General features: G+C 42.1%; 3 protein-coding genes, 1 long non-coding RNA gene and 1 other non-coding gene across 25 annotated transcripts; 3 read left to right on the top strand and 2 right to left on the bottom strand.

Annotated features, from left to right (window-relative positions):
- Nucleotides 1-378: 378 nt before the first annotated feature.
- On the top strand, nucleotides 379-27,674 carry Sirt5 (sirtuin 5). Of its 14 annotated transcripts, none has more exons than NM_001440140.1 (10): nucleotides 379-614; nucleotides 4,294-4,376; nucleotides 6,039-6,187; nucleotides 7,108-7,241; nucleotides 12,922-13,147; nucleotides 17,385-17,472; nucleotides 18,216-18,269; nucleotides 20,812-20,935; nucleotides 23,151-23,266; nucleotides 27,236-27,674. In NM_001440140.1, the coding sequence occupies exons 3-10, from the start codon at nucleotides 6,073-6,075 to the stop codon at nucleotides 27,309-27,311; spliced, it is 933 nt and encodes a 310-aa protein (NP_001427069.1). In that variant the 5' UTR covers nucleotides 379-614; nucleotides 4,294-4,376; nucleotides 6,039-6,072; the 3' UTR covers nucleotides 27,312-27,674. The 14 variants fall into 14 exon arrangements, 13 of the variants coding, with proteins under 13 accessions (NP_001427069.1, NP_001004256.1, NP_001427066.1 ...); XM_087590486.1 differs by lacking the exon at nucleotides 379-614 and adding an exon at nucleotides 727-832; XM_087590487.1 differs by lacking the exon at nucleotides 379-614 and adding an exon at nucleotides 2,518-3,487.
- A 3,107-nt stretch (nucleotides 27,675-30,781) lies between these two features.
- On the top strand, nucleotides 30,782-34,054 carry Nol7 (nucleolar protein 7). Its single transcript, NM_001400771.1, has 8 exons — nucleotides 30,782-31,061; nucleotides 31,138-31,198; nucleotides 31,631-31,689; nucleotides 32,549-32,577; nucleotides 32,805-32,889; nucleotides 33,347-33,468; nucleotides 33,550-33,627; nucleotides 33,826-34,054. Exons 1-8 carry the CDS (start codon nucleotides 30,805-30,807, stop codon nucleotides 33,903-33,905), a joined length of 771 nt encoding a protein of 256 aa, NP_001387700.1. The 5' UTR covers nucleotides 30,782-30,804; the 3' UTR covers nucleotides 33,906-34,054.
- A 640-nt stretch (nucleotides 34,055-34,694) lies between these two features.
- On the bottom strand, nucleotides 34,695-116,817 carry Ranbp9 (RAN binding protein 9). 8 transcript variants are annotated; one of them, XM_087591247.1, is made up of 15 exons: nucleotides 116,401-116,804; nucleotides 115,925-116,115; nucleotides 98,579-98,690; nucleotides 71,468-71,520; nucleotides 70,241-70,408; nucleotides 65,809-65,831; nucleotides 59,326-59,510; nucleotides 56,956-57,068; nucleotides 55,539-55,647; nucleotides 53,870-54,060; nucleotides 50,740-50,884; nucleotides 48,043-48,164; nucleotides 46,462-46,613; nucleotides 38,506-38,617; nucleotides 34,695-35,687 (listed from the first exon to the last, which is right to left on the bottom strand). In XM_087591247.1, the coding sequence occupies exons 1-15, from the start codon at nucleotides 116,436-116,438 to the stop codon at nucleotides 35,557-35,559; spliced, it is 1,845 nt and encodes a 614-aa protein (XP_087447373.1). In that variant the 5' UTR covers nucleotides 116,439-116,804; the 3' UTR covers nucleotides 34,695-35,556.
- On the top strand, nucleotides 36,281-41,556 carry LOC148000061 (uncharacterized). Its single transcript, XR_015641555.1, has 2 exons — nucleotides 36,281-37,435; nucleotides 38,957-41,556. It is a non-coding gene; the product is annotated as an uncharacterized LOC148000061 (long non-coding RNA).
- LOC120098048 (U6 spliceosomal RNA) lies at nucleotides 60,185-60,290 on the bottom strand. The gene has a single exon (XR_015642084.1). It is a non-coding gene; the product is annotated as a U6 spliceosomal RNA (small nuclear RNA).
- Nucleotides 116,818-121,896: the final 5,079 nt, after the last annotated feature.

Genomic DNA, 121,896 nt, shown 5'->3' with positions numbered 1-121,896 from the left:
ATGGTGCATCAGGGCTGGGATATGGGGGGAAGTCCCTAGGACTTTGATGAAATACAATACCACGAATGCTAGAACCCGTGGGTGATGGAGGGCTACTCGCCAGGGTTTGCCGCAGAATTTCAGGGGAAACGACTCTGATTTTGCTAAGCTCGGTACTGAAACTGCCATCCTCCAGCGTGCTCAAGGAGGCAACAGAGTAGGCGTTAGTTCGTGACCTATTTGGACAGAGGAATGGATCTTGGAAGGTCACAAAGACACATCCAAGTCGCCTCACCCTCCACTGCCTCGCAGTCCCACCAATATTTTGCCGCGCTCCCGGTCTCCGGCAGGGGCCGCTGCAGCCGGGGTGCGACACCAGGAGTCGGTGCGCTCCTCCCCAGACCTCTCGTGCCTGCACCGTCCCCACCGCCTTTTGCAGGTTCGTCTCGGGCCCTGTTCGGGCTCCCAGCTTTGTCAAGGCTCCGCGCGCCGCATCCCGCGCATGCGCGCCTGGGTGCGGGTGGGTACCGCAGCGACCTTGTGGGCGGCTGGATGGGCTACGCGTAGGAGAGAAACCCAAGAGAGCAGCTGGGCCCGGGAAGGCAGTGACCGGAAGGAAGGGCACTTTGGCTAAGGTGACAAGGGCCGGTTGTAGTAGTGGGTGTGGGAGTGCAGAAAGGGTAGGATCGCGACACAGCCTGAAGGTAGAGCGGGCAGGATTTGATGATCTTGGCACCAGAGGGAGGGGGAAAGGTCAAAATCAAGCCACGAGCCGGGAGGATGGCGCCGCAAAGTTCTGCGTGGGGGGTGGGGTGGGAGTGGCGCAGTTTTCCAGATGGGAGATAGGAGCGAGGTAGGCCGAAAACCCTCATAGGGTGGGGGCTGGAGGCTGGGCACACACGTGTGATCAGCTGGGTCCTGGGCTGTACCCTTCTTTAGGGTTAGATGGCAGGGTTAGATACCCCTGACTGGAGCAGATGTGAGTTGAGCGGGTCGGCGTCAGGGCCTGGGGCTGCTGGGGTACTGATCTCATTTGTGGTGTCCTAAAAGCCTTTACGGAAGGCCTGTGAGCTTTCCTGCAGTCCAGTTGCCTTGTCTTCTGTCCCATGACTCCTCCTGCGTTTCAGTTGATTGTGTATATTTCTGGGCCGCAATGGGGGTGTTTTAATATATGCATATATTGTATATATGAAGAGAGAGCCAAGCTAACTAATATGTCTGTCATCTCGCAATGTTTTAGCAAGAACCTTTCTAGTCCACTCGTTTTTAAGTTTTGAAATGTACACATATCGCTTCATTATCAACTATGGTTGCTGTGCCCTGCAAAACCTCAGTCAGTCTTATTCTCTCTCCAGCCTAGGGTCCGTGCCCTTTGACAGTCATCCCCATGACCCCATCTTGTTCCCCACACCCAGCCTCTGTTGACCATCATTGCTCTTTGCTTCGGTGTGTTTGACCTTTATCTGCCCCTCCTGTGAAATCGGTACCGCTGCCCTGCTGTGCTTAGCTTAGCTTAGTTCACTTATGCTAGCAGGGTCATCCAAATGATAGAACCCGTTCTTCTGATACTGCATTGCTACCCTTGCCTCTTCTTCTGTTGGTTAACACCTAGATTGCTTCCGTGTGGGTGACGCCACAATTAACATCGGAGCGCAGATGCCTCCTGCCCACACGATCTTCAATCCCTTCAGAACAAGCCAGGAGGGAGGGGGCTTGCTAGAGCACATGCTAATTCTGGTTTGAGGTTTTTGAGAGATCTCCATATTGTTTATCAAAATGGCTATGCTAACTGACACAGTTATGCTAACTGACGCAGTTCCTTTTCTTGGACTTTAAAAAAAAAAGATTTATTTATTTATATATGTGGATACACTGTCAACATCTTCAGACACACCAGAAGAGGGCATCGGATCCCATTATAGTTGGTTGTGAGCCACCCTGTGGTTGCTGGGACTTGAACTCAGGTTCTCTAGAAGAGCAGGCTTAACCGCTGAGCCATCTCTCCAGCCCGTCACAGTTCCTTTTCATCCACACCCTTTGTTAACGTTAGCTTTTGTCTTTTTCATAACAGCCACTTCCAGTAGATTTGTGGCGATAGTTCATTGTGGCTTAATTCCATTGTCCCGATGTCTTCCTTTGAGAAATACCCATTCAGGTGCCCTGCTGCTTAATTTAGGGTTCTAAAATTAAGTGGCTTTCTTGCACCGTGTGTGTATGTGTGTGTGTGTGTGTGTTTGTGTGTGTGCATGTGTATACTGTGTGTATGTATTCTGTGTGGGTATACTGTGTGCGTAAACTGTGTATACTGTGTGTGTGTGTGTGTGTGTGTGTGTGTGTGTGTATACATACAGGATCATGGCATGGGACACGTGTGGAGGTCAGAGGACATCTTGCAGGAGTTGGTTCTCTCCTTCTAACATTTGACTCTTGGGATTGAACTCAGGTCTTCAGGCTGTGGTAAATGCCTTTATCCTTGGAGTCATCTCATATATATATTATATACACATAAATATATTATAAATATTTATATATATTATAAAAATTATATATAATATATTAATTTATATAATATACTATATAATATATTATAATTTATATAATATATATTATATCTCCATATATTTTATTTTATTTAAGTTATTTAACATTTTCTGAGATTAAAAGAATATGTGTATGGGTGTTTTGCTAACATATATTTCTACAAACTATGTATGTCCAATGTCTCAGGAGGCTAGAACAGGGTGTTGGGTTCCCTAGAATTACAGTTACAGATGGTTATGAACCACCAAACAAATGCTAGGAATCAAACTCTGATCCCTGGAAGAGCAGCCTGTGCTCTTAACTGCTGAGCCATCTCTCTAACCCCCTCCATATATTTTAGACATTAGCATTTATCAGATGTATAATCTGAAATATTTTTCCCACTGTGTAAATGACTGATTCCTTTACCACCCTGCTTGTTTCTGCTTTGATTCCCTGTGTTTGGGGTCCTAGCTAAGAAACCATAGTCCAAGCAATGTCCTAGAGCTTCCATCTTCTCCTTTTCCACACAGCGCCACCTACAGGTGGTATCCTCTGGTCTTTATCCTCTTGTCACTGATGTTCATGTTGTGCGAGGCAAACAACAGTGGAGCCTGGGCTTGGTGGCTCACATCTGTTATCCCAGCAATCGGGAAGTTTAGACAGGAGAACTGCCGTGAGTTCCAGGCCAGCCTGGATTGCTGCTGAGTCCTAAGCCAGTTTGAGGTACAGAGTGAGCACCTGTGTCAATCTCCTTCTGCATTCCCCAACTCAGGATCCTTGTCAAGAATATCATATGCCGAGCCATCTCCCCTTAGCATTATGTTTTTATTTGCTTATTTTTTTGCAAAGCAACTCTAATTTTGAAGGAGTTTAAGGCTTCCAGAAATAATGTGAACATAGTAGGACCTCCTAAGTATTTTTTTTTTTTTTTGGTTCTTTTTTTCGGAGCTGGGGACCGAACCCAGGGCCTTGCGCTTCTTCCTAGGTAAGCGCTCTACCACTGAGCTAAATCCCCAGCCCCGGACCTCCTAAGTATTATTCACTCACTCCTCACTAACGTTACTTCTTACCTAACTGAAGTACAGTGATCTAAATTAGGACATTTACAGGTGCCTTACCAACTAGTGTAACTACACGTCTAACTAACAGATGTTCACATTTTACTAGACGTCTCAGGCAGGGTCCATTTTCAGGTGTGTGACCCACTGGAGGCAGCTTCCAAGTTTCACCCTTCATAACCTTGCTAACTGTGTAATGAGTTTTGTTGGTTATTCCGTACAGTCCCCTTCAACTGGGTTTGGGTGCTATTTCTAGTAATTACCTAGTTTTAAAAAATATTTATTATGTATGCAGTGTTCAGCCTGCATATAGGCCTGCCTGCCAGAAGAGGGCACCAGGTCCCATTACAGATGGTTGTGAGCCACCAAGCGGTTGCTGGGAATTGAACTCAGGACCTTTGGAAGAACAGTCAGTGCTCTCAACCTCTGAGCTGTCTCTCCAGCCCTAATTACATGTTTTGTTTTGTTTTTTTAAACAAAACCTCAATCATTCTATTTTACCAATGAAGATGTGGGAACCAGAGGCTGGGGTGAAACCCTGCTAGCCCAGCAAGACAGAGAAGGGCTTCTCAGCTGAAGTTCCTTCAGGAATGCCCCTTTCTCATGATGACTCAAACTCTCTCCTTCAAACTCAATGTCCCTCCCTTCCTGTGTGCATCTCTCTATCCTCTTGACTCAGCCTTACTCTGTTTTTTTTTCCTTAAATAATATTATATTCACTTCCTGTCAACAGGTTGCTTGTTCCGCCTCTTGATCTTCGGTTGACTTTATTTAATCCTGTTTACAATGATCAAGCAGAAAATGCTTGGATTAAAGGTGTGTGCTAAGGCTGAGCCGTATCGCAAGTAAAAACCGGGTTTTCCAGCAAATAACACAATCTCGGGGGTTCGCGGTGTGATCAAGCACCCTGCGACAATTACATAATGTTTCGTGGGAGAAAAACCAAACAGAAACAAAACTTTACCCTTCCTGTTGAGTCATCCGTGGGAGGCAGATGAAGTTGCCACGTCTCGTGATCACAGAGATAGGCTTTATCTATTCTGGAATGGCATGGAAATACAACCACGAATTCTTTACAAAAATTGTCATGTATGTGAACGAATGTATGTATATATACATAGTCGTGCGTGTATAAGTGTGCACGCACAAATGTACCTGGGCATGCGGAGGCCAGGGGCCATTTTTGGTTATCCTTCTCTATTGCTAACTTATTTAAATTTTCTAAAGAACAGTTCTGTGTATGGGGGTGAGTGTTCAGACCACAGCACACTGTGAAGGTCAGGGGACAGCTAAAGGAGGAGTCAGTTCCCTTGCTCTACCATGGAGATCAAACTCAGGTGACCAGAGTTTGGCGAGGCTGCCTGGCGGGCCATTTCTAACCCCCCTCTCCTCAGTGATGATGATGTGTGGAAGCACAAACCTTTAACCCCCAGCGTTTGGGAGGCAGAGGAAGGCAGACGGCTAAGAGTCAGAGATCGAGGCCAACCTGGTCTACAGAGCGAGTTCCAGGACAGCCAGGGCTATACAGAGAAAAACCCTGTCTTGAAAAACCAACAAAACAGATAACCCAGTGCCTCTGGGCTTGGCCTTGTGTCTGACTCTGGTCTGGGGTGGGGGTGGAGGTTTCACATCCCTCAGGCTCTCAGAGGCTACTGCAGGTGGGCAGTCCAGCTGAGGAGAGCTGCAAGTCTCAGTCCAGAGGATAGACGAAAACATGCAGGCTAAATGTCTATCAGAATTCTGTTGCCAACCACGTCAGTGAAAGGAATCCTTTTATTTTCTCTTTCTTCATTTTGTCTCATTTTTGTTGTGGTGGCTTTTTGTTTGTTTGTTTGGTTTGTTGAGACTGGCTCTTTCTGACCTCCCTGAGGATGACCTTGAGCTCCCTCTCTTCTAGAGTCCCCCATGTTTAGGGTATTAGCCATACAGTCAGTCCCTTGGTTACCTTGACCTATGACCTCACTCAGGGGTTTTTAGCTCCGTTGGTGCAAGGTTCCGTGTTCAATAAATCACAAGATAAGGGTCTGGAGTGTAGTAGGTCCTGGTGCCCGGGACAATCAAAGCCCTGGGTTTCACCCATCCCCAAATCTTAAAAAAAAATATTTCTCCCAGCAGGGCGGCATACAGGTTGTCATCTCCAGCTTTGGGAGTCTGCAGCGGGAGGAACATTATTCGACGCTTCCCTGAAATATATAACCAGACTCTCAAAACACAGAATAAAATTAGAAATTGTGAGATGTTTGATACTTCACTCTAACATAGATCTCACATTACACGGTGTGTTTGAAGTGGGCTGGACTAACAGCGTTCTGCTGGTGGCGAGTATACGTAGGAGATTTTCCACATACGACCAGTCACCTTGAGTCGACTAGCACGTGTTTGTACATATGTACATGTACAACACCTGAAGGGAGACTAAGGCACGCCGTATGCGAATGTTTTGTGATTGTTTCTATGCGCTTTTTAACTTTTCAACAGCCTGCCCAGGGAAGTAATCCTTCAACAAAAACCTATGCGACCGCTCCCGGTCGCTCCCGGACGTCTCTTCTCCCAGCTGTGTTGTGGACCGAAGCCTTCAGCCTCCCCACAGAGCAAGATCTGCCTCACCATGGCTCGTCCAAGTTCCAGTAAGTCATCCTTATCCATGTCTACGCCGGCCACGGTGCCGAGGAAACTTTGGCATGATTTTCACGGGGGCATGTGAATAGGAGGGGAATTTAGATATTTGGTACCTAGTGGGCCTCCGTTCAGCTTGGTCACAAACACAAAGGCTTTGTCTTGACTTTCCACAAGAAGTTTGGACCCTTGAACCCTTTTAAGTTTAAGAATGGGCCGTGCACACCATGCAGCCCAGGGAACTTCTATAGAATGTGTATAGAGAGACTAAGTATATTAGGCCACAAAGAGGTATCTGAGGTGTAGCTGAGATGCTGTGCCCATGTGTGCCCAAAGCTCTCGTTTCCTTGAGAGGCTGCCATGCACTCACCCATCAAGTGTGCAAGCCTGTATTTATTTATTTATTTATTTATTTATTTATTTATTTATTTAAGGGACAGGGACATGTGTGTGTCATAGTGTGTGTAGAGGTCAGAAGGAGGCAACTTGTAGAAATCCGGTCTCCTACCACCACGTGGCTCCAGAGATTGAACTCAGGTCATGGCGTGGTGGCAAGTGCCCTTCCTCTGAGTCATCCCAGCAGCGCTGAGGAATGCTTTTCATTGGGATAGCCAAAATCTTTTTTTTTTTAAGATTTATTTATTTAATGGGTGTGAGTGTTTGCCTGCATGTTTGCATGCGTGTGCCTGGTGGCCACGGAGATCAGAAGAAGGCACCAGATCTCCCGGGTCTGGAGTTACAGATGCTGGGAACTGAACCCCTGTCCTCTGCAAAAGCAACAAGTGCTCTCATTAGCTGAACCGTCTTTCGGCCCCTACTGGAGTAGGGTATAGTATACTATTTTTCAGTGTCAAGGTTCATACACCAGTGATGTGGAATATAAATGCCCAGTTGGTACCCTGGATTGACACAGGTTTTATTTTCTGTTTAGATATGGCAGATTTTCGGAAGTGTTTTGCGAACGCAAAGCACATAGTCATCATCTCGGGGGCTGGTGTTAGTGCGGAGAGTGGGGTTCCAACATTCAGAGGAACCGGAGGCTATTGGAGAAAATGGCAAGCTCAGGTTGGTAATGCTTCCAGAATACCACAGGCTTTTCTGAATGACACCCTTATGGAGTTTGATCGAGCGTCCATATAGAAGCACAGGGACAGTGTTTGAGATGGGCAGTGACCACTCTGTCCCCTTGGTTTTGCTCTCAACACACTATCTACGATGAACGACTATAGTAGCAAATCTGGGGCCAGGGAGATGGGTGCAGTACAGGAGAGCATCTGCTGTGCGAGCATCGAGCCTGAGGACCTCGGTCTGAATCCCAGCATCCATAGAAAGAGCTGGGCATAGCTCCGTATGCTTCCCAGCACTACAAAGGGGACACAAGCTCCTGAAAGCTTGCCTGAACTAAACAGGAAGCTTCTAGTTCACTGAGAGACTGTCTCAAGGCAAGAAGGCAGAGAGCAACAGTGTCCTCCTCTGGCTTCTGAATACTTCTACTGCATGAGTGTATAAAATCACATACTTATGCGTATGAAACACACACACACACACACACACACACACACACACACACCCCAGAAAGGGAACCCCTGACAGACCATATAGTAATGATTGCACCCCACCGTCCAATTTGGTGATGTAGTGTATCTTTTATTGTAGTCGCTAACGGGACTATGGATGAGGGGTTACTTACAAGGAACAGGCTAACTCAAAATCGGCTGCATCTCTAGAAAATGTACCTCAACCCATGTGACCCCATGGTGCATAGGACCCCAGAGCTTCTCTACACGGCTTGCAGGCAGCTCCAGAGGGAGCACCTTTCTAGCTAGGTGGTCAGTCTCCCCTCACAGCAATTGTTCTCTCCCTTTATACTCTGAGGTTGGGTCTTTAAGGTCTTTCAAGTTTTTTGTCTAGGACATGTGACCTTTGGTTTGCCTCCCATTCACCACCTAAGGCTTTGGGGTCCCTCCTTCCCTCCTGGGGAAGGGTGCATCTGCAGGATCTTACAGCTGAGCAAGAAACGTTCTTTACCTTCTAGATGTGAAAAGATTGTATCTTTTCTTCTTCTCTTTCTTTTCTTTTTCTTTCTTCCTTTCTTTTTTTTACAATTCAGTTCTTTAGGAATGGCCTTAAGGTACAATCATAAAACCTTGGTTACCACAGTTCAAAATGTAGATATAAATATCTAAAGATAATTGGAATTAAGTATTAAACATCATAAAACTTCTGTGAATCTTATTGAATGCTTAGAGCTTAGTGTTAAACAATTACACGAAGAAAATGACAACATAAATTCCATGGGGTTGAATGGACTTATTACTATAAAGCTTTATTTTTATTTTATTTTCTTTATGTGTATGTGTGTGTATCTGTGTGTGGGTATATGCACATTATGTGTGGGTTCCCAAGGAAGCCAGAAGAGGGCGCTGGATGCCCTGAAGCTAGAGGTAAAGGCAGTTGTGAGCCATCCAGTGTGGATGCTGAGAACGGAACTTGGGTTCTCCGCTACAGAAGCAAATGTTCTTAACCACTGGGTTGTCTCTGCAGCCCTGCTTGGTTAGTTTGCTGTTTTATTACTCATCTTTTGTTAAAATAGACACAGACAAATGTGCCCATTTTTAGTGTACAATTCAGTGAGTTTCAGCAGATGGATAAAGTTGTGTCATCAACACCATGGTTATAAGTTAGGACACTTCTGTGTTATATATTATCCTGGTTAGGTTTCTATTGCAGTGATAAAGACGATGGTGCAACTCGAGGAAGGAAAGGGTTCATTTCCTCTCATAACTCTCAGGTCACAGTTCATCACTGAGGTAAGGCAAAACTGGAGCCTAAGGCAGGAACCTGGAGACAGGAAGTGATACAGAGGCCATGGGGGGATGCTGCTTCTTACGTCACCCAGTACCAACGGCCCAGGGCCGCCACTACCCCAAGTGGGCTGGACTCTTCCATATCAATTATTAATCAGGAAAATGTCCTACAGACTAGCCTATAGGCCAATCTGATGGAGGCCTTTGCTCAATTGATCTTTCTTCTCAGATGACTCTAGCTGTGGCAGGTCAATAAATAACTAGCCACTACACACATATATACAGCTACACACACACACACACACACACACACACACACGGAGCTATAGGTACTTATAAACTATAAACATACATACATACATACATACATACATACACATACCCACACAGAGCTATAGGTACTTATAAACTATATACATACATACATACATACATACATACATACACACACAGAGCTATAGGTACTTATAAACTACATACATACATACATACATATACACACAGAGCTATAGGTACTTATAAACTATAAACATACATACATACATACATACATACACATACCCACACAGAGCTATAGGTACTTATAAACTATATACATACATACATACATACATACATACATACACACACAGAGCTATAGGTACTTATAAACTACATACATACATACATACATATACACACAGAGCTATAGGTACTTATAAACTATATACATACATACATACATACACACACACAGAGCTATAGGTACTTATAAACTACATACATACATACATACATATACACACAGAGCTATAGGTACTTATAAACTACATACATATATATACACACACACACAGAGCTATAGGTACTTATAAACTATATACATACATACATACACACACACAGAGCTATGGGTACTTATAAACTACATACATACATATATATACACACACACACAGAGCTATAGGTACTTATAAACTATATACATACATACATATATACACACACACATATATATGCACATGTATACATCTATACACACTATATGCACATATCCACCAACTACACATCTATGAGCCCTCTCTGTTGCTTTAACAGATATCTGAGTGGTTCCACTTGTAAAGAGAAAAGGTTGATTTTAACTCGGAGTTTTGGGAGTTTTCCTCCATGCTCCATTGGCCCTGTGGCTTTGGGACCCCATGATGAGAAAACACATCATGGCTGGGAGCATGGGAAAACACAGAGCAGATAAGGCTAGTCCCCTCACGGCTTCGAACCAAAGAAAATGGATGAAGCGGCAAGAGCCTCTCGCAGTGCTCGCATTATCCCCAGTGATCTGAGCTCTCCCATTAGACCCCACTTCTCAAGGCTCACAGCTTTTCACTTGTGCCAACTGGGCAGCCATACCCCTAACAACCGGGCCTTTAGAAGACACTGCAGATCCAAACGATAGCACCGTTTCCTCAGTTAAGCGAAAATCCTCAGTTTTAAATGTTTATTTCGTTTCTATTTTTAGTTGTATGCGTGTGGGCGGGAGCGGTACATACACTCGTGGTGCCCTCTGAGGATAGAGGAAGACGTTATGTCTACTGCAGCTGGAGTTACAGCTCGGGAGCAGCCAAATGTGGGGTTTGGGTCCTGGGCTTGAACCCAAACTGCCTAGACCTCTTTCTCATCCTGGAAATCTCTAGTTTTAGAGAGCAGCGAACTTTGTGTGTTGTGTCCATTGTGAAGCTTCCAGCCCCAGCAGGCTGGCACAGGATGTGGACCTCATATGTTTTGGTTGGTTAGATGAAGCCTGCAGAACTCACTCGCAGAGCGCACGCACTGACCTTTCCTTCTCCCAAAGGTTGAAGCGGGTGAAATTGTGAGATGCTCTGGCCTTCCTCAGGCCTAGGAGGGGAGAAGGGAGTAGGCAGCCCCTAGAGTCCAGGAAGAAAGAAGGTCCCCAGAGGCATCCCTGGGGAACAGCAGCTGGGGGCAGGAAGTGCTGGGGGCTGGGGTGGAGGTGGCTGCTCCAGTGTCAGAGGAAGCTCAAGAGTTTGCCTGTAAGGTGAGAGGTCAGAGGGCATATCTGATTCCAAGTCTGCCCCGAGGGCCCTTTTAGGTGCTTACAGTTCCCAGGTTACTGCACAGGTTGGGGGTGCTTGTGGGCGGGGGGGGGGGGGCATCTTTGATGTGTTTGTTTTCAACATTAACATAGACTGGAATGAACCCAGTCTAAGTTGGTTGTCTGTTCAGTTCAATAAGGACCTGAGGTGACACAGGCAGGATATGGGACATTTCCGTGACTGTTAACAGTTTCCTTGTGCACTTTCTGTCAGCTTCCAACCGGGACAGCTGTGCTATGTGCCTCTGCCACAGGGACGAACTGTCTGTCTCAGAAGAGGGAGAGTGTCTTAAGTCCAGATATTTTTTGCATTCTGTTAATACATATTGTTCTTATGCGCATGTGTGCGTGTGTGTACAGTATGGTTCATATATGTGTATGGCTCTGTGTGTATGCATTTATATATGTAGTTTGTAAGTACATATAGCTCTTTGTAAGCATGAGTATGTGTTATGGGTGTCTTGGGTGAGGGATGATCATCCAGGGGTACCGCCGAGTTCATTTCATGGGACAGACAAAGAATTGTATGTCCTGGAGGGACAGGAAAGTGAAGTAACACACACACACACACACACAAGCATACACGGGGGGGGGGGGAGCGCTGACAGAGTGTGTGACAGCCAGAGATCTAAAGCAGGGACATGCTTTGCCCTGCCCCAAAGTGAAAGCAGAGACCCCTGAGGTTCCAGAGGGGAAGGAGTTATCTTCCTGGGAGGGGCCCTGGGGGGCGGGAATCTGCCTAATTTGTAGTCTCTAATTGGATTTTCTACAGGCTCCTGGGAGCTCTCCCTTGCTGGCCATGTTGTAGCAATGCAGTCGTGTGTCATGTGTGTGTGTGTGTGTGTGTGTGTGTGTGTGTGTGTGTGTGTATGTATGTATGTAGCTTTTATATTACATACATGCATGTGATTTGTGTGTAGATTGAACATATATCCATGTAGTTGCATGCATGTGTGTATATATTTGTTCATATATAAATACATGTAACATAAATTCATGTTTATGTTTAGTTGTATGCATGTATACATGTGTACCTCTAAGTATATGTAGCCATATGTATATAGCTGAATATATTGTATAATTGTGTCTAAGTGTGTATACATATGTAGTTTGTATGTGGCTACATGCATATAATTGTATATGTGTGTATGTGTCTGATTTACATGTAAATATGCACAACTGTATGTTTATGTGTACTTATGACTATGCATGCATATGTATGTAGCTTATGTATACTTATATACATGTAGCTATATATATGCATGCAGTTGTGTGTATATAAATACTACATGTAGTTTTAGCATAAATACATGTAACTATGTGTATGCGTATAATTGTGTATATATAAATATGAATACCCATACGGTTGTAGCTCTGTATATATGCATGCACATGTGTGTAGTTGTATACATGTATATAGTTGTGTGCTGTGTGCTTATATGTGCTGTGTTTTTAGTTGTGTGTGCAAGTATGTGTGTCTGTGCATGTATCTGTGTAGTTGTATGTCTGAGCTCCTTCCTGTACCCAACGTATTTTACTGCGGCATTTTTCATTTCATGATTTTCTTGGAGATCCCACACAATGAAATAGATTTCCTATTTCTCAGAGCTCCATGGGAGTAAATTCCAACCCCAGATCCTTCCCTACCATGTCACTTGACCTGCTGTTCATAATTTGTGAGCTCAGCGAGGGGGTCGTGTTGCTTCTGTCTCATCAGTAGGAAAGTTAAGAGTGACCTGTTGGTCCCAGGGCTGGGATCTAAGCCGGTGCTATGCAGTCTAGCCTGGCTTACTGCTGCTCATTTCCACCCCCACAGGTCCCTCACTGACCTCTGCCTCTCTCCCCTCAGCACCTGGCGACTCCTCTGGCCTTTGCTCACAACCCCTCACAGGTGTGGGAGTTTTACCACTACCGGAGGGAGGTCATGCGGAACAAGGAACCCAACCCTGGGCACCTGGCCATTGCCCAATGTGAAGCCCGGCTGCGTGACCAGGGCAGACGGGTTGTGGTCATCACCCAGAACATTGATGAGTTACATCGAAAGGCTGGCACCAAGAACCTGCTGGAAATCCACGGTGAGGAAACTAAGACTTTAAGACACAGCTTGTCCACCCTACTCTGCTAGACACCTGTCCTTCCCCCAAATGCTGTGACACTTCCCTCGGCGACACAGCGTTGCCCAAGAGCACCCAAACAGTTGGTAACAAGGGACACCTTGCCCATCGGCACAGCTCATTTGTCTCCTGCAACTTGGTAGTTGGAGAATGGACTCAGACCAATAGTGTCAACACCCCTGGGTTCAGTTAGATAGGCCTTACCTGGACATACCAAAACAAACCCACATTTCTCCCACGGCCCCCGCCGCAGATGGGGTAGGATTGGTGTCCCACCATCCAATGGAGATGTGCTGCCTACACAACCACAAGCCCCTATTCCTGGGGTGTCTATGGGAGGAGGCTGTGCTTGACACAGATGTCCATGGAGGGAAGCAGACTGGCATGGGTGCTAGCATCACTGTGGTTTCAGCAGGGCCGGACATGGCCAGAGGTGACTTCAGCATCCTGGGGCATTTACTTATCCCTTGTCCTCAGTAGGGAATTTGCCAATGAAGTCATCCTGTTCTGCAACAAGCCCATGATGTTGTTATAGCATCCATGAAGCCCACCATGTTGTTATAGCATCCATGAAGCCCACCATGTTGTTATAGCATCCATGAAGCCCACCATGTTGTTATAGCATCCATGAAGCCCACCATGTTGTTGTAGCATCCATGAAGCCCACCATGTTGTTGTAGCATCCATGAAGCCCACCATGTTGTTATAGCATCCATGAAGCCCACCATGTTGTTATAGCATCCATGAAGCCCACCATGTTGTTATAGCATCCATGAAGCCCACCATGTTGTTATAGCATCCATGAAGCCCACCATGTTGTTATAGCATCCATGAAGCCCACCATGTTGTTATAGCATCCATGAAGCCTACCATGTTGTTATAGCGTCCATGAAGCCCACTATGTTGTTATAGTGTCCATGAAGTTTGTCTTGCATCCCTCTGGCTTCTTTACTCTGTGGATTTCCATTCAAGACCATTAGCTTCAATGTCTACAAACCCAGGGAATGGTTCCTCGTGTACAGGCGGAGAAACAGTCCTCTCATGTTGTCTATTCTGTACAGGTACAATGGAGTGCTACGCTCAGCCACCTTACGGTCATCTGACACAGAAATCTCTTCTCTGGTTGTCTTAGTTAGGGTTTCATTGCAATTCTTATAAAGGAAAACATTTCATTGGGACTGGCTTACAGTTTCAGAGGTTCAGTCATTATCATCATGGCGGGAAACACGCAGGCAGACATGGCGCTGGAGGAGCCGAGAGTTCTACATCTTGATCAGCAGGGAGAAGAAGCAACTGTGAACCACCCTAGGTATAACTTGAGCACAGGAAACCTCAAAGCCCACCCTCACAGTGACGCACTTCCTCCAACAAGGCCACACCTACTCCAACAAGGCCACACCTCCTAATAGCGCCACTCCCCTTAGGCCGAGCTTTCAAACGTCTGAGTCTATGGGGGCCATACCTATTCAAGCCACCACACCGGTCAACACTTAACTCTGCTGGCTGGCTGTCATTTGTCACATGTCTCTGCTTATTTCCCTGCAACGTCAACAACACATGAGCCATTTTCCTAGCCATGCGTCTGCCTTACAGGGTTCTTTGAAAAGTTACAAAAGGTCACATTGGTGGTGGTGGGGGAGGTTCTATTACAAATGATGAGAAGAACTTTTTCCTGAGGTAAAAATAAAGGAAGCACCCTCATTTCATTAAATTCAATTATGATTTTAACATGCATAAGCTACAGTCTCAGAGAAGTGGGATACTGAGGCAGGGGAATGGTGAGAGTCTAGAGTTGGAACCAAACTGAGCAACATAGCAATGCCTGTCTTTAAAAAAAAAATAATAATCCCTGAAATAGTTCATTTTTTGTCACTGTGGCCAATTGCCTTCATAGAAAGATGGGTTATGTGAGCCCACGGTTTAGGGTGACACAGTAAGTGTGGGTTTATTTTTGCTCACAGTGTGGACGTCTGGTTATATCACTTCCGTGCCCGAGAGGCAGAGAGGGTTGAACCTCAGAGCTTCTCTTGTGCTACCCTCTGCGTCCCTGGATCTCACTCTGTAGACCAGGCTAGCCTCGAACTCGGAGAAGCACCTGCCTCTGCCTCTTGAGTGCTAGATGAAAGGGATTTGCCACCATCCCTGAGCTGTCCTTTTATTCTGTCCATAACCCCATCTCTAGGATGCTGCCCCTTGTATTTAAAGTACGTCTTCCTCCCTCTTTTTAATTTAAAAAGTTTTATTTTTATTTTGTTTTATTTTTTCCTCCCCGATTGTTTTCCTTCTGTCTTTCTAAAGCCAACTCTTCTCATGGGCTTTCGGTGGAGTTTGTGGGTCAGTACCAACAGATCTAAGTTGTGTGAAAGTGTTTGGTCCTTCTAGGGTTCATGAGATTAACTCCTAGCCACTTGGATGTGAATGGCTCAGCTCACACAGCACGCAGGTCTTGAGGACACTCGCTTCTGAAAGCCCCTGACGTTTGTGCCTTCTTGGGCACAGAAGTGATATGACCAGACCCTCACACTGTCAGCCAAACTAAACCCACGCTAAACCGTGAGCTCAAATAAACCACGTCTGCTTTGTCTGAGTGACAACCGCCTTGTCCTTGAGCACGCACTGGCCTATGTATGTGCAGTGCATTGGCTGCACACACCTGTGGCCCCTTTTTGTCCCCACTGCTGTTTCTTCTTATTTTGGTCATATTGTGGCCAAGATCTGAAGGAGCTGTTTATTTGATGTGTATGGGTATTTTGCTTGCATGCATGCCACACCCCCTGTGTGTGTGTGTGTGGTGCTTCTGGAATCCAGAAGAGGGTGTTGGGATCCTGTGGAGCATTAGTTATAGAAACGTATGCACCACCATGTGGGTGCCGAGAATCGAGCTTACATCCTCTGCAAGAACACCAAGTGCTCCTAACCACTGAGCCATCTCCCCAGCCTGGACTTCGCTCAGCTAAACTTCTTTGGAAACATCTTCACAGACATGCCCAGAGGTGTACGTGCTAGGCGACTATAAAGTGTATCGAGGTGACAGTCAAGATAAACCGCCCCAGCCAGCCCCTCAGAAAATTATACCGCTGGGGTGCTCCACTGGGGTCGCACGTACTGCCAGAAAGACACACCCTGAACGTGCTAGTTGGGAGCCTGAAGACGAGCTTATGTTTGTCATGCGATGGTTAGCGCCATCTGCTCAGCCTGGGGTAGAGGGGAGATGGTCCCTAAAGAATGCCGAGTAGGCACACTGCAACTGTTGTGTACTATGGTGAGTGTGTACCTCGGCACCCTGTGCAGGCAGCAACCGAACTGTGGCCACCACAGTGCAGTGCAAATGGTGGCCCTTACTGGCAGTTCTTACTTGTTAATTGCTCACTTACTGAGTTTCTTTGCCAGAAAAGATTCGAGTTCTATTAAATCAAAGGTAAGATTTTGGGACGCTCAGAACAAACGATTGACCTTTTAGGTGTGAGCCTAAACCTTGGACAGCTGCACTGTCTCCCAGACCACTGGCCTTTTGTAATTAAGTGCTTAGTAACCCAGACCCTTAGCTTCAGGTCGAGCAGTTGCTTCCCTCTGGAACACTCCAGTTGCATCCGGGCATCACTCCAGGTCAGCTGCATGGTGTTTAGCCACATGGTTATTTCCCCTCTAGGTCATGATGTCCTTCCTTGAAGGCATCTGTTTTTTGGTTGGTTAAATAGCAGTACATATGTGGTGGTTTGAATAAAAATGGCACCCAGAGGCCCATATATTTGAACTCTTAGTCATCAAGGATTGGCACTATTTGAGGAGAATTGGGAGGTGTGTCCTTGTTGGAGGAAATGTATTACTAGGGCTGGGTTTTAAGGTCTTAAAAGCCTGTATTAGGCCAGTGTGGATCTCGGCCTGTGGATCCACTCTAATGCCATGAGTGCTGCCATGCCCCCACCGTGCTCCCACCATGACAATAATAGAATAGCCCTCTGAAACTGTAAGCAAGCCCACAAGTAAATTCTTTCTGTTCTAGGAGTTGCTTGATCTCGTCACAGCCATAGAACAGTGACTAAGACAGCGCGTTTTTATATTCCCCATGATTCCCAGGGTGGACCTAACCATAAAAATGAACATTGGATGACATTTATTGTCTGGCCTCTCAGACATGGAGGCTTTGCTCCGACGATACTAAGCTCTGAACTTGCTTGACACGTGTCCTTTCTTTCAGGAACCTTATTTAAAACTCGGTGTACCTCGTGTGGCAATGTTGCTGAGAACTACAAGAGTCCGATTTGTCCAGCCTTATTGGGAAAAGGGTAATTATATCAGAATAAATGTCCTTTCTCCTAGAATCAAACATGACCATGAGGATATTGGATGCTCACTGAAGGTTCCAGTGGATATTTTTCTTTCTTTTTTGTTTTTCCAGTGGCTATTTCTGAAGTGTAAGACCAGGCATGGTACAGATATTTGATGAAAGAAATACTTGACTCATTTGCTGTGCTAAGTAAAAAACTGTAGGGTGTCAGAGATGTTTGCTGAGCTGTGATTCCAAAGTCTTATTCACACAAGTTAACACTGTCTCCACATATCTGGGTGTTAGTGCAAAGACCACAAGAAACACAGGAAAAGATTAACTGTGACCGTGAGGAACGGGAGACTGTGGGGAATTTTTATTTCTCCTTCATATCATAGGGAGTTTCCTAACATTATTATGATGGATGTGTATTATTGATTATAATTTGGAAAATTTAGGAGTCAACTTAAAGTACTGGAAACAAAATATCTTCTGGACCATCTCAGAGCAATCCACAAGCAAAATCTTAGCATGATGTCATTGGAGAAGCATCAAATTTTCCCACTCAGACTCCCCTACACAAATTCCCTATGAAGCAAAGCCAATAGTCAGTATTGCGGACTAATCCTAATAAGTCAGCACACATGAGCAAGCTTCGTACCTCGTGCTGCCAGGCAAATGCACAAAGGACCATGTTGTGTTCTCCCTCTGTGCCTTGATCTTACCATTAGCATTCATTCTCTTTAATTCTATTTACCCCAGGGCCCCAGAACCAGATACTCAAGAGTCCAGAATCCCAGTCCACAAACTTCCCCGGTAGGTAAAAAAACTGTTGTCTATCTGGTGTTCAGGATTGGAGGAAAGAAGGGCAGGAGAGATGGCTCAGTGGTTAGGAACACTGGCTGTTCTTCCAAGTGTTTGAGTCCCAGACCACACATGGCAGCTTGCAACTATCCTAATTCCAGTTCCAGGGGATCTGACACCCTCATACAGACGTACATGCAGGCAGAGCACCAATGTCCATAAAGTTTAAAAAATGTAAAAATCAAAATATTAACTTTCTTTTGGTTTAGGGAAATGCCTTTTAAGTGTAGCAATGACCCCTGACCTCTTAGTGCATGGTCGAAAGGACAAAAGATGAAACATCTTCCAGGTCCTTTTTAGAGAGTCAGTTTTGCTATGTTACCCAAGCTCGTCTCAAGCTCCCAGGCTCAAGTGATCTTTGTGCCTCAGGTGCCCAAGCAGCTACAAATGCCCTGTCTGACTTTGATCTCTGAGTCCTGACAGATCCCTGCGGGGTCTGGGAAGTTTCTGAAGCAGTTACGTGACAGAAGGTGATCTGTGCACTGGACTCACCCTATAATTACCATTATAGACCATTTATAGTAGAATTAGTAAGTAGCCCTCTTCTTCTTCCTCAGCATGTCTCCCAGGCCAAGACTAAGGAGGTGACAGAGGTCTTGCAAAGGTGAAATTACAGAACTAAAAATAAATAGATAAATGGGGCTGGAGAGATGGCTCAGTGGTTAAGAGCACTGGCTGCCGATCGAGAGGACCTGGGTTCAATTCCTAGCACCCTCATGATAGCTCACAACTGCCTGTAACCCCATTTCCGAGGGATCTGATGCTCTCTTCTGGCCTTGAGGGCACTGCGTGCTCCTGGTGCACATAGATAAAGGCAGTCAGAACACTCATACACATAGAATAAATACATCTAAAATAATTAAGATATAGTTTTTGTATGTTATAAAGTACATTAGATTTTTAAATTGTGGGTTTTTCAAAACCAGACAGTGGAGCAGTGCTTCCAAAGGGAGTTCCTCAGGGCCTGGAAGATGATGGGTGCTACAGTGCTTGCTAGGTAAGCAAGAGAACCTCAGTGTGGATTCTCAAGACTCCCAGAAGCGCTTGGCATTGCCATGGTACCTAAAACCCAATGCCAACACACATCCTTGGGGCTTGCTGGGCAGCTGGTCTAGCCATACCAGCAACTTCCAGGTTCAATGAGAGACCTGATCTCAACAGATCATATGGAAGGCAATAGGGGCAGATGGCCTAGCTGACCTCTGAGCTCCACATACACACATGCGCAGGCCAGAGCCTCAGCACATGTGTGCACATGCACAAAACAAGGCAAGCAGACCTCTGTGAGTTCCAGGACAGCCGGAGCTATTTATCTAAAAACCAGCGTCCCCCACGCCCCTGCCAAAACAAAACAACAACAACAACAACAACAACAACAAAAAATAAATAAATAAATAAATAAATAAATAAATAAATAAATAAATAAAACAAGGTTTTGATTTTAAAACTATGTCTATGCACATGTGCCAGTATGTGGGTCTGTATACCTGAGACACAGTGCCCTTGTAGGTCAGAGGCATTTGATCTTAAGCTTGAGTCACAGATGGTTGTGAGCCACTAGGCTGGCTGGGGTGTGGGCTCTTCTTCACTCAGAGATCACTCCAACCCTGCATCGCTGCTCTCTACAGCGTACATACACTCCACTGATACTTCTTTGGTTTATTTTAACCACAGACCCTTTTCTTTTTTCTTTTTTAGGGGAGTGAGTTCCAGGCAGGGCTTCTCTTTGTATCCCTGGCTGTCCTAGAACTCACTCTGTAGGCCAGGCTGGCCTCCAACTCACAGAGATCTGCCAGCCTCTGCCTCCGGAGTGCTGGGACTAAAGACATGCGCCACTACCGCCTGGCCAAGAAGTGAGATTTTCAAAGCTATCCCGATGGCCCAGGCTTGTAATCCCTGCTGTTTCAAAGGTAGAGGCAGGAGGATCACAAGTTCATGGCTGGCCTGCCCCACGAGTGTATTCAAAGTCAGCCGGGGCAATTTAGCCAGCCTAGGAGCAAAAAGTCAAAAAGAATTTGGGGAGTCAGCCTGTTGGTAAACTCCTGCTTTACCACCTGTTTACCGCCTGCAGAGCCCAGGTTTAAGGGAGAGGTAGAACAAGGTAGAGGAGAGAGAGGATCTAGGCACAGAGCACATGGCTGTAGACCAGGCTCAAAAAACAAGAGAGCTGAGAAAGCAAATGGAGGTCATTGGTGGAAAGAGGTGGTCCTCGTGTTAAGGCAGCCCTGTGCTCTGTCTGGCCAATGGGAATGCGTCTGCACCAGCGAGTGCGGTAACCAGGGGGAGAAACAAGCTTTTAGCAAGGTCAAGCTTAGTTGAAACAGTGTCTACACAGCTCAGGGAATGAAGACAAGGTAAGAGCTCTAGAGAAGAGTCACCTCAGTGCCCACATCCCCGGCAAGTTCCCATTCACTGGCCTGCGTGGCAGCCTAGTTTTCCCGGGATCCTGGATAGTCCAGACCCCAGTGACAATCTAAGGAGGACCCTCTTCCAGGTGCGAGGAGGCAGGATGTGGAGGCTTGCTGCGACCTCACGTGGTGTGGTTTGGAGAAAACCTGGATCCTGCCATTCTGAAAGAGGTGGACAGAGAGCTCGCCCGCTGTGACCTGTGTCTAGTGGTAGGTCACGGGTGCCCCTAGCCTTCAGGCCCTGGGAAGACTCGGGTGGAGTGTCTGGTTTCCATCTTCCTCCCTTCTTTCTTGTCCTTCCACCCCCTCTTCCTCCATTTCTTTACTCCCTCCCTCCCTCCCTCTCTGAAAGGCATGTGTGGGAGTCTATAGTGTCCTGGAGAAAAACCAAGAAGCAATAAGAGCTCATCTTTTAAAAAGACTTGTTTTATTATGTTTAATTACGTTTAGGTGTGGGTATCTGCTTGTGGGTATGTGCACATAAGTTCAGCGTCCTCGGAGGCCTGGGCTTTGGGACACGGGAGTCACAAATAATTGTGAGCCACCTGGCACGGGTGTTGGGAACTAAACCTGGGTCGCCTGGAAGAGCAGCAACTATAACCACTGAGCCTTCTCTCCAGCCCCGAGAACTGATCTTAAAATATGAAACTATGTACGACCATCCTCTGAGCATCCCCCACAAAAACAAAACAAAAGGAACATGCTTTTCTTTAGAGCAGTATACATTTATTGATGTAATATTCTAACATACGTGTCTTCTGGGGAGCATCAGATGTTCTTTATTAATCTATCATACGTGTACGCATGATGATTGCGTGTTAATGTGCCACACGCAGTTGTGGAGGTCAGAGGACAGACTCGTAGAGTCAGTTCTCTCCTTCCACCTTTACATGGTTTCTAAGGACAGAACCGAGGCTGCCAGACTTTTACAGCAAACTCCTCCACCTGCCAAGCCGTCTCGCTGGCCCTGGCCTAGATTTTTAACTATGATGCACACTTATTATTAAACATCACTGATAAAATATGAAAGGATCAAAGCATAAGAAGGAAATAGCAATCACCACGTTATACCATCCGGAAATAATCACCAGCAGCCGTTCGGTCTTCCAGAGCGGCGGTGAGTGAACTGCATCCTCCGGATTAGCGCGATTTGTAGCATTGTGTGAATAGTTGTGTTAGAATAGTTGTGCCTTTCCACACATTGATGGTGGCTACTCTTGTCCCACAGTATGAGAGTTGAGTCCTGGAGGCAGAGTCTAGAAGGCTTAAAGAGCCTAACATTTACAACTTAACTGTCTGGCTCTTTTTGTAAAAAAAAAAAAAAGTTGGCAACATCTGATCTAAACCCCACTGTGTGTGTGTGTGTGTGTGTGTGTGTGTGTGTGTGTGTATGTGTGTGTGTGTGTATGTGTGTGTGTGTTTGTGTATGTGTGTGTGTATGTGTGTGTGTGTGTTTGTGTATGTGTGTGTGTGTGTAAAATACATAACACACTCTGTCTTGTGACTGCTTTATTTATATAATTAACATATTCCACTATTCCATGTCAACATATCCAAAGCTGCCACATCTTTTAGTTTACTGCATGATTTTTCTGGTACACAGATCATATCATGAGAAAATTCTATTGGAGGTTATTTGGGTTATTTCAAGCTGTTTTTATGAATAGCAGCAAATGTAGCCCAGTAGGGTATTACATCACTATATAACTAAAACCCAGATTTGAATTCTTCATCCTCCTGCCTCTACCTCCCACATGCTAGGATTACAGGCATGTACCCTGTACCCACCTGTTTCACATTTTGGCATTTGATGAAGATGGGGCTCCTAGCATGTCCCTCAAGCAGTTTCCTTAGGACACATTCCCTGAATGGGAAATCACCTGGAAAATGCACACAGACGTCACAGTTTCTTTAGTGTGTCTTTAAGAGCAGAGAACCTTTGTGGTGGGTCTGTTTCCATCCTGCATTTACTGCACATATCCCATGTTGCACACATCCTCTGTGGCCAGATCGGTCATTAGTGAGGAAACCCACTTTTCAAAATGTGTTCTGGCCTTTGCATTCCTAGGGAGGGTGTGTGCATGTCAAAGGTTAAAGGTGACTGCATGTCAAAGGTTAAAGGTGACTATTTCCCACCTTTGAAAAAGAACATGGATCATTCACACAACTTCAAAGGCCAGAAGAAAAGTGACTATTGAGTCATCATGTCCCTTGGGCCATTTCTTTGATCTCTGTCCATTTGTGTAACTGTCCTTCTGTGCACTTGTTCTTGCCCACTCCCAGTGACAGGTAACACTTGTCTCCACACTGCACCTCCTGTCATCTAGTGCACCTTTCATCACACCTCCATTCCCGGGCCTGCCTGAGCAAGTTTCCCTGGTGTTTCCGTTCCTCCCAGCACGGTCACTGTCCCCTTGTTTTGTAGGTGGGAACGTCCTCTGTGGTCTACCCAGCTGCCATGTTTGCCCCTCAGGTGGCTTCCAGGGGGGTCCCGGTGGCCGAGTTTAACATGGAAACCACCCCAGCCACCAACAGATTCAGGTACGGGAACAACCAAGCTGGGTGATGGGAAGTGGAGGGTGGGCTTGGGGGGACGCCATCCCAATACACTGTGCAGCTCTAATTTCCATGGAAGCCAGAGAGGAGAATGCAGGCAAAAAAGAGAGTTGTGTCTTTGTACTTGAATTTTATAAAAGAACAAAATGCCATTAACTGCAGACCGGGGTGGCTGTATTTCACTACCCGGGAGTTTCCCATAGAGCGTTCCTTTATCCCATTGGCAGTCTCAGTTTTTTTCTCTAGACTTTATACTTGCCTTTGTGGTTTTCAACTAGATGCAGTAACAGCCTTTACATGTAGGTGACAGGCGCCACTTCCCCATCAGAATGGCTTTCTTGGGTGAGTGCTGTTACAGTAAATGCGGGGCATTTCCTGATTTCTTCATTGTTTTGTCTGACTGAACCCCGGGGGTCTGGCAACATCAGATTTGCATATGGCTGACATGGATAGAGATGGTGTACACGTGCTCACCACAGCTCTGCTTGGGGCCTTTTAGCACTTGGACCCTCAGTGCCCTCAGCCACCAGGTTGCCTCATCTTTAGACCTTAACTGAGGTACGCTGCGGTGTACCAGACACTGCTTTAGTCCCAAGGATAGGCTAGATCAGTACCCCAAATCCAAAGCTATCCTGTGAAGACTAGATGCTGGCGGTCCAGGCGTGCAGTAAGCGGTATGTGTGTGAGTACGTTATCCAGCTTCTGGGGTGCCGAGGCAGCAAGGAGAGCCTCGGCATGGCTGGGTGTAGGGGACAGACAGGCATTAGGATTTGGGGTCCTCTGGGTAAACCCGAAGAGATTAATACACACACACACACACACACACACACACACACACACTGAAAGAACTTTCCAGATTCTGGGACTACCTGATAGAAAGGCCCAAGATAGTTGCACACTAGGTCATGTGGGGACCGCCAGGGTGTCCACATGGCTGCAGGGATGGTCAGAGGGGAGAGTCCAGGAGAGGTGATTAGGGCTAACAAAGTCAGTCATTGGCACATGGTGAGGAAATGTACTCGCTGCTGAATACTAATTGCTGGTGGAGGCTAGACATCTGAGCAATTCGCCTGAAAACCAATGAGTAAGCGGTTGCTCATCAAGGGGTTGAAGAGCCCTTGCTTTAAGTCCCATAGCCACATTTGACGAGATAGTCAGTCGAATGTGCCCCTGGCAGTGCCATCGCGAGTAGGCAACTAGGCCTTCTTTGCCTGTGTAGCTGGGTACCTATTGGTCTCTTAATCTGAAAGTTTACTTAAGAGAAGTGTAAAGAAAAAGGACAAATGTATGCCTTGAATTTTACATATGTATATATTATATATGATATGTATATATATATGTATATATAATATATATATTTCATTATCTATGTCCTTATGAAGCGCAAATGAATGCCCATTAGCTTTACCTTCGCTGTTTTTGGTTAGCACGCAGGCCTTCCATTAGATGGAATTGGCCAATAGGAGCCCACCTTTCCTCATTCCCATAACTCTCCTGGGGTCCCCTTAATCTTCCCGAAGATCCAGATCACCCCAACCCTTAGGAATAAAACGGGGCAGACACCCAGACTCCTGAACCAGCACTGATAGCTGGAGGTAGCTGGTTTTGCTTTAACAAGTGGCCCGTGGGTTCTTGACTGGAACTCCTTTGTGTGTGTGTGTGTGTGTGTGTGTGTGTGTGTGTGTGTGTGTGTGTGTGTGTATTACGTACACACATGCAGATAGATGCCCGTGGAAGCCAGAGGTTTTGGATCTCTCGGAGCTGGCATGACAGGAGGTTGTGAGCTGCAAAGTGTGGGTGCTGGGAGATGAGTCCTAGTCTTCGGCAAGAGCAGCTCGTGCTCTCAGCTGTGGGGCCATCTCTCTAGACCCCTGGTTTATTTCCTATTTTACTTTCTGGTGCTGGTGATTGAACTCAGAACCCGTGCATGCTAGACAAGCTGTCTAACGGTGAGCTAACTCTTTGGCTCAAAATATGTATCTTATTTTAGTTTCCTGTGTAGCCCAGGCTGGCCTCAAACTCATGATTCTCTTGCCTTAGCTTCCTAAGTACCAGGGTTATAGGCAATGCTCACCAAGTCTATCTAAAATACAGCCCATCTCATGTGCTAGTGGTGGCTTATTCTCCATCCAGCGACAGAGATGTAGCCCAGGATAGCACAGCAGAGTTCAACCACTGGGTTACTCTCCAGGCTGATGTTAACTTTATACAATCACATCTGTATACTTTTGCTTTTGTGGCCCGTGTTTTGAGACTCAAATCTAGAAGTCCATTGCCTTGAAGAGTTGTCTTAGTTTATTGTGAAGAGACACCATGACCAAGGCAACTCTTATAATGGACAACACTTAATTGGGCTGGCTTACAGGTTCAGAGGTTCAGTCCATTACGTCATGGCAGGAAGCCTGACAGCCTGCAGGCAGACATGGTGCAGGGGGGAAAGGAGCTGAGAGTTCTACAGCTTCATTTGCAAGCAGCAGAAGGGGATTGTCTTCCACAGGCGCCCAGGAGGAAGCTCTGGAATTCCATACTGGGCACAGCTTGAGCATTGAGACACCAAAGCCCACATCCACAGTGACACACTTCCTCCAACAAGGCAACACTGACTCCAATGAGGCCACATCTCCTAAGAGAGCCACACCCCACTGGCCAAGCTTTCAAACACAGGAGTCTGTGTAGGCCAAACCTTTTCAAATCACCACCAGTGTTGTGGAGTTTTCCTTCCTCCATTTTCTTCTAGTAGTTTTGAATTGCATTTTGTATATTGAGTGAGACGAGGGTCCAGTGTCACTTTTCAGCATATGGATGTCCGATTTCCCTATACCATTTATTGGAAAGACCTCCCTTTTCCCTTCGTATCACTGGTGGATTTGTGAAGTCACTCGACCATGGACTTACAGATTTATTTCTGGACTATATTCGGTAGTGCTGGTTGATGTGTCTGTCTTTATGCTGTTTTAATTTCTATCACTTTATACCTGTTGCAAGGAGCTCGTCCCCTGCAAAGACTCTACTGTCATTCTTTATGCTCGAGAGCTTATCAGTTATTGGGGTTTGTGAGGGTATCTGTGAGTTTTGGGGTTGTTTTATCTATATGAAAAACGACATTGGAATTGGAATAAGAATTGTAGTATGGATATTTTAACAGCATTAATTCTTCCAATCCATGTACATGGGATATCTTTCTATCCATCTATGTCTTCGTATATAAATATGGACACATATTATTTCAATTATGAATTTGGCATTACAGTGACAAAATGCACTGCAATCATGCCTCCTTCATCTGTCAGAATCAAGATCTCACAACATACAGACTTCAGATGGTTGTCTGTGATGTGTTACATTTTGTACTGTCAGAATTTGACTTAAAGAAGTCCAAGAAAGACAGGTTTAGTGGAGCACACTGTCTTAGTTAGGGTTCTTCTGCTGTGAAGAGACATCATGACAACAGCAACTCTTATAAAGGACAGCATTTATTTGGGGATGGCTTACAGGTTCAGAGGTTATCAGTATGGTGGGAAGCCCGGCAGTGTCCAGGCAGGAATTGCGCTGGAAGAGCTGAGAGTTCTACCTCTTGTTCCAAAGGCAGCTAGAAGATTGGCTCTCATGCGGTTGGGAGGAAGGTCTCAAAGCCCACCCCTACAGTGACACACTTCCTCCAACAAGGCCACACCTCCTAATGGTGCCACTCCCTGGGCCAAGAGTATTCAAACCACCACACCCATTTTTAATCCTGGCATTTGCAAGGCAGAGACTGGCTGATCTCTGTGAGTTCAACGCTAGCCTGGTCTACACAAGTTCCAGGCTAGCCAAGGTTACATAGTGAGATCCTATCAAAAGAAAAAGGTCTACTAAAAACTTTAAACACCATTAGTTGTATGCTATTGGCTGTAGTTGTTGCTTGTTTTGCTAACTTGCACCTCCTAATTCTGCTGTATGGCTTCTTACGTTCAGGTTTCATTTTCCCGGACCCTGTGGAGTAACTCTTCCTGAAGCCCTTGCTCCCCATGAAACTGAAAGGATTTCTTAATTGCCCCATGGAAAGAGGAGAAGATCCTGGAGCACAGATGCAGGGCACTGACAGGAGAAGTGGTTTTGTGGATGGTGAGCTGAACTTCGGAAAAAATCTAAAGATACCCTCCGAGCCTCTAGCAGACAGTCGGCTAAGTGACGGTTTCAGGATCACAACAGCAAATGTGTTTTATCTGGAAGAAGCTGTCAAGGTCTTCCATGTTATTTGATTTGACCTGAAATATGAGTATTTTGGATCTGATATTTTGGTTAGTTACTGGAAAGGAAAAAACTGTAATCAAATTGTTTGAAAAGATGGGAATTATCCCGATCGTACCTTTGCATCTTGGGAAAGACGGAAATAGAGAATTTAAATCCCAAACCCTCTTACTTCTTTTTTGTCCGCATTTTTTACAGAAGTGAAACTACCCTCTATAGTTGGTGACTACTGCATAAGGATGTTCCTCCCAGAGATGCCCTGGCTCGGGGCTTCTTTCCCTTCTCTTTGCCGTATTTACCTCTCTTGGATGTCTTATCTTAAAGAATATGGAATAACTTACGGCAAAGACTCAGGAAGGCGAGAGGTTGAGGACAGGAAATCTGCAAACCGAGGATGAAGCAGCTATGATGTCTCTGAGGGAGGAAGTGATGGGTGGCCATTGCTGAAGGCCGTAAATGAAGGAAGGAGTGTGCAGTCTCGCGGCAGCTATGGGTCTCTGAAAGGATGACCTTTCACCTTGCAATAAAGTAGCAAGTAGCTGTAAGGTCTTTGAGCTCCAGCCGCTGACACAGCAGGGTCCTGAATGACAGGGATGAGAGGCCTAGAGGGATGCTGTGGCCACTAACAAAGAGGATTAAGGGCGTAGGAATTGCTGTCCTTTGGATCCAGTCAGTTCTCCAGGCGACTGCACACCTGCTCTGCCTCACCTCAGCCCCTCTCAGAATTCCGTTTGTTTTAATACCCTGGGTTTCTGTCAGTAGTCACATGGCTAAAACCCAAGTACCCGAGAAAACCTAACGAATGGAAGGGAATGAAAGGTCCATCTCGGCTCACAGTTTAGAGGAATGCATCACAGCAAGGCATGGAGGAGGGAATGACTTGCTCTGTGGCTGCCCAGACAGCAGTGACAGGCACTCCCAGTACTCTGTTTGCTTTCCTTTTCCCTAAGAATGCAGTCCGCTCTTCACATTCAAGGTATTTCTGCCTCAGGTAATCCTCTCTGGGAACTCACTATTGGCACATCGAAAGGTGTGCCTCACTGATGCGTTAGGTGTTTGCCGAATCCTGCACGGCTGGGTGCCAGGAAGCTGAAGGGAGCAACTTGGAAATGAAGGAATGACAATGAACAAATGTCAGAAAGACGTGCATTCAAGCTGGGGTCAGGTGGGCTGTGTCACTGTGACAGAGGGCACCTTGACTGCAACTCTGGAGTCCAGTAAGTTTACTATGTGTGGTGCAAGGAGTAGGGGTTCAACCGTCTCCGTGGGAAGACCGAGGGGGCCAGTCTCAGGTTGCAGTCACACTCTGTGAACATTGACACAGGAAGCCTTTGCCATTGGCATTAGGGTCCCTGACACTGACGCTGCTGGGTCCATGTCAACAATACTCATTCCCTCAGGACTTCGTGACTCCCCACAGGTGTTGGCTAGTCCAATCAAGTTGACACTTGAAATGGCCTATCACAGGCAACAGGGGATAGTTGCGGGTATCATGGGTGGCAGTCATCTGTAACAGATCCTAAAAGTCCTTTGTGTGAAGAAGATAGATTGTCCAACCTATTGGGAGTCTGGAGAACTAGCTGGGCACCCTGAAAGTCACGCTGTAGGTGGCGAGCCAAAGCCTGGGAGCTGGTTCTAATTTTAGTGATACGTTTTGAAAAAGGTGTGTGTGTGTATGTGTGTGTGTGTGTGTGTGTGTGTGTGTGTACATGTGTGCCCGTGTACACGTGTGTGTGTGTGTGTGTGTGTGTGTGTGTGTGTGTGTGTGTGTGTGTGTGTGTGTTGGAGCTCTGGAATTAGTTATAAGTGGTTATAAGCCACCTGACATGGGTGCTAGGAACCGAACTCCGGTCTCTGGAAGGGCAGTAAGTTCAGGCTCTCTTAAGTGTTGAGCCAGCTCTCCTGCCCTCTGTGACCTTTTTAATGTGGGTTTTATACGCATGGACCATCGTGTGCTTAGTAGGTTGTCACCAGGCTCCAGCTTAACCCTTCTGTTTTCTTAGTGCTAGTTACTGTAGGGATCAGCACGCCGATGCAAACTTGAGATAGGCTTTGTCTTCTTGAGGTAGGCTTCACTTTAGCTCAGGCTGGCCTGGAATTTAACATTTTCTTGCCTCAGCTTCCTGAGTGCTGGAATTTCCGACGTGTGTTACTCTGCCTGACTCCAAGAATGTTTTCCATTTGTTATTTTCTATCAGAAGTTTCAGAGCCTCCCTCCCCATCCGGCTCACAGTTTCCCCTTCCATCTCAGCCTACCCTGTCTCTAGCCGCTCTTCTTTTGTTTTGTTTCCAAGACAGGGTTTCTCTTTTTTTTTTTTTTTTTTTTTTTCGGAGCTGGGGACTGAACCCAGGACCTTGCGCTTCCTAGGTAAGCGCTCTACCACTGAGCTAAATCCCCAGCCAAGACAGGGTTTCTCTATGTAGTCCTGGCTGTCCTGGAACTCACTCTGTAGACCAGGCTGGCCTAAACTCAAAGGGATCTTCCTGCCTCTGCCTCTGAGCACTGGGATTTAAGGCCTGCACTGCCACCTACAGGCCGTGTTTTAATCATTTTGTCCACACACTGTTCCTTTTAAATTGGAAATTGCTTCTAAAGAAGAGGAGAGAGGGGAAAAAAAAAAAAAAAAACAACAAACAAACAAACAAACAAAAAGGCTTAGAAGTATGAAGTATATATGGCGTTAACTAACCATTTGTTCAACATATACTGTGTGACATTAGACATCAATGACTTCATCAGAGTGGTTGAAGCAACGGCCAGGTGAACTGTTTAGAGAATAGTGTAACGTGCCAGGGAGGCTATGGTCTCTGGGTGGGACTTGGAAAGTGTCCATAGTTCTGCATAGGGGAACACGTATCAAAGAGGTTAGTTCATCTAAATGCACGGATAGATTAGGGAATGAAGAATCATTTCCTATTGTATAACGTGTAAAAGACATAACACGGGCCACGTATTCCCAGAAAATATATATGGCAGGGGGGTGTCGCATAAGCAATGATGTTCATTCATTCCATATTTATTATACCCTTGCCGGTGTTCCATAGATAAAGCAACCTGGGAGCCCAAAAAAAGGGGGGCAGGGGGAGGGAAGGCGGCGACACTAAGCAGCACGAAACCACGCCCCCTCTTCCCCAGTCTCTGGGTCACAGAAATGAAAAGCACCTCCTTCCCACGCATGCGCCTCGACATGTTTCGCGGCCTCCGCACCAGCAGGGGGAGTGGAGAGTGCGCACCGCGCACTGAGGGCGTCTGCTTCCGGGTCACGGGTCAGATAGCCTTCTTTCCGTTGGCCATGGTGCAGCTCAGACCGCGCTCGTCGCGTATTCCCGCGCCGGCGGAGGCGATGGTGGACGAGGACCAGGCGGCCTCGGAGGAGGAGGAGGAGGCCGAGCACGGCTTGCTGCTCGCGCAACCCAGCAGCGGCGCGGCGGCCGAGCCACTAGACGAAGAGGAGGACGGAGACGACGAGGCCCCGGAGGAACTCACTTTCGCTAGCGCCCAGGCGGAAGCCAGGGAGGAGGAGCTGCGCGTGCGCGAGAGTGCTCGCAGGTCCGGCGCCCGGGAAAAGGGGCGCCTAGCGACTCCCTGGGCTCAGCCCGCGCTTACCTGACTCCTTTTCTTCCAGGGATAAAACGCTGCTAAAGGAGAAGAGGAAGCGGCGTGAGGAGCTGTTCATCGAACAGAAGGTTGGAGGCGGGACGTGTCGCTTTGTAAACACGGCGGGGGCTAGCGTTCCCATGCTAAAGGCTCCTTTTAGGATAGGGTGTTGGAGCGGGACAAGAGCCACCGACAATTCTTGGAGTCTGCCCTAATTCAAAGTGGGCACGGAAGCGCTGACACTCAGCTGGCCCTGATATATGCTTGCCGCGGTAGTGAGGTTTTCTTGAGTTTCTAAAATTCTAAACTGGAGCTAATGATTACTTACTTCGCACCCCAGAGATCTGATTTCAAATAGCCATGCCTTCTATTCATACATAACAGGGGTTATGAACGTTGTGCTACTTGGGGTAAAATTTCAGAGAATGTGCTGGGCTTCCTAAGCTCAGTCTTTCTGTTGTTGTCTTAGAGGTAGCAGGACAGTGTCTTTAACTTGTCTTCAAATGTCTTTATCCCCAAAGAAAAGAAAGCTGCTTCCAGATGCTGTTTTAGAGCAGCTAACCACAGCTTCAGAGGCAGAGTAAGTAACGGGGTTTCTGCGTGCACAAAGCCTTCTTACGTAGTCTGTATACCTGAAAAAATTAAAACTTAATTTAAAAGCTACAAAGTAACCAGCCCTGCTGAATTTACTCCTCTCCCACTCTTTGGTGCATTCTCTTTGTTTTTCTAGTCAGGGTCCCTGTGTAGCCCTGGCTGTCCTCAAACAGATTTGCCTGCCTCTGCCTCCTGGTGTTGGGATTAAAGGTATGCACCACCACACCTGACCTCAGAACATTCTAAATTCTGGTCTTTTTTTTTTTTTTAATCAGAATAATAATTCCAAATTGTTGGTTATTTTCCCATAATTATGCAGAGCTTTAATCCACGAGGCATAGAAGCAGATGATTGTGCTGTTTGGTGAAGTCCAAGTGTCATCCCTTCACACACACACCCACACACACCCACACACCATCACTTTCCATCTGTACGGTTGCTTCTCTGCTTTCTTTTTCAGGCAGTTTAGCAGTCCGTAATCTGGAACTCGCTCGCCCTGTCTCCAGGGTTCATACTGTTGACCAAATGCGGTTTCTCATTATTGAGACTAGCACCACCCTTTACTTGGTATTTGGAATGCTAAGTTATACAAACAGTTCTGAGCTTCCCATTATTAAGCATATTCTCTGGATGCCTACTACTAACCGCACTGAGATTTAAGTTCTGAGGAGATACTCCATGCTAGTGCAGTGATTGGGGGATGGTGGCAGTGCCCTGTGGTCGATGAGTAAAGATTACTTAGGGGAGGAGGTCATGAAAGCCAGAGGGGATCTTAGGGTACTTGTTTTGAGTACTCTTTACTGCCTGCCATCCCCATCCCATCTTTCTTTTCCCCCCTTCCACAGCATAAAGAAGTCACCAGGAAACGTAAAAGGTATGAATTGTCCTAGTTAAGTAACTTCATGTAAGGGTTAAAGTGCATTTGCAGATATTTTTGGCTATTTGTGGCCCTTAGGCCTGGCCAAAGTTGGTTTAAGCCTGTTCTCCACTATTTCTTCAAAATCAAACCCGCACTCACGTAATACTTAGTCACTGAAGTGACATCCATTAAGTGTTCATTTATATAAATACTATTCACAAAGTAGATCTTACTCTTTTCAGTTAATTTGAAAAAGGAACATGAACAACCTGCTGCAAAAGGAAGAAACTCCAAGAAAGTTAAAATCCAGAAAGTGCAGTCTGTCGGGTAAAGAGTTTTGTTCTGTTTTTCCCAGTGGGATACAGTTTCAGTATTAGTTTTGGCTTATGAGGAGAAGGTAGTGTATCCGATTGGGTTACTTGTAGAAAAGTATCCGTTTTGATAGTAACATTTACTTGCTGTGTCTTTAAATGCGTTGATAGAAAAGCATGTGGCTTTACTGTGCTGTTGCTATGGACACCTTAGAAGATGAGCAAGAACAAAGTGATTTCAAAGTGAAGTAGGGTGGGCTTAGGAGTCGTAGAGTCCCTCCCTGCCTAGCATTTTTGAGGCCCTGGGTTTGACACCACCCTAACCCCATCTACCATAAGGAAGGAAAAGGTTGGGTTAAGGATGTGAGAGTGGTACACTGCTGGGGTTGACTCTCCCCAGCATCACACACAGAGTTATGTAGAGCAAGCATGTGCCCGCTAATTGATTTTGACCTTCTTGTATTGATCACCAGTCAGACTAAAAGCTACTTGGCTGTGAGGCTTAAAGATGAAGACCTCAGAGACTCAAGGCAAGAAGCAGCCAAGCACTTCATCCACAGTTGTTTGTACGGTTCAGGATCCAGGAGGACAACTGGTAATCCTCTTGTGCACTATGTCTGTCTTTCCTGTAGTTTCTCACAATGACAAAGCAATGGTGTGTGATTCTTTCCTTTAGTGAACAAGTTCCTGTCTCTGAACAATAAGAGGTTACCAGTGAAAAAGGCTGCAGCCCAGTTTCTGAATAGCACCTGGGGTAAGAGGGAGCTTTCGTCTGTTGGCTTTAGTAGTTTTTACAAAGGAAGTGGTTTTTGAAGGAGGTGGGTCATGATTGTAAGTTGAAAGATCTACTTTAATAGCATCCATTTATGTAAACTAGATGCTCAAATTTTGTTTCTTGGGTTTTGAATACCTATTGAATGTTTTTACATCGGAGCCTTTTGTTCTATTGTAGGTACTCAAAAACAACAAAATGCCAAGAGGTTTAAAAAACGGTGGATGGCCAAAAAGATGAAAAAGAAAACTTCTAAGTGAATCAAAGTAAAGATAATGAAGAACCTGTATTTGTATGTATAGATTTTAAGGTTACTAGGTGTGGAGAGGATTCATTTCTCAAAATCTAGTCATGGATAAATCATTGTAAAGGACTATAAAAATCATAAACGTTTTTGTTTGGTAAAACAGCTGGCTACATTTCTTGGAGTGTCCTGGAGGGAAAAGCGGTTAAAGAGGAATTTTCATCTTTGTGTGGCTACAGGAAGGGAGAGATAAAGAGAAACCGTTTGTGAAGTCTTTTTAGTTCAGCTGAGAAGCTATTCTGGTGTTATTGATGTGATTCTTGTCATCAAGGAATAAGTCATTGTTAAAAGAGGACAGGGTTTTAAAAAAACAAAATCCCAAGAGCAGGTAAATACCTGTTGGAGAAGACTTAAACCTCAGCTAGCACCTTTGCCCAGCCGTGGACTAAATTCATCTGACATATGTGTTTTTTTGTTCTTTAACAAGAAAGGTAGGAGTGTACATGTTGCACACATACATCAGGAGACAATTTATATTGGTTCTCCCCTACCATGTGTGTTCCAACGCCATTTCCTGCTGAGCAATCTTGCTCTAGAACAGCTTTACAAACTTTATTTTTAACTAGTTTGCGGGTTTTGCTTGGTTGACGGTTACTGGTTAAATTCCTATTTTTCTATTTCCACAGTGTTAGGTTTTAACTAATGCAGTTAGACTGTAGAACTAGGACTGACAGTAAGAACCAATAATATTAATCGCTCTAGAAGTATATGAGAACCTAATATATAAATTCAACTGACACTAATATCTGTAGAAGTAAATTTTTAATGGCTGGTTAATTATATCACTACATTTTTATTGCAATATAGTACTCATTTAAGCACTTAAAAATGGAAGGTGTACAAAGATTAAATTAAGACACGGTAAATTTGACTAAATATTTGGTTTTTATATAAATAAAGGTCATAACCACACTGTTGACATGTAATACTGTTATAATACAACAGTTAAACTTGTGAGTCTACAACAGAAGTCATCTGTAGTTAAACAGGAAACAAAGTTGAGAAAGACCATGTTAAAACAGAACTACTGGGACTAACAGGTTGGGATTGTAAGTAGCAACAAACATACTCACTCAGCTCCTGAGTATTTCAAGTTTTACAGTACACATTAAAAATGATTTCTTCCATCAACACTATTAAATTCAAACTGTCGGATGTTTATGCATTTTGCAAGTTACACTGATTGAATGCTTACACAGGAGCGGGGGTCGGAACAGCTCCCAATTTGTAGTTTACATCACCCACATGCTAACACAAACACAACTTGTTCCATTTCCTTCCCCCTTCTCCCCCCAACAAAGAAGGCAGGATTTTTGGTTTCTTTTAGGTAATTGTTTTAAAGGATTTCTGATGATCAATTTGAACGTCTGAAATTCAGTAATATTTAACTCTTAGACAACTAAGAGGTTAAAAGATGGAAAATATTTTCTCCTAACACTAAGTTAGAAAATCATCTGCATCATGCTGTAAACTAGGAAGCAATGTAAAGCGACAAAAACCTGTCCCCAGTACATAATTAAAAAATCTAAATTTCAAATCAGCAGAGCCCGTCTACTTCCATGTTGGCTGTTTGCCACGATGCAAGCGTGAGCTCCTGAAGTGCACAGCTAATGTAGGTAGTCTTCCACTGTGGCAAACGCACAGGATCCAACTCCTGCTCGAGCCATCAGTCCCAGACACTGTGTGGCCTGTCCCATTGCTAGGGCCAGTGGAGGTTGCTTTGGCAGATTGTGGGTTTCTAAGGAAAAAGGATTAGAGAATGAAAACAGCAATTAACAACCATCTTAAAAATAATCTTTCAATCAGGGCAATAAACATTTGTTCTATCCGTGTCTGAGGTGCTGAACCATCTGACTAGCAAAGCAGACATATTTCTAAGAAATGTTCTTGGAGAATGAAGATATTTTTACATTTTTATTTTTTGACACATGGTCTCACTTTGTTTTCCTGTCTGTCTTGGAATTCAGAGATCCTTGTTGAAGTACATACTTAACCTTTTACTTCTCTGATAGACAAGGTCAGCTGACAGTGACAAGAAAAGGTTTTCCATTCAAGGTTTCCAGTGATCATACCCCACCCCTGGAGGTGCCTCTAAGGTGTGCTCATAAATGTTTTTCAGAAGCAAGTGAAGGCCTGTCAGAGCACAGAGCAAAACCACCCTAGAACCAAAGAGGTTAACCTCTAGTTAGTTCAGATATTTTAATAAATAGAATGTTTTTGTGTGTTACACATCACTACCTTCAGACAGGACACACTCTAGACCAGACTGGCCTCTGCCTCCCGTGTGCTGGAGTTAATGTGCAGTCATTACAAAAGATGGCATGAACTAAGGGTGACAGGACCCAACTCAGATGCTAGAAGTTTCTCTGGAGATGGGGTCCAAACTTTAGTGAAACTAATCAGTCCTCTGCTGGCAAAATCCACAGGGGCAGAACCAGTGACAGTGGCTGCCAAGCTCTCTATTCTCCCGTTACCTACAGTCTCAGCTCAGAGTTTACAAAATTCTGAAGGAATGAAGCACATAGAAAATAAAAGCAGGGAGCAGACTGGTCAGAAAATACAGTCTTAATCTTAGCCCTCTACTCTGAGGGCTAAGATTATTGAAGTGTACTCATTTATTGATAAGTACAAAGGGAAAATAAGTACTTTTGTTCATTCAACTGAGTACCACGGGTTCATTATTCTATTCTTTGACCACAGGAGGCCTCTGGTTTAATCATCTTTAAGCTTTTAGGATATATACAATACACAGTACATTATGCATTACATATGGGTCTGCTCACGAGTAGCAAAAAAATGCAGTCATCCACAGAATTGTTTAAATTTATCATTTTTAATACAAATATAAGCATTCTTCATAGATTCCTCCCACCTCCACCACACCCCAGGTGTAACTCTAGTCCTGACTGGCCAGAAAGTCTCTTATGTAAAACATGCTGGCTTCAAACTCAGCCTGCTTGCCTCAGCAATTAAGCATTTGATTTTAAGAACTCCAGAAATTAAAAACTGCCACAAGAAAGTTAGCCACTTCAGAAACTCTTTAAGTTCACTGTGTAAAACAGCAATCAGATGTTTGTGACTCCCTGCAATGCAGTAGTTTCAAAAAAAAAAAAAGTTTACAGTAACTAATTCCCCCATGTCAGCAGTGTTACTACATTTTCTTATTTTTACTGACATAGCTGATCTTATTTAGCCATGAAAACAACACACAAACCAGATTTGTATACTCTACACACAAACCTTAAGAAACAGCAACACAGAAGCCACTCTTCCTCCTCTCAAATGGCAGTACTGATCCTCGTCAGATTACGGATAAACTCAGGCTTGCTTTACATTTCTGTAATGAATCTAAGTACCTTCAATCAAGTACCAATGTCTTAATTTACTATTTACTCCTGAAACAGTTTGAAGTCTAAACCTCACCAGGCCAAAATTCAGCGCAAACTTCCAAACTGGATTGGAGTCACTGGAGTTTTATTTTATTAGGTAAGTTAAGACTCTAAAAGTCAGATGTAAAGTAACCCTTGATCTAACTTACCTTTGAAGAAAACAGCTTAGAAATTAAACTTTATGTGCAGGATAAACCCTGTAGCACTTTATATAAGTGTAACTAGGGAATTTGCATAAAAGTTTTCAGTATATAATTACTATTAACATCACTGCAGTGACAGAGAAACTGACTGACCAGCATCCCACTTCCCATGTACACCGACAAAAAAGCCTCACCACTTCCATGATCTGCCTAACTTCAAAGCAAATTTCTGAGTCGAGGGCTTGCTGGTACTGCTTACGTCTTAAGCACAGAAGCTATGGTAAGGGAAGCTCAGGTACCTGTGCTCCTTCAAACACCTTAGAGTCAAAAGGTGCACAAGGGACCAGGGTGGCTTGAGCTGTGTGTGAGTCCTGAGTAATCTGCTTACTCCCTTCTAGCCTCGCTTCCCTGTGGAACGACTATCAGATCTCACTGGAAACATGCCCACATTTCTTTCACAGCAGCCAAACCAAGTTTTGCTCGTCTATTAAACATAACTACTGACAAAGTAATGTTCTGTACCTCTTCTCACCTGAACTAGTCAAGGTCATGGGTTAACCAGGTATTTTCATACTTCTTCCTAACGGCATACACTTGGAAAAACAAAAGAGGCTATTCCCAGCCATGTCCACATCCTCTTCCACACAGGAGAGCAGCAGTTTAGGCCAAGTGGATGAGAGAATTTAAAAGAACAATGTCTGTGACTCCCAGTCCCAAAATGGCTACAGAGTGCCTCTATAGTGTGGTTTTTCATTTAGACACAAAGACTGCCTAAACACCTCGTTCTAAATGGGAAGATTCGTTAAGTATATACATGCGAGCAAAAACTTTTCTAAGTTGCATTCCAGAATATACTACTTTTATTCTATCAGAATCCATGTAATCTGTCCAGTATGGAGGAAATTTTCTGCATTTTAAAAAGAATGACAAGTCCCTATGATAATGAAACAAATGTTAGGATAATATCCTCTCAACTCTTGAGAGAATGTAGCTGAAGTCTAGCTGACTTGCTTTAATTACTTACCTAATATTGCACTGTTAAGAGCTGAGCACACAGGTTCTCTCTGAATTGGGTCAAGTTGATTTCCAACTGGACTATTCCAAGGATCCGAATATGCTAGTAAGCTGAATGCGTCCTGTTGAAAACAATGTCAGTGTGTTCACAGCGGCTCCATGTTGAAAAGTTAAGATACATTTTTAAAACAAAACAATAGGTGACTAAATCCTTTAAACACATGTTTTAATGTTTCAGAACACAGCAAAGTTTAACTGGCTTTGAGTTTTCTTGTTCATTTCTGCCATTCCTCCACCACTTCTATAACACAAGCAAAATGGGGAAAATTAAACCAATTCTGAAGGAATGGGCTAATACTAATGAAGAAGGAACAGAGACAAAACATTCAGGTGCTTGATCGCATGTGATCACTGATGTAAACTTGACACTAATGAATAAGGCCTGCCTTATTTTTACACAGATGTGGGAACTGGAGAGATCTCGTTGAATACCATCTCAAGTTTAGTAGTAGAAAAATAAAGCCAAGATGGATCTTGTAGACTCCAGACTATTATTGCCAAGTGTCCTGAAGCAACTTGTCTTAAACTTTGAAACAACTGGCACACAGCTTCCTTTTACTCTCCTGCCTTACCATGGAAGGTACATGATAGTTTCAGACATGGCTTCAAGTCCAAGCTGTACTACTTGCTAGCTTTGTGGCCCTTGACTAAAAAAGCCAGTCTGCCTTAAATGCCAGTTTCATGATTTGACTGTGATTTTAGGTTATTACAAAGAGAAGTTATTGCACAGAATTGTGTGAGAACCAATGAAATTAGCAATGTTCTGTGGTGGTTAGAATGAGAATGGTCATCAAAAAATGACCTATGTTTGAAAGCTTGGTACCCAGTTATGGAACTGTTTAGAGAGAATTAGGGGCACTTGTTGGAAGAGGTAGTTACTGGGATTGGACCTTGAGATTTCAAGCCTACACCAAGGCCCAGTATCCCTGCTGCTGCCTATGGATCAAGATGTAAAGCTCTCAGCTACTGCTCTAGCACCACGCCTGCCTGCTGCTTACATGACGATCATGGACTATATATAACCTAAAACTGTGAGCCAGCACCCAGTATAACTGTAAGAATTGCCTTGATCATGATGTCTCTTCATAGCAACAATACAGTAACTAAGATAACTAAGAAAGTTCCAGTGTTTTTGTATTTGCCAAGCCAATAGCCTGCCCCCAGAGTAATGTTCCACACACATATATACAAAGAAATAAATATGAACCAGACAAGAGACTCCAGTGCAGACACAGACAAATGAAGGCGGCACAGAGGTTGTAAACTTATTAACTGTGAACCACAGCACCCTGAAAATGGTGAGTGCTACAATTTCTGAAGAACATCTAGACTTAGCTGCTCAAGCATATTTCCCCCATCCAACATTACTGCGTGTCTTTGTTAAAGCAGCTTTGGGGCAGGGATATGCTTCTTGCTCGGTTGTATTCAGGCTTAAGTCTTCCACACAGCCCATGATAGGATCTGAAGTTAGTCTGAGGCTACAAAAATGGAACACACATGCCTCTAAATACACACCTGACTCATCCATTGGCCTATATTACTGAATATTTCATTCAGGTTAGACTGCCCAATCAAAATGAAAGTTAAAGAAACACAGAAGTTTCTTAATTTAGAGTTACCAGAAACTACTCATCGGTCTTGGGTATAAGAAAGCCTCTATGTACCTGTGTGGTAACGGTGACTGCTCTTAATGACACTGACCAAGCTTTTGTGTCCAACAGACCAACACTCAACTTCTAGCCTACTGTTCAAGAAACAGTTCATTATCTCACAGAGCTAACTTATTAGTCATATTATCTCCAAGACTTTTATCAATACTATGTTACCCTGCAAACCACAGCCATCAGATGAGATGTGGCACCCCCACTGTGCAGCTACATTTTAAAAGTTGCCAAGAGCTCTCTCCTCCAGCCGAGCAAGATGCCCAACGGAAAGGCCAAGGGGAAGACGGTAGCCCCAGCCCCCACCGTCATCAAGAAACAAGAGGCCAAAAAGGTGGTCAGTCCTTTGTTTGAGAAAAGACCCAAGAACTTCAGCATTGAGCAGGACATCCAGCCCAAAAGAGATCTCACAATTTCGTGAAATGGTCCTACTACATCAGGCTGCAGCAGCAAAGAGCCATCCTCTATAAGCGGCTCACAGTACCTCCTGCCATTAACCAGTTCACCCAGGCCCTGGACAGGCAAACAGCGACTCAGCTGCTTAAGCTCGCCCACAAGTACAGACCAGAGACAAAGCAAGAGAAGAAGAAAAGGCTGCTGGCCAGTGCTGAGAAGAAAGCTGCAGGCAAAGGGGACGTCCCAACTGACGAGCAGGAGTCAATACAGTCACCACCTTAGTGGACAACAAGAAGGCTCAGCTGGTGGTGATTGCCCATGATGTAGACCCCATTGAGCTGGTGGTTTTCCTGCCTGCCCTTTGTTGAAAGATGGGGGTGCATCATCAAGGGAAAGATCGGGTTGGGGCACCTGGTCCACAGGAAGACGTGCACCACTGTTGCCTTCACAAATGTCAACTAGGAAGACAAGGGTGCTCTGGCTAAGCTGGTGGAAGCTATTAGGACCAATTATGATGACAGATATGATGAGATCCGCCGCCACTGGGGAGGCAACATTCTGGGTCCTAAGTCTGTAGCTGGCATTGCGAAGCTGGAAAAGGCAAAGGCTAAAGAACTCGCCACTAAACTGGGTTAAATGTACACTAAGTTTTCTGTACATAAATATAATTATAAAACTTTAAAAAAAGTTGCCAGGGTTGGGGATTTAGCTCAGCGGTAGAGCGCTTGCCTAGCATGCGCAAGGCCCTGAGTTCGGTCCCCAGCTCCGGAAAAAGAAAAAAAAAAAAACAAACAAACAAATAAAAAAAGTTGCCAATAATATGTCCAATGAGCAACTGGTACATAGACTCATTTAAACTGCATGGCTCTACACACTGACACTACCAAAAAGGGCAGGAATCTCAACCCCCTTTAGTATTTAAAAATAAAAACTCACAGAAATGATAACTGTAAGAAATTATTGTTGGCCAATATTCTACATTTCAGGCACTCAAAGATCACCCCAACTGCTTTCACTTGAGGTTGGTATACCCATCCTACAGATTTGAACTGAGGCGTCTTAATTTGAGATGAGAGGTGAAGATCACACAGTGCCATAAGATAGAGGTTCCCTGTGAATTACCAGTCTACACATTAATAAGAGCTAAAAGTTTACTCATATTTTGGTGAGCATAGCTGCTAGACAGGGCACAAACAGCAATGACCAGAACCTAATCAGTTCTTTTAGCATATTTCTACTGACCTAATGGAAACATGCAAACTGAGGGTAGGAGAAAGGGGGGGAAAAAGCATGGCTAGGGAGGAGCTAGGTCCTAAAATCCTCCAAAAGCACATGATGAAAACATGTTTTCCATAGAGAGGCAATGGGACTTTAGAAAAAGAAGCCTGACAGGTATTAGACTTGACTTGAGAAGATCCACAGAGCAACACCACAAAATATGGCTCAGTGGATCTCAACCTAGCTCATGTTGTGACACTTAAATACAGTTCCTCTTGTTGTGATAACATTACTTCATTGCTACTTTGTAACTGTAATTTTGCTACTGTTAGGAATTGTTAATATAAATATTTGATATGCAGGATATCTGACAGGTACGCCCCACAAAGGGGTTGTGACCCACAGATTGAGAACTGTTGGCTTAGAAGCAGAGAAAAGTTCTAAGCAAGAAAACCAGCATCAAACTCCCAAGCATAAACACCTAGGAGTTCAAGGACGAGGAAGACAAATGAAATGAGGAGAGCAGAGTGGGTGTCCTTACCCTGCTGAGAATGCTGTGTTAGGTAACTACTTACAGGGCTGGAGCAAGTGCTGCCCACTAGGACAGGACTAAGGCCCTGGTGCTACTCCTATAATCCACTTCCACTGCTGGTTCCCTAGTACAAAGGTTCCAGATGCAGCCTAGCAACGTGCAGCATGAGCCAGAGTAGAGCCACCCAGAGCCTTCTTCAGTAATGTCTAACATTTACCTCAATGGAAAATCTTCAAAGAAACCAAGATGCATGTACATAGTTATCACAGAAACACAACAGCAATGCATAGAAAACTGCAAGTCACACACATACAGTCACTTCAAAACTGTATGTCGATTAATGGGAGAAATACTAGTGAGACGCTGTTTTAAAAGGTGCCACTGTAATTGTCAACGCTTTGGGGGCCTAAGACACACACCTGAAGGAAATACAGTGCCACTACAGGTTATGCGTCATTAAGAAAAAAAAGATTGTCTCAGTGGATGTAACGTCTGAGGGAAGCGTAGACTCGCTCAATTTTGAGAGCCAGAGCAGTTTCCAGACAGTGTCAATCGTGGCTGGCTCTCTCTCTGTCAGTTGCTGCACTGAAAGCTTCTTGAGACCATGACTGATTCACACTGCTAACATTCAAGGAATGGTTGGCAAACCAACCAATCCAGGCGGTTTCCCTGGGAGATATAGGAAGGAATAGGCTCTTAGGAACAAAAAATAAAGATGACAAGAAAAGAGGAAAGAAAGACTAAAATAAATAAAGATGACAAGACTAGAGACCTGTAAGGACAAAGGCTCAGAAGACACTTTGGGCCAACCACAGATATAGGAACTCCCTAGCCATTTACTTCAGGGTGGTGCATATAAAGGGAAACAGAACACTGCTCCATACAATCAAAAAAGTATTAGCAAAGTTTTACCTTTAACTTCACACCATTCTCTTTGTGTGTGCTGTTTTGCATAAGCATGCCTAGGCCACTGACAGCCTGCACATACAAAGTGACCTCAGACTATAATGGGAATCTATTACATACTGACATCATCATGTCAGTACTACTCAGTGTCTGTGGTGAGGAAATATACAGTGTGTGCCACAGTGCACACACACTGGAAAATGGCAAGCTGTGCAGTAGCTAGACCATCTAGGTCTGTGTTATGTGTACAATGTTTGCACAAGGACAAAACTATCTAGTGTATTTCTTAAAACATATCCTCTTCATCAAATGACACACAATTACATGTGTGATCTAGAAGGTTTTCAAAATCTCCAAACACTAAAGAAAAACAACCCATAATCAAATATGGCCCCAAATAAAGAGTGACAGGTGATAATTTCAGAGCCTCATCTACATTTCTGTTTTCTCCATATCCTCTTGACTTCTTATAAATTAGTTGCGTCACTCATCCCTAGCCAAAGCAAGGTAAATTTGGGAAAATAAAGAGGAAAGAAGTCAGAAGTGTAATCCTCTTTAGCAAAGATGAACTTTTCACATAATTCAGTGTAATCAAGAAATACTTCTAAAGTATGGTCACATAAGGATGTTTTCTGAGTGTCATGTTAAACCAAAGACACAGTGAGATTATGGGAGTATAATCCTAAATATTCAAAGGCAGTAGACTACCGCACATTCCTTCATCCAGGTCAATTAGCACAAAGTTTTGAGAATCTACACAGTCAGATGACTTGAATATGAATAAGGAGGCCTAAGAATTCTTGAGCACATTTCATATTCTCAAGTATCACTTACACGAGACATTTCCATCAATGTAGTCCAGGGACAGTGTTTGGGCTCCTTTCAAGGAGGTGTCAAACTTAAAACTGTTCATTGTATCACTAACGTTTCCTTGCCCTTTTCACTTTCGTAGCCCAAATGTCTGATTTATGGACTCGATGTAGAAGGAGGTATGAGAATATAGCTCATCTATTATTACATTAGAGACCCCATTTAAGTGGGAGTACATTTTTCATAAAGATTTTAAATTGAGAATTTCTAGTTTTTAAAAATTTAGTTTTAACTTCTACCATATATACCAGTATATGTAACACATTTAAACAAAAACTGTTAGAAATCTGTTTCTGTCCCCCGTGTGTGTGTGTGTGTGTGTGTGTGTGTGTGTGTGTGTGTGTGTGTGTGTCAGTGCTTATGTAAAATCAAGAGCCTCCTCTAGCACACGTAAGCACTAGACCACTGAGCTGAACTGTTGGCCCCCATCAACAATTTTAAATATCAGAAATATTAGGAACTAAAGCCCTAAAACAGCCCTTAGCATCTTGCAAAGTACTGTTCAGATGCCTAGAAATTAACCAAAGGCCCACCATGTTAACTTTCACAACACTCTTCAACGGGTACTTCTCAAGAGCTGCACAGGGATAGGTAGTGATGCTATAGACTAGCATGTACTCAAGAGAGAGATACTTACCACTGGAGAGTTATAAAGACATAATCTGACCATGAGAAAATCCTCTAAGGCAAACGTGGACAGCCACTTTCCTGACACATGACATTTGTTTCTACGGACTCTTTCATATCTAGTAATTTAACTCTCTTCATTGCTGAGGATTACGGCTAGAAACTCAAGTGTCATGTGACCCAGCAGATGGTGGGTAATGACACTGCTCTTCCAACCTCAGCTACTGTAATGTAAAACAATGCCTTTAATTGAGACTACTGTGCAAATAAATATTTACTAGTGCTGGCTTTCTGCTAAGGATAAGGTATTGGATACGGTGGGTACTATTACAAGTTACCAATCACTACATTCTCAGTTCAGGTTCAGAACAAATATAAGCAGTCATCTGCCCTTTCATGTAATCTCTAATCACTGGTCACAAGGCCCATTAAGTGTGTTTCCCTTTGCCTTCTGGGAGGTGCTGTGTTGGGATGTGAAATGTTTGTCACAGGCTATCTCAGCAGGCAGTGCTATTTTTGGAAGTCCTGGAAACTTAGGGAGACAGGAGCTAGTTACAGGAAGTAGGTCCCCGGGACTGTGTCTTTCAAGGATATAGATGATCCCAGTTTCTTCCTTTCTCTCTGCTTTCCTTTGCCATGGGATGAAGGCCTCTTCCTCCATGTGCTTCCTACTTACGGTATTCTGTCCTATCCAGGGCCAGAATCAATAGGATTTGGAGGTAAATGCAGGTAACAGGAGTTATGAAAGAGAACAGAAAGCTATTTTTCTAGTTCTACTTCTTTCATAGATTTGTTTTTTATGGTGGTGCATGAATACATAAAAATATATTTGACGGTGAAAATGTAAGAATCCAATGTGAAGCCCCAGAGCATCAGAACAGGTGCTATACCAATGGTTACTGAGATTTACCACAGTCTATGAGTCTGCGTAGTTTTGGTGTGTGGTGTTTTATCTGTAACAATTTAACTTTTAAAAACTCAAACTGTGGTTAACTTTTTATTGAAATTTTATCCTTTTCACCCACCATGGACTTGTCCAGAAGAGACTTCAAAATGTATTTTAACCATTCTAGACATAAAAAAATGGATCTAATCCTTCACTGATTCCCATAAAACCAATTTAACTTGTTGCAACCCTAAAACAGTGTTTACCAAAATATGCACATCAAGTTCATGGTTTCAGCAGGCACGGCAATTGCACAGGGAGTCCCAGGGGACACGGTATCTCGGTGCAGCAGAGCTGGCACTTAAGACTGCGTGTGTGAAACCCAATGTTCCAGATCAGAACTGCCTATGCCACCAAGAGTTCTGACTCACAAATGGGCACCGACTGAGGGACCCCAAGTGCAAATTCCCCAGAATTTCTACCACTTTGCTTAATGTTTAATAAAACTACATCTGGTACCTCTGACACATTTATGTCTCAAGGGAAAACATATGATATGGTTTGACTATGAAATATTCTCTCAAAAGCTCATGGGTGTAAGACTAGGTCCCCATGTAGAACCTAAGTCAGTGAAGGTCACTGGATGCTTGCCTACAAAGGGCCCTGTCCTCTCTCTCCCAGTCAGCCCTACTCTACTGAGTTCCCTGCACTGAGGTTCTCTCTTACCACAGACCCAGGAACGACAGTGGCAAGTGGGAACGGACTGAAACCTCTCCAGTAAGCCTCCCAGAAAGCAAGCGACATTCTTACCTTCAGCATTTTCTTATTTGCTGTGTTCTTGCCGCATTCCCTCCTCAGCTGCTCACTCATGGCTTGTAGCTCTCGGCCAAAGTGAATCATTCTCTCTATGGCAGCTTGACTTCCTCCACACAGCTGGCGTCTTAACTGACTGCAGTCAACTTCTGTAGGCAAAACAACAGCTAGTTCACTACTTACTGAACAGAAAACAAAAAAACCAGTGAGCATACAAGTTTTCTTTTTAACATATCATATGTTCTTCAGTAACTACTTTTTAGTTCATCTAAATACAGATAGCTATGAATATTCTCGAGACAAGGTCTTGTTAGGCTGGCAATGACCTCCCAAGGGCTGGAGTTACAGGCTGCTACTACCATGACTGGCTGCTGAACACAAAAAGTCAAAAATTTCCATGTAGCTCAAAGCTATATTTTATGTGTCTCAAGAGTTTGGAATCCGACATTCAATGTGCAGCCGTGGTACAAGAACTGTCCAGTGTTTGCATGGAAAGTTAAGTGTAACTCCTACACTCCATGAAACACGATGGGGGTGGGTGGGTATATGGAACAGTAACTCCCCTCTCGGGCTTTAACAGACAGCAAACAGAAATAGATTAAAATGTTCTTAGAAGTTAAGACCCCAGTAGAAGCACAGATGATATTTTATCTTACTAATGAAAAAGACCAATTACACTACTAAGGAAAATGTTACCCTTAAAAGTATTTTATATTATATATGTTGACTAACACTTGGTACTGAAACACTGTACTCATAAAAATCACTATTGGTAGCAGCATCCATATGATGATGAAGAAAACGCTAACGTTAACGAGTACTTGATATAATTAGCTTTTTAGAGATGAATTCATCTGCTCTTCACAGTGACTGAGATTTATTTTACCCATTTTACAGATGAAAAAACTGAGGCACAGAGCAGCTACACATTCTGTCCAAGGTCAAGCAGCTAGTAAGTGGCAGTTGCAGCTTTCAAATCCAGGAAAATCTGACTCTAGAACTCTTGCCCCTGCCCAGTGTGTATAAGTGTGTCTAGATACACAGGGTCTTCCCAGCAGGAAAGATCAGATTGTCCCTTAAACAATGCAGTGACTACCTTTCAGTCTCAAAATACAAAGAAATGAATACCGCAGCCAATTCTAACAATTTATAGGACTCAATCATTTTCACCATTTGATAAAAAAGTGAGGCAATCAGGTGTTGTTTTAAAGAAGTCACACCTATGGATAGCACTAGACATTTCACATGTTTGCATTTACTGACTTTAAGAGATTAGTTTACAACATAGTTTCTACCCACTTGGACTCACTGACTACACTGATATCGGTGTAAAAATGTTTCCTGTCTCCAGCCTTCATCCCCAGGGCAGTGAAGTACAAAGGATAGCTGAGCCAGGAAGACCGGCACCTCCATCAGGAGCCAAAGGGCCCGCTAGCTCCAGCAACCCATGCTCACAAGTGTATGTGAGATATTGCATCCTGAAATCTGGCTTATGCTTAGCTGTGAATCAGTCCAAGTAAAAACATAACCTTGTAGCCACCATTTTTTATTTAAAATGTAAGAAATATCACTGCAGACCCATTTCGGTGTCACAATCTTCCATTTCGTGGTCATGTTTAGAGCTACCATTTAGGAAACCATTGGATGAAGTTTCTCCAACTCCATTGGAGTAGTGATCTGTTTCCATGTCTACATCATTACTGAAAATGAAGAAAACAAACCTCATTTTAGAAATTAGTTTAAGGTACGTTATTACTACACAACTTCTTAGCCTGTAAGAGGGTAATTTTCATAAGGCAATCGCAATCTGCAAATGAGGGAAATGAGGTTAAATTTCACACATATCAAACTACACCCACGATGACTGACCTTTAACAAATCTGTGCTCCTGGAGGTAACGGGGCAGAGGCACATGCACAAGTGCAGTGGCTCCTGTGCTTAGCATTGGTATGAGAAAGCCATGCTTTGGCATAATACGTAGTTTTCAAACGTTCAATCTATACTGCACTATACAAATCTATACTTTTATCGTTGTGCTTGAATCTTTCTGAGACAACCCTCTCCACTGCCTGCAAGAATCATTTCCAGCATTTAATGGAGAAACTTTGCCCTCCAAACTGATAAATCTGACTCAAAGAGCCCAGTGTTCTTCCTTGTCCTCAATATTCGGTATGTTTCTAGACTTTTTACAAGCTTCTGGACTTTTCTATATCCACATTACTAAAACTTTCCTTTTGTTACCCTTCCATGCTATTTAAGACTATGCTGTTTCAAAAGTAACTAATAGGAAAACAAACCAAACAAAATCTCCAGCTTCGTAGGGTCGAGGCAGCACAGCTACTGTGCTGTACTGTCTTGTTGGCTAGTTGCCCAGGCCTTGACCTTACCATGCCCCTGGCCCCACCTCCTAAATACGAGAGATCACAGGTGTGCGCCACCACTTACCCACTCAACACTTTTAAACAGCACCCAAATGTGTTCTGAACAGGCCCCATCCTTGCTCACCCTGCACTGTATCAAAACAAAAGCCAAACCCTAGTACAGATCACCCACTCCTCACAGCTGAATAGGGCTGCACATGTGCACATCACACCAACACCTCTCCCACCCCGCCCCCTGTACAACAAATCTATAAGGTAAAGAAAGACCAGTCAGAGTGAGGCAAAGGACTCAGAACTACACAACAGACTGATTCCATAAGAAAAAGTCTGTTTATTAGAAAAATCTCATAAGTAGGAAAACATTTTAAACTTTAAAATCCTTACTGTCATGGTTTTTGAACAACCCGACTTGGTATTTGAGGGGCATGTTTATCTACTCATCCACTCACACGCATTTGAGAGAGCCTTGTTGAACACTAAGGACACACAGCTCTCCAAGACTAAACGGCCTGTACTTAGCTAGTCTGTGTATCCAGTGGTGTCCATCAGTGTTGTGAAAAAGGTCAATCAAAAGGAGTAGTACAACATGCGGTGGGAAGGCACATGGCCAGGAAAATGAGGGAACAACCAGGTAACTGACACCTACAAGAGGTGACACCTGGACCTGGGTCTTAAGGGCAGAACAGGAGTGAATAGAGCGCTTCAGACAATGGGAGAGAAGCACAAGTTCCTAAGTCAGAAATCCTGGTAAGAACTTCAGCTCCGCAACTTACTGCCCAATTAGTGACCTTCAGAAACAACATTTACTTTCTGATAGTCAGGTAGACATCTGTAAAATGGTTTAAAGCATTCACGCCATCTTTATCAACTTCACAATATTAGTGCAAAAAGACATTACCCAAGTACAAATGCTTCTTACTAACTAGCAGTTTTAGGAGTAGCTGCTAAGTTTACTGCCTTTCCTTCTTTACTGCACCGGAGGACAGGACATTTTATCACAACTCTGTGGCTAAGCAAGAACGCAGGTAATAACTGGTCTGCTGAGCAACCTCCTGTCAAAGGACAGCATCGAAGAGAAAATGTCACAGACTAACAGAAAGCTACCACGGAACAAAGGCAGGCAGAACCGTCAACAATCAAAATGCCAACTCTGAAGTCCTAATTACCATTTGGGTTTTGCATCCAGAATTTGTCTATTTTCATTCTAAGAGGTCACTGACTGCCAAAGAGTGCCCACCCTTTACAGCAGTTCTCTCCTACGCTCTCAGGGTTTTGTGCCCTGCCCCAGGATCCTGTACCTTTTACCCTTACAATTTTTGTCTCATGTAATAGATAACCCTAGAAACTTCAGTCTCTTTCCAAAATTTCAAATATAAATTTAAAAATTATATTTGTATTTAAAATATTATTTGCTATGAGATTCCATGCTACCAGTTGGTTCTCTTTCAATAAGAAACTCAGAACACTGCTTGAAAATGCAGTGTTTCTGGCTCTAGTTACAGGAAAGGCTACATCACTGGGCAGGCTGAATGCTTATAAATTTGCTCTTTAATGCTTGTATTCAAGTGATTACACTGCATGGTTTTTAAGAACCCATTAATGTTAAATCTGAGTGTGTAGAGGCACATAGTATGTTCATTAAGATATATCTTCTTTTTGTTTGTTTTTCGAGACAGAGTCTCTGTACTTAGCCTTGGCTCTCCTGGAACTTACTCTGTAGAACAGAGCTCTACCCGCAAGGACGTTAAAAGCCTGTAGGAAACAGAGTCCCTACCCTTTTACTTTCTGGGAGCAGAGCTGCAGACCTTAGTATGGACTACAGACTATCAGTAAAGATGCCATCAATGCCATGGCCATTCCTAGTAACACAGAAGTTAGGGAAGTCACTTATTACCTGGTGAAGTTATTAACTTGCTGTGATCTTGACACATTGATACTGTTTAGTTCCGGTACATTCAAACTGGATAACTGATGTTTACTATGGCAATATGATTGATGTGCTTTATTTGATATTACACCATTGCTACAACTTTCAAAACCTGAGAAGAAAGCAGAAGAAAAGGTACAACATAGAAACAAACAACAAATCGATTAGGTTGCAAAAAATACTTTTATATTTTGATTTTATATTTAACAATCTTAGAATATAGGAAAGCCAATGGGGTATTTAAATAGAGATTATTTTTAAAGCTTGATAATATCATTATAAAATAGTATTTCCTCTGAATTTAATTACAGATCTAGCTTAATCCACACAATCACTAGTGTTTATAATAAGGACAGATTGTAAGAACTGGGTTAGTGATTTCACGGCAGTGCTAACATCATCGAACACTCTTACAAATGCCTAGATGGTCCAGCTTATCTAGGCACTGTGGGATAGCCTAAGCCTCCTGGGCTATAAACCTGGCCAGCATGTTACTATATCATATATATGCTATAAGAAATCATAATATGGGGCTGGAGAGATGGCTCAGCAGTCTAGTGCTCTAGCTGCTCTTGCAGAAGGCCTGGGCTCAATTTCCACTACCCACATGGTGCCATACGATCATCTGATAACTTCAATTCCAGGGGATCCAACACCTTCTCTGGCCTCTCCTGGCAATGTACACATATGGTACAACAACCATACATATATGCAGGCAAAATATCCACACATTAAAATGAAAATATTTTTCTCTAAAGAAAGAATTCTGCATGCAATGGTACATATTTATATACTTTAATATAAAAAAGATTACAATAAAAAATACCATGTGATTTTGTGTTTTTCTGCTCCATCAAGATGCATGAGGCCACTCTGTATAGTTTGTCACTGACAGCAATGTCATTATGTGGCATGTTATAATCATCACCTTTTATCTATGAATATACCAACTGTATGATATTCAAGAGTGGTGTCATCCCGAGGATACTATCATGCAAGCCTTGTCCTCATCATACGGGACAGTGACTCAATAAGCCTGAGAAAGCAGTGCAGCCTAACTGTAGGGAAGAAGAGAGGTGGCACTGATGGGAAGAAGGGAGTACCTGCTCTGCTCCACAGACTAAATACAGACTTGGCAGGCTCCTGAGCTGGGAGGATGGCAGATGAACAGGAAAGAAACTGGAGAAGCAGAAAGTAGACAAACAAAAGAAAGAGTTCTTTTTCTAAACAATTATGTATGTGTATGGCTTTGGGGATGAGCAGGGTCCTTACATGGAATCAGTGGATGTTACTGACAAGCTTGTTGGGAGTTCATCACTGAGAATCACCCACAAGACAATGCCAACTGGAGGACAAATCCAAGTCCAAATTGTCTTAAAAGGACCCAAGGAAGCTTACTAGAGCTGCAGACTTAAATGGATAAAGAATTCAAAAGGGCTGGAAACGCTTTAAGGTCAAGATCTTGACACCATTAATAGTTTCCAAAATTATGATATTTTCTGTGGAAGCTGTAAATTATAACTGTTTTCTACAGTAGTCCTGGTAGGCATGCAATGAAAGAGGTCTTCAGTGTTAGATTCCTAATCCAAGCTTTTAACACCCTGCCTTATCTGGCCATATTTGAATTGCTTTCTGGAGTTGAATGACCAAACCCAGGAAGTACGGCAGAGCATGCGGTCCCACATGTAGAAGGAAGCAGGACTTATGCTTTAGGCAGATCTGTGCATTGCAAGTTATGTCCTATAGGTGCTTACTTGTGAACTCTAAGTGTCTTTTTTGACTATCAAAGTTGAGACTTGTACTCTATGTAGTTGAAGGTTTTAGACAACAGCGGCTTGAGAGGTTATTAAATAGAGTGACTAATTCCTTTCTTAAGGAACCAAATTTTGGTAAGAGTGTTTATCTGTACTAATAGATCCTTCGCTTTAATATTCTTTTCAGGAGAGCAGTGTTCTATCTTTGTAAAGAACTAAAAGTTTTATGCTAAGACTTCTGTGTTGAGGAGCCTTTTGATTTAAAATCTTCTTGTGCTTACAACATATTTGTTAAGCTTTAATGAAATTAAATTAAAATTTCCTTCATGAAATTAAAGCTTTTGAAAGAAAATGCTTCCAGTAGCAAGAATAACAGCACCAATATTTGGGGTAGTGTTTTACTGACATAACTGTAAGTACTTTTGTTGTGGAAATGTATACCTAAATAAAACTGTATGTGGCTATTCACAGCACTCTTGTAGTTCAAGATATGCAGACTGTGTGTGTGTTTACTTTCTACACTAAACGATATTACACATAGCTCATAAGTAAGGGTTAAAATGCATTTAAACAGGTCAAACTTTGTAAAACTTAGTGGTACTTCTTAACATCTCTGAATCAGTACCTGGGTAATACTACTTGTTTAATCCACTGACTCAAGAATAAAGAATGAAAAATCAAACAACAAAAATAAAGTTAAATACATAGAGCTAAGAGTTCATGTTGGGGTTGGGGATTTAGCTCAGTGGTAGAGTGCTTGCCTAGCAAACGCAAGGCCCTGGGTTCGGTCCCCAGCTCCGAAAAAAAGAAAAAAGAAAAAAGAAAAAAGAAAAAAGAAAAAAAAAAAAGAGTTCATGTTGGGAAAGAATTAAAGATATTCAAAAAGCAAAAAGCCAACAAAGGAAATTTTAATTACGAGAACACCAAGGGCCAAAGTGAGTATTAAGCAGGCTGAAAAGGAGACAGAAAAGGAAATGAACTTGTAAAAAACAGGTTAGGAATGAGTCAAGAGAGACAGGAAGCCCAACTAGGCTTGGTAATAGGTGGGACAGCATAGCCAGATCACATTTAAATCCACATTTTTTAAAATCCATAATTACTTTCTCACTATTGTCAATGGTTTTAGTGACAACTTATTTTGAATGATGACATGTATTTGTGGAGATCTATTAACAGTCTCAATTTTCCATGACACTTCTTGGTGTTAGTGTCCTGTCCACGTTCTCTCATGTAAAACATGACATTGTACACACACTGGAAAAACGTACCAAAATGTTTAGATTAAAAAGTTTTTAACTCAAAATTACATAAACAATAAAAAAACTGAAAAGTTGTCATCTCACCAGGAAAATGAGCAGTACTGCCTTTGCCTGGTGCTAGGCTGTGGATACTCATTCCGTGACTGGGACTCATGCTTGGACTACTAAAGGGCCGAGGACTGACGGGATAACTATCTTGAGATTTTGGACTTCGGCCTCCCAAACACCGCACTTCACTATCTGTACCATTCACCATTTCTATAAATTGACGTACTCTGAAAGAAAAAAAGAAAGTTTACTTAGGGATAAACATTACATCTGTATGTAGCTACATTAAACTAGGCCGAATTTTAAAACTTAAAATCAGTATTTTACTTGGTATCATATCAAGTGAGTAGGTAAGCAAGGTTTGGCACACATGGACCTGCATAGCCTTCTCCTGGCCCTTCCTTACCCAGCCTAGGCTGCATTCCAAACTCCCAGCCAAAATGGACCTCAGTTGACTTTGTACTGCTTAGAGGATTGAAATCCTCAGCTCAGTAGCATCCCAACTTCCTTTTTGTTTTCTGATACTGGGTCTCACTTTGCAGCCCTGGCTGGCTCTGAAATCTCAGGGATCTACCTGCCTCTGTCTTATGAATGGTGGATTGATTAAAGGCATTCTTTTTAAACAATGAAGATTTGGTTTTTTAATGTCAAATTAGGATGTCTAGAAACCTAAAATGCAGAAAATAAGTGTCAATGGTGAATGTGGAAAGACTGGAAACCTTCTACTATTCAGGAAGTAAATCAGAGGACACAGTACACAGGAGAACAGTACACAGGGTCCTCAAATGAGCCAGCAATTCTACTTCTAGGTAAATAATCAGAGAATTGAAAGCTATGACTTAAGCAGATGCTTGTACAAAGCAGAATTATTCACAGTAGAAGAGACAGACAGAAGCAACGCCATCAACAGAAGGACAGAAGACTAGAAACACACACTACTTACACAGGATGGGATGATCTTCAGTCTTCAAAATTAAGGAAAATTCTGACAGGTGCTACAGTACAGATGAAACTTAAGGGCAGTTTGCTAAATGACTAAGTCAGTCACTGAGGGCTCTGGGCAAGTGAACAAGGGAGAAGCTAGTGTGTAATGGGCAGTCTAAGACAGACAAGCCCCACTGATGCACAAACACGCAAGTGTACCTGAACGTCTGAGAATGGGTAGACTGTATTTAGTTTACCATGACTTTCAATATATCCAGGAGAGTTAATTTTAGGCGTCTCTTTCAAGAGGAAATTGAGATTACTGCTTTCTTTTTTTTTTTTTTTTTTTTTTTTTTTTTTTTGGTTCTTTTTTTCGGAGCTGGGGACCGAACCCAGGGCCTTGCGCTTCCTAGGTAATCTCTACCACTAGAGATTACTGCTTTCTAAAAAAGACATTCGCACTAAGTAAGACATTCACGTTTTAAGAAAGATGGAATGATAAAATCACACACAGGCATCCTGTGCAGAGGCCCTGACACACAGCACCTTCTGTTTGTTCACACACGCTAGCATCTGCTCTGCTACGGTGGCACACATCCTTGCTCCACATGTTCCTAAACATCATTTACATGTGCTGTGTTATCTTACATGTAAATACCTGAAGCAAGGCAGAGCAAAATCAGAACTACCGACTTTGAAGATAATTTTAATTAAGATGTATAACACAAGGGGATGGGAGGAAGGGATGTATAACACATAAAACGACATTTATAAAACTTACTTTAATGTGAAAAGGAGATTGGGATTTCTTTCAAGTAAACTTGGGTATAACTGTTGTGTTGTTTCAATGGCTTCTCCCATTCGTCCTGCTAACACCAACTTCTGAATTCCTATTCAGAAAAAAAAAGCAAAAATGTTTAACCTCTAAAAAGCAGAGACATCCTTAAACCTCTCCAGAAAACAAGCGACAGAGAAAACCTCTAAATAATTATTGTTAAACTCTTTTTCTAAAATTTTTAAGTTTAGATTAGGAAATTCAAGAAAAAAAATAGAAAGCACAAGTTATTTCAGAGATTACTTTGAAATATCATTAATAAATATGTAAATATTATAGGGAAAACATCCATTGACCAGAATTATCTTTTTGAACAGTAAGATTTGGAAGACTATACTTCTAAGAAACAGCACTTCGATGTCTTATTGGACCTTCTGACCCAGGACTAGAGCAGCAGCCTCTGAAAGGGTTGGAGCTTTGTCAGACCAACTCTGAGTAAGTGACCTGCTCTGCTAAGGGACAGCCTGCTGTGTGTGCTACAGCAGGCTGGCCTTCTCACCTAGGAGAAGATTCGCTCACCCAGCATACTGTTGCCAGTTTGCTGTTCTATCATTCCACCCTGCCCAGCAGGTGGGATCTACCATGTCTAACTTACGTCGGTTGTCAGGCTGCCGTGCGCTGATGAAAACAGCACCAGCCACATGGCCCTATGCAGTAGTGTACTTCATGACCAACAACACCTTACATTTAGGTAGCAAATTAGAAGATATTTAAATTTCTCTCAAAGAAAATACTTATTTCATATACTATCTCCACTACCTCATCAAGACCAGTACCAAAATAACAAAAGGAACCTTTCTTTGTACCAAGGGCTTCTTATCTCGTACACCTTCCTGCCCTACCAGGTGCTGACACCAAACCCAGAGCCTGAGGCTCATTAAACAACCTCAATCCCAATCCACAGGAGAGCAGGTCTTTTGTGTGTGTGTGTGTGTGTGTGTGTGTGTGTGTGTGTGTGTGTGTGTGTGTGTGTGTGTGTGTGTGTGTGTGTGTGTTTAAATGGAGACAAAATAAAAGCATTTCTTTTTAATGTTCTCAGATGTATTTCTACATTTAGAACTCCAGTGTGAATCTTTTAAACAAATTTTCCAAATGGCCATGAGTGTGACAAGAGGATGAGGAGCTCAAGGTCAAGCCTGGGCTACATGAGACCTGCTTCAAACAGAAGAGCTTCCTCCCTGCCACAAACAAAGACACACACAAAAACAAACAACTCAAAAAGTCAATGCAAATAAATTTGGAGGCATCCACTTTAAAATGATACATTGGGGAAATGTTTAATAAAAAATAGTTTTCTAAAAGTTAAAGCAACCAAACTTATTATTTAAAAACAAGTATTTGCTGTGTACCACAGTATTCTTACTTTGTCTATTCTTAATGGAAGCTAATTCTTCTAGAACAGTCTGGTCTGTAGATCTGGCAAAGGCCTCTGCTGTGGCACAGTACCCATGGTGGACTAAGTAAGATGAAACCATTCTTAAAACAAAAAGAAGAAACATGTCTTTTAGTCAGGAGAACACGCTTCAGATACAGTTTTTGTTAACAGAGTACGACGCGGTGCTACAGAATCAATCCATCTCCCTGAAGCCAGGCTCTTCCGTCTTCAATTTTAAAATAAGTTCAAAGTACATTTTGCTCTAGTTATGAATAGTCCAAAAGATAATTTAAAATGAGACGAAAGGCATTAAAATCATCTTTTTAAATGTAACTCTGGGATCCCTAGTACCCAAGTTCTTTAGCCATGTTCCCATTATTCAATCCTGCTAACCAAAAATTCTATCTCACCTTTGTAATAGACATCCAATAACACAGTAGTTTGGTGTAAAATACCCGACTGTGAGAGAACTGATTAATATTTGGTGTTCTGCAGTTCCAATTATTTCTGTGCTCATCTGTCAAATAAGATGAGATCTCACAATGTGAGGAGAGACACTGATGTTAGCCCAGAACAGAATCCACAAGGGAACAGTTAAACAATGTAGAACCAGTCTTGCACCAATTTGATGCTTTGGACAGAAAATTAATTGTGCAAGACTTAAAGACAGTGATACATTTCTAAGACATTCAACTCTGTCAGACTATACATCTGTCAAAAGTCTAGACTGCTTAGATCCCGCTAGTACTAAGTGACATTGTTAAAGACGGATGTAGATTGCATATATACAAAAATTTAGTACCATTAAACTACTCTGATTGTATTTTAAAAGCCACTAACTTTAAAATATAGTTAGCAAAACTGGTAATCCAACATTAATAAAAAACCTGTTACCTTCAACCACTATCTTCCCTAAACAATACACAGAAAGGTTTTCGTAAAATTTTAAATTGAAGAACCTTTAAAGCAATTATAAAGATACTTTCACAACCATGGCAGCACACTGATGATATATTTGAAGATGTTGGCTATTTTACTGGCCTAGATTGTATAATCAGAATGTTTAATTTAATGTTATTTAATTTTTGTATATATGCAATCTACATCATCCGCCTTAACAACTGTCACTTAGTACCAGTGGGATCTAGGCAGTCTCTAGACTTTTGACAGATGTACAGTCTGACAGAGTTGAATGTCAAAGGAATTCAGTTTTCCTGCTGCTCCTTATGAGTCTATGAAATAAAACAAACAAAGCCACTGCAAAGCTCTGCCTCAGACGGAACACTTACTTACTTTCTTCTCTGCTGCTGGCCATCATCCATTACTACTAATGAATTCAAAGTATTTACGCTGCACTTGGGCTAACTCCACAGCCACTGCTCCTTGGTCTTCATTCCCTTTATCTTATCCTAACTGTCTAATGGTAACTTATATAAGAAATAGCATTAAAAATAGTTACTAAGGCTTTTTTATTTCTAAAATTAATTTACTTATTTGCTTACTGTGAGTATGCATACACACACAATGGCACACACATGGAGGTCAGAGGACAACTTTGTAGGGGCTTTTTCTCTCCTTCCAGTATGTGGGTCCCAGGAATAGAAAAAACTTGGCAGCAAGCCATCTTTCTGCCATCTTAGTGGTGCTATCTTTCCTGCCCAAGTGTTTAAATTTTAATTTCTGAAGTTTTTTGGGTAGAGGCGTATGGGTAGATTCCTGAATAGGAAGTTTCCCTGAATTGAAATGCTAAATACAAAGTAAAGAAGGGGTTCATTCCAATCATTAGAGTCACCCTGCTAATACCCTGCTAAGCGAGAGAGCACCCCACACCCTCAGCCCTGGAACACGCTGTGTGCCCATTCTGGCTGTACTCATACTCCTCCACATTGAGAGTAAGCATTGGACCACCATCCTTTCCCTCCATGTGGATCAGAACTACAGCTGATGAAGACGCACTAGGTCATGCTCCTAAATCACAGAACCCAACAGACGGTCTAGGTCACCCTCTAAACTCATCTCTCTTCTGTCAACATTTTTAGAAGTTTGACTGCACAACAGGCAGACTTCACTGAGTCATGTTACTACTGGTAAAAGTGAATTAGGCTACTTTATGTTCGAGTTAACTTTACTACCTCCATCGAGTTAGGTCACACAAACGCAATTCTGAGTGTGCTTAAATCAACGCTACTTTACTCCAACTGGTGAATTACTTTTTGAGATTAAAATATAATCACTAGTGCATACAAATGATCAGGGTTTAAACTAGACTTCTGCATATACATTTGAATACAAAGCTAATAGTTTGCCTATAAACATTCAGTGTTTGAATCTGTACACTCAAACATTCCTTGCTCTTACTTTTGGATCATGGTCTGCCATTCTCCTTCTCGATCCCCGATAGGAAAGCGGTCTATCTGGGCCTGTATTTTGGTTCTCCATTCTCGCATGTAGTCTTCTATATCAAACACAAAAGGATGTTGCCCAAAGTTGGCATCAACCACTTCTCCAGGCGTCTGAAGCCCCACAGTAGGATACAAATTTGGCTGTAAGACAACATATTTCTTTAAATATCTACTGATGGTACACTAAAGACTTCATTACCTTCCAGTGCAAGAATAGAAGCATAAATTTATATGAGTATATTAAAATCTCAATCTAAATATGAGTGGAGGACAACTAAAACAAAACACGTTACATGTTGGATGAAAAAAAATGTTATTTTCTTCTAACCATCAAGAAAATGTAAACAACTAAGATTTTTCACCCACGTGGATAATTCTGGACCCTGCTGCATAATCTATGTGGCACCGTATTTCTTTTCTTTTTCTTTTCTTTTTTTTTTTCGGAGCTGGGGACCGAACCCAGGGCCTTGCGCCTAGCAAGCGCTCTACCACTGAGCTAAATCCCCGTGGCACCATATTTCTAACGCATGGAAATCTAACCCATGCTCTTCAGATTATCAGAACACTTATAAAGCTTTATAAGTAATTATCAGCCTCTATATACGCTATAGATCTAAAAATTGTCCATTATACTAGTTCACAGAAAGTACCAGTTAAAATTTACTACAATCACTACCAGAGCACTTATAGGGCCTGCCTTTACAAAGACAGTGACAAAACTTGCTTTAAGCAAGACAGCGTTGCCATAAAGTCAGTCCCCCCCCCCACGTCTCTCTCTCTCCCTCCCTCCCTCCCTCCCTCCCTCCCCCCTCTCCCAAAATACGGACTAGTTCACGAATTTGCACATCATCTTTGCCCAGGAGCCATGCTAATCTTCTCTGTATCATTCCAATTTTGGTGCATGTGCAGCCGAGTGAGCACACTTTAGGGCTTTTTAATGCAAAACTAAAACCTCAAATGTATAATTTCAAAGAAAGACACAAGTCTGAATATTCAAACTGAAATGCATTCAAATATACTCTAAGATACTATAGTGAAAAAAAAAACCATCAAATGTAAAAAGAAGTTATCTTCAAATACACACAGCCAAAATGCCAGATTCCTTCTTTTGCTGTTACTGACTATTGCAACTAAAGGGATCATGTACTGCGTGTTCACTAAATGCCAGTTTCACTCCTTAAAGTCACCTGTGAGGTGTTTGCTGCCATTACACAGATGCACAAACTGAGAACCAGAGGTTAAATAACTTGTGCAGAGTTGTTCCACTACAAACAAGCAAACATAGAAAACAGGCTACCAAGACTAGAACACGTTTCATCTTTATTCCCAGGACGCCAAACCATCCCACACTTTACTGTTTGGACTTGTGTCTTGTTTCTTTGTTTTTATTTGTAGCTATTACAAGTATCTTCACTACAAAACAAGGTAAAGATAGATATTTTGTAAGCAGACTGAGGGTGTATTTAAAAATAACTTCAATAAGCAACACGAATCAGAAACAAATATGCCAAAAATAAGTACAAAGTTTTATTAGATTATAGATATCTGTTAAGATAAGACAAAGTATTGATCTTTGTGGTGGGGAGACTATGGTTATATACTTTATACTTTACTACGACAAGTCTTAGGGTGGCCCTGAACTCAGCCTCCCAAGTGGGATACAGGTGGGATTCATCGTGCCCAGCTTTAACTCTTCATAATCAGCAGAACTAACACACTGAAAAACTTAAGCCCAAAGCAGGTCAGACACTTAATACAGTCTTCTCATTTCAACAGTTAGAAAACTTGAGACGAGACCCAACCCAAAAGCACACAACTTGTTAATGGCATCGTGTAAAAAAAAAGAAAAGAAAAAAGAAATTTCTTCTAGCATGACAAACTTTTCATCGAAATCCATCACAGAATTATTAGATATTTTTAAAGCAAAAATACAAGGAACCAAAGATATCAACAAAGGGGCAAGACAATTCTGTAATTTTAGGACCAAACCCATAAACTTAAGGAGGCATGGTTTGCCATGCACTTATATACATTTAGAATATAGATAGGAAATTTCTTTTTTAAAAAGTTACTACTATCCCAGCAGGCAGCTCCCAGCAGGAAGCTCTCTGTGAATTCTAGGTCAGCATGCTCTACAGAAAGAGTTCTAGGACAGCCAGGGCAACACAAAGAGAAACCCTGTCTTAAACATCTTATTCCTACTAATGTACACATTCAAATGAATATTTAACAATTTAAGTTTAAGTCTATTATAAATATTTCTTCTAAACAGCAACAGCAAGACAACAGCAATAACAAAAAGCAAGAGCAAATGACCTATCTGTGGCAACCAGATTTCCAGTCAGCACTGGAAAGTAGCATTGTTTTAAATGGACGGGGGCTATAGAGATGGCTGTGCAGTTAAAGCACTTGTTGCTTATACAGAAGACCCAGGTTTAGTTCCCAGCACCCACATGGCAGTTCACAACTGTCTATAACTCCAGTTCCAGGGGATCCTATGCCCTTGCAAGCCACTGCTGGCCCCAAACACGCATGTGGTTTGCAGATACGCATGCAAGCAGAACACGACTATACATAAAATTAAAAACAAATCTTAAAGGAGAATAGCTAATGACAACAAAAGCAATGTGTACCCAACTTCAAACTGAATTGGTTTTTTAAAAGATATTTCTCAAACAAGAAAAAAAGTTTTTTTAAAAATGTAAGCTCTAGTAGGAACCTATATAAAGTCCCAGGAGGCTGGAAAAGGATCATCATGGGTTCCAGCTGAGCTGGGTCTCAAACAAACAGCAAAGGGACGCAAGGTTGTCAGTACTGTGCGAAGATGCTACGACCAATGTTACAATACAGTCAAGGACAATTAAGATTTTCACAAATATACTCCCCCAGGGCTCAAAGCTCCAAATAACTCAAAAGAAGCCATAGACATATAAATATAAATATTTTCTAAGCAATCCCTTTACAGGAAAGACTAGTGTTTCCTTTTTTATTGCAGTAGAAAAGTGAAGTGCAGCGTTTAGAGCCCTAGAGACGCAGGCCATCAAAGGAAACCTGTAAGAGCTCCCACCATATTTATCTTGCTCAGTAATAACAAAGTTGCCATTGTTTCACCTTACATAGGGGTGGGGGAGGCTACCACACATCACCAAAGTGGGTCAGAAAACCACTACAAGCAGACAGAAACCAGATATGCCTTTGCTGATTGATCAATACTGCACTGCCAACCAATAGGCAAAGAGAACTACTAGAGCACAGCCCACCCAGTGATGCAGTTTAACAGCCTCAGAGCATCAACAAGCAAAATGCCCAGCAACAAAAGCCTGTAAGAGCTACACGTGTTTCTATGAACGATCCCCCAACAGGTAAGGATGCCATCATCTTGCCTGCAGGATTCACCTGCTGGGTAAGCTCAGTAGGTAAGACAGTTTCCTGAGAAAGCAGGAGAAACTGAGTTCAAGTCCCCAGAATCCGTGTGAAAGCTGGGCATGGATATGTGTGTATGTAATCTCTGTGAGGGGGCAGAGATGGAGGATTTGTAGAAGTTCACTGGAAAAAAGCAAGCTTCAGGCTCAGTGAGAGCAACAGAGGAAGGTTCTTAACGTTTGCTTACTGTGGTGTGCGTGCGTGCGTGCGTGTTGGTACATGCATGCATACTCTCCCACACAAAATAACTTACATGTGCATACTTTGCTATCCTGCCTGTCACCACCACAAAGCTCTAATCAAAAGCTAATTCCCTTCACTTACACACTTGTTTATTGAAGAATATGGTCACTACAGTAGTTACAGTATATATCAACCCCTTTTTCTAGAAATCATTTAATAGCATAACAATTTTTTTTTCTTTTCTTTTTTTCGGAGCTGGGGACCGAACCCAGGGCCTTGAGCTTGCTAGGCAAACGCTCTACCGCTGAGCTAAATCCCCAACCCCTAGCATAACAATATTGTGCTAAATATAACTGAATTTTAAATCTAAATGATTGTTTTCTATTCACCCCCTTTTCATCACCAGTTATTTCCCTATGTCTCTACCTCCCATTTTAACCAAGGCTCTCTCTCTCCAAAGTCATTAATAGTCTTCTTCCTGTCTCTACTGGGTTCACTCCTATCAGACTCTCTCCACCCTGCTAAACCTTCCTGTCAGTGTTACAGGGACCTCTACTCTACCTAGTGCACGGTCAGTTTTGGGTTAGGACATGACAAGACTCATCACAGCACGGATGCAGTTGATGTTTCTGTGGTGGCTGGAGTGAGCAATGTTCCCCATGGGCTTAGACATCTCAGCACTCGGTCCCCAGCTGGTGATATTGTTTGGAGAAGTTCAGGAAGAAGTATGTCACTGGGGAGAAGCTTTGAGAGTTTGCAATCCCCATCCCTTTCAAGTTCTCTCTGCTTCATGCTTGTGGTTGAAGACGTGATCTCTCAGCCTGTTCCTGTTGTCTGCCTGCTGCCCAACTTCCCTGCCATGACTAAGACTCTCATCCCTTGGAACCAGAAGCCAAAACAAGAGCTTCCATATGATATCCTTGATGGCGATCTTTTATCACTTATCTTTATCTTAGCAGCTGGATTTGTATCTTCAGCTGGCCTTCAGTGAGAAGGTATTAAATTGTCTTTCTAACCCACTAACTACTTTTCAATTTCTTTTTGATAGTTCCTTATTTTCTCCTAAACTTACCATGTCCTAGAAAGCTGTCTACTTCTCTTCTGTGTCAACACACTTCTGCAGTTGTCCACATGCAGTTAAAACTTGAACACCTTAACTGTCAATGGCCCCAACTTTACTGCAGATAATTCTCTTTAATTCCTCCAGTTTGCAAATCCAACTGTGTATGTGACCATACTTAACTCCTATCCTCAACTAAATTGCTTACCTTACCCCATAAAATGTTCCACCCAATCCTGTTGTGGTGTCTACCAGGAAGGTTATGGCAGAAGAATGCCCAAGCAAGAGTTTAGGGGCAGATAGATGGAGCAGCATGGAGAGCTACCATCTTAAGATTTAAAAAGAAAAGTGTTGAGGTGTAGCTTGGTGATGCGCCTTTACCAACCATGCACACGAGTCTGGGGTTTGATTCTCAGATACAAAGCAATAAGCAAAGAAGACTGCTCTGCTTGTCACCAAGCACTCCCATCTCCACCATCAACTCTGTCAAAGGTTCCTCAGCCTACCATCTTAAAGTAAGTCCTCTTTCTTAAAAAAAAAAAAAAAAAAAAAGATTATGTTTATGTATATGAATACAAGATTACAGAGGCCAGAAAATGGTGTCAGATCCCCTGGAGTTAAAGTTACAAGGAGTTATGAGCTGCCTAACATGGGCTCTGGGAACTAAACTCTGGTTCTCTGGAAGAACAGTGTGTATTCTTAATTGATAAGCCATCTCTTTAGCCCCCAAATTCTGTCTTGGACTCTGCCTGACCACTTGTCTTCCCCTTAAATACTCCTGTCCTACATATCCACTGACCTACTTTGTCAAAGTCTCAGCTCAAGTCCCACTTTGAGCAAAGCAGACAACTTCTACAACTCTTTCTCTCCAAAGTACATAAACTTCAAAGATCATACAATGCAATGTTTTTCGTGTGTTTACTCTGTAAATTTCCTTACCTTAAACACTAATCTCAAAACCCAAGTCCTGAAATCTTTACTGGCTGCTAACTGGCCCAGAAGCACAGGAGCTGACAATGGCAGGTCGCCAATACCCCTTAGGTGAATGCACAGTTACAAGTGTGCACCCCTAGCTGAAAAGCTCCAACATATCCAGGAACCACATTTTAGAAGAACACATAGTAACAAAAGAGTGTTTGGGGCTGGGGGCATAGCTCAGTGTAAAGGAATGCCCATTGCATGGGAAGCCACAGGTCCAATCCCCAAGCAAAGCTGTGATGGTTTGCATATGCTTGGCCCAGGGAGTGGCACATTAGAAGGTGTGGCCTTGTTAGAGCAAGTGTGTCACTGTGGGGGTGGGCTTGGAGACCCTCCTCCTCGCTGCCTGGGGATGTTCAGTCTGTTCCTGGCTTCCTTCAGGTGAAGACGTAGAACGTTCAGCTCCTCCTGCACTATGCCTGCCTGGATGCTGCCATGTTACCACCTTGATAATGGACTGAACCTCTGAACCTATAAGCCAGCCCCAATTAAATGTTGTCCTTTATAAAACTTACATTGATCATGGTGTCTGTTCACAGCAATAAGACCCTAACTAAGACAGAAGCTTTCTGGGTATGGCTTAGGTCATCTCACTTATGCTGCGCAGCAGGATGCAGTGCATTTTGGAGCCTTATTTCTGAAGCCCCACAGGACTCGAGAAGGGGCTTCTGTTTGATGCCCAGCACACGCACTTAGAACGAGTGACGCTGCTCCACATGTCTAGTTCTGGTTTCTTGAGCTTCTTTTAGTTAAAAATAAAAATAAATAAGATCTTTCAAAAAAATCGTGTCTTACCGGTAAGTCGGTGAAAGCAATACCTACAAGACAAAAAGAAAGGCATTAGTGGCTTTCGTCAGAGGCGGTAATAACAAAAGCTGAGTATCTAACTAAAGCAATGGGCGAGAACAGGAAAGGAAGAAAAGGAGAAAGAAAAGCCTAATGTTGTGTGACTGCTGTCCTATAGAAGTCATCGTCCTATTGGTCATGCACACGATTTCTGAGACACAGGCACTAACTCCTGAGTTTTAAAGCAATCTTAGAAAACCTTCAGAGCTCTATGATAACACTGACTGCAACAGTGTCGGATTCCATAGCTTCACCCAAAAGCTGTATTATCCACCTCAGCACTAAATGCTGGTCTAGGTTTAGCCTTTATAAAGTTTTAGGTGTGAACCAAGCACTGTAGTGCATGACTGTAATCCCTCAGAAGACAGAGGCAAGATGATCAGTTTAAAGTCATCAGTGGCAACACTGCTTGTGATATAAGAGACTCTGTCTCCAAAAATCAAAAATAAAAACGATTTTAGGTAAAAGAATAGACATTTTCTATTAAAAAGAAAAGCAGAACACAAGAAAGCATTCTACTTATTTCTAAAACAACAAAACAAAACAGTTTCTTGACAGGACATAGAAATACATGCCTGTTATGCTAGCACTCAGGAAACTGAGTTACAAGGAGCTCTGTATGTGGCCAGTCTAGGCTACATGCTGAGACCTTGTCTCAAAACACAACAAATCTATTCTTTCTTGAAGAATGGAGAGTGCTCCTGAATATCCCAACAAGAATTCAACACAGCCATGTGCCAGGCATACCTGGAACATCAGTAATGGCATAAGTATACAGGCATTCTTAACTAAAAAGACTACAACGATATACATGGATCATCAGTAAGGGCATAAGTGTACAGGCATTCTTAACTAAAAAGACTACAGGCAAGGGTTTCTATAGCATCTCACTGTACTGTTTTAAAAAGCAGCATCTCAAGGCCGATGAAACTGCCCGTATACACGGCAGGAGGCATACAAACACCAGCACCTCTCTTGTTCTACAAGCATCAAGTACTACATTGTGCCACAAGAAAACTAATCTCACCTTAAGCTATCTGCCTCTTATTATAAAAATAAAGTTAAAAGACACGGTGGATATAAATATCAGGCTGAACAATTCAACTCTAAGCTGAATATTCAAATTCTAAAACTAATGGTACCGTTAGGGTCAAGGTCTATTACAACACATGTAATAGGCCATGTTCAAGATGCAGGCATACTAACAACAGGGCAAAATTACTTTGAGGTTGTGTGTGTCAGGCACATATGAAACTTGAGTAATTTTTTTCTGTTTACACTTGGGTTCCATCCCAAGGTATCTCCCTACAGATACATACACACAAATATCCTGCAACCCCAAACCTTCCATGTTTCTGGTCCTAAACATTTCAGATAAGAGATATTTAACTTGTGATTTATTTTTTAATATAAAAACAATGCTTTGTGGTTGGTAAAGCTCTGTTTTTATGACTTTTACCAATCAGTAAGCTGTGTGCATCTGTCAAAAGGAAGGCTAAGCTGGGTCCTTTGTTTTTTCTTTCCATACAAAATATCCTCACTATAGTTAGTTTCATTCACTATAGTTAGTGGATGGGAGCCAAATATAAAAACTTATTCCAAAAATCTTAATACAAAAAATAAGAGGACATCTTAACATAACTGTATCATTTTAAAAACATTTTTTAATGTAGCCTAATTATTTTTCTCAAAGATATGTGCTTATAAGTCTCTAAACTTACATTGTTTTACTAAAACTTTGTCAGTAGTTACTAAAGGTTTTGCTCTTTATCAAGAATGGTAATAAAAATTCCAGAGTAGCTCCAGAGATTAGCACTTTTGGCCGTGTGCAAATAAGCATGCAGACCTTCGCAGTTCAGGGCCATACTCAGGGCCATAAACAGATGCCTAGAAAGGAAGCTGGTAGAGTAAATTTCACTTTTCAAGTTCCTGACTTGCCAAGAAGTTTCTGACATGCTATCTTCAAGTAACAAATGATGTCTGATTTAAAAAAAAAAAAAGTTAAAAACCCCTCGTTACTTAAGTTCCATACTTCAATGCCTCTTTTATTTTTCCAAATAAAAACTTCTCCGTTTTTCTTTATATAGTAAGTACATGTAAATATCCCTCCACAGATGCCCTTGGGAAGAGGAAGGGATAGGAGCCAAGTAACATTTTATCTTCTAGATTTCTAGAGTCCAGACCAAAAGCATGAAGACCTTTCCTGTAAGGGATCAGCTAGGTAATACTTTCTGCTTTTCCGATAAGTGTCTCTGTCACCAGTAGTCAACTCGGCCACTGCCCCAGGAAAACAGTCACAGAAAACCTGTAACTGATGTAAATAAATGGGTAGGGCTGTGTTCAGCGGCCACTCTTAGGGATGCTTGGTTCACAGGGATAACCTCTGTTAACCAGGCCACCTCTGCAGCCCTGGCCCCAGCCTGAAGCGCAGACAGAGGCGCCTGTGTCTGTGACCGCTCAGGCACCTCTCTCACTTCCTCTGAGGAGCCTGTGCGGCAGCTTTACAAACACTGTTCATAAACCTGTAAGTGGTCAGTAAGCTGCCTAAGGTCACATGGCAAAGAAGCCTTGAGTCAAACCCACTCAAGACTGACTGGAGGGCTCCGACTAACCAGTATTATATTACCTATATGCTCAGTATTTATGAATTTATGAATACCATCAAACATTTCAAATTTACAAAAAATTAGAATGTAATTCCATCATTAGGTACCCTTTTCTTAAGCATCTTACCTTTTAAAATGGCTTTCTTATTCAATGAAAGGGTTTGATTTAAATGTTTGTGAAAATCTAATAGGAAAAAAATCACATCACCTGTGATCTTCCCATCTCCCAAAATAAAATTTCTTCTCTGAAAAGTTTAAAAAATTAGTGTTAAAAAGGCTAATCGTGGTTTTCTAAAAATGTCTTGTTTTGCATGTTTGAGCTGTCAAACCCAAAAGCAGACTTCCTTAAGTTTAAGATCTTAACATTTTAAGCAGTCAGTACAAGACTAGTATCAGTTAACTACTTTGCATATAATCTGCCTGGGGTCATTAACATGATACTTGGATGAGAATAATTTTCTTTTTGCAGACCTGTAACAACTTTTAAGTCACATTAAAAGAGAAGAGTTTCAGAATTTAAAAGGGGGGGGGGAGAGGAAGAGGAAGAGGAGGAGGAAGAGGAGAGAGAGAGAGAGAGAGAGAGAGAGAGAGAGAGAGAGAGAGAGAGAAAGAAAGACAGACCAATCGATCGATCTAAGCAAAACTTTTAAACCGGACAGGAATGCAAAGACTTTACACGTGGGATGTGCTGCGGCACCGCAGGAACTGGCTGCACAATGTAAAGTAAACCTTTAGAGTTGTCTTCTGTGTAATGGAGCACAAATGCTTGCCATTATTACATTGCACAAATAAGCAGACTGTTTGCAGTCTAACTTTTAAAATGCTGTTCAAAAGTAAAGAAGTTTTGCTTCTATCCACTTGAGCCCATTAGAAATAATCTGCTATGAGCATATGATTTTTCCAATAGTTAAAAACATGAGGTTTTAAAAAGCAGTAGTTTTACCATCTTCTATATTTCTTGCAATTTGAAAAGAAGAGTGGGCTAGCGAGATGGCTCAGCATTTAGGAACTCGTCCTGCTCTTCCTGAAGACCCAAGTTCAGTTCTCAGCACCCACGCTCATCAACTCGCACCACAGTAACTTCAGCAAACTCCACACCTTCTGGCCTCCTCCAGCACCCAACACGCATGGCAAACATCCTCACAAACATGCCCGTGTGCGCATATAAATACAGTAAAACACACTTTAAAAAGGGAAAACTACAGTAACTACTTATATGCTAACTGAGGAGCAAATGCACATTCAGCTGGAGCCTTTTATTGTTCTGACAGGAGTCTTTGTTTCATTACCATCCTTAGCCCATGTGTCTTTTTATTTCTGTTATTTACTTAACTCTGTCCTGTGCCACCAATCTGTCTCGGACACCATCCTTCAGCAACACCATCAGCAAGCAGGTCTAAGCGTTAAGTATGCCCATTCTCTTCTTTTTACTGAGCTGTCCACTTCTTTTAACTGCTCCCCCAACTATTCTTAGAACTGGGTTTTTTTTAATTGTACTAGAGAATTGAATAACTAATAAAGTTTTTTCCAAGCCAAGTTTAGCATTCCTAGCAGTAGAACGAATGGCTCTGTACTAGGTAGTACTTCTAGCACTGCTTCTGTACATCATAAGTTAGCCTTCCCTGGATACAAGTCTTTATCACTTCCTTAATGTGGACATAGAATAAAAAAGGTGTCTACCCATTAAACAGAACCACATGACAAACAAACCCATCGTGCTTAGTAAAACAGTCACAGTATCTAGCTGTTTTGTATTCAAAACAACATCTCAGTACCTAAACTATGTCCATTCTTCGTGTAAAAGCAGGTATTGTTGATAAGATTAACACAACAGCCAATGACATCACCAGTTGTAAAAGTTGGTCCATACGGTTGTCCAGTTCCAGAAGAACAAAATGAATGTCCATCATCCCCATGGTAACCATATGAATGTTTATCCCAACCTGGAGAGACAGGTTCAGTATATTTACAATGATGAACAAGGGTCCTCAGCAGTAGGTTATTACTAACATTGTAGGATAATCCAGACAGCACAACAGAAATTATAGATAAAATCTCCAAATGTCCACTCTCAACAACTAAACTATACAGTGATCTCGGCATTAAAATGCTGTCTACAATGTTAAGGAAAAGAAACTCACCATCCAGAACAGTAAAAACAAGTGCTGAAGAGAAGGGATTTCTACCAGGAACGTGAACATAAACACAGCAGTAATGACAGGGCATGTTTTTGCATGCCTTACTGCTTTAGTTAATGTAGCACAGGAAATTTGCTTTAATTTGAATAACACACACATGCTTATGTAAAATATAACTTTCAGTCACCACAAATTTCTCAGGGTGATCCATAGGAAAAAAATCATGTAATCTGTAATTGTTTTATACACTCAACTACACACATTCTTATTTATAATTAAGACCTCACTTAAACTTTTCTAACTTTTATCAAAAGCGCAATGAAATCATCGAGTTACACAGGATACAATTAGACGGCAGCAGTACTGGCCTGCAGTGCTCCCATCTCAATGCATTTACTGTAGAGTTCTGCAGAGGTCAGTTAGCTTTTACATAAAACCTTTCTGCTACTATTGATTTTTAACATCAAGAAACAGACGCAATTCCTTCTTCTAAATGGTTCTCACACAGTGTTCCACATCACCCACACACTCCTGAGCTCATGTCTGCTATTTGTTCCTACTCTCACAAGGGCACACAATTCACATAGGTTAAAGGTCGAGATATGACTGGTGGCAACAGAGCCAGAGACATTAAAAGTATATAGTTAGAAAGGATGAAACATTAACAGAAAAAACAAAGCATAGGTATTATGTGATGTAAATTCTACAGAGGAACATGAAATTTAATTTACTTCCACTCAGAATTCATAATAAGCAATCAAAATTTAAAAAGCTTTTACCTTTCAACTATTTCAATTACTTAAAATTTTAAGCAGTCGTTAAGTGTCAGGCTCTAACCATACTATAATTCACTTGCAAGTGTACCTGGTAGTCTATTCATGTTCACACCTTGAGCAGAAAGACCAATTCCCATGTAGCTGTTGGAGAACAAAGGAGAGGAAATGCAGGTTATTATAGTCAGATATGGACATATCACTAACACTCTAAAACATAACTAGAACCAAGCCCAAACTGAGGCTCCTACAGTAGCCACAGAAATATTATTACAATGTATTCCATAGCAACAAAGAGCACTATAAAACAGCAGTAAGACTAGATTCATAAACAATAGTAACCAATCATAAACACATTAAAAACATTAGTGATGCCTGGAGAGCTGGCTCAGCCAAGCCTGATAACTGAGTTCAATCCTTGGCATCCACATGGTGGAAGGAGAGAATTGCCTTTCACAAGCTTTCCTCTGACTCCAAACACACAGAATGCCAATACCACATTCTACATGCCAAGAAGAAATCTGAGAGATCTCAAATTATCTCACAATATACCTTAGGGCTTTGGAAAACAGGAACAAAAAAAAATTATAATCAGTCAGTATAAAGAAACAAGATCAGGCAGTAATTAATGAAATAGAAACAAATAATAATACACATTATTAATGACAACCAGTTAGTTCTTTGAAAAGATTAAGAACAAACCCTTGATCAAACTAATCAAAAGAAAAAAAAAGACTCAATTTTTAAAAATTAGAGATGAAAAGGAAGCCTTCACAACATAAATCATCATAGTTCAAAAAATTGCAAAGATATACCTTAAAAACACCATACACTCCACCAAATTGGAAAATCTAAGAGGAATAATGTCTACATATGTATGACCTACCAAAATTAAACTGAAAGGAGATAAATACTTCAAACAGATCTATAACAAATGGTGAGACAGAAACAACCGAGGTGAAAAAAACCTTCCATGGGCAATGAGATGGCTCAGTGGGCGAAGGCTCCACGACCCACATAAGAGAACAAAGAGAACTCCCAAAATCCAAGTCCAAACAGATTAACTGCTGAGTACTACAAGAATTTCAAAAGCAAACACCAAAGTTCCCCAAACTAAGGGACAGAAAAATAGCAAATTACTTTTATAAAGCTAGTACCAGAAAAAAAAAACATTTAAAAACAATCTTTCTGATGGACATATGTGGTGATTTCAGTCTTCCCCATCATTGTAATGTTGGCTCTAGGTTTATCATACAGTGTTTATTATGTTGTTATATTCTCAGTGTCTTAAAAGAATGGCCTTCTAGGTGTATACATTTGAATACTTAGTTACTAGGGAGTGGAACTCTTTGAAAGAATTAGAAAGATTTAGAAGTAAGGCCTTGTTGGAGGAAGTGTCACTGGGGGAGGGTATTAGACATTCTGAAATGTCAAAAGCCTATGCTAGGCCCAGTCTCCCTAGGCCTGCTGCTTGCAGATCAGGATTAAAGTTCTCAGCTACTTCTCCAGCCCCATGTGTGCCACCAAACTCCTTGCCAATTGACCAAGCTCTGAAACTATCAACAAATGCTTTCTTTTCTAAGAGCTGCCTTGGTCTCGGTATCTCTTCACAATAAGAACAGTAACTAAGACAACAAAGATACAAAGGGGGTGGAGGTCACCAAAATATTTGCCAACTAAGTTTTTTAAAACACCAAGGAGATTACTGACCATGATCAAGTTGGCTTAATTCCAGAGATATAGGGATAGTTGGTTATAATAAACACTACAACAGGCAAATACAGAAATCACACGGTCATGCCCCCAAAATGCAGAAAAAGCCTTTGAAAATATTTCATGATAAAAGTCTTGAACATAACAGGAATATAACTCAACATAATAAATACTATGTATGATAAACTTACAGTCAACATTACACTAAATAAGAAAGACTCAAAAGCATTTCCACTAAAACCAGGAACAAAACAAGGCTCTCCTCTATTGAACTCACTCTGATTCAATACGGTACTGGAAGTCTTAGCTAAAGCAGTGAAACAAAAATTGAACAAAATGGATACAAATAGCAAAGAAGTCAATCTATCCTTATTCTCGGAGGTTATGATTTTACGTAAGAGACCCTAAAGACTCCACCAGAAATCTCTTAGAAGTGTTAAACTTTGAAAAGTGGCAATATACAAACAAAATTAATATACAAAAACCAATCACCTTCGTATATTCAAATGCTGATAAAGCTATCATGGAAATAATCCCATTCATGACTGCATATATATTCTCTCTCATTCTCTCTCTCTCTCTCTCTGTCTGTCTGTCTGTCTGTCTCAAACACACACACACACACACCCCTTGAAAAACAACTAACCAAAGTGAAAGAACTCTGTAAGAAAAACTGGATTTTTATTCACTCATTTACTTTTTATGTATCTCTGTTTGTGCAGGTACTTGTAACATAGTGTGCATATAGATACCAAAAGACAATAAGTAGGAGGTGCCTCTCTTTCCACCACGTGGGTCTTTGGTAATGAATGCAGGTAGTCAGGTTGTCGGCAAGCACCCTTACTTGATGAACCTTTTCATCAATATTGGAACCTTCAAACACTCAAAACTGAAGATATGAGAAGATGGAAAGACCTTCCAAACTCATGGATTTGAAATAATCAATTCTGTAAAATGATTCCCCTAACCAAAAGTAATCTACTCAATGTAAACTCCATTAAGATTTCAATGCCACTCTTTATATAGAGATTGAAAAATCTATCCTAATTTTCATTCATAAGTTTAAAGGATCTCACTCAGGCTGGAGATGGCTCAGCAGTTAAAGAGTATCTGGAGGATCTAGGTTCAAATCCCAGCACCCATATGGCAGCTCACAACTGCCTGTAACTCCAATTCTAGGGGAACTGATGCTCTGTTTCTGACTCCAGGAGCACCAGACAAGCATGCGACACAGACACAATGATAACAATACACATTAAAAAAGAGCTCACTCAGATAGTGTGACAGCTATTTTCAACCTTTTGGAATCAAGAATTGCTTGGACAATAAAGTACAGCTGTGAGAGATTATCTAGATGGGCTTAATTGTGATGGAACAACCTCCCCACTGTGGGTGGCTAGTTCCATGGGCTGGGGCTCTCGACTGAATAGGAACGAGGAGAACTGAGTGTTGTTTCATTTCCTAACTCTGAAGGAAGTACCACCACCAACCTCCAGCTCCTGCGGCCAAAACTTCACCAGGAGGTGGCCATGACCCTGAACGTGAACAAAGCAAACCCTCCCTTCCTGGTCCTTGTTTTAGCCAGCCATTCTGTCCTAGCAAAATGTAAAGTAACTGAGATAGATAATCAAAGCATTCCAAAGCAAAACTAAGGCTGTGTTGTGCCGACAGCTGGTGTTAGGTTACATTCAGAGCTTCAGTAATGCAGCAGCACTAACAACCAACACAACAACCAAACATACAGACCAAAGCAGTCAACAGACCAGGGGCAGGCTCACTACAGACCTGGTTGACTTGTTTGTTTACAAAGAAGCCAAAACTACTGGGGGGAAAGACGGCCTCTTTAACAAATACCCTGTAGTAAAGTGGATGTTTACATGTAGAAGAGAAAGACTAGATGCTTACTTTCACCATGAACAAAAACAAACATCAAATGTATTAAAGACCCTAACACAACACCTGAAACTCTGAAAACACTTGAGGAAAAAAATAGGTAAATCATTTCAAGATTCAGGCTTAAGCAAGGGCTTCCTGAACAGGACTTCAGTCATGTGGGAAAAAAGGCCAGCAAACAGACGAATGGAAACTCATAAAATTAAAAAAAAGAAGTGTTTCCATACAGCAAAGATAACAGTTAACGGAGCACTGTACAGTATGAATCATTGCCAGTTATACCATCAACAGATTAATATCTAGAATATACAAAGGCAATAAAACCAATCAAAAAATATGCTACATAACTGAATGGCATTCTCAAAAAGAAATACAAAAGGCCAATAAATGCTTTTTAAAAGTGTTCAAAATTCTCAGTCACGAGGGAAATGCAAATCAAAAGTACTATAGAGATTCTACTGCTGCAGTCTGAGTAGTCATTGAAGGCAAATGGTATCGGAGCTTCCTTTATATATTGGGACAGGGTCTCACTGAACTTGCCATTTTATTAGCTAGAGTGGTGGACAAGTGAACCCTCAAGATCCACCTCTACCAAACACTACCAGAGGAGTGGCAGACAAAAGCCATCATGTGTAGGTAGGTTCCTGGGATCTCAGCTCAGGCCTCCATGCTTGAAGAACAGTAACTTTATCTAATGAGCTATCAACAACCTGGGAGCCATTTTCTTCAGAGATACAGCATGACTGCACTAGCACTGAGGGCTGATGACAGGTATGGGCAAGGCCATCATGAGCCCTAGACAGCTGTCCCAGGGCCAGGAGACAGCTGGACAAACAGGAGCTTGAGGTGAGTGAGCCAGCAAGCAAGGCTCCTCCATGCCTCCTGCCCCTACTTCCCTTCATGACACTGTGACCTCAGGTATAAGCCAAATAAACTCTTCTCCTCTCAAGCTGCTTCTGCTCAGAGTATTTGATCACCTAACAAACTAGAGCACGTGCATTCTTCTGTGGAGATTACTCTGTTCTAATTTTATAAATTAGCAGAAAAGAGTCCCTTGTTTAGGTAGATTGTCAGTTTGCTCAGTTTTAGAGCATACAGAAGCCCCAGCAGTAGTATAGTATAATCTTATTAACAACTCCAAATATTTTGCATTAATTTAACATTATATACAAATAAGAAGTCATATCTCATTTTGGGGGTTCTGAAATTTCACCATGTCCTCTTGGAAACGTATTTTATATTATTTCATATTTCTCACATGAGTTCCTCTATACTTGGTTTTGAAAAATTGTAATCCTAAATGGCTGTTTTAGAGACAATGAAAGACCTCAGTAGCATATATTAATGCTATGTGACAGCTTCATTGGAACACATTCATATGTGCACAATTATTTGATGGTGTGTATCAACATTACCCTTTCTTGTCTTGCTCCACCCTGCTGATCTCCGTCCTCTCCCCACACAGCCCACCCCTCTTTACTCTCTTGACTTTTGAGTTGAAAAGGTTGCTACATCAATTTACCAAGACACTCCCCACAGACCTGCAAACAGGTCAGTACGACTTAGACAATTCTAGCCTTGGATTACTCCAGGCTTTATCAAGCTGACAATAAAGGCTTTCTACAATACACAAATTTCAAAAACTTATAAACACCAATAGAAGCTGAGATTTGAAACAGAAGTAAACACAAAACACCTACAAGTGCAAAAACTGAAATAGCAGATTGAATCCAATTTGTTAAAGTCTATAATTTGTCTACAGTTGTATGATTTTGTGTCATTTGATAATGTTCAGCTACCATTCCTTACAAAGCATCCAGTAAAGTTAGAAAAAGGAAATTACTTAAGTATGACACTGTTCCTCCTAACTCCAATACAAGACCCATACAAAATACTGTGAAAATCAGTGAAGCCATTTCCATTTCAAACAGTAACAAGGAGTTGCTTGTATCTATTAAACATTGTTTCAGAGGTCTTTAATACCCTAATAGAAAACAAAAAATAACCAGTAAAACATTAGAAAACAATGTATTCATTTGTAATTGGTATAATTAAATGCATACAAAAACCACAGAAACTATTCAAAACATTAAAATTAACTAGGTATTTTAAAAGAACTGGGTATTAAGAAAATCAATTTTGTATTCCAGCAATAGATAGCTGAAAATAGGAAGTACTGTGTGCTACAGTCACAGAAATCCCAAAATAGTAATAGAGTTTTCTAGCAAAACTGAAAAGCAATCTATCAAATCTATAGGCACAATATGTATCTAGATAACTTGACAATACGAATAACTGTCTTTCTAAAACAGAGTTCTAAAATGCTAAGACCCTTTAATACAGCTCCTCATGCTGTGGTGACTCCCTAACCATAAAATTATCTTCATTGCTACTCATAAGTGTAATTTTGTAACTGTTATGAATCATAATGCAAATATCCACTTTTTCCAATGGTCTTAGTTGACCCCCAAAGGTGGTCCAAGCAGGAATGGGCTGGGTGGTTTCATCTACATCAATTATTAATAATACTAATTAATAAAATGTCCAACAGATTTGCCCCCGCCAACCTATGGAGGCAATCCCCCAATTAAAGTTCCTTCTTCCCAAGTAGCTCTAGTCAAAACCAACTGATCAGCTCAAGAGGTATTCACCAAACTTACTGTTTAATGAAAAAGACTAGACCAAAGCTCTCTCATACTAAAAGAAAACTAAGAAAAACAAGATGCTGCCTGTAACCTGAGCTTATTAGATGTTATGGTGTGGTTAGAAGGCAAGAGAGTGAGAGAAATCTGGATAAGGGTCTAAACCAGTTATTAATGGATTGGTCACCAAATCTGCAACACTCTTCAAATTATCCTGAGGCAAAACACAATCAAACAGTTGAAGGAATTAAAAATGGAAATAGAAGCAATCAGGAAAGAACACATGGAAACAACCCTGGACATAGAAAATCAAAAGAAAAGACAAGGAGCTGTAGATACAAGCTTCACCAACAGAATACAAGAGATGGAAGAGAGAATCTCGGGAGCAGAAGATTCCATAGAAATCACTGACTCAACTGTCAAAGATAATGTAAAGCAGAAAAAGCTACTGGTCCAAAACATACAGGAAATCCAGGACTCAATGAGAAGATCAAACCTAAGGATAATAGGTATAGAAGAGAGTGAAGACTCCCAGCTCAAAGGACCAGTAAATATCTTCAACAAAATCATAGAAGAAAACTTCCCTAACCTAAAAAAAGAGATACCCATAGGCATACAAGAAGCCTACAGAACTCCAAATAGATTGGACCAGAAAAGAAATACCTCCCGTCACATAATAGTCAAAACACCAAACGCACAAAATAAAGAAAGAATATTAAAAGCAGTAAGGGAAAAAGGTCAAGTAACATATAAAGGCAGACCTATCAGAATCACACCAGACTTCTCGCCAGAAACTATGAAGGCCAGAAGATCCTGGACAGATGTCATACAGACCCTAAGAGAACACAAATGCCAGCCCAGGTTACTGTATCCTGCAAAACTCTCAATTAACATAGATGGAGAAACCAAGATATTCCATGACAAAACCAAATTTACACAATATCTTTCTACAAATCCAGCACTACAAAGGATAATAAAGGGTAAAGCCCAACATAAGGAGGCAAGCTATACCCTAGAAGAAGCAAGAAACTAATCGTCTTGGCAACAAAACAAAGAGAAGAAAAGCACACAAACCAACCTCACATCCAAATATGAATATAACAGGAAGCAATAATCACTATTCCTTAATATCTCTCAACATCAATGGCCTCAACTCCCCAATAAAAAGACATAGATTAACAAACTGGATACGCAATGAGGACCCTGCATTCTGCTGCCTACAGGAAACACACCTCAGAGACAAAGACAGACACTACCTCAGAGTGAAAGGCTGGAAAACAACTTTCCAAGCAAATGGTCAGAAGAAGCAAGCTGGAGTAGCCATTCTAATATCAAATAAAATCAATTTTCAATTAAAAGTCATCAAAAAAAGATAAGGAAGGACACTTCATATTCATCAAAGGAAAAATCCACCAAGATGAACTCTCAATCCTCATCTTCGGTTGGTTTATATACAAGTGTGCAATCTCTAGGCTTGAAAGTAAAATGATGCTATCTGGTGCTGGATAGAGGAGCCTTATTTTTTATTATGGCAGCTGGCTATTTTTGTAACATGGTGATTTGGTTGAACACAATAAAGTACAGTAGTAACTGATCTCCCCTTCTTCCTGGATGAGTGAGCAGATGATTAAATGTTGATGTCAGCATCCTTGAGCATATTCAGATGAGCTTCTGCTTCTGTTGAAAAGGATGCTGTGTTTGATTGTGGTCCGAAGCTTTGAAGCACTACTTGGCATCTCCTTCCTTGGAAGTCTCACTGTTTAAACATAACAGATTTGATAGCTTGTTGGTAAGGTGAGGTCCAGCTTGTCTCCACTAGGTCATCTTCATGTGAATCCGGTGGTTATACGGTTTTGTTCTAGGGATATTTCATTTTTTTAATAACGGTTTTAGCTGACATTCATGGAGAGAATGAATCCTTAGAAGTGTGCCACTAGTGAAAGGAAATCCTGTCTAGAGTATGTTTCTTTACAAAGCTGTGTCACACCATCCTTTGGGCCCTCTGCTGGAAAAGTAGAATCAAGTCTCAAATAATGCCTTTTAAATTGTATCCTCTAGTATTATAGATGTAGGACAGTACTGTATCATACTTCTGTGGATGTAAAATAGCTTGTACCTGCTTTATGATACGTAGTAGTGACCGTGCTTTATCAGAGCTGTTTTTAATGATGTTGCTCAGAATGTTTTCTTTCCAGATGATGACTGAGAAGCTAATTTAAAAAAAAAAAAAATGGTGCCAGGTACCACAAGAGTAACAGAACTGTGCTGTTTTCTCGGGTTTTGTTTTTTTACTTTTTTTTTTTTTTTTTAATGGAGTGTGCTGGATGTCTCTACAGTTTTGTTCAGATGACTGCAGAACCTGGAAAAGCTGTTGCTGCTGTTGATGCATAACACACTGCTATTATTGGTCTTTTTATATAAACATAAATATATATATACAGATATATAATTTGAATTTTTGGAAACTTTAGCTGTGCTGTCAACTTTGGAAAAAAGTATCCCCGTTTACTGTGTTGAGTTGGCACTGTACAGAAATTAATAGCCATATTGGTCTAGAAATGTTGAACTTAAGTTTTTTCCATTTGTACAGGGGTAACGCACTGTATTAAATATGTAAGGTCTTATCTACGTGGGTTTGATTACAAAAACTAATAAAGTATTCTCTAAATAAAAAAAAAAAAATTATCCTGAGGCAAGTCCTAGAAACTCTAAAAAGAACTCTAGACCAATGGTTCTCAACCTAGTTTGGGTGTGGGGTCAACGACCCTTTCATTGAGGTCCCATCAAATAACCTACCTCTCAGGTTACTATATTATAACAGTTAACAAATTATAGTTATTAAGTAGCAGCAAAATAATTTTATAGTTGAGGGCCCCTCCAACGTGAGAAACTGTATTAAGGGGTTGCAGCATTAGGAAAGTTGAGAACCAAAGCTCTAGTCTGAGTCCAAGGAGTTGGAATAAGTATAAACTGTACTAAAATAAAAATTAAACTGCTAATCACACATAAATTTATCTATGACAAAGATAAAATATTAAATTTCCTAATCAAACTGAGGTTGCAAAGTCCTAACTATAACACAAAATCAAGAGCACCAAGAACCCACTGTGGATGATGAACTCAGTGGACTGCGGCACTTATTACTGACCACCATCGTGCAGTGAGAGAGCAGACACAGAGGCCAGAGGAGACTGTCACACAGCTGTCCTCTCCTTAAGTGGGTTCAGGGGATTCAGTCTTGCACAAATACCTTTTACCCACTGACCTATGAACCTGACAGCACCTTATTTTTATTAATAAGTAGGTATTTTTATATAAAAAGAGAATCATTATCACACACTCTCTGCTGAGTTCACTTATCTTGTAATTTTCCAAAGTTAAAGTGTACTGCTGAATTAAAATGTATAACATGAGAAGGTTAAACATTAACTTACCTTTAAGATACATTGAGAAAAATCAATGAAAAGCATAATGTAAAAAGCTACCAAGGAGGATAGGCATCTGTCATTTGTCACCTGACATCCATTCTCAACAACTCATGACAAAAACTAGTGGTGGGCACAGGTCAAAGTACTGATGGTAATGACAGACAGCCTCGAACTTTAATGCCCAAGGAAAGCAGTAAGAATGAGAAAAAATGAAAGAGGTATCAAGGCATATAAACCAATCATTTATGAACCACGGACTCTTACCAAAGAATGTTTTATGGATTTATTTCAGCAGAAGCAGATGAACGAGTGCATGGGCCAAATCAACCATGAACAGAGAAAAGAGCACATCATTCAAATGATATTAAATGTTATTGAGATTTTTAAATCTATTATTCAAAGAGGAAAATATGATCTGATACATCTTCCATCTAAAGAAAAAGAAAGAAAGAAAGGAAGAAAGGAAAAAAGAAAGAAAAAAGAAAAAAGAGACAAAGAGAGACAAAGAGAGAGACAAAGAGAATGGAGCAGAAAAAAATAATTCATAATAATCTCCCAAACTTGGAAAGAAAAACATGTTGATTCAAAAGGAAATAAATCTTTAAGTAAAATACAAAGAAAAGCCATAAGGTAGGGAAAAAAAGAAAGTCACAGTTGTTCCCACTTCAAATGCTCACAAGCATGAACACGTGTTTTTACTATTAGTCATCAAAAAAATGCAAACTACAACTGCAGGGAACTGCCAAACAGCACCAAACAGCTACTACTTAGGACAGACAGAACCAGCATCACAAGGCTCTGTGCTATATTATTACCTAAAGTTCCACCAGGAGAAACACAGATACAGATCTCCAATTTGACCATGTCACATGTATCAAGCTGACAATTAAAACAGTGTTCACATTAAAAGGTGGTACATAGATCCAGCTAAGATATGCTTCTGACAGTTATTAGGGAGTTATACTGACCTTAAAAAATATCAAAAAAAGAAGATTAATCAAAGGATGGATAGGGAAATTATGTGAGTATAAAGCAATTACCCTCACCTTCTATAGTTTATTTTGAGTTATTAAAAACTATCACACTATATGAAATTACACAATAAAAGCCAAAGTGCTGGGGCTGAAGAGACAGCTCAGTGCTTAAGAGCACTGGATGCTCTTCCTGGACTCAATGTCCAGCACCCACAGCTTACAACTAGTCTTAACTCCAGTTACAAGGGATCAAACACCTTCTGGCCTCTGCAGGTATTTGCATATCCATGATACACAAACATAGATGTAGGCAAAACACCCATAAAGGAAAACATGTTTTAAAGGATACTTACAGGTCGTCTTGCGGGGATAATATGTAAATCCTTTGTCATGTTAAAAAGTAATAAAAATAGTAATATGATTTGGCTTATGTTAAAATTATAAAATACAATAGACACTTTATCCTGAAACTGCCTGATGTTTAGGTTAGAAGTCACAGGATATGGTGTCCTAAATGAATATGGCCCCCACAGGCTCAAAGAGTGGCACTATTAGGAGGTGTGGCCTTGTTGAAGGAAGTGTGTCACGGAGAGTGGACTTTAAAATTTCAAATGCCCAGTGTCTGTCTGTCTGTCACCTCTCCTCCCCCACCCCATCCCCACTCTGCCCTGCCTGCGGATCCATAGACAGAACTTTTGACTCCTTCTCCAGACCATGTCTCCCAGCATGCAGTCATGTCGATAATGGACCTCTGAACTGTAAGCCAGCCCCAATTAAATGTTTATCTTTATAAGAGGTGCTGTGGTCATGGTCTCTTCATAGCAAGAAAACCCTTGACTAAGACACAGAACACAGAACTAAAGTTATTGTGAAGTGACAAGAAGAAACGTTTATGGCAGAAGGAAGCTTGCAAGCACAAGTATGGCTCGTAACACACAGATAAGTGATTAGTTGGTAAATAAATGTTCGAGGCACTGTATAGCAGAAAAGGCTCAAACTCAACAAAATAGTAAGATCTTCTTACATACGCAAGCAAAAAATTATTATTGTGGCACTACAGGTTTAGAAAACCTAACAGTCACAAAGCTTTCTTCAGATCAATATTGTGAGACAGGATATTAATTCGTCAGTATTTTTTAATTAAGTTGTGTCCAACACTGCACACTAGAAACAGCCAGGATTTGCATACCCATTATCTTCACATCTGTTCTATTTATTCTCACCTCCAATTATCTTTTTGTTATTTTTATTTCTTGACTACTACTAAACTATAAGTCTTATAAATTTAAAATATATTTTTCAGATATTACATTCTTAATTAGTTTATTTATCACATTCTGGTCATTTAAGACATAACTTTTAAAAGCCTATTTACTTCCTCACACTATTTTTTGCTATTCTCACCATTTCTCATGCCTTCATGTTGCCATGTCCACAGAACTCTGTTATTATTGTTTTAAGCAATTAGTGTAATTTAACCTGACAAGATTAACAGTAGACTTTAACCAAACTATGAAAGCCAGCTCCCAGTGGGAAAATGTAGTCAAACTGCTGAAAGGAAAAGAATGCAAACTATATCAAGCTAAACTATACTTTTAAAAAGGAGAAATTAAGAAATTCTCAAAAGAATCCCACTTAGAAAAGGGAACAAAATAGCCATGGGAGGCAGAGGTAGGGAGGACCTCGGTGGGTGAGGAGATGACTAGGGAAATAGGGAGGCAGGATCAGGCATGGGGAGAATCAGGAGTAAGTCCCAGAGGACCAAGAGAATGAATGGAAATTATGCAACTGCCAAGGGTCTGGGATGGAAGGATTCTTTTTTTTTTTTCCCCCGGAGCTGGGGACCGAACCCAGGGCCTTGCGCTTGCAAGGGAAGGATTCTTTAAGAAGTCCCAGAGGCTCCCAAGAGTCAATGCATGTGACCTAAGCAGAAATGCCCATGGAACCTGAAGAGACCACCTCTAGTAGCCAGGTAGGACCTCCAGTGGAGGGACGGGGACAACCCACCTAGAAAACTTCTAACCAAACACTGGTCCTGTCTTTAAAAAAAAAAAAAAAAAATGCAGGGAAAAAAAGTAGAGACTGAAGGCAGACCAGTGACTGGACAATTTTGAGACTCATCCCATGGGCAGATATCTCATTATTAGTGATGCTATATTGTGCTTGCAGACTAGCCTAGCCTAGCAGCCCTACCCAGCAGCTGACTGAGACAGATGCAGAAACCCATTAGACAAACATTGGACAAAGGTCAGGAACCCCTGTGGAAATGTTAGAGGAAGGACTGGAGGTCCTGAATGGGACGGCAACCGCACAGGAAGACCAACAGTGTCAACTAACCTGGACCCCTGGGAGCTTCTGGAGACTGAGACACCAACCTAAGTGCATACATGGTCCGAGGCCCTGATACACAGTAGCAGAGGGTCGCCTTGTCTTGGCTTAGTGGGAAAGGATGTGCCTAGTGGAGGGATTAGGGGTGCCCTCTCAGAGGGGAAGGAAAGGGGCGTGGGGGAGGAAGTCCTCTCGAGGAGGGATCAAGGGGGGGGGGGGGGCAACATTTGGGATGAAGTAAATTTTCAAACAAAACCAGAATTTGTCATTTGCATTCTACTCTCCAAGAAATAGTAATGGGGTGGACAAGGTACTCAGCAGGAAAAGATGCTTGGTCATCTAGGCTAACAGCTGAATTCAATCTCTAGAACCTACATGGTGAAGGAGAGAACCAACTCCCCATGCTGACCTCTGACCTCCATTCATGTGTTCTGGCACCTGTTCCCCCCAACCCCAAATAAAAATGTAAAAAAAAAAAATTTAAGGAAATATATAGAAAAGTATGTAAAATATGGTTTTTTATAATTTTGTCTTCTGATTTAAACAGAGAAGTAATCATAAAACTATTAAAATGGGTTTCTGTTGCTCTCTAACACCAGCACCACCAAGCTCCAGCCAAAGGAGAAGGGGGGTAAGTAAGGAGGCGCCCATATCATAGCTAGTACAAAGCAGACTGCCTGCAAATCCACCAATGGCAAAGCACTCAGGAAACAACTGGCTGCAAAGGCTGCTTGCAAGAGTGCGCCCTCTACTGGAGGGGTGAAGAAACCTCATCGTTACAGGCCTGGTACTGTGGCACTCTGTGAAATCAGATGCTATCAGAAGTCCACTGAACTTCTGATTCGCAAGTTCCCCTCTTAGCGTCTGGTGCAAGAAATTGCTCAGGACCTCAAAACAGATCTGTGCCCCAGAGGGCAGCTATTGGTGCTTTGCCGGAGACAAGTGAGGCCTATCTGATTGGCCTTTTTGAAGATACCAACCTGTGTGCTATCCATGACAAACGTGTAACAATTATGCCAAAAGACATCTAGTTAGTACGACGCATACGTGGAGAACGTGCTTAAGAGTCCACTATGAGGGGAAACATTTAATTCTCCAAAAAATTATTTTCCTCTTCTTCCTGTTATCAGTAATTTTGAATGCTAGATATTTTTCCAAGGAGTCAAAGGTACCTGAGTATATGATTGCGAGTGGAAACATAGGGGACGGAATCAGGTCCTGGCAGTTACTCCACGTTCATTTGTGAGTGAATTTTTAATATAAATGCAAGGTATAAAGCATCAATGCAAGCTGAACACATCTCAACAGTTTAACTTTATAACAATTGTAAATAAATCTGGACAATGCCAGCATTTGGATTTTTTTAAATAAGCAAATTTCTTATTGACGGTGACTAAATGGTGTTTGTAGCATGTTTTACTCCTATAGTAGACTGCATCTTTCACTGTACTTTCCTAACGGAGGTGTCCTACATGCGAGTACATGTTTTTATTGTCTGTCTTCTGTGCTGTTCCTGTAAAGCTTTGCTATAAAAACACATTAAACTATGAAAACAAAAACCTCTGAAAACCTATAAAGACATAATTGACATAATAATACTACAAAGCAGAGAAAGAATATAGGATAAATGTAACTAAAGTGATATGGGGTTTAAGCACTAAAATCTACAAGAGAATATGAAAGAAATTGAAGAGAATCTAAATAAATGACGACAATCAAGAATTAAAGATTTAACATGAGGATGGCAAATTAACCTAAAGATTCAAATTGGCCCTTCCCAAAATGTACAACCTGCTGTCTCAGTCAGGGTTCCCATTCCTGCACAATCATCAGGGCCAAGAAGCAAGTTGGGGAGGAAAGGGTTTATTCAGCTCACACTTCCACATTGCTGTTCATCACCAAAGGAAGTCAGGACTGGAACTCAAGCAGGTCAGGAAGCAGGAGCTGATGCAGAGGCCATGGAGTGATATTACTTACTGGCTTGCTTCCCCTGGCTTGCTCAGCTTACTCTCTTATAGAACCCAGGACCACCAGCCCAGGGACGGCACCACCCACAGTGGGCTGGGTCCTCCCCACTTGATCACTAATTGAGAAAATGCCTTACAGCTGGATCTCATGGAGACTTTTCCTCAAGGGAGGCTCCTTTCTCTGTGATAACTCCAGTTTGTGCCAAGTTTGACACACAAAACCAGCCAGTACATCTGCTTTTTTTGATCCTAAAATTCATATGGAAACACAAGATGTCCCCAAGAGCCCAACACAATCTTGAACAATACTGGAGAATTCACACTTCTCAGTTTTAAAATATACTACAGGGTTGGGGATTTAGCTCAGCGGTAGAGCTCTTGCCTAGCAAGCGCAAGGCCCTGGGTTCGGTTCCCAGCTCCGGAAAAAAAAAAAGAAAGAAAAAAAATATACTACAGAATACTGGAGTTAAGACGAACTACTCCTATAATTGGGTCTAAGATCACTGCAATAGATCCATAACAGAAATTAGCATCTAATCTACGTTAATTTCTTTTTCTGCTTGTCTTTGGCTTTGTTGAGACAGGATCGCATGTAATGCAGACTAGCCTTAATTTCCTTATATGGCTGAAGCTGGCCCTGATCCTCCTGCCTCTACTTCCTAAATACTGTGATTGTAGGTATGCAGCAACATGCTCAGAAATATGACAATTTGATTGGTCACTGACAAAGGGAAGAATTTAGCTCAACAGGGGAGAACAACCTTTTAAACAACTGGGGTTTGAACAACTGGATATGCATGCAGATAAAAACGAACTCACACGAAGTAAAACAAAAAAATAAAGGAGGAAGCTAAAACTATAAAAACAAACTATAAAGTTGGTCTTAGGCAATGACCTCTTAGGTCTCATATCCAAAGCAAAAGAGAAATGAACAAACAAACAAACAAAAACAAAAAAACAGACTTCCTTAGACTACAGTTTTTTGTGTGTGCTGTTAACCCAACTCCTATGAGACCTTCTATTAAAGACATACTTAGCTGGGTTTCTAACACTCAGAAATTTATTCCTATATTTCAACAAGAATCAGACAAAAGGCAAGAGAACAAATAGTCTGAAAAGCAAAGGTATGACAGAATCTGAAAGCTCAAACTGGGAATTCAAAGCAACTGGTTAATGTGCTATGGATTATAAGGAAGCACTGAACTCAACAGGAGACATTACATATATGCAAATAAATGAAGAACGTGTCTTGAGATCAGTAGAGCCAAACCAAAGACAGAATTTGTGAGCAGGAAGATCCCAAACTTAAATGCCATGGGAAAAACTATTAAAAAAATAAAAGTTGGAGCACATGCAAAGACTAGTGTATGATATCCGAGCGGCGTCTATCCAAAACACCTATTTGTGAAAAGAAGACACAGACACAGAGGTGGCAGGTGTGGGGGTTTAGGGATGACCTCCTTCGTCCTGGCCATTTGAGCTTGGTGACACTGTCTCAGAGAGCCTTAGGGGCAAGTATGGCACTAGAAAGAGCCTTTGGGAGTTTAAAAAACTCACACCATTTCTAGTTTGTTCTCTCTGCTTTACACTTGTGGTTCAAGATGTAAGCCTTCAGCTTCCTGCTTTTAACTGCAGAAGCATTTCTTCAGCCCCATTTTTGGTTTTATTTGTTTCTTGAAACAGGGTCTCACTGTGTAGCTCCAGCTAGGCCTGGAACTCACTGCATAGGCCACGCTGGTCTCAAACTCATGGAAATTCACCTGCCTCTGCCTCTCGAGTGCTAGAATTAAAGGAATGTGCCACCACACCTGGCACATTAGACAGACAGACAGACAGACAGACAGACAGACAGACAGACGGACGGACAGACGGACGGACAGACAGACAGACATGCCAACGTGTTCATGCGGAGGTTAGAGTAGTGCCCGCGGGAGTTGGTTCTCCTTCTACCAAGTAGGGCCTAGAGAGTCAACTCAGGTCATCAAGCTCGGCAGCAAGCGCCTTTAGTCCTGAACCATCTTTCCCATTAGCAGCTCAATTCTTTACCAATTCTTTCCTACCCAGCCACAAACACTAATCCTCAACCATTTCACAACATTTCTACCAACCACCAAATCATCCATTAAAAGTACAAAGATTAATGCAATAGCCCATCTTTCCTTACTCTCACCTGAGTCCAGAAGCAAACAGCAAATACTCAACATTATGAGATAAACATTGCCTTTGTGAAAAAGAACAAATGGGAGGGAGGGAGGGAGGGAAAGAGAAAAGAAAGGAAAGAAAAGTAGCTTGGTCAGTCAGTTCAATGAATGTAACAAAACGCAAGTTGGGTATCATGATGGCAATGTTAAAGTTTCTCTTTGGAGATCCAAATACACCTTAAACCCTATTTCTCAGTGCTGTTAAGATCAGTTTGAATAAAGGAAAACAAGATTTAAAAAAAAAAAACAAAACATAAAATGGCAGCATAGTTTGAGTTGAACCAAAGGGGTTTTCAAACATATTTAATCTGGACAAATACCATGAAGCCTTAGGTTCAATCGCGTTATCGATACTAATTACACCTATCTGTGCTCTATCCTGTCTCATAAGATGTTGATTTCTGTCTTTGAATTAAGAATATTGATACTTTATAATTTAAAAAAACAGCAGTTGCTATGCATAAAATTACTGTTAACAGCAGGAACTGAATTGAGATTCCAGGTGTACTGAAGAAAAGCAAATGAGGAACGTTTAAGGAAAACACTGCTTGTATACCTCAGGTCACTTTTCACACACTAATTAAGTGCCTTGTCAAAGAACTCATCTTGTTCTCCAACTTTTAAAAATGCAGCTTCCGGGCTGGAGAGATGGCTCAGTGGTTAAGAGCACCGACTGCTCTTCCAGAGGTCCTGAGTTCAAATCCCAGCAACCACATGGTGGCTCACAACCATCCATAATGGGATCTGATGTCCCCTTCTGGTGTGTCTAAAGACAGCTACAGTGTACTCATATACAAAATAAATAAATAAATCTTTTTAAAAAAAATGCAGCTTCCACCCTCCTTAATGCTTTCAAAATGTAAGTAAGCAAAAACAATCTAGAGATTCCCAACCAAATTACAAACACCATTCGTCACAGAAATAGACAACTTCACCTTAAAATTGATAAACACACAAGGCCTCAGACAGCCAAAACAATCCTCAGCAGAAAAGAACAATGCTAGAGGTGCCAATATACCTGACTTCGGTTCCTATCACAGGACTGTAACAGACTGTAAGCAATAGAAACTTCAGTTCCTATCACAGGACTGTAACAGACCAGGTTTGGTACTAGCATAAAAGCAGCCAAGAAAATCAGTGGAGCAGACATAAACCTATACAGCTACTCTCCTGACTTTTAACAGGATGTCAAAAGTTTAATTTTTTAACTCCCAAAAATTTAAGAGAGAACAAAAAAAGCAGACTCTTCAACAAACAGGACCAGGAAATTGAAAGATGAAATTATTTCCCCGTGCACAAAAAACAATTCCAAATGGATCAAAAAGTGAGACTCTGGTACTGACAAGAGGAGGGAGGAAGGGCTGGCTGTACACTGGCAGACGCAAGGGCAGTCTGAACAGGTCTCTAGGCTCGCAGGAGACATGCTCAACACTGCACAAACAAGACACTGCAGAATGAAAAAGAAATTTCATGGCAAAGGAACTAGTTAATCAAATGAAGGGACAAGCTACAGAAGGAAAAATCTTTGCTAGCTACAAACTAGCAGACAGACAATACCTGGAATACACACTGAACTTTTAAAAAATTAACAAAAACAGGGGTTGGGGATTTAGCTCAGTGGTAGAGCGCTTGCCTAGGAAGCGCAAGGCCCTGGGTTCGGTCCCCAGCTCCGAAAAAAAGAAAAGGAAAAAAAAAATTAACAAAAACAAGAAGACAATCCAATCAAAGCATGGCTACAGAAGTGCTAAAATTCTCCAGAGAAGAAATGGCTCTCGCCATCTGGAAAGCTCAACTACGACAAGAATCCACTGGCTCCATTTCGGCCCAGTCAGGACGGCTATGATCCAGAGAACAAACGCTGGTGCAGGTAGGGAGGAGAGCACTCACTCTCTCCTGACAACAGCGTGAACTGAAGCAGTCACCATGGAATCACTGTGGAGCACTCTCAAAAAAGCTCAAAGTACAACACAGCATATGTCCGAAGGAGTCCAAAACACCAGAGACTCTTGTGCACCCATGCTTACTGCTGCTCTGTTCACAACAGTCAGGAAACAGAATCGGAACCAGCCTAAATGTCATCCCTCAAGACAAGAACAGGGGTGTGTGTGTGTGTGTGTGTGTGTGTGTGTGTGTACAAATACACACAGAACCTGATGAAAACAAGGAAAATGGATGGAACTGAAATTGTTCATTAAATGATAGAATTCTGGCTCTTAATGCTAGCTGAGAAAGATGACCACTGCATGAGGTTTTCCATTCGCAGACTCTATCTTTTAACTCTTCTGTATGTGCATTCACGTAGAAGCCAGGAAACCAGAAAGGGGCCCATGAGAGACATAAAAAGAAACTTCCCAGGAGAGCAGGAGGGTGGTAGAACACATAAGATGCAAAAGTAAAAAGGAAACTACCAGGAATGGGAGGCTGTTGGGGCTGGGGCAGGAAGCTATAAAGAGGGGACATCAATCAAAAGCCAAGTAAGTATGAAAATGGATAAACCTAATCTTTTGTAAGCTAATTAAATAAAACTCTTTTTTTGAGTTTTGGTTTTGTGGGAGGTTTTGGTTTTATTTTGTTTTGTTTTTTTAATAAGGTTTCACTATATAACCCTGGCTGGCCTAGGACTGGTTACACGGACAACAATAGCCTTAAACTAACTCACAAAGACCTGCCTGCCTCTGCCTTGCACAGGCTCGGATAAGTTTACACCACCACATCCGGTCCTAAATAGAAAAGCAGAGCTCGTGTAAGGGTTCTTGTTACCAAGCCTGATGACTGAGTTCAACCACTAGGATCCACACAGAAAGAACCTACTTCTATAGGCTGTCTTCTGGTCTCTACACACATGCATGGCATACATATAACCATGTACACATGTATACATATATATATAAATGTAATTTTTTTAAAAGATAAGGATATTTCATAGTGAAAGAGGCTCAATGATCAATTAAAAATGTGGACTGGCAAGATAACTAAGTGGGTAAAGTCCTTGCTGAAACCCTGACTGTCTACATTCAATCTCTAGGGTCCATGTGGTACCTGACTAAATTCCCTCAAGTTCTGTTCTGACCTCCACACACAGGACATGGGTCAAATGCACACATGCACACTCACACACGCACACACACTAAATTGAACAAACCGTTTTATTATTTTAAATTTTTCACTAGACTATATACATTCCTCTCCCAACTCATCCTGATCCTTCCCACACCCACCCAAATACCACTGGTTCCTTTTTTGTGTGATGCAACTACTCCTGAGGACGCAGCCTGCCTCGGAGAGTGACTTGACAGGCTTAGTGTTCCCAGCAGGCATCAGCTGACAGTTCCTTGGTCAGGAGTGGACTGTGTGTCCACGTCTACTGCTCCATACTAGAATCCCGTCTGAAACAAACCTTTGCAGGTCTTGTGCATGCTGTCAGTCTCTTTGAGTTCATATATGCAATAAAAATTCTTTTTAATAATACACGCAAGGCAGTACCCAAAGCCCATAGCTTAAATGTACTCATTCAAATTCTGCAGTGCTCACAGTTCTAGCAGTGGACAAAAGAAAACATTTGCCCTGTCCATGTTACCTCAGGTAATGTATGTGCCTGGGGTATCTGGTTAGTGCTGTATCCTGCAGAAGCAGAGTCCACACCACAAACCCTCTCAGGAAGCTTTACTCCTCTTCAGTCATCTTTCATTGTGATGTCTACCCCCTGGCATCTTTAGCAAATCACCACAACCCACACAGAACTCCTCTTCTTAAACCTTACTAAAAATAACAATATATACTAAATCTCTCATTTGGTCTGAGTCTACTCATAGATCTCTCCTTCCTTACTCAGCCAGAACTCAAACAGTCCATGTACACACACCATCACCATTAATCTCAGCTGAGACTGTTCTTCCAGCCCACCTTGATCCCACTCTGTATCAAGCACACAATCCAGCCTTTTTATCAATCAAGTACACACAAGCACCTGGTGTATATAAACTGCTGACACAACCAATTAACGGTTTTATATTATTCATTTATTCTTTTGGAGGCAGGGCCTCACTATATAGTTCTAGCCGACCAGGAACTCACTATGTAGAGGAGCTCTATCCTTGACCTCAGGTCCTTCAGCCTCTGACTCTCTTCCAGGCCAAGGTTATCACCAGCACACAGTCCAGCTTTCTGAGAACCAGGCGGCCGTCACCAACAGCAGCAAGAGGCCATGAGCTGCCGTGGACCAGGTGCTCTAACACACATTTTAAGTGCATCATTTATGTTAGTTCCATGAGGCCAGAAGTACTGTTTCCTGTTCAGGACTCAGACTGAAACAATTTACTGAAAAGTACAAAACCAGGGGCTGGAGAGATGGCTCAGTGTTAAGAGCACTGACTGCCCTTCCCAAAGTCCCGAACTCAATTCCAGACCACATAGTGGTTCACAATCATCTGTAATAGGATCCGATGCCCTCTTCTGGTGTGTCTGAAGACAGCTAAGTGCATTCATATTAAATAAATAAATCCCTCCTTTAAAAAAAGGAGGGACAAAAAAAAAAAATCAGTGAACAGCAAAGGAAGACTTAAATGTTCACTATGCTTCTCAACAAAAGTAACCCAGCTTGTAAAACAGAAATTTACTTTAAAAATCACACACCAGCTAGAGAAGGATGCCCAAGAAGCTTTTCTACAGTAAGGTGTGAAGATGGCTGAAGGACAGGGAAGCCAGAAGCCTAATGTTTACCTCTTTCCTATTCTGCAGTGTTAAATGTTACCAAGCGTGTCCTGATCACCACTGTCTCCCAACAGCTCTGCACTTCAGTTTGCTCACATGTATCACTACTATTTTATACTTGATTATTTATTACAAGCCTATCTCCTCTGTCCCATAACTATCTAGACAGTAGGTACCTATGTTCAACATGTCTACATGCTTGTCTTCATCCTTGGCAAACTTTGTTAATCCTAACTCTCACCCCAGTCTTTGGTGCATAACAGGTAAGCAACGTGTGAAACCTCTGCTTTTAGTCTCTACCACAATCTCCTCCTAGGCCATGCCTTTTGAGGTGCCCCGCAGAATGCCTTACACATGGTAGGTGCTCTTTCCCAGTCTCCAGCTGGTTCTTCTCAATATGGATATCGTCTCACTTTCCTATTAAGGATAACAAAGGCTTGCAATTACCTACAGAGTTCAGAATTGCTATCGAGGCTCTCATACCTACATCCATTCTTACTTCTTGCAGGTTCCACTGCAGTCCCCTAAAGTCCCAGTAACACTGAGCTATCATAATGCCTCTGCCAAGGACCAGACAGGTTCATACTCCTCCCAAGACTACCTCAGCCATTTACCAGCTTTTGCAGTCTTTTCCCCCAACAAAGCCTCTCAATTTCTTACTAATCTTAAAGGACTTGCAAATACTATTTCTCGAGTCAGAACTACCTCCTCAGTTCTTCCATATATGATCTCAATCTTCATTCAATATAGAATGTCTTAATCTAAAGTTTCTTGTATAATGACTGCTCTCTATCCTTCCCCACTGTATTTTTCAAATACTAACCTGAATATGCTTCCTGAATTTCTGCTGCATTCAGAAAGCCCACAAGGAAGTGTAAGTAAGACAACCACAAAAAGAGTCATGCTGCTCAGGCTCACTGAACGTTTGTTCAAACATGTTGAGCTGATAACCATGCTGCCTACTTAAATGGCTTTCTCTTTGCTCACACCTTCCTCTGTGAGCACTCATTTGTTGAGGACAACAACTGAAACTAGGAGGAAGCCTTTCTAGTTTTGTTTTTGAACTCTGTGTGTGTGTGTGTGTGTGTGTGTGTGTGTGTGTGTGTGTGTGTGTGTGTGTGCATGTCTGAACGCAGGTGTGTGCACTTGAGTCAATGCCTGAGAAGGCCGGAAGAAGGCGCTGAAACCGACAGACCTGGAGCCACAGTGGGGACTTCTCCAAGGGCAGTACATGCTCTTAACCGCTGAGCCATAGCTCCAGCCCCAGCCCTTCTATCTTTACTTTTTATTTTTTCATTTTCTCAAAGCTAGATAGGAAACTTTCTTTTCTACTCTTCATAAACAAATAGCCTTTAAAGCCAGGCAGTGGTGGCGTACACCTTTAGTCCCAGTGCTCAAGGCAGATGTCTTTGAGTTTGAAGCCAGCCTGGTCTACAGAGTTCCAGGACAGTCCAGGGCTGTATAGAGAAACCTTGTCTTGAAAAACAAAAAAAACCAGAAACAAAACAAAAAGCTGTAAGTCCATAAGCATAAAAGGAACACTTTAAGGGATATAACAGGCAGGAAAACTGAGAAGTAGAACAAAGACTAAAAGTTTTGCCAATTCTTCTAGAATCATTGTCAAACAGTGGTATCAATATTCTGTTTGAAGAGTTAAAAAGATCATATGTATGAGTTACAACTAAAATTTTTCAATAAAATGTTATTCTCTCTCACATTTTAAATTAAGTTTCTCTACTACCTCTGTGCCTATCAGTATGCATAATTTAAAACTTGAATCAAATTCCTGAGCTGAAATTACATTCATAAAATTATTTTTAGAAACTTCTCACCAGTCACTGATTAATAAAAACACAAAGTAAGAATATACTCTTAATATGTCTCCTAAAAAATGGTCATGTAAGTAATACAATTTTAGCTTTTTAAAGATGTGTTCAAATTTTATTTTTAAATTTAAAAAATTGACAAGTTACTGATCAGATAAATTGTCCTTATAAATTATGTTTATTTTTTATATAGAAGCATAAAAATTATGCTTAGTTTAAATGAGAAGCTAAATCAAAAAAATTAAACATTCTTTCACACAATTAAACAACTTTCCTTTAAGCCTTTATTTTCTAGGCAGAAAAACAAAATGCCCGTCACAGTCACGGTCTTCATTCTCCTCAGCAGGCCTCGTACTACACAGACACAGAGTCAGAGCAGCGCTCCCACACACGCCACAGATCCTCTGCTCTGTCATCTGTCCAAAGAGACAACCACACTAGACTGGTCATTTCATCAGAAAACTTGTCAAGGACAATTTTTCTAGAAAACTAATACCCTGGATTCAAATTTTATCTGTCCTGTTCTTAAATAAACACATCTGAAAGAAAATTCTACTTGAGGTGACATAAACAGATGAGCGCACATCTCTGAGGAAAATGCAGAGCGGTGAGTGAACTGGTCTGCTCCCTGGGCTCTGTTGTCAATACACACTGCAGCACGAGTGTTTCCAACATGCACTCTGTAGGTTGAAGGTGCCACAGTTAAGAGAGTGCTTAGGCAGCGTGGTTCTGTTTATGTGCCATTTTAGAAGTGGCAGAAGTAGAGACAGAAAACCATTCATTTCTTCACTCACTTGAATGCTAGCTTTGAAATATCCTACCCTTACGTCAATAGTATGTAAGGTTTATGTACCACCGTTAGCCTGATCAAAATGTAAAGACGACATATTATTTTGGGGAAGAGGCAGTGACACACAAAAAAGATTCTGTGAATTTAGGAATTAATAGCTGATTAGCTAGACTGGCAGAGAGGAAGTGAGAACCGAAAGCTAACCCTAGGGGCAAAGGAAAGGGCAACTATAAAGAACTAGAAACCTAAGAAACATGTGCAATCAGAGAGTGACAAGACAAGCTCACAGATGAAGAGGCAGACAGGAATTACGACTCAGCCATAGGAAAAGCCAGACATCATTACAACAGTTAAAACAACAACAACAAAAACTAAGGAGAATAAGGACAAAGTAATAATGGTGTATGTGTATGAAAAATGCCACAATGGAAACTAAGGAGAATAAGGACAAAGTAATAATGGTGTATGTGTATGAAAAATGCCACAATGGTTTGTATACTTTATCAAAATGATTTTTAAAGTGGAAAAAAATAAAATAAAATAAAAAAGCAACACACAAATAGGCAAATCAAGAGAATATTCACACTTTTGGTGGAAAGACACATGATTCCGGCTACTTTGCCAAAACTATCTCAGATTCCTTATAAAGCGTTTTATCTACAATATGGCTATCTTGTTCCTGAATAGTTACACAAGTGAAATGAAAACTTACATTTACAAAAAACCTTGCACATATAAATGTCGATACTGGTTACATTTGTAATTGTAGAAACTTGCCCCTTCAATTAGGGAGTGGGTTAGTATACTGGTTTGATTATCAATAAAAAGGACTGTTCTCCAAAAAATGCAGCAACAAGGAGGAATCTTAAATTCATTATACAGAGCAAATGTTGGCAGACTTGGAAGGCTACGTATTATGATTCCATTTACATGCCATTCTAGAAACAGCAAAGGTATATAGGCAGAAAACCCATCCACGGTTGCCAGGCTAGAGATGGAAAAGGGCCATCTACCAAGGGACAGAGTGACGGAATAGTCTACTCACTAGTTATAGTGGTCATGACTGCACATATTTGTAGAATCTCACAGATCTTTGTACCCAACGGGTTAAACATAAAAGGAAAAGGATGAGAAATCCTAGCTATAAACTGATGAGAATGAAAAATTAATACATAGAATTGTCACATCATAAATGACAGTTAAAAAAAAGTTTCCTATTTTAGCCCTAAAGCATTTGTTCCAAATGATTTTAAGGAAAAGACAGAGCCACGTCAGGTCTGTCTGAGACAGACACTGTCAACAGTTACAAACAGGGAGCACCTGGGAGACAACTACTGCCAACCACCTTGGGAACTCCAGAGAAAACTACCAAGGCCCAACTAAGGGAGATGCAGCAGAGACGACGAGAAAAGGGTAAAGATTAGAAATGTTCACTCAAGTGTATGCCAACAGTGGAAGCACTAAGCTAACTGGTTCTGAGAAAAGCATTTCAAACAGGCGAAATGCAATGCTGTGGAACACTCAATTGCAAACATCTTGATAGATGTATCTGACTGGAGCTCGGGGAACATATAAGACAGAAAATTAGACTTAAGGCTCCGGGTGTTTGTAGCCATGAACATATAAGGTTGATATCCTTCACAGATGGGATTCATAGACTGACAGCTCTAGAGAACTCTGACAATCATCAAAGCAATACCAGCACTGTGGAGCTGAATAAACAGGTTGGATACACAACTACAGAGTTAGGCTTTCTCTTGGAAATCTCTGGTTTTATGTTCGGTTTGATCACCTTGGTTAATAGGCAATAAAAAGCTTCAACGTAGGCCAAGTTTTTCCCTTCTGCCTTGGTACTGCCGGCACTGAGTCCAGCAGAGTGAAGAATAATATATTAGACACTTTTTGTTAATCAAACACAGGAAGGTCAACAAGAGGGATTCAATAAATAAATAAAACAGGTCAACTCACCTGAAGAGTCCAATATCTTGGTAGCTGGACAGATAGCCCTATGGTTGTTTATAGGACTCTCTATCCCAATAAAGTATCAGGAAATAATAACTTGAGAGAAATAGTTCTAAACTAGAGATGTGTACCAAAATTCTCTGTGGACCTTCTCAAAATACCTACATCATTACCAAAGTTCTATTTCTAAAATTTCTGATAAATAATATTTTGGTTAAGGCCCAAACTGTATTTTAATAGTCCAATAAGTGACTCTAATGTATATATAATATCATAAGGGCAATAAACCGAAGTTGGTTCAACAATCAGAGAGTCTTTACTCTGAAGTTCCACACCACACACTAACCTCCTCTAGGAAGCTCTGAATCAAGAACACACAAGTATCCACTTTCCAAGTTACAGCTCAAATCCAAACCCCAAGTCCTTTAAGAGACCTAACAAGCCACTTACTGGTTTTGGCTAATCAGGTTTTAGAAGACCTAGCTTTTTGGCAGAATTCAGAAAAATAAGTCACTCTATTGCTTAAATCTCAACTCTCAGTTTTAATGACCTTGCCAGAAAGACTGTTAAAATCATGAGCTCCAGCTTTAATACAACTAGTACTTAACCAGAACCAATATGCTGTACTGTAATATTTAGAGTCTATTTTTCCAAAACCAAGATTTTCAAGATTTTAACTTTCCAATTATATCATATACATGTATGAATCATTTCAAATGGAATTATCCAGGAATAGAAATGGTTATGCCAACCAAACTTTGCACTTACCCATCTCTTCCCTTACTAACAATTTTTACTTCAAAATAATAAATCCCACAGGCTGCTGGTATTGGATGCGTGGCTCGAACAGATGCTGCATCTTTGGGGGTTTTACCATGACCTGCATGTGAAAAAGAAGAACAAGTCACAATTCAAGAAAATAAGGCACTTGGATAAAATTTAATTTCTGTTATCATTTCAAGTAACTGAAGACCTAATGAAACATTTACCATTACAACAAGTCCAATATGGAAAATAGCTGCAGCTAGCCAAGGAACTCTTCACACTATTACTGGTTTTATTAAGAGTTCAGAACCTGTTCAGGCAGTGGGGGCACACACCTTTAATCCTAGCAGTTGGAAGGCAGAAGCAGGCAGTTCAAGGCCAGCCTGGTCTACAGAGTAAGTTCTAGAACAGCCAAGGTGACACAGAGAAACCCTGTCTTGGAAAATAAAGATCAATCTGAACACACTGAGTCTGGCAGCGGCCCTTAGTGAAAATTTCAGTTCTGGGTTTGTTTTAAAGAATTTTTTCTGTGTGAGTGTTTCCTGCATGTGTGTCTGTGTACTACCTGTGTGCCTGCTGCCAAAGGCCAGAAGTGGGTATTGGATCCTTTGGGACTGCAGTTAAAGGTTACTTGTGAAGCGGGGCTGGGGATTTAGCTCAGCGGTAGAGCGCTTGCCTAGCAAGCGCAAGGACCTGGGTTCGGTCCCCAGCTCCGAAAAAAAGAAAAAAAAAAAAAAAAAAGTTACTGTGAAGCTCCCATGTGAGTACTAGAAGTTAAACCCAAGTCCTCTGCAAGAACTAGTGAGCTGTCTCTCTAGTCTCCAAATTAAACAACGTAAGGTGACATTTTAAGTTATTCTGGATTGGAAGCATATAAGATAATGATTTTATTTTTATCAGATCTAAATCTGCATTTAATTTAACATTCCTATACATTCTTCTGCAAAATGGACCATTTTTTAAACTGAAGAGAGTTATAGGAGTGCATAATTTCAAATAAACTACATTAATAGGTACAACTCACTAAGAATTTATAATTCCGTTATTTGATATATTCTTAGAATTTCTAAAAAGACTGACCCACAATTCTTGAGTAAGAACAGTCTGCAGAAAAGTACAGTTCTATGTTTTTTGTTTTTAAGAAACGATATAAAACAATGCTACTGTTAACAGTGTAAACCACCTGTTGAGTAATGGCTTTTAAACTTTCTAAACTTGCCTTTCCTCATCCCAAAGCTTCCCATCATTCAAACACCTTACTTTATTTACTATTAACTCCTTCTCAAGATTTAAATTACCCTGAAAGCTAAAGTAAGTAAAATGAGCACGTGAAAAAAATGTCCAGAAGATTACAAAGGAAGCAGCTAGAGAAGGGGCGCAGCAGTGAAAAGCACACACTTGCTCTTGTCGAAGACACAAGGACTCACAGACAGACACTTATACACATGTATCCATATGTATCTAATACAAATCAAAATATAATCGCTTCTTGGTCTTTTGGCTAAGATTCAGTGTAAAAACAAAAATATAAAATTTAAAAACAAAAGCAAAACAAGAACAAAAAGAAAAACCTACAATATAGGCAGGACTGGGCAACAGCCCATCAGAAATACTCAGAATGTGAGTCATCCCCACGGCAGGACTGCTTGAGAAGTACTCCCCGCCACGCCTCCAGAGCTGTAGGTAGGTATGTGTGGTGCAGTCCAACTGTCAGTGACTATCCTTCAGACAGGAGTCCTCAATCTCCAATTCACCACAGCTGCTCTAAAACTAGATACTGCTTTCAAGTAAAGCACTGTATCTTGAGACACACAACACTTATGTATGTGATATGACTCAGCATTTACTTCACCTAATTACTAGCACACACCTTACTTAAATAGCCATGTTTACCACTGCAATGTCAATTACCACACATTCACTAGCTCAAAAGAAACCGAATTGAGTGGATTCAGTTCGACTACTCCTTTTTTACGCTGCTGCTGGTAGTGACCGGGATCAAAGAGAGGCCTAAATATGTGTTTCCATTCCTTTCTGTGAACATTAAAACAAATGTTCTTATTTCTCTATGTCTGTGTGATGTATGAGAATGGGGATGGGTATGTGCCACAACACACATGTAGTGCTCAGAGGACAACATCCAGGACTCAGTTCTCCCCTTCCACTGTGAGATCTAAGGACTAAACTCAGACCTGCACTGAGCCATTTCACCAGTCTGCCATGAAAACTTTTGATAAAGGCAAAGTAAGACTCAGCCTTATGACAAAAGAGGGCCAATGAAGTCTGCTAGGAAGACAAAAATGGAAGCAGCAAAATGTAGCCTCCCCTCCCACAGCCCAATGATTTTAGCATATGTAGGTAACAGATTTACACTGAGCCGAGCAGCAAGAAAAAAAACAACTGCGCAAATATGCAAAACAGTCGAGTGTGTATGTGTATTTATGGAGCACATATGTGAGGGTGTGTACATGTGTGTGGCGGCCAGAGATCGCCTCAGGTATTGTTCTCAAGGTAGCATCAACCTTTTAAAAAACAAAGTGTCACTAGCTTGGGAGTGAACAGAGTAGAATACACTGGCTGGCCAGAGGTGTGTCAAGCTCTGTCCCCCAGGACGGGACTACAAGTGCATGCCACCATCCATGCAGTTGGCTTAAAAACCGTGTGTCCTAAGGATCAAATTCAAGCCTTGATGCTTGTGTAGTATGCACTTTACCAGCTAAGCTATCTATCTCCCCAACCCTAATACACACAATAACAGGCATTTACTGAATTGCGGTAACAATGGAAGAGCTTTTCAGTAAAAATATATTCAAATAATTAGGTTATCTATCATGCAATACTCATGCACACTAAATGTACAGTTAAAATTTAGACAGTCATAATTGGGCCTCCTCCCTATGAGCTGCTGGCCAGCGAGGCCTCTATGGCCCCTAAAACACTTACTTACTAAGGCTTTGAGCTGCCTATCAAAACTAGATGGTTGGGGTTGGGGATTTAGCTCAGTGGTAGAGCGCTTGCCTAGCAAACACAAGGCCCTGGGTTCGGTCCCCAGCTCCGAAAAAAAGAAAAAAAAAAAAAAAAAAAAACCTAGATGGTTAAGACTCTACTGCTGAAGACAAGCTTCAGTTATAGCACAGAGCTGAGCTGGGAACGCCCTCCTACTGTTCAGTCTATGGACAGGTGCTATGCAGGCTGCTGGGGGACAGTAGTCACCAACAGTCTTCCTCAACTGTGGACGTTATACGTTGCTCTAGTACTGACCTGTCAGGTTCCTTGTGCCCAGTGGTGAAATATAGTAGTAGCATGATCAACCACACTTCTACTAATACCAGAGGTCTACTCATACCTGGCTCTTTAAGTCTGGCGAAAAGCCCAGGGCTGAGAAGGACAGAGGCTCTAGCGGGAAAACTACTACTACTGTTTTGCTAACTGGACCATGATGTGCCTGTAAATTGGCTTCTATCTTATGTTTATGCCCACAGACTAGTGCTGCTGTCAGTTCTGGTCAAGTATTGAGAATAAGTAAACACTGACTGCTCAACACTAATGGAAATTTCTATTACCTTCTCCAAGGCTCAAGGAACATCACAGAAGAGCTATGGAAAGAATGCTAAGAGCCAGAGGAAGGAGTGGATATTATGGAACTGTTGTGTTCTAAGCATGGCACAGCAGATAGGATTATCTGCACAAGCTTGGGTCTGTCAACATTGTGTTTCCCACAAAGGATCTACATGTAAGTTAATGGTTATCAGGTGAAGGAGAGACATTTTTCTTCAGAGGTGTAGCACTGATAAGATGTTCTTGCTCCTGTAAATAACCCATCACACCAGCTGTGTAAGTAACCCTAATGAAACTCACTGGGTTACCCATGCACATGCATGCACACGCATACACACACATATACAAGGGGGGCATAACAAGGGTATTATGGAATTGGAACAAGAAAGAGAAGTTAGTGGGAGTGGGACAAGAGAGAAGAAAACCCTGACTATACATTCTAATTGGAATTCTAAATCAATTATTTTATTATTGGGTTTTTATAATAAACAAGTTTTGGCAGTGACCAAAACTTATTTTAATTTACCAAAAATTTTATTTTAACAAAGAAAAATAAAGTTTCAGGTAGTACCCACAAATTCTAGAAGTAATTTCAAGATAGACTTGGGGTTGGGGATTTAGCTCAGTGGTAGAGCGCTTGCCTAGGAAGCGCAAGGCCCTGGGTTCGGTCCCCAGCTCCGAAAAAAAAAGAACAAAAAAAAAAAAAAGATATACTTAAGAATAATAATTAACATTATCTAATACTATAAGAAAAGCACTGTTTTGAGTAAATTGTATTTAGTAACTCATTTAATATTCAAAACAATCCAATAAAGAATTACTATGCAGCCTCACTTTACAACTGAGAAAACAAAGCGAGAGAAACCATGTTCATTTTAGAACCCTGGTGACTTGGGGTTCTAAAACCAGGATACGTACTGCATTTTAAATCCAAGAAGCCCAGCAAGACTTCTGACCCCACATTAAAGATTATGGACACGGAAAGCTGAATTCTGGGAATCACTCCATCCCTATCCCCATCTATTCTTCCTACTTCAAGGCAGGAGAAAATGAGAACGAATACTGGAAGGTATACAACTTCTCAAAGTGGCAGGTACTTTTGAATGGAATTTTCTCATTAAACATTATCTATCATCAATTTTTAAAATGAAACTTTCAGAGAGATGATATGATTTGTTCCAAATTGGTAGACTCATACTAAATCCATACAAATTAAAATCCCATATATGTTTTCACTTTGCAAAATACCTATAAGGTCTTCATAATCTAAATCTTTTAAAAATCATTTATTATGCTTTTCTAAAACATTAAAGTTCTTTAAGTGTGAAAATTAAAATGATTTGATTCATTATTAAATTTAAAAGTTACAGGGGACCTGGGAAGTACAGCTCAGTGGTAAAGCATTTGCTTAACTTGCCCAGTGCTCTAGGCCAATGGTTCTCAACCTTCCTAATGCTCTTTATCATGTGGTGACCCTCAACCATAAAATTATCTTATTGCTACTTTACAACTGTAATTATGCTGTTATGAATCATAGTGTAAATATCTGATGTGACCCCTGTGAAGGGTTGTTCTACACACACACACACACACACACACACACACACACACACAGACCCACCCATAGTCATTCCAACCCACAGGTTGAGAACCACTGCTCCAGGCCAATTCCCAGTTCCACTAAAAACAAAAAGAATTTAAGAGGTATTGAGGGTGTGACTAAGCTTATAGAGCAAATGCCTAGCATGACCAAGGCCCTAGGTTCAATTTCCAGCACAGGAAATAAAGATATAAATAAACAAAGAAATAAATACAACTTTGAAAAAATAGTGCAATCTCTTAAAGCTAGCAATATTAGACACATTGAGACTGTCTCTATGCTCATTAGATGCAAAATTATTATTTTAAAGTCTGTAATTTTAAGAAAAAGGAGAGGAGGGAGGAGTCATGGCCAGGAGTACAGGTTTCTCATTTCACTGAGGCAGGAGGATGGAAATTCAATGTCTACTTAGCCTAGAGACTAAATTCAAGTTCAACCTGGACTACTTGGTAAGATCCTACCTCAAAAGAAAATGTAAAAGAGGGGTTGGGGATTTAGCTCAGTGGTAGAGCGCTTGCCTAGCAAGCGAAAGGCCCTGGGTTCAGTCCCCAGCTCCAAAAAAAAAAAAAAAAAAAAAAAAAAGAAAAAAGAAAAAAAAAAGAAAATGTAAAAGAAGCTGGGGCAGAGTGGTTGCCTAACATAGGCAAGAAGACCCTACATTCAGTCCCTACTGGGAGATGACACCAAAGCAGGGACCATAGATACCCTCACTCTTTCTATGAGTTAGCTTCATGAATTATCACTTTTAAAGGTCTCTTTAAATCTTATTTTTATAAATGTTTGGAAACAAGAGCATATGTCATATATGTAAGCACGCATGTGCCACAGGGCATACCTGGAGGGTCAGAGGACAACTTTGGAGACTCATTCCTTCCACTTCTGTGTAGGTTCCAGGGATCCCACCTCTGCTCTTCAGGCTTCATAGCAAGTGCTTTTCACTACTGAGCCTTCATGCTGATTCCCAAATTTAATACTTCTCGAGACAGGGTCTCACTATGTAGCTTCGGCTGTCCTGGATCTCAATATATATAACCTCAAACTAGAGATCTGCCTGCCTCTGTCTCTCAAGTGCTGGAATTAAAGGAATGTGCCACTATACCCTGCTAGATTTCAATTTTTATAACTGCAAAACCCTTGATGTTAATTAAATGTTTACATAACGCTACAAAAAAATCATTACTTGAAAACTCTAAAACTAGCAAAACTATCTCTTGTTAGACTATGTTCAACAATCTGTTGATTCAATTTAACTGAAAGCTGAAAATGCCCACTCTTCAACATCCAGCCAGCCTTTCTGGAAATCCTAAGTCAGCCTTCCTCACACAATCCCTTAAGGGATACCTCTGAAACACTCCCTCCAAAGCTTCCCCCATTAGCCTAAAAGACATACTGTTGCAAATCTTTGGGGCCCTGCCTCTGAATGCTCCTCTTCCTGTTCTGCTCAGTCCTGTGAGCCTGTTCTAGTCCCAGTGTGGTGTGCTGCTGCTGCAACTGGACAGCTGTCCTTCCTCAGGCTGCTCAGGTCCTCCTCACACTTTACTATAGAGGAACTTTAATCCAGCTCTGGCAAGGGATCACATCCAAACACCCTGTAGGTCTCTAAGATCTGGCCAGACACGTCATGGATTATAGTATGGTTTGGCTGGAATACAGACACACCCTTAGTTCAGATCTTTAATCCCTAACAATGAAAGCAAGGTTAGAAGGAAGCAGTCATGTTTTAAAGTGATGCCTAATTGAAGGGTAGACAAAGTGACAAATCAGAGAAAGATTTCAGATTTATGTAGACAATTTTACAGAGACAGGTTGCAGAGAGAACAAGCTAGACACAAGTGAAGACAGAACAAGTCAGAGAATGAGAAGCCAGAAGATTAGAACACAATGCCAAGTTAGTATGAAACCAAGCAGAGCAATTCAGTCAGAAGCGAAGAGAAGGCAGATTGAATCAGTCATCTTGAAAGACCATATTACAGAGAGGCTAGGAGCTTCATGGCTTAGGCCTCGGAATAATTAGAACAGAGAAAGAAATGTTCTGGCCTCAGCCCAAGCTGTATATCTGCATAGCTTGGGTAAAGCTCTCATCTCATCCCTTCATCTGAGGACCTAAAAGTGACATTTACACTTTAGACCTTGGCTCAAGCTTGTCTGCCTCCAACATCAGCTAAATTCTGACCTGACTTGGTCTAACCTCATTTTTATACACTCTTCTAGAAACATGTCTCTCTTATATGACGCTAGCATGCTAGTACTTATTTGTGATTATCATGAGCTTTCTACTCCAAATTAAAGCACACCTTCCCAGGCCCCCACTCTAGATTTTGGCACCTATCTGCAACTATTCCACTTCAGAAATACTAAATTCTAACTAACCAGGCCTGTTCAGCTACAATAAAATATATTCCTTAAATACTAATTAGTTCACTTGCACTAAATATGGGAATGGTGCTAGCATAATAAATATGCTACTTAGTCTATAACACAGCTTTTCTCAATAACTGATAAAATTTTAAAAGCTTAGCACTATACAACAAAGGTCTTGAAGAGAATACCTGGGAATCTTATGAGGTATATCCCTATGGAGTACAGCATTTCGGGAACTACTAAGCATGCTACCATGTTAAGTCATCACCATAAGAGCAATATGGCAAGGGCCACAGGTTAGAGGGGCTAATAAGGTTTCCTCTGTGAGTAAAAATTCACCCATCTCACTTCCAGCACACATGTACAACATTATGAAAAACTAAAAGTGTGAGAATTAGCATAAGAAAATTAGCCCACAATCCCTCAGGAGAGACTTTTATCAACTAGAGTTCAGGATATAGGTTGAATTTTGCTTTGCTTTTATTTAAGACTCCATTTAATTTCCAAAGTTGCTGAGGTCAACACTTTCTCCCCTTTCCCTAAGGTTATTCAAACATGTGTTATCCAGTTAAGATTATTTTATCAAGCCAGGTAGTGTTTTACCTCTGCAATTCCAGCATTTAGGAGGTAGAGACAGAAAATCAGGAATTCAAAGTTGTTTTTAGCTACATAATGAGTTCAAGGCCAGCCTGGGCTATATGAGACCCTATCACAGTAGTTCTTAACCTTTCCAATGCTGTGACCCTTTAATACCATTTCCTCATGTCATGGTAACCTTCAACCATAAAATTATTTCGTTTCTACTTCATAGCTTTAATTTTGCTACAATTATAAATTATAATGTAGATATATCTGATATGCAACCCCTGTGAAAGAATTGTTCGACCCCCAAAGGGGTTGCAACCCACAGGTTGAGAACGACTGCCCTATCAGAAAGAACAGGAGAGATGTGAATGGCGGAGAAGGAAGATGAGGAAGGAAAATGAAAGGGGGTAAAAAGAACCTAGACTATTTTGTCAAACTGGGTGTTGTGGTGTTGGCCTGTCACCCTGGCTACTCAGGGTATTGAAAGAGGCTTGCAAAATCAAGAACTACTTGGGCAACTTATATAGACCCTGTCTCAAAACAAAAATTAAAACAGGCTACAGATAAAGCACAGAGGTAAGTCATTTATCCAGAACGCATCGAAACTCGAATAAAAAGTAAATCACATTCTGCATTCTACCCTGGCCTTTTTGCCTGTCTCCTAAATGATATGTGTTCATCAGGAGTCTTGGTATTCTATGGTTTGCCTAAGACACAGTACCGTGTATCCACAACTACAGCACCAAACAAGGTATTTTCACTGTCCTAAAAACACCCTCCACTCTTAATCTAGTTCATCTCATTCCTTGAATGTCCACTCTCCTTTATTGTCTCTACAGTTCTGCCCTTTCTCCTTGGTCCTTTTAGACAGGTTGCCTTCACTTAGAATTAATTATGTAGCTCAAATCCACATGTCTGCGTGACCTGATGGCTCATTTCATTAGTCACTGACAATACCCTATGAAATCAAACTTATGTCTTGATCCCATCACCAATTACCGAAAGGTATCCTGGTTGCTACCAGGTTTTAAAGACCACCAGTAAATCTGCTGCAGACACTGATGAGCAGGGCAGAGGTATAGCTCAGTTATAGTCTTGCCTCCAATGCCCAATTTGGAGGGACAACTAGTTCAGATGCAAGTTTCTGTGAGGTGTAAGTAAGGGCATACTTGGGGATACAGCTGCTGGGGAGAAAGGTAAAAATATATTTGGCTTTGTCAGAAACTGCCAAACCATTTCAAAAGTGGCTGTATCATTCTGTATTCCCATTAACAATAATTTGAGTTCCTGTTGTTCTGTATCCTCACCAGCAATGAGCACACTGTCAGGTTATATCGTTACAGTTTAGCCACTCCAATACAGATGTAGTTCCATTTTTTTAAAAATAAAGGTTTTTCATTTCAATTAAACAGGTCAATCACTTACACCTTGAAGCAGGATCTAAGGCTGCAGTCAGCCACATGCAGTACTGGCATAGATGCCAGTGGGACTGAAGTAGGACTGTAGGTCATTGGGACTGTGATAGCTGCCTGCTCTGCTGCAGTGATACAAAGTTCCACACTCCCAAGGAACTACCCCAGCCCCAGGGTATAACTACCCCAGAGTCCTGTTATTCTTAACACACAGCTGTGTGGAAAACGGGGTTTTCTCAACAATGCATCTGTGGCACTGGAGCAGAAATGCCTGTTGTCTTCTTACACAAGACTTCACTTTTAAACTTTATCTAACTCTCTGAATCTTTTCTTAGGATTTTTCCCCTCTTCGAGAACAAGCTTATGTGAGAATCTCTTACAAGGCCTCAAATGCCCTTCATAAGCCTATCCTTCCACCACCCCTACAAGCAAAGCCAGGACCAGGGCCTTCCCTCAGGATCATAGCCATCTTCCCGGCAGTCAGCCTCTACTGAAGAGTCTAACGATGTGGCAAACGATCACACTGAACTCAGAACATCACCTGCCCCTTTCCCAGGGCTACCTATAACATGTTCAGACATCTTCGGTCAACCTGTTTCAATTATTCTAAAAGGCTCACCCACATCATCTTCATTGAACTTAAGCTTTTAAGTTCAGTGAGCCTATTCTGTAAAGAAAAATGGAGGCCATTAGATGTGGTCATAGTCAGTTCTCCACTGTGCTACTCCAAAGTGACCTGTGTCCACAGCAGTCTATGTCTTCCACTACTCTAAGAAAGTCAGAGAAGGAACTCTCATCTCCAAGACCTGTACTCCAAAAACACATTTACCCCATCAGCCCTCAAGAGAAATATCTTCAATGTTGCTTTAATTTCACCTCAACTTTTATGACGTTCTCACAATGAACACATTTTTCTCACAAAGTTCTGTGCCTCTGTGTTATAAACCATTACCATTGTCAGTTGTATTAAGGTTGGTAGTGAACTAAAATCATGGTCTCATACCAACGTTAACATCACTTCAGTTTTACCCACAAACTAAATTAAGATTGACTTAGAAATGACATACCTGTTATCACAGTGCTTAAAGATTTTAAGAGAAGTCTTGATTATGTGGGCTTTGCACCTACCCTGATGATATCAGAATCTAGCCCTCAGTTGAAATGTAACCAACTATCCATCATTAAAAATAGAGAACATTTTTCCATATCCTCTCCACTTGAACCCCTTCTTTCACTTATGCTTTTAATCCCTGACACTTGGGTTTTACCTCCATTGTGGAGTACAAAGTCCTCTCCCTAAGGCTACGATGGCCTCCTTCCAAACCCAGTGGCAAACTTTCCTGGCCTATCCAGCTACACACACTGCATGAGCAGCCTCTCCCTCCCTTCCCACTTCCTCAGCTCCCTTGGCACTACTCCTTCCCACTCATGGTCCTCAAAACCATGTCTTCTTGGGCCCCGTGCGCCTCTTAATGATGCAGGAAGTGTGCTGCCTCCGCCACAGCTTTTCCTCCTCCACACTCAAACTCTCTCAGTTCAACTACCACCTCGAGGGGAGTCCTAAAGCTGTGCTAACAGAGACCCCTCTTCGCAGGCCTCAGGTGACATACATACCTTTCCCTAAGGAAAACGGGCTGAGCCTATGTTGCTTCCACAGTACTTTGCATTTCGTAGCCACCCTCACACCAAACTAAATCAACACAGGTGTTATGGTTTTGTGACCTCTCCCTCACAGGTACTTATGTCTGAAATTGTCCTAGCTGTTAGATCTATCTGGGAAGGCTGTGGGAACACTGAGCTGGAACCAGTGGTGTGGCTGGGGGTGAGTCAGAGGTCACCGCCAAGCTCTCCTTCCAGCCTAACTGCTTCCTGATCCACAGTGACATAAGCAACAGCCTCATGCTCCAGATGCCACCATGAATCCCACTATGCCTTCCCCGATACAGGGGACTGTGTACCCTCTTAAAAGAGTGAACAGAAATAAACCAATCCTCCCCCATGTTGTTTCTGTCAGTTATTTTTGTCACAGTGATGAGAAAAGTAACTAGCACCCCATCTGAAGATCACCAACTCACACAGCAACACCCAGAAAAAGCTCTAGTCAATAAACTGAGGAGACACCGTACTTCCCCCCAGGACTTCAGAGAAGATAAACTAGTCATAGGAGAAAGACTCAAAATCTGCAACTGTAGCCGACTGTCAGCTACAGAATAGGCACAGCCTTGTGAATTTCCACTGCTGAGATCACTTAAAGAACCTTGATCCCAAACACTTACTCTGCTCCTTCTGTAAGGCTTTCTTGCCCCACCTTAGGCATCTCCTGGTTTCTATAAAGAATGAAGATGCCAATTCACATTTCTGAGGGTTGGCATGGGGGCACACACCTTTGATTCCAACATTCAGAAGGCTGAGAAGCAGGTGGATCTCTGAGTTCAAGCCCAGCCTGGTCTACATAGCAAATTCCAGGCCAGCCAAGACTACACTGTGAGAGCCTGTCCCAGAAACAAAAGGTTCCCATTTTTACTTATCCTCGGGGATACTGAAACAGTGCTAACATCTTCCAAAATCTATTTGATTCAAGGCTTAGTTTTAAGAACTCATAGAGCTAGGAACCTAACGCTCCTTGGTTTCTCTCATTATTCCTCAGATCTCAGCATCACCTTTAAAATCTCACAGATATGTCTGCTTTTCTCTACCCCTTCCACTGTCCAAGTTACAACCTTTAAAGCAACTTTTTTCTAAAAGGAATTGGCTCTTTTCTTTTTCTTTTGGTCTGATAAACTGGAATCTATCTTTCAATCAGTTGTGTGGTCTGACAAAAATAAAAATGAGCCAGGTACTTCCTACTTGAAATCTTCTGACACTTCTCCAGCTCCGACAGAATAAGGTCTACGCTTAATAAACGTTTATTCAATAAGATCCCTTCATGCTTACAGCTCCAAACACTTAGAATAATGACTGCCTCCCCCATATTCTTAATTTTCCTTCTCCCAACCCTACACCTTATTTATCTTTTAAGCTTAACTTCTCCAAGAAACTATAGGCTCTCAACCTTTGGGGGCCAAATTACCCTTTCACAGAGGTCACCTAAGACCATCAGAAAATGGATATTTATATTACTATTGTAAGAGTAGCAAAATTACAATTATGAAGTAGCAATTAAAATAAACTTCTGGTTGGAGTCACAATAACATGAGTACTGTATTAAAGGTTAGGAAAGGGAGAAGCACTTTAAGTAACCCTTTCCAGGGTTAGCCTCCAACTTCCTCTGTACCCTCTAACATTGTTCTAACTACTCCATTTTATGTTCCTTGATTTTCTATGAGGTCAAAGACAGTATTTTAATCATCTTTAAGGCCAAAAACCAGTACCAGAAACATGTTAAGAAAGATTAAGTGAGAGAACGGTTGAGTAAACAAGGCACACAAACTTACCAGAACTTTCTACCCACAGCACCTGTTCAGTTATCACTATTGCCACTTTGGGTTTTTTTTTTAGTATAATTATTAAATATAATCAAAGCCAATGTCAAAATCCAAGGGAAAACATTTAATTTCTTTCATTTTCTTGTTCTAAGACAAGATCTTACTCTGAAGGCTAGGCTGGCCTACAACTCCCACCTCTACCTCCCACATAACCTGAGATTACAGGTATTTACCACCATGCCCAGTATAAATTCTTTGATTTTTAACAAATAAAATTTTTTAACTCTTAAAATTGCCCTTTTATATCTATAAAGTGATATCTGAGTGTAAGTGCACGTGTGTGCATGTAGGAAATGAGGTGTCTTCCTCAATCACTTTTTAGTCTTATTTTATGATCTCACTGAGCCTGGAACTGGCTGCTCTCTGGCTGACAACTCCTCATGATGCACCTGTGTTCATCTGGCCAGCCTCCCCCGTCCCCAGTCACACCCCCACACCCCCAGGAGTTTCGGACACACACTGACACACACTGTGGGTGATGGTGATCTGAGTGAGCTCCTACCCTCATGCCTGGATAGTGAACACTTGACCCACTGAGTCATCTTCTCAGCACCTTTGCATCCTTACCAGACCTTCCTCCTTGTAAGCAAATGTTTGTTAAAATAACTTGTTCAGACTTCAGGTCAGTGAAATGGCTCACTCTGGATAGGAGCGCTGCTAATGACTTCAATCCCCTAGGCCCAACAAGGTGAAAGAAAACCAACTTTTGAAGTTGCTCCCTTATCTCCACATATACATGTTTATAACACACAACCACACATAAGCCTGCATGCACACACATAAATAAAAAATGTAATAAGGAAAAAAACTACAGAACTTTTCAGTAATTATTTACTAGTAACTGCTGGGAATTGAAGGGAGCTGAATTTGGTTCTTAGCACCCATACCAAGTGGGTCACAACTGCTAGTAACACCAACTGCACGGGATCCAATGCCCTCTTCTGGACACCAGGGCACTGCACTCAGGCATACACATACCTCCCCCGACCCCACTCCCACTAAACACACTATCTACTTATTAAGATCTTGTTAAGGATGCTTCAATTAAAAAGGCAGTTCACCATTCGTCACTTCCTTGGGCTCCCAAGCTTCAGTTCTCTGGCATTTGTCCTAAGCATTCTAAGGCAGAAGTGTCAAAGTCCCAACTTTTCTGAAGCATTACTGAATTGCAGTTACCTTTTCCCCTAGTGGGAAACACCTCTCATTTCAAATGTCTTTCAGAAATGTGAGAGTAACTCACACGATGGAAAGATGTAGTAAGAATGAAGCAATGACCACAAAATTTAGAGACAGCCAAAATTAGATTTATTTTTTTAATGTATTTATTTTTTGTGTAGAAGTGTTTTCCCTATATGCATGTATGTGTTCCTAGTGCCCAAAGGAGATGCCAAGAGGGCATCAGATTCCTTGGAACTGTAGTTACAGAGGGTTGTGAGCTACCATGTGGGTGCTAGGAATTAACCCCAAATCCTCTGTAAGCAAGTACTCTGAGCAGATGAGCTGTCTCTTAAGCCCCACAAAAGTAATTTTCAAACCTAGCTAAGTTGGGACTTGAAAAATCTAATCTTCAGGTTAGACATACCTTCCTACTTAACACATCTACTTGTGTCAGATCTGTTTGTCTCTGTAAAGCATCCTAATAGTGAGTGAATGAAGGGGGTTGGGGGTAGGGGAAGGGGGGCATAAAATCAGTTATTGACATTTAGGCTCACCAAACCCAATGCCGTATTCATTAAATTCATTCTTTAATATTCAAAAATAAAATTATTATTAAGTCTAAACCTGTCACTTTAAAAACCAATCAATAGACAATTTTTAAAATAAGAGAGCTATCCCAAGTGTTTCAGTAACAGTTTGTTAAAAAAAAAAAAAAAAAGCATCAAAAATTTAACTTAAGGCCAGCAAGGTAGTAAGGACATCTGCCAACAAGCCTGATGACCTGAATTGGATCCCTAGGACCCACATGGAATTAAGAGAAAACCCACTCCCACAGTTGTCCTCTGAGCCCCACGCCTGTACCATGTCACACAGACAGGAACACACACACATACACACACACACACACACACAATGTTAAAAGAACTTAACACACACTGTTCTACACACACGGTGACTCTTCTGCAACTCAATCCATTTTATCTAGGTATCTATCAATGTTAACATGGTACCTTCAAATCGCTAAAGAAGCTGCTTCCAATTTAGAAAAACAGTTTAAACACAGAATGTGTTCAGAGGAAAAGAAATAAAGGATCATAATTCTTGTGAAACAAGTATGAACAAAAATCTTTAATACAAAAGATGCAAACAGAATGGTAACTTTTCAACTTAAACCAACGCAGTACAAGGATACATTACATAAAACATCTACCCTTATCTGTGACTTTTAAGTTTTATTATCACTACCAAAGCACTTCCTTTTTGCTACAGAGTCAAAGTTGCCCAGTGTATCTGGTGTCCTCTCAAAAGACACACAGTAAAACCAGCAGCAACAGAAAACAGACTTTAAAATGACAAAGCTAGATGAAGGTTTGCAAAAGAGACACTGTCTTTGTAACATGGGGAAGGGAGACAAAGAGGAAAGAAAGATGGGGAAAGGGATGACAACCACCAATCTGTCCTTCCAGAGCTCATGTTTATGAAACAGCGATGTTTCCAGAAAGTGAATCTCAACGTTACACAACAGAGTAATAAAAAGGCCAACAGAGAATAACTGCGACAACAGTATCGTAACATCCGAGGCAAACACTCACAGGCATGCATCTGTCTCTGGCCCAGATGATTACTTTTACATAAAAGAAGTAAACACAACTCATCAAGGTGTATTAACTAAATAAGCGAAAATCCCTTACCGGGTATCCAGTTCAACTCCCCCATCACTCAGAAGAGGCTGAGGCCCTCCCCTGTAACATACCTAACATCACCAGAGACTGCTAGCACTCAGGAAAGCTAGGAGTCTTTGTTCACTAATCTCCCCACAAGCAGTCTCTGTCTTACAAGCTTTTTATTTACTATAAACCACAAAGTTAAAATGATAAAGTTTTGTCAAATCTAACAAAAGCATTCTGGCAGCCAAAACAGAAGAGAAAACTTCATAACATAGCACTCACTGTTCACACAAATTTAAAAACAAAATTAAGTAATAATCCACAATGAAATCAACAAAATGACCTAACTGAAAGAAAAAAAAAATCAGTATTTTGAAATTTTCGGCCACTCACATCAAGGAACATAGCGTTCAAAAGAGTAAGTGCTTCTTTGGATCTATGGCAAGAAGAAAAAGTAATGTTCCACAAGGCCCATCTTTGTGTAGATTCTTTTCAGCCAAATCATTCAGCAGATATCTGTTGCCATATGCGTTTCCAATTAAATAGTAGCCGATTTGTCAAGATTCTTCGCAAACCCTGTTCTGAATTCTTTCAGAATCTTACGGCAAGGCTGTTTATATCCTCGACAGACATGTCATTAGGATCCGAAGACCCTTCCTTTAGAGCCAATCAAAAAGAGCCTGCTAGGTGTAAAAGCTCGCCTGCTTTAGATTTAGGGCCTAAAACACAGAATGTGTTCAAACTGATACCACTGCATTTTTCTTTACCCTCTCCACACAACTAAACTTGACACACGCCATTAATCTGAGCGACAATTCAAAACCCCCTTACTGCCATTTATAACCTTCTATACAGTTTCCTTAAAGCTTTGTTTTAACCTAGGAAAAAGTGGGGATGGGAGAAAGCAGAGGCCTAAGGTGGTTAACTTTGTTAACTGCAGGTGCAAAATATAAGCTAGTTTTCTTCAAAATGCTAATTGGTATGTTTTAAAACCCTTGTTTTCAACAAAACTTCATGTAACACCAACCAGGAAACACAGGGCATTTCCAATGCGGAGGGGGGGAGGGTTTCTGCTCCCCGAAGAAAACGGAATCCTGAGGTTCCCCTCCCAACCTCCCAGTTGCTTTCAGTAAGGTGCAATGATGGCCAACTTGGGCCCCTTGTCCTTTTGTCCCCCTAGACAATCTCTGGCCTAATTTGGGACAAATCCTCCACCGATCACGCCTCCCTCCCCCTCCTGTGTATCTCTGCTCTCCCTTAATTAGAAACTGTACCTCGGAATCGTGCCTCTCACCCCTGCTGCGTAAGAGGAGATGGCCTGACCCTCCACCTGGAGAACAATGTAACCCAACTCCAGCCCATAGATTTATCTCGAGGAAATCAGAAGGTGCGATGTGTCTGGTCATCCCGGATTCCCTCAAAGCGTCCAGCTCCTTCCCACCTGGGACCTCACTCTCACGTTCCCTCGCCCAGAGCCTCGCCCCGCACCGTCGGATCTCTCCGCGGGACCCCGCGCCCCGTACCTTTGTAGTGCACCCGCAGGTTGTTCTGCGAGAGGCCGATGTAGCTGAACTTGTCCTTCGGGCTCCAGGACCGGGGCAGCGGCGTCTCCTGCTCATCCACGGCCGGATAGAGGCGCTTTAGCCGCCGCTGCAGCTCCTTCTCTTGCTCGTTGAGGGCCGAGTCGCCGTGCGGGAAAGGGGCAGCGGCGCTGCTGCCCGCCGCCAGGCCCGGGACCGGGACGCCTGCGACCGAGCCCGGGCCCACGGCCAGGCCGGGAGGCGCGGTGGCGGGGGCGGCCGCCGAGGCGGGGGGCGGCGGCGCGGCGGTGGCCGGGGGAGGCGGCGGCGGCGGCGGCGGGTGGAGCAGCAGGGCGGCCGCTGCGGCCCCCAAGCCTCCACCAGGCGAGCCGGCCGGGGAGGAACCGGCGCTAGCGGCCGCGGGCGCGGGCAGGGCGACTCCGGAGCCCGGGGCCCCGGCGGCGGGCGGCGGCGGCGGCTGCTGTTGCGGCGGCGGCGGCGGCGGCTGCCCGGACATCCCGGCCGCGACTCAGCCTGCGGCACCTCCAATCGTCCCTGCTTCCTCCTGCGCTTCCCGGGGGCGCTGTCGCTGCGGCCGCCGGCACCAGGCGCCCAGAGTCCGCCCGCCCCGGAAGCAGGCGGCGGGCCGCGCGGCCCGGCGGAGCGCGGCGGTTGAGGAGACCGGCCGCGGGCGGGCAGACGGGAGGGCGCGAGGGAGCGTTGGCCAGGCGCTGGCGGGCACGCGACCCGGAGCGATGCGGTGGGACGGCGAGGGGCGCGGGCAGGCGGGCGGGAGGGCGCGCGGCCCTAGGCGACGCGATGAAGCGGAGAGGCTGCAAGGGGTGCGAGCGGCCGGGGCGGCCGCTGCTCTCGCGGCTGTTTCCCGGCGGGCGAGCGGGCGGCGCGAGACGCTGCGCGCGGGCGGCGCCAGGCGAGGAGGCGGGCCGCGGCGCGAGGGGCGGGCCGGGTGCGCGCGCGGACGGGCTTGTCGGCGGCCTGGGGCTCTACGGCGCGGGCGCGGGCCTCCGGTGGCTGCGGGATCCTAGCTGCGCCGACCGGCGGCCTGGCGCGTCTTGTCCCGCCGTCCCCTCAGCCGCCGGGAGCCCGCGTCGCGCCCAGGCGAGAGCAATCGAGCCCTGCTGCGCCTCCGGGAGCTGAGCCCGGGGTTCCTAACGCCTCTAACGCTAGCGGGTCAATAAAGGGCCCTTGGAAACCATTTCTGAAGGCGAAGTCTCCCGCTTTAAATAGTGACCCTCTCGTTAATTAATTAATTTATGAGGAGTCCGAGTGAACTTAACGGGGGAACAGCCACGTTAGGAATACCAATCAAGACTGGCATATCGTCAAAGGGCAGGGACGCGAACTGTGTGTGCATTTAGGAAGGGCTTCTGGGGACGTCAAAACATTTTATAAGCTCATTAATTCTCACCATAGGCCTCTTTGTTAGGTAGCAGAGAATTATGCCCATTTTTTTTTTAAAACATGGAAGTACTTTACTGAGGTCAGCAGAGTTTTAAACAAATGGGACTTCCTACTTTGCAATTCTCAGTAGAGTGCTTGGTCAACTCATGTGGCACAATTTGCCAAGTGTTGCTCTCTGACCCCACATAGCATTACTATTCTGTTTTCGACACTTCCCTTTGTTTAGTTTACCCTTTCCTTAGCCCGGCGAAAGTCAGGCTTCAGGTTCTGACACCTTGTTTGCTTCCGAGGTGATACACTGGCTATTATTGGACCATATAAGCATGGAATGGTTGGTTGAACAGAGAACTAGTTACTTTGTTTTTGAAGCAAATCGGTCAATGGTGATTTAATGAAAGACTCCCATGGCCATAGCACCTGGCCAGAAGTAGCATTCTGCCTAGTTTCCACCTTAAATTACCCACACTAGATACTCCTTTGTTCATTAATAATAATAAAAAGGTGCCATAATTTTAACCTCTGCTCTAAATTTTTTCTACAAATCACAGCATGTTTACATGATGCCATTGAATTTAAAACACACTAAAACTTCCATTTATAGTCAAATAAAGGGAGTTCCCTGGAAGCCATGTTCTTCTACATGTTGGTAGGCAAGATGGGCTACACGTGCTCCAAGCCTCATCAAACATCCCTAACAGAGTCAATAAGATTTTATTCATGAAACATACTATTTTTCTGTCAGGACACTTAGAAATTTTTACATATCCTAGGCATTGTTAAGGGAGTAGAATCGTCTGCATCCTTGTCAAAAGCTTTTTCATGGAGACACTGGTTGTCCTCCAGTCAGAGTCAAAAGATTAATGAACTGTGAGAGGACATTGTTAAAACGGCACTTTCCCACATCAGCGGAGGCAGAGGACATTTGGGGATATCATTTTGGTGGATAAGATAACCATACCTTTTGACTTCTCTATTCAAAAACTAAAAGTCAAATTCGGGAGATGGCTCAGTTGGTAAAGGGTTTGCTGCACAACATGAAAACCTGAGTTCAAGTCCCAAACCTACATAAAAAGGGCAGTGGGCTGGCCCATACTTGTAATCCCAGTGGAGAGGCAGAGACAAGAGGGTCTCCGGGGCTCGATAACAAACAAATTGAGCCTACCAGGTTCATTCCAGGACAGTAAGAGGTCCTGTTTCCTGTTCTGAAGAAAAACACCTGAAGCTGACTCTGGCCTCTCTATATTTGGGAGCACACACAGAGATGCCCACACACCCTTGCTAAATAAGCGGACGATGAAAAGTAAAAGCCAAGCAACAAAAGGGAAGTGTGGAAATATTAATGGTCAGCGAACGTATGGAAGTAAATTAAATGCCCAACATGAAGAGACTAGTTGACGAAATTATCCACGTGCTTCTTAAATGGGACTATGGTTACAGAAGCACGTACTGCGTATATGTGCAATTTATTTTTTTCTAAAAGCCTCCCTTTCTGGCAGTGGAATTGCCAAAAGAGAGCCAAGCAATTAGATAAAGGCACCATTCCCCACCCCTTTCAAGCTAGTCAGTGGGTCTCAGGCCCTGTTTCAGACACACTTCCTAGAGGCTGCTGGCCTGGGCACAAACTGAAACAAAGATTTTATGGCCTTTTAAAAATGTGGTTTTTACTGACACGGAAAAATGACTATGATGTCCTAAATGAAAAGAGGCTCTCCAATAATTATAGCACTGTCCAAATCATTACCTAAAGACATGAAAGGAGGTCATAAAAATGTTTCAATGATAGACAATTAAAATGTATAATTAAAAATAAATTATTACAAAATATCATAATTGTACATAGACAATGTGTAAAAATCCATTAGCCATGGACTTGTTCACTCCTCCTGGGTCTAGAGTTTTCCGTATTTATCATATTACTACAATATTTCTATTCGTCCACATCTACTTTCTCAGCGACGAATAGTAAGAGCCAAATCTGGCTGTCCTCAGCAGACAGAGACCCTAATGGACATTATTGGATGGTTCTCAGAATGGACTGAAATCTGAACAACCAGAAAAACAAAGGTTAAAAACGTAGGCCCGGGCCCTGAATGGCACAGAAGTCGCCCCCGAATGTCACCTTTACGCCAGCCCCTCTGTCCTCTGATTTCTGATCTCCACACCACTCATCCATATGTCAAAGTTGGAAAGCATGCATGCTATGCCTATGCCAGTGACGATCGATAGGCAGAGACTGACAGATTAAACCGAGTGCTACAGAGAGGCCAACTGATTGGTGCTTTCGGCTCAGGATAGCCCTGCAGTGCCTAGAGTCCTCAGAATTCATCTTCCAAATAATATTCCCTGAGTATCTGAAATTTCATTTTTCTGACTATGGCCTGACATGGAGTAGTCAAGAGCATATCCTAGTGGGAAGGTGTCCCCGCCAGAGGGGACCCAGTTATTCAGGGTCCCGAAGGGGCACTACCCTTGGGCCTAAATGGGGGGCGAGAGAAGAAGGAGACCAAGCAAGATTCTGTTGTCAAGGTCTCGTTTATTGGGGTGAATGTTACAGCTTTTAAGGCTTTCAGGTAGGGGGAGTGTCCTTTGTGAAACACAGAGGAGGGGGAGGTGTGGATATAGGTAGTGATAGCTGGAGGCAAAGAGGTCAGGCAGTAGACGATGAGGTCAGGCGGTGGAGACACTGGGTGTTGATTCAGGAGGTAACAGGTATCTGCTAAGGGAGCTGAGGCATCCCTTGAATGTTATCTTCCTGTGCCGTAAATTCATGGGAAAGGCTTTCATTCAACAATCTTAAGACTTAATGCAGTCATCTTAGGGGTGAGTCTCTGTGGCCAAACAGCCCAAAGTCACCTAGCCACTTTGAGCCATGCAGTTCAAAAAGCGGCTAGGCCCAAATCCAATACGGCTCCGTGCAGGAAGGGGCCCTTGGCATGGAGGGGCTTCAATATAGAGAAAGAGGTCCAGACACTGGCCAGCTTCATGTATATCCATGATAATCTCCTTCTATGTTCTGAAAATTGTCACAAAATGTGTGTTAAGATTTATATATGGGCTAGGGTTTGTATTAATTATCAGTTGCTGCATAACAAATACTCCCAAACCTAGTGACTTAAAATTTATTATTAAACACATCTGTGGACCAAGTTTCTTCTGTCTTAGTTACTATTATATTGCTGTGAAGAAACACCATGACTAAGGCACCTTATAGAAAGGCACTTAATTGGAGGCTGGCTCACAGTTTTACAGGAAGCATGACAGCAGACAGTTAGGCGTTGTGCTGGAAAAATAGCTGAGAGCTCACAACTTGATCTGAAAGTTCCCGTCAGAGAGACAGAGAGAGACAGAGACACAAAGAGAGACAGAAAGACTGGGCCTGGTGTGAGCTTTTGAAACTTCAAAGTCTAACCCCAGAGATACACCACCTCTAACAAAACCACACCTCCTAATCCTTCTCAGACAGTTCCACTAAAGCATTTAAACAAATGAACATATCGAAGCTATTCTCAATCAACCCACCACACTTTCCCTGTATCCTTTGCTTCAGACTCTATCTCAGCCATTCAAACTGTGCCAACTTTGACTGTGATTCATTTTAAGATTTGATTGGGGAAGGATCTGCTCCTAAGTTTGCATATGTGGTTGTTGGCAGGATTCAGTTCTCCTGGGAGCTGTAAGGACCCTAGGGCATTGCTAGCTATTGGCCAGAAGTGCCCTCAGAGTGGGCATCTTCAAAATGGCAGCTGGTTTCACCAAAGTGTGCAAATCAAGAAGATGAGAGCACCAAGACAAAGCTCATGGTGTTTTATAGCCTAGCCATGGAGGTGACGCCATGTCACTTTTGCCGTGATGTCTATAAAAGTAAACCACTAAGCCAGCTCGTCACATTCAAGCAGAGTGACTTAGACATATGTGGCCATTTACAATAGAATCTGACATTTGTGACAAGTTCCTTTAACTCCAGGAGACTGCACTTTATCAAATACGGATTCTAAATCAGAGATTGACAAGCCTTGTGCAATAAGCTATGTACTTGATATGTTAGGTCCTGTGGGTGAAATTAGTCACTGACATCATATAAGCAAACGGATATCATTGTATGTCAATAGAACCTTTTTGTCTTTTTTTTAACCAAAATGTACAACAAACTGGGCACTACAGGATGTGGTTGGTGATAATCGCTCTAGTCCATTATGCAAGACAAGGTCACTAGGGATGTCAGACGTCAAGAAGATCAGTTAGTTACCCACAATATATACTGCACCTCTATCCTGGATGACCTCACAACACACCTAAATAGTCCTTGTATATTTCTACAGCTAGCTTGTAACAAATCAAAATGAATGCCAATAGTTATCTCAGGGTAGGAAACTACAGCAAGAAGAGGTCCAAGCCAGGCTTAGTTTTTGGTTGGTGTTTATTACACATATAGAATGCTGTGCTGGGTATGGGAGTAAGGGAGAGAAGGGGATTACAAGTGAAGCTGATGCCAGTCAGTGCCCCAGATGGTAAGAGAGATGGACTGAGAGTCAGCTGATGCTCTTTCTGTAGGA

This window comes from Rattus norvegicus, chromosome 17 (assembly GCF_021556685.1).
Source record: "Rattus norvegicus strain SHRSP/BbbUtx chromosome 17, alternate assembly SHRSP_T2T, whole genome shotgun sequence".
Classification (NCBI taxonomy): Eukaryota; Metazoa; Chordata; class Mammalia; order Rodentia; family Muridae; genus Rattus; species Rattus norvegicus.
The sequence above is the reverse complement of the archived record's forward strand: the minus strand, read 5'-3'. Positions and strand labels throughout refer to the sequence as shown.

Excerpts from the sequence above, each read along its gene's own strand:
- Sirt5 (NM_001004256.2), top strand. The coding sequence starts at position 6,073 with ATGCGACCGCTCCCGGTCGCTCCCGGACGTCTCTTCTCCCAGCTGTGT. Across the intron at positions 17,473-18,215 it reads CCAGCCTTATTGGGAAAAGG|GGCCCCAGAACCAGATACTC; the intron begins GTAATTATATCA and ends TATTTACCCCAG. Across the intron at positions 23,267-27,235 it reads CCAGCCACCAACAGATTCAG|GTTTCATTTTCCCGGACCCT; the intron begins GTACGGGAACAA and ends TCTTACGTTCAG.
- Nol7 (NM_001400771.1), top strand. The coding sequence starts at position 30,805 with ATGGTGCAGCTCAGACCGCGCTCGTCGCGTATTCCCGCGCCGGCGGAG. Across the intron at positions 31,690-32,548 it reads ACCACAGCTTCAGAGGCAGA|CATAAAGAAGTCACCAGGAA; the intron begins GTAAGTAACGGG and ends CCCCTTCCACAG. Across the intron at positions 32,890-33,346 it reads CAGAAAGTGCAGTCTGTCGG|TCAGACTAAAAGCTACTTGG; the intron begins GTAAAGAGTTTT and ends ATTGATCACCAG.
- Ranbp9 (XM_087591246.1), bottom strand. The coding sequence starts at position 116,438 with ATGTCCGGGCAGCCGCCGCCGCCGCCGCCGCAACAGCAGCCGCCGCCG. Across the intron at positions 65,832-71,467 it reads GAACATGAATAGACTACCAG|GTATTGCTTTCACCGACTTA; the intron begins GTACACTTGCAA and ends TTTGTCTTGTAG. Across the intron at positions 54,061-55,538 it reads AATCTCCTTTTCACATTAAA|AGTACGTCAATTTATAGAAA; the intron begins GTAAGTTTTATA and ends TTTTTCTTTCAG.